The following is a 144179-nucleotide window of genomic DNA, read 5'->3' on the forward strand; positions in this document are numbered from 1 at the left end:
GAAAAAAAGAGATTTCTTTTTTATCCTTTTCTTGCAATTTATATATTGAAGTAATGGCAGGTTTTCCTTAAGTTCAATTTTGAGCATATCCCCTCTGGCAAGAATCCTTCACAGGTGGTATTGTGTTCCTCTAAAGCATCACATAAGAAGGCACTTAATAATCTAGTTGTTTCCCTTTGGAGGATATTAAAATTGATCTAACAGTTTCAAGTGTTGTCAGCCCCATCCATCCACTGGCTTTTTGTGTAATGATTCTAGACTTGGTGATGATTGTTACCTAGATCCCTTATTTAATTAGGGTTTGCAAAATGCTGATATCTATTTTCTGCATTTATTTATTATCTTTAAAGAACTTTCCCACATTGACTATGTGATTGAGAGTCAGTTACAGGAAAGTTAGGGTGCTTGACTCTTGTGTCAGTTTTCAGACTGTGATGATTCTTTGGCATCTTTGAAGGTGACCAGTGATGTTTTAAAAAATCAGCACACATTAATTTTTGAAATAGCAGAGGAGTCGCAACTGTTATTATTTTTTAATGCTAAATTGTCCTTTGACCAGTGGGCACACTTTGGAATTGGCTCCTGAGTCTTTGACACAACTCCTACGATTTTTTTTCTTTGCTTTCTGATACATGTATCTTAGACTTTCTTGTGCCTTTCCTGCTCCAGACTTAGAATCAGTCCTTGATTTCCAAGGGGAGCCCAAGTGATGTTTTGTGGGAAATTATATTTAGAAATGTTGGAGAATAGGAGTATGTATTTTGCTGATTGTTAATCCAGGCCTTTTCAGCGGACAGACTTTTAATTAAAAAAAAAAAATACCATGAGCTCATACTGATATTTCTAAGTTCAAATTTAGGATTGCAGAATTTTTACTTAATACCTTTTTGTATTTGTATTTCCTTTCTCCAACAATGAAAATCTTCGTATCCAGAAATATGATTACTTATATGCTTTGAAACTAGTATATAGTTCAGAAATAACACTATGAAGGTTATTACTAACCGTCTCCCTAGGAAAAATATTTCTCACTAGGAACGTTTGGTCGATTGTTTTAAAGTCCATTTATTTCTTCGCTATCAAAACCACTTTAACTGCGAAGTGTGTTTCACTGCAGTATTTTCATTTACGGAGGGAGGTGCCATTTCCTGTTGAAAAGGAAAGAGGAACAAAGTGACACAATGTTGAGTTTTTTTAGTGATTTGTCCCCCTAGCAGTTAGTATCAAAGAAGCTTTAACAGAACAGGAACAAGCTTTGCTGTGCAAACTCTCACGCTGACAACTTGTCAGAATTAAGTACTTTCACTCATGAGTTGTGAGTAGAAGTCCTAAACCAAAGAACATCAACGGACGGCGTAGATTTGCAAACTGTTCCCCTTATTTATCTGGATCCGATTAGGCAACTGTATTCAACACACTTTCTCCTCTAATACACTTCTTGTTGCTAATTATTGAGCAGCTCCTGCATGTCAACCCGCACAGTGCGGTCTGGGACAACCAGCCGGGAGAGGACACTTCCCGCGCTCAAGGCGCTCACAGGCTGGTGCCAGGGACGAACGCACGAACAGTTTATTATTAAACAATGGCAGTGGGTGCCAGGCTGAAGATACGAACGCGGCGTTATGGAAACCCCCAGAATCTCTCCCAGGGACGAATTGTCAGACGGACAGGTAGGCTCCTCCTGCTAATTCCGTCTACGTCAGGTGCAAGGTTTGCGCGTCAGAGCTGGGAAGTCACAATTTGAAATTCTTTTATTGCTTTATGCCCCTGACTAATATGAGAAGGGTCAAAGGGTAAGGTGGGCTTATATCCAATGAGAGCGTCCTACAGAAAGAACACACTTGGGGTGGGAATGGCGTGAGAGACTGGACAGGACTAGCAGGATGGCTGGCTAGCCGAGTCAGTCCGGGCGTGGGTGCCCAGCGAGTCTGAGCGCCCGCCTGGGCGCTGTGGGGGCAGGAGGTGGTGCGGCCGTGGCCCCGCCCGCTGCAGGCAGGTTACACCCGCCCCGACGTGCGTCGCGTCACACGGCCTGCCTCTCGCTGACTGGCTCCTCCAGGGAGCCCCGCCCCTTCAGCTGTAGTGGGGCCGGCTACGGCGTCGCCGCCATCTTTGTTGATGTGTCAGCTCCGCGGGGGATTGGGGAAGCCAAGGAGGAGGGAGCGCGGTGTCGGCCCTGTCCCTGGTCGCTGTTTCCACACCCGCCCCCCCACCCCCGACCTGGTCTGCCGGACCCAGCTATGGAGAAATTAGGCCCTGAGCCTGAGCTTCAGCGGCCTCGTTAGGGGTGCGGCCTGAGGCTTGGAGAAGTGGGGTGAGTGCTCGACGGGCGCCCGGAGCCGACTGCAGTCGCTGTGGCGGCGCTGAGGGACTGCCCACCTCCCCCGCGGTGCTGCGGGTCCCGGGTCGGCTCTCCGTCTGGCTTTTCTCGAGGGCAGTGGAGGCTGGCGAGCGCGGGGGAACGGAGTTAGGAACCCCTCTCTCTCCCTGCCTTGTTCCCTGGGTCCCGGGCCGGCTGGAGAGGCGGCGGCCGAGAGGTCGGCGGGGGTCGGGGGCCGCGCCTCGGGAGCGGTGCTTGGAGAGCTGCCTAATTTGGGCCGATTGCCTGGTCCCCCAGCGCGAGCTGCGGTTAAACCCCACCTGCTCGGCTGTTTCTCAGACTCAATCGCCTATTTCTGTTTCCGTTTTCAAGTTGACTGTGTGTGTGTTTTATGTTTACTGTTGTGCTGACTTTCTGCCGTCTTACAAACTCTTCCGTTACTGTGATTTTAAGTAACTTGAAGGCGTTTGTTTGGGATTTTGGTTATGAGAGATACGGTTACTGGTTTTTATGTTGCTTTTCTCCCAAGGACATCAGGCATTTGATAAACCTTGGCTGGCAAGGATATTTCAAATTTGTGTCTATCAGACTTGTAACATGGGAAAGCCTCTTGTGCATGTCCTCCAGCAGCAAGCCTGGGGATAGCGCAGGTGTAATTGATGCTTAGCTGTTAGCAGTTTAACAACTGTAGCTAATATTCCCATCTTGGTTTTGTTTAAAGAGGCCTGGATTTGGAGTCGGAGCGTCTGGGTTAGAATCTGTTTCACTTGATAGTTTTGTTACCTGTGGGGTTTAGTATAGTAAAAATAATGATGTGCAGGCATTTGGCAGTTTTCTCCGTGTGTGTTTGTGATGTTCTTTGATGCCTGGTGGTTTTACTTCTTCCTAAATGATAGGCTGGAAGTTTTTTTTTTTAGGAAAAGTGTGCAGTAAATCAGTGGAACAGTATTTCAAAAGGTGTTCCGGTAGTCTTTAAAAAAAAAAAAAATTGCTCAGATATGCTAATTGTGGGTGTAGCCTTCCTAACTACAAACTACACCTTCATATTTGCAGAGTTAATTTTGTGTGGAAGATAAAGGTTCAAGAGGCATTGATGGTGAAACTGAACTGTCTCCTTGTGAATAAAGTCTCTTCTCTGTACAGCTTCTTTTCAACTTTTATTCATCATTACAAAAATAGAGGAAAAGTGATGATTGGTCTCCTTCCTTTTTTCCTTCTTGGTCTTTTCATTTGATTTAAAATTCAGTAAAGGTGTTGAGTAAGTCACAAATCTTAAAAAGAATTAAAACTTTGCATTGTCGTAGGTAAACATATATAAATAATCTACTTGGAAATGCCTGGCTTGTGTTTATGTTTGTGTTTTTCCCTGGAAATGCATGGATTGTGTTTACGTTGATGTTATTGTTTTGAATTCTTGTCAAATTCAGAATGCCAGCATATAAACCTAGAGATTTCTTTAAACAGTGAAGGTTTCAGAGAGTGTCATTGGTATTTCAGAGTCTGGTTGCTAACATGAAAGGAGTGATATAACACAGTAACTACTCTGACCTTTTAGTTCCTTCACCGGTAAATGCAAGAGTTGTCCTTTAGGGCTGTTCAATGACAGCATAGCTGATGTCAGTTGCTTAGTATATTCAGTTTAAAAACGCCTATTTACAGCTACATGCTGACATCATCAAGTGAAGGTAAAACAATACAGAATACTCTTAATAGTTTGAAGCAGCCTCATTTAGCAATTTATAAAAATTCTTTCCCTTTGAAGAATGACTAGAAATCTGTATTTTCCAAATTTATCTAACAATTTCATGTTAAAGTAAGAATCCTTGACCTCAAGTTCTGTTTTTTTTTTCTTTCAATAAAATTCAGGTTTTTGTTTTGTTTTTTTAATCCGTTATTTTTTGCTTTAAACAATAAAGCTGAGGGGTACCTGGGAAGCTAAGTCAGCTAAGCGTCTGATTTATGCTCAGGATATGATCCTCAGGGTCCTGAGATTGAGGCAGCCTGGGGCTCCCTACTCAGCCAGGAGTCTGCTTCCCCCTCTTCTTCTCCCTCTGCCCCTTCCCCAGCTTGTGCTCATGCTCTCGCGCGCACTTTCTCTCTCTCTCTCATAAAATCTTAAAAAGAAACAAAGCTGATTCTTGAATTTCTCATAAACATTCACTGGGCTTGGGGTATTGTAAATGTTATATTCAATATTTCAGGGCAACAGTGGGAGTATAGATCATTTAAATTTACAAGTAACCCTTTAATAGTTTTTCAGACTTATTGAACTTTATTATTTAGCTGCTTAGATTATAAAAATCTACTTGGATTAAGTAAAAAAGGAAAAATATTGGCATGAAGGGGCAATACACACAAAGTCAAAATTAAACCCACCAAAGAAAGTGTTGATTAGATTGTGAGTATGTTTGTCATTAAGACACATGAACTGATAGTCTGCTTTAGGGATGATTATATAGTCCATACTAATGAATAATGTTTTTAGTAAACTATATCATACGAATATTAACCGAATGCAGGCCAAAGTTGGTGTCAAAATTTAAACATTAACCAGAACCCCTTAATAAAAGGGAGACTTAAAACTTAGCTCTATGGGGGTGCCTAGGTGGCTCAGGGGGTTAAGCCTCTGCCTTTGCCTTGGGTCATGATCTCAGGGTCCTATTAAGCCCCACATCGGGCCCTCTGCTTGGCGGGGAGCCTTCTTCTCCCATTCTCTCTGCCTGCCTCTCTGCCTACTTTTGATCTCTCCCTCTCTCTGTCAAATAAATAAATAAGAAAAAGTCTTTAAAACTTACCGTTAATTTTTTTTATTAGTCTCCCTTTTTGAAAAGGAAACTATAGGTCAGTTTTTTTTTTTTAAATTTTCAGATTTGGGAAAATAATAGCCAAAAATACTTTTTATACTTCCTGAGACTCATTAAAATTTATGTAGTGAGTGCTCTACAGATAGGTTCAAAATAAAATTTCTGTATTAATAACTTTTTGCTTTAAAACTTGTTAGAGGTGGGGCACCTGGGTGGCTCAGTGGGTTAAAGCCTCTGCCTTTGGCTCAGGTCATGATCCCAGGGTCCTGGGATCGAGCCCCACATCAGGCTCCTTGCTCTGTGGGGAGCCTGCTTCTTCCTCTCTCTCTGCCTGCCTCTCTGCCTACTTGTGATCTCTGTCTGTCAAATAAATAAAATCTTAAAAACAAAACAAAACAAAACCTGTTAGAGTTATAACATTGCGTTGTCTAAGAGGGGCACCTGGGTGGGTCAGTGGGTTGAGCCTCTGCCTTCAGCTCAGGTCATGATTTCAGGGTTCTGGGATTGAGCCCCTCATGGGGCTCTCTGCTCAGCGGGGAGCCTGGCCCCCCACCCCCCACCTCTGCCTGCCTCTTTTCCTACTTGTGATCTATCAGATAAATAAATAAAGTCTTTTTTAAAAATTGCATTGTCTAAGAGTAAACATAATATGGCAGATGACTTGATAATGTGATAGATGGAATGGCCACTTAACCTCTTTTTCCTGGAATCCTGATGGACCATAATTTCTCTTTCTCCTATTATCCTGTCATAGGATTTGGTACTATTTGGGGGCACTCCTGCTGCATCTGTTGCCCTGAGTCTTTTTTTTTTTTTTTTTTTTTAAAGATCGATTGGTTGATTGATTATTAGGAAGGAGAGCGAGTGTGAGGCAGCAAGTGAGCATAGGAATGTGAGGGATGGGGAGAGAGAATCTCCAGCAGACTCCATTACTGAGTGTAGAGCCCTATTCAGGACTTGATCTCAGGACTCTGAGATTACAACCTGAGCTAAAACCGAGTGTCAGCCGCTCAACCAACTGCATCACCCAGGCACCCCCTGAGTTTGTCTTTCTAATATCTTTTCTTGTAATGTAATACACATAACTCTAAATTTTACTCTGCCCTGGGGCTTAGGTGCAAAGCTAAACAAACCCCCATGGGGATAATTGACTTTGGCTTCATACTCTTTAAACTGGTAGGATAAAGGCAAAAATCTACTGATAGGTTTTACATAAAGGAAACTCGTTAAATTTTACCTACAAACTTAATTAGAATGTGAGTACCATAAAGAATATTTTTCCCTTTTGAAAGAACTTAGAGTTCTTAGAAATGGCTAGCTTAGTTTAGTCTTTTTTTTTTTTTTCGGTTTTAATCTGATTTGCATGAATTCACCTTCTGTGATCTTCAGTGTCTGATATTTTCATCATGTGAGATAAGGTTTTCATGTTTTTTTACACAGGTTCCTTTCTGTTGTATTAGTTTATTCCGTTTAAAAACTTTATCAAGGAACGTGTTTGTATTTTAAAGGTAACATCCATCAAAAATTACTTATTGGGGTTTGTGGTCAGATTATGTTGGACCGTGGATGCATTTTTGATGTAATTTATTGCTTCTGGTTTTAATTGCCATATCACAGCCTTGTTAGGACTGGTCAGAGAAATTATTCTTTTGTTCATGCTGTTTTTAAAGTATGTGGGGAATATGTGAAAAAGCGTTTAGTGTAATTGGCCTACAAAGGACAGGGAACCATTACAGTGAGGAACAGGAGTGCTCTCACAGACTCAACTTGCTTATCTTAGCGGACATGATTTTGAGAAATACACAGGTGGTGTTTGAGATTCATATGGTATAGTTTGTAATTTAAAAATTTGTTTTTGTAAATAATATTTACGCTGCACTGAGCCAGATTTTTCTGTTGGATTTAAAACATGTGTATCTTACATAGCTTCTGTGGGAACGTTGACAGATGTTCATATTAAAATGCTGTAAACACAAAGAGTGAAAGATTTAAGAGAGAGCTTTTTTTTTTTTTTTAACATAGAGCTTTTAAATATATTGGTCCACTATACTCGAATGTAAACTCCCTAGCGGATGCATGTTTTCTTCACTGCCGTGTTCCCAACACATAGAATAGTGCCCGCACATGCTCAGTACATGTTTGGTCAATGAATTAATAGTTCGGAGATCTATTTGTGGCTTGGTACTTTTGTATGAGGCGTGTTTGTTTGGTAAGCTGTTGCCAAATATCTGTGGATTGGATTCATTTGTATTTGCAATTTATTGATTAAGCTTAAGTTTTTATTTATACTGCTAATTACTGGGAAAACAACTAACTGTACTAAGAGCTGTTAAAGACAGTGTTTTTATTTGTAAGCCTCTTAATATGGAAATAATTTTGTAGAAATGTGAGTTCTTGCATTAAGAAATAAAAACAGGTGGATAATGGTTGCCTTTAAGGCAAGTAAAAAATGTTTCTTGACCAGTTGCCTACAGCTGATGAGCTCCAGTAAGAGCGAAACCAATTCTCACGTCACTGAAATAGTATGAAGTGTGAATTGGTCCTGTAGTACTGTGTCAGAAACAACTCTGGAAAAAAGTGCTTAAACTGAGAGGAATTTTGTGACTGTTAGGTTTTAAATACAGTATTTTCTCCTAATGAGTAAGAGATGCTAAAAAGTCAGATAATCTGTGTTATTTTTTTTTAACCTCAAAAAAGGAATGGATGTTGTAATCTATACAATCACTATATCTTTATACATGAGTGGGGATTTGATTTATACAAGCACTTTTTTTTTTTTAAGATTTTATTTATTTATTTGACAGAGGGAGTTCACAGGCAGAGAGGCAAGCAGAGAGAGAGAGGAGGAAGCAGGCTCCCTGCCAAGCAGAGAGCCCGATGCGGGACTGGATCCCAGGACCCTGAGATCATGACCTGAGCCGAAGGCAGAGGCTCAACCCACTGAGCCACCCAGGCGCCCTATACAAGCACTTCTTATTTAAAACAGTCTTATAAACAAATGTCTAGTTTTATATCCTTTCTCTTTAAACTATACTAAACTAAACTAAACCCTTAGGTTATTGGATCCTCAGGAATCTTAATGACAACTACCCCTGTCGCCCAAAGAAAAAACTTGGACAACAGCTAGACTGGCCCACATCTGTATGGCCAACTGAAGGCCCACAAGAGGACTCAGCTGTTCCCTCCCCCCACAATTACCTGGTTAATTGTGGATATAATTAAGTTCATTGTGGTGCCCCTCCCCCCACCAATCTTTTACAATTCAGCTACTTAATCTTTGGTGATGGCTTTGTTGCATACATACATGTCATATATACACATAAATTTTCCTTAACCCCTCTACCTTTCCTTTTGTGTCCAATTAGTATTCATTTGAGCATCAGAAAGCTCAGTTTGCAAGCTCAGTGTTTATCAGATGTCCTTTTATGTGAAGACTTTTTCAGAGGTCAGGGACATATTAATGATCAACAGTATAGAAAGTACTTGTCTTTTGAAGTTAAATTTAGCTATCTTTAATTTACAGAAGGATAATATGTAAGACAGTCTAAGCTGAGGTAATCATAAACACAGGTTTATTTGTTTTTGTTTTTTTAACCTAGGTGACTATTGAGTGGAATGAGACAAACTTTTATTCTTCACATTACAAGTCTCAAATCATTGTATAAACCCAGTGGACCCCACCTCACTGAGAACCGAACAGCATTTAATATTTGCAAGAATGAATGCAAATGTAGTGGAGAATATATTTGTTGATTTATTATCATTATTGCTGGAGATTTAAGAGTCCTGTTCAGAGTCAGGTCAGAGTCATGTTCCTCCTTCCTGATACAGAGATCATTTAAAAAACTGAAGACTGTTCAAAAGTGTCACAAGGAAGGCTGTGACTGTGTGCTTAATGAGTGTAAATGCAATATGTTTTCATTTATGTGAGGCTATTTTTGTACTTAAATGAGAGAAAATTTGAAGGAAGAGGAGGCGTTAAAATTGGACCTTTAAATATAATTAGGCTCTGGATAGACTGAAGAGAAGGACATTCTAGATGGGAGCAAAGCCATGGAAATGTTAATGTGAAAACTGGAGGAATCTTGAGTAGACTGGTCAGGGACTGGTAGATTATAGTGAAGTCCTAGGTTTTTAGGAATGTGTTGAGAGAAGACTGGGAAGGTAGTATAATTGGTTTACCCAGGAATTGCAGCTCTCAGGTGTAAACAAAATGGTTTTAGTTTTTCTGTATTAGGTCTCTCATCCTTTCCGCTTCCTTCTGGAATATAGTCCCCTAATAATGTATTAATTTGATGTCTTATCTTTCTGCCACTTTTGATTACTAGAGAAAATTTATTCCAGAAATTAAGAAAGATTTCAATCATTAAGAAAAACCAAGCAACCAAAAACATTAATCACAAACTCCTTGTTCTACCTAAACAAAGATTGAAGGTGTTAGTTCCCCCTGCTTCGATTAGAGAAGAGGTAATTTAGCTCTAAAATATGTCCCTTCTTTTTTTCTCTAGCTAGCCCTTTTGGAGTTGGGGGAAGAAGACCAGCCAGGGGAAGCAGAATTCTTATTATAGGAACCTCTAAAGAGGGAAGAGATAGCCCTGGTCTCATTCTGATACATCTGATTGCATTTGGTGGTGGTCTCTGTGGAGGTATTGTGTGGCTTTTTTAGGAGCAGTGTTGTAGCTTCCTAGGCCCTTCTGCCATCGAGGGGCAGCCCACTTCATAGGGCAGCTCCTGTTCCCTATTGGCAGAGCCATTGTAGTACACACTTCAACCCCTTCTCTGGATTGGGTGACACTTGGGATGGTGCTGTCTCAAGTCACATGCCCATTTCATGGAGTAAGATTGAGAAACCAACATTTCAAGTGTTATAGGTATGAAGTGATTACACCTGGATTGGGTTGCAAGTAGGGGACAATGGCAGTAGAAAAGAGGGTATAATTGGAGACATGAAATTGGTAAAAGAGTATGAGGGCAAAAGAAAGGAAGGAGTCATGACTAGGAAAAATGATACCATTGTGGTGCCTGGGTGGCTCAGTCAGTTAAGTGTCTGCCTTGGGCTCAGGTCATGATACTAGAGCCCTGGGATCAGCCCCACATCGGGCTCTCTGCTTACTGGGGAGCCTGCTTCTCTCTCTGTTTATCACTCTGCCTACTCGTGCTGTCTCTCTGTCAAGTAAATAAATAAAACCTTAAAAAAAAGAAAAAAAAATGATACCATTGACAGAAATAGAAAGGATTAACTGGAATTGCTCAATTATGGGAGCTATAATTTTGATTTGGGATTTACGCCATTTTGAGTTTGAGGTTTTCGTGGACCATCCATGTGAAATGTCTGTATTCAGGTGAAGATTTTAATATGGACATAGAGGGAAAGCAAACAGGTAATTTGTTATCTGTAACTCAAGAACACCAGATTGAAAGTAACTAATGTGGATATCAGCTAGGAGTTGTTGGTTCAAATTATCAAAGTGGTTGAATTCTAGAAGGGAAAATAAAGTTGACGACTGAATTGTGGAAAATATGAAAGCTGGATAAAAGGATAATCCTTGACAGTGTTTTTCTCTTTACAAAGCATGGCCTACATTATCTAATGATAAAGTTTCTTCTTTATGCTGGAGAGTCATAATCCCTTTCTGTATTCTAATTTAAACAGATTCTTTGTTATCTGTTTTGGTCAGCTGCTATAACATTGGTTATGATGTTTAAAACCATTCATTTTTAGATTTCTAAATTAAGATTTCAAATTCAGCAACACATTCACAAGTTATATCTTGAAGTGACTTACTTTAGGGAGAACTATATAGGCTAATACCCCTATTTGAAAATTATTTTACTTTGTCCTAGATTTTGGAATACAGCATGCTTATGAGGCCTTTTATTAACTTACTGCATGAATTTGTATTGTCTAAACCAAGCCTTTAATACTAGTGGGGGCTTTGTCTTGTATATAGCATTACATATGCAGCAAGTTAATGATAATTTGTTTGGTTGTTTGGAAATATTTTATACAGATAAGTAATTTGTAGTATTAAGGCTAATGACTATACTAGTTGATGCCCCAAAGGGAGAGAAAGGAGGAGGAAGTCTATATACTACTTTTCTTAGAATAACTCTTCCCCATTTTCTGCATTCCTAGAATAAGGTTCCCTAAATACTAGTTTTTTCCTATCACTTCTGTACTTTAATTCAATACTTGAGAATCTACTATGTGCTAGAAACTATGGTATAATAAAGTATACAAATCTATCATGATTTATTGTCATAAAATTCACTTGTACATATCATTCTGAGGACGTGACAGTCTTCTCTTACCCTTTTTCACCACCCCCCGACTAGGACTTCATCACATACCAATGAAAACATGTATCTTTCTGTTATTAAAAAATTTTATATTTGTTTTGTTTTCCAGAATACACATTCCATCTGAAATTCTTTCTTTTCTAGTTTGTCAAAACTCTCATCTGCTCCCCCCCTTTTAAAAAAGATTTTATTTATTTATTTGACAGAGAGATAGCACAAGTAGGCAGAATGGCAGGCAGAGGGAGAGGGAGAAGCAGGCTTTCCGCAGAGCAGGGAGCCCAATGTGGGACTTGATCCCAGGACGCTGGGATCATGACCTGAGCTGAAGGCAGCTGCTTAACCAGCTGAGCCACCCAGGTGCCCTTGATCTGCCCCTTTTTTAATCCAACCTTAAAAGACACTGGTAACTCATCAACCTTATATGTGGTTTGTTCATATGATGAAAGAAGTTGACAATTTTTCATCAAGATTGCTGGAATATTTTATCTTTATTTCTTAGGATAATTTTTACACTTGATCTTAGCCAAAAGGCCGAGAAACGATTCTTAGGATAATTTTTGAAGTTGATCAATTTTCAGAAAATACTACTATATAGTATGTACTGTATACTACTATGCTATATATATAGTAAGTATAGTGCATATAATATATATGTATATTACTATGCTATATACATATAAGTACACACAACTATATAGTAGCCATCATAAACAGTCTAAAAATATATTCTAGTTGTTGAATTAGTTTTGTCAGTGTTTCCGTTAGGTCCTGGGCAGTGCATATTGGCTCCATTTGAGTTGCACTGAACATTGTTTATTCTTGATGAGAATGTTTGGAGATACCATGGTACTTCCTGGATTTTTGCCTGGATGGAAAACAAATTCCTGTCAGGGATCTTTAACACCCAGACTTCTTTTAGCTCAGCTTTAGGTGCCTGGGCTATAGATAGTTAAGTTTTGTTATTTAGTTTTCCTTCTTAGTAAATTTTTATCATCATTAATGTGTATTATTTTATAATCTTACTCTTCTAGTGTTTCCACTGCTGTCATATTTCCCCAGTATTTTCTTATAGATTCTTGAAATGGTCTTTTTCTCCTCATGGAGCTGAAGGTATTCTAAACAATTCAGTTGAATTCTAACAATTTAAACTATAGATATTTCATACCCAACATCTTATGGGGGTGATTAAGGAATGCCAAACTGTAGTTGAAGTGAAGTTGTGTGAATGAATTAGAGGAGGAAAGACTAGGACTTTTGCACCCTTCTGATTGTGGCACACTTGGATTGGCTGTCCTCTTCAGTTTTTGGGTCTCTCCCCACCCCCCCACCCCCCACAAAAGAAAGTCTTTCAAAAGAGTTACTAGTGGGGGGCGCCTGGGTGGCTCAGTGGGTTAAAGCCTCTGCCTTCGGCTCAGGTCATGATCTCGGGGTCCTGGGATCGAGCCCCGCATCGGTCTGTCTGCTCAGCGGGGAGCCTGCTTCCCCCCTCTCTCTCTGCCTGTCTCTCTGACTACTTGTGATCTCTGTCTCTCTCTCTCTCTCTGCACCAAATAAATAAATAAAATCTTAAAAAAAAAAAAAAAAGAGTTACTAGTGGTAAAATCCGTGGCCTTAGTTATTCTACATCATGGAGTTTGTGCAAATACATATAAGGTCTTGGTTTAAAAAACTTTATTTTTTAAAATTTTGATGTTTTGACTTTTTTTTAGATGTAAAACGAAGATCAGGAACAGATTTGAAGAAATGCAGAGAGAAGTGGTGTCAATCAGCATGTCAGAGACAGAGCACATAGCCTCCTCCATTTCTTCTGATAAAAATCTTGGGAAAACATATGAATTAAAGGAAGACTCCTGCAACTCGTTTTCTGTTGATGAAAGCAGCAGCTTAGAAAATGAGTCTAAACTGTCATCATTAAACTTTGATAAAACTTCATGTCAGCCTAATGAACATAATCAAATTGAAGCACAGGAAAATTGTACTCAGGATCATGGTGGAGATGAGGATTCTTGTGCTAAAACAGACATATGCCCAGAAAATTCTGAACAAGTAGGTAATTTTCCTGGTGGAGATTTTACAAAGCAAATTTTAAAAACAAATGAAACAGAACAGACAGTAACACAAATACTGGCGGAATTAAGGTCACCTACATTTACAGAAGCAGCGAATCAAAAGACTTATTCAGAAAGTCTATATGATACAGACTGCACCAAAAAACTTATTTCAAAAATAAAGAATGTTTCAGCATCAGAGGATTTGTTGGAAGAGATAGAATCTGAGCTCTTATCTACGAAGTTTGCAGAAGAACACCGAGTACCAAATGGAATGAATAAGGGAGAACATGCATTAGTTATGTTTGAAAAGTGTGTGCAAGAGAAGTATTTACAACAAGAGCACACCATAAAGAAGTAAGTTTTTAATTTTGGGGGGGTTTTCTCCGCCTGCTGGGGTTAAAGATTGAATTCTTTAAAGGTATCATCTTGGCCATTTTTAATTCCACAACAGACATGCATGTTGTAGTTGATCAACAAATAATGCATTTAAATAATTGAGCAAATGTCAAGTTTGTCTAGTTATTCAATATGTGCCTAAAGGAATAAATACTAATGTGAGTTCATTACAGATCTAGAAATATTTATAAAGACAACTCCAGTTTCTCAGTTTCAAAAGAATATAGAGCATAATGTCAAAACTGTGGGAAATTCAAAAGAAAATGAGAAGTCATGCAATTCAGAATTTCTTAAAATTCCAATTGTAAATTTATTGGTTTTTTAAAAATTAAAATTTAGAGAAGAGTTGGTTGGTTATCAGTAATTAATATATTTTTAGACTTCCCTTGGATTTTGGGGTTAATTTCTGTTTTAATGATAGTTTAATTTTATTTTATCCTGTCTTGATAGTATTCTATCATCCTGTATTTTAGTCTGGATTTTTATATCTAAGTGTGACAAATGTTGAGTCTTTTTCTTTTCTTTTTTTTTTAAGATTTTATTTATTTATTTGAAAGAGAGAGCGCATAAGCAGGGAGGGGAGGGAGAAACAGGCTTCCCACTGAGCAGGGAGTGGAGCAGGTCTCAGACCCCGGGACCTGAGGCAAAGGCAAATGTTTAACTGAGCCCCCCAGAAGCCCCTAGGTAGTCTTTTATAACCTTTAAGAAAGGAAAATAAAACATGCTACCCTTTACTAAAATACAGACTGATTTCTCTCTTTTTTTTTTGAGTAATACTTAAGAGATTTGGAATGGCAGGTACATATATAGAGAAAGTGGAGGAGGAAGTCTCTATAGTAGAGGAGGCTGACAGAAAAAAAAATACCGTAACCAGCTATTACTAGATATGTAACTGGCTTTTTAAAAAATTTATTTTATAAATAAATAAGTATAATAATAATATATATTATTATATATAAAATATAATATAAAATATAAATATAAATATTTTATAATTTATTTATTTATTTGATAGAGAGGGAGAGCATGTTCACAAGCAGGGGAAATAGCTGGCAGAGGCAGAGGGAGAAGCAGGCTTCCTGAAGAACAGGGAACCTGTAGGGCTTGATCTCAGGACCCTGGGATCATGACATGAACCAAAGACAGATGCTTAACCGACTGAGCCACCTAGGTACCCCATGTAACTGGCTTTTAATCATCTCCTTGCTTCTAGTGTTTTCTAGATTTTCTTACTTAGTTGATCAGTCTTCCCCAAACCATCTTTGGTTTATTCAGTGAACTTTAATCTTTCAAGCATTCAGAACCCCTCTTTTTCCCTAGTTTTTGTTTTTGTTTTTGATTGTGACAAAATACACATAAAATTTACCATCTTAACTATTTTTACGTGTACAGTTCAGTAATGTTAGGTTAATTCACATTTTTGTGCAACCAATCTGCGTAGCTTTTTCATCTTGCAAATCTGAAACTCCATACCTTTGGCTTAAATTTTCCTGAATGCATCTATTTCCAGATGTCTTTGAATACACATCCATTCCTCTATTTTCTAACATCATTGTGTTGTCCAGGGTCCTAACCGGAATTCTTAATTAAGAGCGATTAGTTGTGCATTGGATGTGACAATTTGATTACTTGTGAACTACAGCCAGGATCCTTGTGCTGCAGGTAGTTTTCTGCAACAACTTGAGTGTACACCTAATCAAATAATCTAAGTTAAACCACTGTGCCAAAAAGGCTTGAATGAACTTGCCTGTTACATTTTTCTCCTTCCCAAACATTTGCATGATTTGCTTCCTCGCTGTGGTCCTGTGCTCCTCAGGCCCACCCTGACAACCTTATCTAAATGCACTGCTCAAAGGGCACCTCGGTGGCTCAGTTGGGTGAGCATCTGACTCTTGGCTTTTTGCTTCACTGGTGATCTCAGGGTGGTGGGATCTACCTCATTGCCAGGCTCCGTGCCCAGTGGGGAGTCTGCTGGAGATCCTCTCCCTCTGTGGCACCTACCGCTCTACTCCCCCCACCTCTCTACCCCAGACCATGTTCGCAATTGCTCTCTCAAATAAATTTAGTAAATCTTTAAAAAAATAAATTCAGGGATGCCTGGGTGGCTCAGTTGGTTAAGCGGCTGCCTTTGGCTCAGGTCATGATCCCAGTGTCCTAGGATCAAGTCCCACATGGGGCTCCTTGCTCAGCAGGGAGCCTGCTTCTCCCTCCGCCTCTGCCTGTCACTCTGTCTGCCTGTGCTCACTCTCTCTGACAAATAAATAAAAAAAAATCTTTAAAAATAAAATAAAATCTCTGCTCAAGTCACTCTCTGTCCTCTTGCCCTCCTTTAGTTTTTTTTAAATAGGATGTGATCACTGTCTGATATTTTACTGTTTGTTTTCATTTTCTCCCTTTGAATGTAAGCACCATGAGGGGACGGATGGTTTGCTGACCTACTTCACACAGAAGAGTATAGGAACATAGTAGGTACCCAGTAAGCATTTGTCCAGTGAATGAATGATCCTCAAAGTAGGAGAAAGATGCAGGCTATGGAGCTAGACTTAGGTCCAAATCTCAGTTGAAGCACTTACTAAGTCTGTGACCTGGAACAAGTGGTGGGCTTCAGGGTTTTTGTTTTTTTTTTAATCCATAAAACAGTTAATTTCATAGACTTATTTCATAAACCTAAATATTAAATAATGCACTTAAAGATAAATTTAGTAGGGGCACCTGGGTTGCTCTTTTGGTTAAGCAACTGCCTTCGCCTCAGGTGATGATCCCGGACTCCCAGATGGAGTCCCGTCGGGCTCCCAGCTCTGCAGGGCGTCTGCTTCTCCCTCTGACCTCCCCTCTCTTGCTCTCTCTCACTCTCTCTCTCAAATAAATAAATAAAATATTCTTTTAAAAAGATAAACTTAGTAAATATAATTATGCAATAAGTGTTAACTAATAGCTATGGCTATTAATAATTCCAAAGTATTAGCTGTTAACCTCTTTAGGTGTCTTATTTATATTTTTCTAGGGGACACAAAATGAAATTTCTGCTTGAACTTTTAGATTTTTTATATTTTTTATGTTATTTTGATTTCTTTATTATTAGAATGTCACTGGAATATTCTTAAAATCTAAAGCAAAGTTTTTCACCCTTAGCACTATTGGCATTGGGGCAGATCATTCTTTGGTGCTGATGGGACTGTCTGAACGGTGCACTGTAAAATGTTTAACATCCCCGACCTCCACCCAAAAGAATCCAGTAGCAACTCCCCAGCCCTGCTGTGGCAACCAAAAATGTTTCCAGGCAAATGCCTGGAAGGGCTTTGCCTCAGACTGAGAACTACTGATCTGGAGGAGTTCACATCCTGAAGGGATGAAGTGCATTGCTGAGATACCCAAAGTGGTAAATTTAAAAGAGTGTGGTTTTCTTTATCTGATTATAATTCACTTGATTTGAAATACACAGATTCCTAGGAGGAAGTTAATACCCTGACTGCCAGAGAATGTTTTGTAAAGTATAATGTATGATTATAAAAGGACTGCTTAGGAATGTTAATATATTAATCATAAGTATCTATAATCTTCAAACATATTTCACATCTTCATTTTTAATTATGTATTACTTATACTGCTCTTTTTATATTTAGGTTAATTAAAGAAAATAAGAAGCATCAGGAGCTCATCTTAGACATTTGTTCAGAAAAAGACAATTTAAGAGAAGAACTAAAAAAAAGAACAGAAACAGAGAAGCAGCATATGAGCACAATTAAACAGGTAAAAAGACAAAAATCTTTAAACACTACACTTCAATTTCTAAAATAAATACATCCTTGAAAATTTGTGTATAAATTGAAGTTCTGTAACCTAAATTGTATTTTAATTGCAGAGGATTGTTTGGTGTATAAAGCATTCTTTTTTTATGAAATGGGAATCATAGTCTGATTTTTATTCTCTTATGAAAATTTGTATTTTTATAGGATACGTGTGGTGTATTCTACTATATATAATAGAAATCTGATGAAAAAGATTTGATTTGGCAGTCAGACTTCCTACCCCTTAAAGGAAGAAGAAGCAATATGTACCTTAAAGCTTATATCTAGCATTAGAATATTTATAATATTTAGAATATTACAAGCTTATAGTTTAAGATGATTCCATTCTCAGTATTATTGTGAACTCTTTATCTTTCTGAGTTGCTTTTTTTTCCTTCTGTGGACAGGATTAGAAGCATTTTAGCCTTAAAAGTCTTCCTTTTGACTCATCCTTCACCAAAAACTATATAATGGGGAAAAAAAAACAGTAAACAATTGATAATAAAAATTAAACCAAGTTTTAGTTGCTTATGTCTTGGTATACTTAACATACCATTAGATGGTTGGAAGGTGATTGTATTTATAAATTTTACTTGATCCTGATTTTTATGTGCTTTAGAGCTGTACCACAATAAACCAAACTTAGAATTTTAAAATGTGAGGGAAGCTTAATAATGGACGGAAGCCACATTTTGGTAGGCAGGTCTCTGCTGATGACCAGAGACTTCAGAGCAAGTATATGGGAGAGAACCAGAGCTGTTCTTTTCATAAGTTTGTTAGTGGTTATGCCTGTTCAAAGGAGAAAGTTGGATTCTTCTTTCTTCTGCTAGCCAGTATAGCAGGATTTTTTTTTTTTTTTCTTAATTTTATCTCTAGATCTCTACCTTTCAGTATGGCAACTACTAGATAGCCTTTGAGCCCTTGAAAGGTGGCTAGTCCAAATTAAGAAACACTGTAAGTATGAAATATGCACTTAATTTTGAAGACTAAGTATAAAAAAAGTAAAATCTATCAATTTTTCAAGTTCATTATGTGTCAAAAGATAATATTTTGGATATGTTAAGTTTAGTATTCATTCCATATTTTGCTTTTTTTAAATGTGTCTAGTAGAAAATATAAATTACACATATGGCTTGTATCTTATTGGACAGTGTCACTCTAGGTAATTCTGTCACAAGGAAAATTAGTACACATATTCTATAAGCTAACATTTAGGGTTTTTTTCCCCAATTGCTTTATTGAGATGTAATTTAAATACCGTGCAATTCACCCATTTCAAAGTTTACTGTTTAATGGTTTTTAGTTGTACTACCATCTTAAACCATTTTATCACTTCTGCCCCTGCAAAGAAACCCCATATCCATTAGTTATCAGTCCTTAGGATTTTACGTATACAAGATCATGACATCTGCAAATAGAGAGTTTTACGTACTGCTTTCCAATCCAAGTGCCTTTTATTTCATTTCTTGCCTAATTGCCTGGTCTTGACCTTCCAATATGGTGTTGAGTAAAAGTGGCAAGAATGGATATCCTTCTCTCGTTCTTGATCTTAGGGAGAAAGCATTCAGCCTGTTATGATTAAGTTACAATGCTAGCTGTGGGTTTTTCACAGATGCTGTCAGTTGTGAAGAAGTACCTTTTTATTCCTACTCTGTTTTTATCATGAAAGAGTTGAATTTTATTAAATGCTTTTTCTGTATTTATTGTAGTGATTATGTGTTTTTGTTCTGTTGATATGGTGCATTACATTAAATTATTCCTGGATGTTAAGCCAGCCTTGCATTGCTAGGATAAATAGCTTTGGGTCATGGTATATAATTCTTTTTATATATTACAGGATTGTTTTGCTAGTACTGTAATTTCCATTGATCGAAAATTTGTCTGTATTCATAAGAGATACGGGTCTTATAGCTCTTTTTCTTGTGATTTCTTGGTTTTGGTGTCACGGTAATATTGACGTCATAGAATGAGTTGGGGAGTGTTTCTTCTTTCTTGGGGAAGAGTTTGTGAAAAATCAATTTGGTATTAATTCAGGGCATCTGGCTGCCTCAGTCTGAGGAGTGTGTGACTGTTGATCTTGGGGTCATGAGTTTGAGCCCCGTGTTAGGTATAGAGATTACTTAAAAATAAAGTCTTAAAAAAAGAATTGGTATTCTTTAAATGTGTGGTAGAATTTATCTGTGGCTTCTCCTGGGTGTGAATGTTTCTTGGTAGGTTTTTTTTTTTTACTAATTAAATCTCTCTCTTTTTAAAAAATATTTATTTATTTGACAGACAAAGATCACAAGTAGGCAGAGAGGCAGGCAGAGAGAGGAAGGGAAGCAGGCTCCCTGCTGAGCAGAGAGCCTGATGCAGGGCTCGATCCCTGGACCCTGGGATCACGACCTGAGCAGAAGGCCGAGGTCCAGCCGAGGTCCAACCCACTGAGCCACCCAGGCACCCCACTAATTAAATCTCTTTACTTACAGGTCTATCAGATTTTCTGTCTCTTCTTGAGCCATTTTCAGTAGTTTTATCTTTCTAGGAATTGTCCTTTTATTTCATCCAGGTTAAATTGGCCATAGTATTAATTTATACTGTTTTTATTTCTGTAAGGTCAGTATGTCCCTCTTTTATTTCCATTCTATAAATTTGAGTCTTCCCCGAGCCCCTTTTTAACCTAAAAAGTCTTGTCAATTTTGTCAATCTTTTCAAAGAACCATTTTGTTGAATTTTCCATTTTTCTATTTTCTATTTAATTTTCATTATAGTATTTATTATTTTTCCTTCCTCTTGCTGGCTTTAGGTTTAGTTTGCTTTTCTTTTTCCAGTTCCTTAAGATGAAAGTTTGAGTTACTGATTTGAGAGCTTTCTTCTTTTTTAATATAGGTGTTTATAGCTATAAATTTCCCTCTAAGCACTGCTTTAGATACATCCCCTAAGTTTCGGTATGTTGTATCTTTCTATTTCTAATTTCTTCATATTTTCTAATTTTCCTTGTGATTTCTCCCATTTATTGAAGTGTTTGATTTTTACGTATTTTTGAATTTCTCATATTTCTTGCTGCTTCTGATTCTAGTTTCATTTCATTATGGTTAAAGAACATACTTTATATAAAGTTTCAATCTTTTTTTTTTTTTTCAATTAACATATAATGTATTATTTGCCCCAGGGGTACAGGTCTATGAATCATCAGTCTTACACAATTCACATCACTCACCATAGCACATACCCTCCCCAAAGTCCATAAGATTTCGATCTTTTGAGTTTATTGAGGTTTATTTTATGACCTAGCATATGTTCAGTCCTAGAGAATATTCCATGTGTACTTGATGAGCATGTGTATTCTCCATTTGTTGGGTGGAATGTTGCATGTGTTAGATCAGTTGTTTCATAGTTTTGCCTCAAGTCTCCTCTATTTGCTTATCAATCTTCTGTCTAGTTCTGTCCATTATTGAAAGGTATTAAAGTTTCCCAACTATGAATCACCTCCTTCATTTCTGTCACTTTTTGGTTCATGTATTTTAGTGCTGTGTTATTAGGTACATATATACTTAGAATTATTATAAATTAACCATTTAATCATTATGAAATATTCCTCTCTCTGTCTGGTAACATTTCTTTGTGGTTTTTTTGTATATTAGTCTAGCCACTCCTATTTTCTTATGGTTGTTACTTGCTTGCTGTACCTTTTTCCATCCTTTTTCTTTTATCTGTATCTTTGAAGCTAAGGCATGTCTTATAGATAGATAGTGTATTGTTGGATCTTGTTTTTTTACTCCAGTCTGACAATCTCTGATATGATTATTTAATACAATCTAATGTTATTGACAGTACATTCATGTTTGCCTTTTTTCTCTGTCTCATGTCTGTTTTGCTCCTCTGTCCCTCCCTTACTGCTTTTTTTGTATTAAGTAAATATGTAACATTTGAATTTCTTTCATATTTTCACTAGATTTTTTTGAGTTATATCCACAGTGATTGTTCTAGAACTTACTGTGTCCATCTTACCAGAATCTGCATCAGCTTTATACTGTCTTAGTTTTGATGAGATTCAGAAGCATTACTACCATTTACTTTTGATTTCTGTTTGAGGTATATGTTCTCTGTGTTCCCTTTCTTTGTTTATATTTATTTGAAGTATTGGTGGTCTGTTTGGTATAGCTATAAAAATAATCTGGAAATAATTTTCTTTACAGTTAGAATCAAGAATAGAAGAACTTAGTAAAGAAGTTAAAACTTCCAAAGATAAACTAGTAGCTCAAGACATCGCAGCTAAAAATGCAGTTCAGCAGTTGCATAAAGAGATGGCCCATCGGATGGAACAGGTATTTTTCAAATTATTATCATTATTAACTTTATATTCTGGTGATTTTTTCTTGTTTAGTATAAACTAATCTGTTAGACTGTTTTGGGTATCAGTGGTATCTTAAGAAGAGGTAATTAATCTTTCTTAAAAATGCTAAAGCGAGGGGCACCTGGGTGGCTCAGTGGGTTAAAGCCTCTGCCTTTGGCTCGGGTCATGATCCCGGGGTCCTGGGATCAAGCCCCGCATCGGGCTCTCTGCTCAGCGGGGGGCCTGCTTCCTCCCCTCTCTCTGCCTGCTTCTCTGCCTACTTGTGATCTCTGTCAAATAAATAAATAAAATCTAAAAATAAAAAATCCTAAAGCGATACATAAATATGTGCTAATTACAAAAATATTTTTAATAAATTAAGGAAGCATACAGGGGTGCCTGGGTGGCTCAATAAGTTAAGAATCTGCCTTCAGCTCAGATCATGATCCCAGGGTCCTGGGATCGAGCCCCGCATCAGGCTCCCTGCTCAGCGGAGAGCCTACTTCTTCCTCTTCCTCTGCTGCTCCCCCTGCTTGTGCACATTCTCCCTCTCTCTCTCTCTCTTTTCTGTGTCAAAATAAAATCTTCAGAAGATAAAAAAAAAAAAAGGGAAGTATACAGAACATAAAGTGAAAATCCTCCTTCATTTGTAGTTCTCTCTTCCTACACCCAAATCCTTGCTATTCCATTCCTTGTTCTGAGGCCAATTATTGGTATTTTGGTTATGTATTTTACTACATATACATGTTTAAGTCCCACAAGCTTTTGCATATGTATTCATATACTCACTCCTCCTACTTGATTGGAATCTTACTTTGCATCTTTTTGGGTTTTTTTTTTTCCCTACTTAATACACCTTGATCATCTTTTTGAGTTGGTATATATGGATTTCAGGAGAGATCATTTATTTTTATTTATTTATTTTTTTAAATTAACATATAATGTATTATTAGCCCCAGGGGTACAGGTCTGTGAATCGCCAGGTTTACACACTTCACAGCACTCAACATAGCACATACCCTCCCCAATGTCCATAACCCCACCACCCTCTCCCTCAGTTTGTTTTGTGAGATTAAGAGTCTCTTACGGTTTGTCTACCTCCCAATCCCATCTTGTTTCATTTATTCTTTTCCTACCCCCCAAGCCCCCCATGTTGCATCTCCACTTCCCCATATCAGGGAGATCATATGATAGTTGTCTTTCTCCGATTGACTCATTTCGCTAAGCATAATACCCTCTAGTTCCATCCACGTTGTCGCAAATGGCAAGATTTCATTTCTTTTGATGGCCGCATGAGAAAAGATCATTTAAACACTGTTTTTGTATTATTATTACCTGAGTGCCTCCTTTCCCCCCCCCCCCCTAAGATTTTGTTTGAGACAGAGCCTCATGTGGGTGCAGGAGCTGGAGGAGGGCAGGGGCAGAGGGAAGAAGCAGACTCCCAGCTGAGCAGGGAGCCCGAGGCCACAGCCCCAATCTCAGGATCCTGAGATCATGCCTTGAGCCAAAGGCAGATGCTCAACCACTGAGCTCCCCTGAACACCTCCTTAAGTGTGTAATCTTAGTCATTTTCCTTTCCTAGCACCATGCCTGACTAACTGTTGGTCTTTATGGTGAATTGAATCAGAAAGTATTAACTGACTGCTAACACTGTTAGTGAGATGGATCCTGTCCTTTCTACCCTGAAGCTACCATCATAGGTAGCTTTCTTTCCTTTTTTTTTTTTAAAGATTTTTTTTAAAGATTTTTAAAGATTTAAAGATTTTTTTAAAGATTTAAAGATTTTTAAAGATTTTAAAGATTTTTTATTTATTTATTTGACAGAGAGATAGAGAGCACAAGAAGGCAGAGCAGCAGAGGGAGAGGGAGAAGCAGGCTCTCCCATGAGCAGGGAGCCTAATGCGGGACTCGATCCCAGGACCCTGGGTTTATGACCTGAGCCGAAGGCAGACGCTTAACCGACTGAGCCACCCTGGTGCCCCATAAGTAGCTTTCTGGAAGAACTTTAGGAAACAGATGATCCTCAACCTTTATTTCAGTGATTCTTTTCAATATGATGATTTCAAACCTATGCTATTAGTTCTCAAACTTTTTGTACTAACTGAAGAGAAATAAAGAAGATGAGACCTTACGATGTCAGTAAACTCAAAAATAGCTGCTAATTAGAACCATTTGGTAAGCTTTTTAAACAATATATTCTTTGGAGTTCATTATGTTTTAGAATAAAAACAAAATAGTAGTTGGATATACACAGTAACAACTCAGAGAGTAAAAAAATGAGTCTTCTTCCACACCTTTTCTTCCATTTTCCCCCTTCCCAGAGGTATCCATTGCTTTCACTTTCCTGTGTGTTCTTCCCCAAATGTTTGTTGCATAGACAAGCATGTATGTATTCCTGGATTTACTCCTTCCATTCCACTCCTTTTTAATAAATGGCAACATGTTGCATTCACCACTATGTAACTGTTGCCTCTATAATGATGAAGAATTTAGGTGAAGTTACTAATAGAGGCTAATATTTTGAGATTTAGCTATGTGCCAGGCCTTGTTTAAAAAACACTTTGCAATTTATTTCATCTTCACAATGATGCTAAGAGGTGGGTATTATTATGTAGATTTTGGAGATTATTTCATTTAAATATTTCTACATCTCCTTCCTTCCTTTTTACCCCTACCTTTTCCTCTCAACTTTTTGAGTTTTCAAGCCCGTAAAAAGGTGAAAGAATAGCAAAATGAACACTAGTTTATCCTTCACGTAGAGTCACCAAACTTTGTAAATTTTACTTAGAAATAGATTCCAAGTATGAGTGTGCATATGTATACACACAAACACACACACACACAGAGTACATTCCCCAGTTTAATTTTCCAGCTTGAGGTTTTTCCATTTCTCAGACTAGATAGGTAGAATGAATTTGAACCTCAGACTTACAAGAGTATAAATTTATAAATTCTCAGGGAATTTATGGCATGTTCCCTTTATCTCTCCATGGCCTGGTATTGAGAAATGTCTGCAGGGCAATGAAGAGTTCAGGCGGGTAGCATTCCTTTCTGGATTCCTGCTTCCTCGTAGCTTCTTTGGCCCTGGGGAGTTTCTCATACTTTCTTGAGAGCTCAACTGTTTATTAAAAGGATGTTTGTGGGGCGCCTGGGTGGCTCATTCAGTTGAGTGTCCAGCTCTTGGTTTCATCTCACGTTGTGGTCTCAGGGATGTGGGATTGTGGGATGGAGCCTCTAGTGGGTTCCAGGCTCAGTGGGGAGTCTGCTTCTCTCTCTCTCCATCTGCCCCTCCCCCGCATGTGTGTGCATGGTCTCCCTGTCTCTCAAATAAATGAATCTTTAAAAAAAAATGAAAGGATGTTTCTTATATCTCATCTGAAACTTGTGGTGTTTTGATGGGGATAGTTTATCTGCCGTATTTCATTATCTTAATTTTAACTGGCTGTTGAATCCTGTTGATTATCTTATTCATGCTTTCTTTATGTTCTTCCAAGTCAATGGTAAATGTCTTAAACTGGTCAAATCCAAATATTTACTGGCTCTTCTTCCTTTATCTTTATGGTAAATGGACTGACTTTCTGTGGAAGCTTTAGTAGTTACTGTATCGTCAATACTCCAGCAGTTCTGGGAGGCAGGTGCTGCCATTATTTGGGTTGAAACCTAGAAACATGAACTTCTTTAGCACCCCAGGTTATTCCTTTGCAGCTGATCCATGGATGGCTGAGTAACAGGACATCCCTGCTATAGTCAAGAACCTCGTGATATTTTACTTTAACTGTCCCTTTTCTGGTTTTTCTGCCTCTCAATTTCAGTGATGCCTCCATCCTGCCCCCAGTTATCTTACTAAAACATACATTTAATAAAAGGTTCCGTTTTATAAATCTTTTGGCTTCCCGTTGCCTATTGGATAAAATCTCAACTCATTAGCACAATAAGAGGAGCCCTTCTTCCTTTGAAGATTTAATCTGTACTAGTCTATTTCAGACTACTTCCTCCCCAGTCCAACTAACAGGCCAAATTTAAATCCTACAGAATGTCTTGGTATCCTCCAGAAAGTCATGCTATTTTATACCTTTAGGCATTTTCACATTTCTTTGTACATTTTACGTATATATGTTGTGAATGTAATGTGTAGATGTTTTGTTTATATGTTGTTCATACTGGGGAGTGAGCTCTTCTGGGACAGAAACCACAACTTAACCGTATTTCTAAAAGCCAGTATGTTTCCGAGCATCAGCCTATGAATCCAGACTTCTTTTTAATTTGACATTACAATTAATTACCTTTTCTAAAGACAGCTATTCAATTATCTAAAAAATATAGCTCATTCTCTTAACCAGTTCAGTACAGTTTTCTCAGTCCTTGCTCACAATTACATTGTGAAATCCTCAGGGATCTCTGACATTCCTATTCCAGTGTTTCCCTTAATTTCTCTTGAAAATTAGCAAGCTATTTCAGTGGGGGGAAAAATCCCAATTGTGCAATTTAAAAAGGTATTTTTGTGTGTAGTATTCTGAGTGTTGACTAGATATGCTCATCAGCTTTACAGAAACTTCATGAGACATTATTGTCAGTTTTCATCAGAGCATGGGAGCTTTTCCTACATTATCTTAACATTATACCATCTTCAATTATAGTGTCAGTTGGCATTTACTACTAGATACCATTGAAAATCCTTAAAGTTTAAGGTTCCATCTTTTATAACGTAAATATGTGCTCCATCATATTTGCAAATTGTGAATTTAAATGTAGTTAAATGAAGGGTTATCTGTAGAAGTTTTCATTGCATAGAACTTCAGAATATGGAGTATCAGCTTATATTAAAACAGAATTTTAAGAGTGTATAGATGTCACACTTAGTCCAATTAGGTATTTTTTTATTAAGTGAAATACTTTTTATTTTTTTAAGAGATTTTATGTATTTGAGTGAGAGAGCACATGGGAGTGGAAGAGACAGGAAGAAGCAGACCCCCTGCTGAGCAGGGAGCCCGCCTATGTGGGTTCAGTCCCAGGACCCTGAGATCATGAACCTACACTTAACCAGTGAGCCTCCCAGGCACCCCATTAAGTGAAATACTTTAGAAAGCTTTTCATATACGTGAAATCAAATGATTAATTAGCATAGTTACTTACTTTTGCAAGGGAGCTAAGATTTTTTAGATTTTAGGAATTGTCAGCCATGCAGTCATGGTCCTGACAGAAAACAGAAACTGCTGATTTGAAAATTTAATTAAAGGACTCTTTACAAAAGGTATAGACAAGGTATAGAGGGCCCAAAGGGAAAAATGCAGGGTCCTGGGGTGCCTGAGAAGCCGTGGTTACTCTTTGAGCTAAAGGAATAAGGAGAGGAAACAGGTAGTGCTACTCAGAGTGGCTAATTGTATAGTGAAGGCACCTGACTTGATCAGTGGCCTTGAGCCAACCTGTTGTGATTCTGGAAGAGCCAGATCTCACTCTTGGTCTGTATTGGTGCTTTCTTTTTGGCTGACTGGAAGTTACAGGGGCAAGGAACCTTATTGATACAGTCCATGGTAGCCATCTTCCCAAAGCACAGTGTGGGATAGGGAAGAGTAGAAAAGTGGATCTGGAGGAGTAAACAGAAAGTACCAGCTATATCAGCCAAAGTAAAAAAAAAAAAAAAAAAAAAGTAAAAACAAGTATTAGTGATACTAATTTGTTCACTGTATCACTTTTCTATGATTTTTAATTTTTCCTTTCATTAAAAAATTTCATGACACAGGTCCTGGGAATGTTGTGCAAAAAACAGAAAATACATTGGTAATATTACAAAAAATATTATTTATTTTGATTTTGATTTGAAAAAAATTTTTATTAATGCTGGATATTTTTCAAAGGCCAACAAAAAATGTGAAGAGGCACGCCAGGAAAAAGAAGCAATGGTAATGAAGTACGTAAGAGGGGAGAAGGAATCTTTAGATCTTCGAAAGGAAAAAGAGATACTTGAAAGAAAACTCAGAGATGCGAATAAAGAATCTGAGAAAAACACTAACAAAATTAAGCAGCTTTCTCAGGAGAAAGGACGGTTGCACCAGCTGTATGAGACAAAGGTATAACTTGTGGTGTTGTACTTGAGTTGAAATTTATTCTTTTTGCTTTTCCTTATCTAATCAAATAATCATACCTATGTGGTTAAAATCACTGTTACACATAAAGTTGTTTTTGTTAGTTTACCTTCTGAGAACATGAATGCTTTAGGATCTTATAATTTATATTATATTACACATTTATATTTTATGTTTGAGATATTTGATATATTTTTATATTTTTAATATGGATTTATATTATATTTATCATTTATATTATTTAGAATCTAATTTAGTATCTTGTTATGTGTCTGGAAAAACTTTTTGCTGGGAAAAAATGAGATATTGATACATTTTGTTTATTAAATAATTTTTTCTTGATAGATTTTTTTAAAAACTTTCTTTTAGTATCTATCTATTGAAGAAACAAGTTTCTGCTCCAAAAGAACATTTTATTTTGGTAAAATACAGACATAGTAGGATCAAGATGTGAATAGTTTTTCAGTGAGAACCGTGTAACTTGACTGGAATCTTAATGTAACACTTATTTATCATAGAATAGAATTTTTTTTTTTTTTTGTAGAAAAGCATGTTCTTTTTAGATGCTGCCCAAAGAAATTTTATTACTGAGCATTCCAGAGTCCTTGCTCTTAACTAGCAGCCTCATGGCGTGGTCTTATTTCTAGTCAATTATCATTTCTTGATAATGTTATTTTTTTATTAATTAACTTTTATTAATTAACTTTTGTTCTCAGGAATTCTAGAAAAATTTAATTTGTATTTCACCTTAATGCCAGCCAGTGAGAAGAATCATAAAGGTGTACTTGTTCTTGCAACATATCTGGTTGTTTGAAATATAAACGTTAATCATCTTATGTCTATTGATTGGATGTAGGATTTTGCTACTCTCTTATCATTTGAACTTTGAATTAGCTATTATGGTGGTCATAATATGCTAACCCCTCAAATATAGTGTTATTAGACTGATAATTTTGAGGAGGTATAAAAGATAAATAAGTAATTGATTGATGGTTTAAATGAAAAAACATGACCTAGTGATATTGTTTTAGGAAAGTGAAACTACTAGACTCACCAGAGAAATTGACAAATTAAAGGAAGATATCAACTCTCATGTCATTAAAGTAAAATGGGCACAAAACAAATTAAAAGCAGAAATGGATTCGCACAAGGTAAGTATTGTAATGCAGTGGAAAAATTATCAGAACCAGTTTTAAGAGCAAATGCAGGGGCACCTGGGTGGCTCAGTCATTTAAGGGACCTACTCTTGATTTCATCTCAGGCCGTGACCCTCAGGGTCAGGAGGTGGAGCCCCACATTAGGCTCCATGCTCAGCTCGAAGTCTGCGTGGGACTCTCTTTCCCTCTCCCTCTGCCTGGCCCCTGCTTGTGTGGACGTGCACTCTTTCTCTAAAATGAATAAATCTTTTAAAAAGCAAATGCAGTAAAGTTAATAAGGCATAAAGCTTAATTTAGTGACTTCTATGGGATAGATTGGGCTTGAATATTTGGTGATGTGAAAAGATATTTCCTTGTGTGGTTTACATATTAAATTAGAATGTTAAATTTTGTCATAAATTGTAAAAAAATATTAACTTTTATCATTCATTATTTACAATTCCAAAATTGACTTTGTTCTTCAAGCAATTCTTGGTAACTATATTTTATATTACACATTGTCAGAAATTTGGGGGAAAGAGGAGTCTGTAGGTTGTCAAAATAGAAAGTAAACTCTGGAAATTTAAAAAATATCAGTGATGCTCAGAGTGTTTCCATATCTGTTTATTATAAATATAATTCTATTGGCATTATGCCTAATGAATATCATTTTTTTTTAAAAAGTAATGTAATGAAAAATGATCATAAAGTCTGGTACCTGATGCCATTTTAAGCACTAACTGAACCTGGTATAAGAATTAATAAAAATCTGAAGATGATAGAATGTGAAGGAAAAGAACAACTCTGAAATATTTAAATAGAAGAGCAATGTTATAACAGCTCCCAAGTTTTCAAAAATAGGCTTAATGGTATTGTTTCAAACTGTAATCATAGATTATCTAAGTAAATACTTTTTGTTTAATGTTTCCTCCAATGTAATTTTTTTTTTTTTAAGATTTTTATTTATTTATTTTGACACAGAGAGATCACAAGTAGGCAGAACAGCAGGCAGAGAGAGGGGGAGAAGCAGGCTCTCCGCTGAGCAGGGAGCCCGATGCGGGGCTCGATCCCAGGACCCTGAGATCATGACCCGAGCCAAAGGCAGAGGCTCAACCCACTGTGCCACCGAGATGCCCCTCATTAAATACTTCTAAGTCAGTAGAATTGTTAATAACATTTGGATATTTTTGCATATAATATTATCAGAGATATTATCAGAAAAAAATGTAGGGAGAGATGTCTGTGTTGACAGTAGTCAAAGAATAGAGAATAGCAGCTCTCCTCAAGTTCTGGACTGACTGCTGATCTGTACCAAGTATTGGGGAATCACACATGTAGAGAAGGAATTGCCAGAAGGGCTAAACTGCAGGGCTATAAATCATTTAAAATTTTCCTTTACTTTCAGTTACAGAATGAAGAACTAAAACTCCCAGTTCTACAGTATGATAATGATTTCTAAACTACCTGATTTGCTTCAAGATCTGAACATAATACTGGGTCATATCTAATATCTGTGGCACTTTTCTCCTCATCATCTATAGCCCTAAGAGACAGGATCCTGAAACCTATTAGAATGCTAGCATTGGAGAGTGAAAGACTAAAATTTGGTCTTCTTTGACCATATGTATTAATAAATGGGTGATAATAGATAATTAATGACGACTTTGAGGTCAGATGAAACCAGATACTCTGTAAGTAGGTTAAGACAAATGTCTTAAGACTGACATACTAAGGTTACATTGTATGGATTGCTAGAAAATGAAAATAGCAAGCATATTGCCCTAGTACGTGAAAATTAGAAATTTACCGGTTTTTTTTGTTTGCATGTTTACATTTTTAAAAAAGATTTATTTATTTTAGAGAAAGTGTGTACTCAGTGGAGAGGGGCAGAGGGAGAGGGAGAGAGAATCCTCAAGCAGACTCCCTGTCGAGTGTGGAGCCCAACATAGGTCTTGATCCCAGGACCCTGAGTCCATGACCTGAGCTGAAATCAAGAGTCAGCTGCTTAACCAACTGAACCACCCAGGCACGCCTTTACCAGTTCTTTTTAAAGGCATTTATTAACCAGCAAGTCAATAAAAACAGGGTTTTCCCCTGTGAGCAGCACTGTATTAAATTGTATGGATACTATAAAGGTCATAGAGGACAGAGTAATTGCTTTCAGAGAGTATCTGGGATGAGATCCTGGCTATTTGTTTTATGTATTTACCTAATAGATGTGAGAAGGAGTCTCTGGATCAAAGAATACAAGATTTAATGACTAAGCAGTGTTGGCTACCTGTTAAAATGTGGACAAGAGCCAGGACTCTTCTTAAGTTTTTCTCCAGGTACCCTTTCTAGTTTCTAGTCCCTACACACCCAGTCCTAGGTGTTAGTACTGGAGTTCTGGAGGTTACTGGCTTTATCGTGATCATTAACTTCTGATCAGGCCTCCAGGCCTGATTACCAGAATTTAAGTCTTAGACTAAGTAGATTGGATAGCTCTGTCATCAGTAGAATTATCAGTTGGGTCAAACAATAGAAACAATTTCATTTATTCCCCTTCCTAAATTCCCTTGGAAGTTAAACTAAAATGTGTTTTTAACACCTAGCCCATAAAAACAAAAGCCTTTTGGAGCGCCTGGGTGGCTCAGTGGGTTAAAAGCCTCTGCCTTCAGCTCAGGTCATGATCTCAGGGTCCTGGGATGGAGCCCTGCATCGGGTTCTCTGCTCAGCAGGGAGCCTGCTTCCCCCTCTCTCTTTCTGCCTACCTCTCTGCCTACTTATGATCTCTCTCTCTCTGTCAAATAAATAAATAAAATATTAAAAAACAAAACAAAACAAAAGCTTTTCATTTTGAGTGTGGTAAAGAACTTCTCCCAGTGTACCTTATATACTTGCTCACCTGGTGGTTGCTGCCTCTTTACCTACTTGGTCCCAGAATAAAATAATCTCACTGGATCATAGGTAACGGCCAGAAAGAGTTGTGGTAGTAGACCGTGGTTCGACTGTGCTGGGTGCTTGCCAGTCATTTTTGCTTCAGAGAAATCTTGAGGAATAGAGTCTGGGGTATTAAGACAGCATCCAGACCGGTAGGATGTAAGAGACTGTAATATGCTGTAGACCAAATGGGCAACTAGGGGTTGGTATATTTTATGATATATTCCCTCAACAAGACACTGCTACTTATTATCTATGCTCTTCTCTGAAAGTTATCACGTTGTCAACGATAGCCTCATTCTTAAATGGTTAACTCATAAATCCCACTTATTAGAAGCTAGGGCTCCCTTTAACTATGCTATTATTTCACTTAGTAAAACTGTATTCTATGCTCAGTTCTGTAACTCTTCCATAACCGTTGTCTTTGCATTATGGAATAACAGGGTCCAGGTTTACCCTCCCACCTTAAAAAGCCTAAAAAAAAAAAAAAAAGATTTTTAGGCTTGGGACAACAAAGGCAGGACAGGGCAGTGATCTCTGAATGAAGGAAAGCAAGCAAGATGTAATGCCTGGAGAGTTTCCAGGTTGCAGCAAAAGAAGAGGAACCCAGACAAATCTCAGCAATCTCCCGGAATTGAGGAGACAGAGTCGGAAGTATAGGAAGCCGGACAGAAGGGTACCACAGAAGGGGAAGATTTGGAGAGCTGCAGTGTGTTCCCTTCAGTTCCTTTTTTAGCTCACTACTTACTGATCAGTATATGTGTGTGAGAAAGTTAGAGGTGGGGAAAAAAACGATCAGAAAGGAGTAGGGGCAACAGTCCCATAGGGTTCACAGAGGGCTGGTAGGAACTGTTCATGTTTCTCCAGCCAAGAGAAAGCCCTCTTAACATATGGAGCATCCAGTGACCCTCAGAAGGGTGTTGTTTCAGCAATGAGGACTAATTAGCCTGAGACTACAGTCTGTTATGGACCCATCTTACAAAGCTTTGAAAGAAAGCCTCCAATCAAATTGTTTCAAATAATGATGTTATTTGAAGAATAGCCCAAAGAGTAGCTGGAAGAAAGCCCGAAATACTCAGGTAAGTGCAGAAATCTCCAGGACCTACGAACATAAAATTCACAATGTCTGATATCCAATAAAAAATTACCAGACATGGAAAGAGACAGGAAAATATAGCCTATAATGAGAAGAAAAGGAAGGTCAACGGATAGAAACAAAGCCAGAAATGACATAGATGAAAGAAGTCGGTAAAGATGTTAAAACAGCTATTATAAAAAATATACTCTGGCTATTCAAGAAGATAGATAAAGGTGTGACTACGTTACAGAGAAACACTGAAGATTTGAAAAAGGCCCGATTGATACACTGAGTGAGATGAAAAATATATTAGATAAAATTAACTGAAGATTAGATGCTACAGAAGACAAGATTAGTGAACTTGAAAAACATGTAACTTTGAACATAGGAAAACATAGCATGGAAAATTATGCTAGTGGTTCCTAGATTTATAACTTCTACATAGAATTCCAGATTCTTATATTCAGGTGGCTACTTGACATCTGCTGTCTGGGTGACTCTCAGGCATCTTGAACGGAGCATGTGTAAAACAGAGTGGATAATGTGCCTGCCCTCCATTGCTCCCTCATCTCAATAAATGGCAGTTTATCCTTTTAGTTGCCTGGGCCAGAAACCTTAGGTTTATCCTTCAGTTCTCGGTCACCGTATCTAGTCCCTTAGCAAATCTTCTTGCTCATTTCTTTTTTTTTTCTTTTAAGATTTTTAAAAAATTTTATTTATTTGATAGATCACAGGTAGGCAGAGAGGCAGGCAGAGAGAGATGGAGAAGCAGGCTCAATCCCAGGTCTCAATCCCAGGACCCTGAGATCATGACCTGAGCCGAAGGCTGAGGCTTAATCTACTGAGCCACCCAGGCGCCCCTTCTTGCTCATTTCTTTCAGGTCTTTACACATCTCTCACCTCTCAGTGACACTTTCCCTGGCTGTCTAATTTTGCGTACCTTCCCTCAAACCCTCTTGTGCCCTTTCTTTGTTTTTACTCCTTAGCACTTGTCATTATCTAATGTAACATATTTTTCCATACGTGTTTTGTGTATTATCTGTGATCATTAGAATACCAGCTTTATGAGAGTAGAGATTTTATCTGTCTTATGGTTAAATATTTCCTCAAAGCTTAGAACAGTGCCTTACATGGCAGGTGCTTAGTAATAAATAAATGAAACATAGTCCCTTAACCAAAACTTTTCTTTTATTCAATCATTTACTTATTAATTATTCAGCATTATAGGAATCTTTCAGTTGCTATTTTTTGAGTGAATGAAGTGAGTACCTACTGTGTGTCAAGCTGTTTTAATTACTGATGATACAGAAGTGGGGAAAAAAAACCCATATAAATTTGGGGCACCTGGGTGGCTCCGTCGTTAAGTAGCTGCCTTCGGCTCAGGTCATGATCTCAGGGTCCTACGATTGAGCCCCATGTTGGGATCTCTGCTCAGCAGGGCGTCTGCTTCTCCCTCTCCCACTCCCCCTGCTCGTTTGCATGCACTCTCTCTCTCACACATAAATACAGTCTTAAGAAAACAAAACAAAACAAAACACACTTTCTGATTAAAGGACCAGCAACTGGAAGTACTTAATTGTATGATAGACTTATCCAAAAATGACATAAAAGAAGTAGTGTGTGAATATGGATGCAATTTAGATGGTTCAAAAGATGAAGAGAAACGTTCCAAGTGGAGGAACAGTAAGAGAAAAGGAAAAATGGGAGATGAGTATTGATGTTTCAGAAGACCAGCCTCCCTAGACCAAAGGCTTATATTAGTGATTCCTTCATAGAGTCCGCAAATACCACATGAACAATGAATATGTGCCAAGTGCTAAGCTAGGTGCTGTCCGTAAGCTGTGTCCTCAGTGGGGGAAACATGTACGCTGCAGAACAGAGTATCAATTATTCTGATCCAGGACTGCCCTGGACTCTGTCTGTGGAAGGCAGTATAGCAGCTTCTACCCTTTTCTGAAGGGCAGCTACTAGGAGGTGGTACCTAAACCCTTATTTCAAATCCACATGACAGCCCAGGACATGGGACTGGGGGGTGATCTGAAGAACTGTGGAAAAAGAGCTGCAGAGCAGGGCTTTATCTGGAAAATTGGCACAGGAATCAGAAAGCCAGTTGAGGCAGAAAAGACAACGATGAAAAGGGGAAAAACAGTAGTATGTGGTCTTGTAATAGAAACAGGAAGGAGGGGTGCCTGGGTGGCTCAGTGGGTTAAGCCTCTGCCTCCAGCTCAGGTCATGATCTCAGGGTCCTGGGATCGAGCCCCACATCAGGCTCTCTGCTCGGCAGGGAGCCTACTTCCCTCTCTCTCTCTCTCTGCCCGCCTCTCTGCCTACTTGTGATTTCTGTCAAATAAATAAATAGAATCTTTAAAAAAAAAAAAAAAGAAACAGAGGAAGGATATCCAGAGAGTCAGGAGTGGTCAGAACTACAGCTCGTAAGTCAAGAATAGAAAATGAGAGGAAGTAATTGAACTTGATGAGAAAGTAATCCCTACAAACCTTCAGATTTGCTATTTTAGGAGAGTGGTTAGGAACAGAAACCAAATTGCAGCATGGACCTATAAGACGGTTTTGAATAGGGTGCCTGGGTGGCTCAGTTTTTAAGCATCTACCTTTGGCTCAGGTCATGATCCCAGCGTCCTGGGATCGAGCCCCGCATGGGGCTACATGCTCAGCGAGAAGCCTGCCTCTCCCTCTCCCACTCCCCCTGCTTGTGTCCCCTCTCTTGCTGTTTCCCTCTCTATCAAAAAAAAAAAAAAAAAAAAGACAGTTTTGAATAGATACCATGGCCATAAAGCAAAGAATTATCTTTTATGTGTGAGCTGTTACCACTCACACATGGCTTTATGGAAGAGCTATTAACACTTTGTTCCTCTTGTCTTACCAGCTTAATTACTTCTAGTGATTTACTGAAAACTATCAAATTCAACTTAATGGCTATCAGTTAACTGCACAATCCACTTTGGTTTTTTGTCAGAAGCATGAAGTGTTATTTCTAGAATACTATCCAACCCTTCAATGGCAGTGCCAAGACTACTCTGGTCATTGTTCTTACCATCATCACATTACTGGGCCCAACCTTGTCACTGTCTATGAAGGACAGACTGTTTTCCTTCTCCAGTGTAGGGAAGAACCCAGTTCTCCCTACTGTGTGTTTCTTCCCTGTGAATCTCGTTTACTTTTACACGGAACACTTCACTTCTGACACTTCTGGTCACCAGTCGTGTGGAGGTTTTCCCCCACCACAAGGAATTCTCTGCAATACCACCTGGCTGTCCTACAGTTTCACTTGACTCTGACATATCCACCTGGAGATAGCATTGGATCCCACAGATTAAGGGCTCATTCGTACAAGAAAGTCCCCCCAGGCCCCTGCCACGCACATACTTCAGATCCAGCCACAAGGCCAGGCATCTGTAGCCAGCTACATAACAGAAGTTCTAGCGACCCCCCTCCTTGGGTTTGAAGACTTGCTTAAAGAACTCAGGGAAGCATTTATATTTATCATGTTATTAAAGGGTATGATAAAGGATACAGATGAACAACCAAATGAAGAGCTGTGTATAAAGCAAGGTCTGGGAGGGTCCCAAGCGTAGAAGCTTCTGTCCCTGTGGAATTGGGGTATATCACACTCTCAACGTGGTTGTACTTGACAGCCTGGAAGCTCTCTGAACCCCATACTTTGGGATTTTATGGAGGGTTCATTATGAAGGAGTGATCAGTGATCAATCATCAACTCCTTCGGGGGCTGGATTCCAGATTGCTAATCGTGACTTGGTCTTTCTGGTGACCAGCCTGCACGCAGGAGCCTACCCACAGGCGCCTCATTAGAACAAAAGACACTCTTGTCACCCAGGAAATCACAAGGTTTTCGAGGACCCTGTGTCAGGAACAGAGGTAAAAACCAGTACTGCAATAAGAGATGCTCCTAGTGTTCTTACAACTTAGGAAATGACAAGGGGTTTAGGAACTTTGTGTAAGGGACTGGGGTAGAGACCAATACGTATCTTTTCTTATCTCACACTATCTTTTTATCAATGCAGGAAACCAAAGATAAACTCAAAGAAACAACAACAAAGCTAACTCAAGCAAAGGAAGAAGCTGATCAGATAAGAAAAAATTGTCAGGATATGATAAAGACATATCAGGTATGCTTAAGTTTTCAAATAGATTAGTAACAAAATTGCGTCAAATGTCAGTACTCTTGCTTCATTAATGTTTTGTATCTGTAATATTTGAAGTGTGGAATGGATTTGGTAGGGCAGTTAAATAAATGGCAGGTTATTTCCTGTGGTAAAGTACTTGCAGCTTAAGTAGAGATCTTATTAGAGAAGTTTTTAACCAAATAAAAACACTAGAAAATATCAGCAGAATGAAGAATACAAGGAAATGTGTAACCTAAAACTCATTCTGTATTATGTTACATATCTTAGGTGCTATTCTTGCTCATGAAGAATTGACATATTTAAAATCTTTGAGTACTAGTAATTTTTAAATACCTAAGGTATACATTTCACAATCTGTAAACTTAACTGCGAACACCTTCACTTTCCAAAGCGTAAAACTTTAAAAATCCAGTCCCACATTTTCATTTCCTTCCCATTAGGAGTCAGAAGAAATTAAATCCAATGAGCTAGATGCCAAGCTTAGAGTCACAAAAGGAGAACTTGAAAAACAAATGCAAGAAAAATCCGACCAGCTAGAGGTGAGTGGCTTTGTTCTTTTCATACCCTGAATTGGGCAATAAATACAGAGGGAAAGAATGAGTGGTGTCACCCACTTTGAAGGCCTTTTTGAAGGAATAGGCAATACATTTTAGGTCTTGTTTAGTACATAATGACTTGCGGTTTCTTTTAAATCTTTTAAAAGATGCATCACGCCAAAATAAAAGAACTGGAAGATCTGAAGAGGACATTTAAGGAAGGTATGGATGAACTACGAACACTGAGAACAAAGGTAAGGAAATCTCTAGTCTTGATTTCAAAGGAAGGGTAAATATCTTTAATTTTAGATTCCTTCTGATTTTTTAAGTGTTGGGGAAACACTTTCATTCTGAAAGAAAGAACTCAGAGGAGTAGAATACCAATTTCCTAACAGTAAAATGGACTCTTTGTTGAAATGAAAATGTCTTCCACTTTGGTCCCTTTGAAGTATTTGCCAGACATTCCTGTTTTATAGCACATTTGCTGTTTCTGTCACTTATCCTGGGCCCCTAATGCAAGGCAGTCTTCGGCAAATTAATTGGTGAGGTAGTTGGACTTTAGAAAATAATAGAATTTATATTTCTCCTGTATGGTCTTATACAGTTTTAATTTCTAACAATCTAGTATAGTGTTCATTGTAAAAATAGTATTCCTTTTAATATGAATGTGAAATATCATTGTATATCATTCATTTCTTTAGAAACAGGCTTTTAAGTTTCCACCTTGAATTTGCCATCATTTAATAATTTTCAGAGTGTCCTTCATGTGCCTTTCCATTTGTTCTCTGTGCCAGTTCTTTGAGATAGATGGGGAAGGTATATCTTGTTTTCAGGTGAGGATATGGAGATTCAGCAAAAATAATGTGACATGCTAAAATTCCTGTGACTAAATCACAAGAAATCAGAGACTGAATCCCAGGACTGTTAACATCCCATTATGTTTTCGTCACATTAATTAATCCTGTTCCAGAATTTAGCTAAGTTGTTTTTTGTTTTGTTTTGTTTTGTTTTTTTAAGCAAGAGCAAGAACGAGTGCACAAGCGTGTGAGTGGTGGGGGAGGGGTAGAGGGAAAGAGAAGGAAAGAATCTTAAGCAAGCTGCTCACACAGTATGGATGCCGATGTAAGGCTCAGTCTCTCAACCCTGAGATCAGGACCAGAGCCAAAATCAAGAGTCTGATGCTTAACTTACTGAGCCACCCGGGAGCCCCTAGCTTGGATTATTAATATATAATCACTAATGAAGTAATTAAGGAACAAGAAAATACTGTTGATAGTCTACTTTGGTTATGATATTGATAGGTGAAATGTCTAGAAGATGAACGATTAAGAACAGAAGATGAGTTATCCAAATATAAGGAAATTATTAATCGCCAAAAAGCTGAAATTCAGAATTTATTGGACAAAGTGAAAATTGTGGATCAGATACAGGAGCAGCATCAAAGGTATAAACCAAGCAACTTGTGTTTTATGCTAATCAATAGGCTTTTTAATTCTATCTCAAGATTCTGTTATTAAATGTAATTATTACACTAAACAAGAATAATTTTATAATTTTACTCGCTAAAAAATTTAAAATTCCTAAAAAAAAAATTTTAAATTCCTGTTTTCATTTGAACTTTTTGGGTTATCTTTGAAGTTCCTATTATGGCTTCTAAAAATCAAAGTTTATATTCACTAAATATTGGAAGTAGCAATTTATAAAACAATGGATTTTAGTTTCTTAGTCCATTCTTTAATGTTCAAATTATGCTACTTACAGTACTTATTTCTAAAAGGTAGATAAATATGTGTATCTTTGTGTGTATTGTAGTGCTAGGTCAGGAGCTGACGTTATTCCTTGGCTTCTTGTAGAGCCATTTAGCTAAACTCTACTCATGACATCACCTGGTAGAGCCTGGATTCAGCCTGAATCCAAATACCTTCTTTTCCATATCGTACCAATGGCTGCTGCTCAGTATTGCTAAAAATCCTCACCATATCCAGGTTGGTGCTGCGATAAATCCATGGTTAGCAACCTCAACTGGAAATGTTAAATGACCTCTAATCCTACCGTATGTCCTAGTCACAGCCTCTCCCCCACCTTGGAGCATCTATTCCGGACATTCCTTCGTTGTTCACACTTCTGGTTTCCCTCTCCTCAGTATTTACTCTTGGCAGGAGGTTACCTCTTTTTTACTTCACAGGAGAAATGGGAGCTGCAGGGAGCTGTTCATACAGCCTCCTTCTGTCTGTTTTATGAACTTGCATCTGCAACCATTCTTTTTTCTCTTCTGTTGTTAGGGAATAAATGTTCTGTTCCCTGTGAACGGAACTGCTCTCTCTACTTCTGTGGATCCCAAGCTCTTTTGCCTTCCCGGGGTCTTCTTGGATTATTTCTTCTTTATCCTTTATCTCTTACTTCTCTCTACTTTTTGTTATTAGAAATGTCAAAACTGCTGTGATGTTCCCCCACTTTTTTTCTGTCCTTCAGAGCCAAACATCGTTGTAGAATCTGTACTCCTCCTCCATGCTTGCACTTCCTTTGTCTCTCTTTCCCCCTTCACTTCAGCCTAGCTTCTACCCAAGATTCCATTAAAAACTGCTAATGCCTCCTTAAATCTAGCAGATGCTTCTTGGACTAAGCCTTGCTTGAATTTTCAGTATTAAAACCATTAAGCCTATTATGTTTCTTAACATTGTGTGTTCCTTTGGCTTCATATCATGCTTTCCTGGTGTTCCTCCCCACTTTCTGGCCCCTCCTTTTCTCAGTCTCCTTGGCAGCCTTCTCTTTGTCATATACCTATTTTGTTACTATTTTATCATACCCTGAGTGGTCCTAACTATTCCTGTAGTGTGCTATAGGATCTTCAAGTCATTATCTTCAGCCCTTTTGGCTCAGCCCCAGACATACAAGTGTCAAAAGCACTTCAGACTTTAACATGTCCCAAACTGATTCATCTGTCCCACCCGTAAATACACTCCTCTGAGGTTCCCAAGATGAGTGATGAGTGCAGCATCCACATGATTTTCCAGCCCAGGAACCTGCGCGTCCTCCTTGGTTCTCCTCTCCTTCCCCTCATACATCTAACCAGTCACAGAGTAGTATTGGTGCTAACTCTTCAGTATCTTTCAAGTTCATTTATTTTTCATGCCCCACCGCTGCTGCCGTTGTCCTTTCTTTTTGTTTTTTTTTAAAGATTTTATTTATTCATTTGTCAGAGAGAGTGAGCACAGGCAGACAGAGAGGCAGGCAGAGGCAGAGGGAGAAGCAGGCTCCCCGCTGAGCAAGAAGCCCGATGTGGGACTTGATCCCAAGACCCTGGGATCGTGACCTAAGCCGAAGGCAGCCGCTTAACCAACTGAGCCACCCAGGTGTCCCTGCCGTTGTCCTTTCATCTGGAAAACTACCACAGCATCTAGGTTTTGTTGAGGTTTTTGTTTTGTTTTTTTTTTGTTTTTTGCTTCCCTTGTAATCCATTTTCTACACTGCAGTTAGCATGATCTTTTTTTTTTTAAGGTTTTATTTATTTATTTTACAGAGATCACAAGTAGGCAGAGAGGCAGGCAGAGAGACGGGGGAAGCAGGCTCCCCGCTGAGTGGAGAGACTGATGTGGGGCTCGATCCCAGGACCCTGGGATCATGACCTGAGCCGAAGGCAGAGGTTTTAACCCACTGAGCCACCCAGGCACCCCAGCATAATCTTTTTTAATCCTTCAGTGCTTTCCCATTGCATCAAGGACTGTCCAGTAAGTTCAGATGCCATGGCATGATTTTGAAAGAGCATCAGTGACCTTGCTTCTCTCTCTATGCCTTCCCTTTTTGCACTCTTGGGTTTCAGCAATAGTTGTTTACAAATGTGGATTGGTTGTCTTCTGTGAGCATGTGCTGTGTTAAGTGCTGGGAATATAGTGCCATCCTAATCTTCATCAGTGTGGAACATGTGTTTGTTAATGCCAACAAGAAAGTCATTCTCGTTCCCTCCTAGATCTAGCACATCCTGTTTCTTCTACCTGGAACATATTGTGTTGTTCCGCTCACTCCTACTTTTTCTTCAGATCAGGAAGTAGCAAACTGTGGCCCATGAGCCAAATCCAGCCCACTGCCTTTTTTTGTAAATAATTTTTTTTTTGGAACACAGCTACTCTCATTCCTTCATGAATTATCTGTGGCTGCTTTCACACTGCAGCAGCAGGGTTGAACGCTTGCTGCAAAGATGATATGCTATAGAAACTTAAATTGTTTACTGTCTGGGCCTTTTACAGGAGAAGTTTGCTAGCCCCTACTTTATTAGTTTAAACATCGCTTATACTAGATTAGGCAGCCCATTCTGTGCTTTCATCTTCAAAAACGTTTTATCACCTATGTAATTTCCTTACTTGACTGAAAGCTCTTTGAAAGCAGGGCCCATGTCAGTCCTACTTATACTCGCAGCTCTTAGTTTCTTGCATATATTATTAGGTAGTCCTACAAATCCAAATAAATAATTTGGATGAATAAAAGTATCTTTATAAAGTATTTTATTAGATGGAAATCCCAAACCATTAATGTAATGTCTTTTAGTAGTTTATTTTTTCTTAAGTATAAACTTTGTTTTTTAGAGGTAAACAAGAAATTGAAAATTTGAAGGAAGAAGTGGAAAGTCTTAATTCTTTGATTAATGACCTACAAAAAGACATCGAAGGCAGTAGGAAAAGAGAATCTGAGTTGCTACTATTTACAGAAAAGCTCACTAGTAAGAATGCACAACTCCAATCTGAATCCAATTCTTTGCAGTCACAATTCGATAAGCTTTCCTATAGTGAAAGTCAGTTACAAAGTCAATGTGAACAAATGAAACAGACAAACACTAATTTGGTAAGTATACATTTACATTTAACTTTTAAAGCAACCTACAAGAAGCACGAATTAAATTTTCCTGTTAGCATAAACCTACTGGTAGTTAAGTTGAGCTCTTTTTTTTTTTTAATTGGTCTAATTTTCTGGTAATTTCAAATGCTGTGAGAAGTGTCAGTTTTTCCTTCCAACTTGTTTAGAGTGTCCTTTTTCCCTCCTATTTATATAATTTATAACAAAATACCTCCTTAAAATGCTTATGAAAAAGTGTTTCACTTTTGAAAATAAGAAAACCATGGTTTTTTGTCTTTAGTAACTGGAGTTACTACATATGTGTGTATGTATAAGAAAAGATTTATTTATTTATTTTAGAGAGTGTGCATGTGAGAGGGGAGGGGCAGAGGGAAAGAATCTCAAGCAGACTCCTGCTGAGTACAGAGCCTGACACAGAGCTCGATCTCATGACCCCGAGATCGTGACCTGAGCCAAATCAAGAGTTGGATATTCAGCTGATTGAGCCACATAGGCACCCCTGGAATTACTATATATTTTTTAAAGTATTTCAAATTTCTATATTTTTATAGTTTAAAACGGTTTAATATTTCTGAGTTATCAGAGTGTCTTCAGGTTACTCATGAAAATAATTTGACTTGTTAGTCCAAAATAGAGACCTCTTGACATAGACTGTATTGCATGTATATAAAGGCAGATGTGTTAATATGCCCCCTGCATTCCTATATAAGGAATTTGAGGAGTGTGGGAAACAAAACCTGGTAAGGAGCAATTCTGAAACAATCTACTGTCCAATTTTCAGGTTCTGAACTGGGAGTGGTAATGGAAACAAACAGGTTTTAAAATTGGTGTTTTTTGTTTGGTCTTATTTAATATTTAGGAAAGTAGATTGTCAAAAGAGGAAGAACTGCGAAAAGAGGAGGTCCAGACTCTGCAAGCAGAACTCGCCTGTAGACAAACAGAGGTTAAAGCATTGAGTACCCAGGTCGAAGAACTAAAAGATGAATTAGTAACCCAAAGACGTAAACATGCCTCCAGTGTCAAAGATCTTACCAAACAACTCCAGCAAGGTATAATATTCTCAAATACTTAGACCATAATGTTGCATCATTTAGTCATTAAGGATTTATAGAAAAAATACATTTTACACCAGGTTCTACCACACTGATTAGTGCTGTATGTTCTTAATGTATTAATGTTTATAAACCAAATCACTAAACCTCTTGGAGTTCCATGAATAGTTTATAACGTAATCTTCTTTAAAGGACATTCATTCACAAAATCCCAAAATGTGAAAGTTGGGAATATACTTGAGGGCAGTAGTGTCTAAATTTTTTTGATCACATACTTCAATCTGTAAAAAGTATTTAAGCATTTGTTCTCAGATTTATATATATTTATTTATAAATTTTAAATGTATCACTCTACCTTTAAAAACATGAAAAATAGAATCTGATTAAAATAAATGTAATAAAAATAAATAAAAATTTAAAAAAACAGAATCTTTTCAAAGATCAGATGAAATGCAAGTGTAAGTGGAAGTTTAATACTTTCTCCCCACACATGAACCAAGTTGTTTTGTGCAGCACCTCGGGTACCTGCACCCACCTTATCGACCTCTGTCTTGGAGATTGTTGAGCCCTAACCTACTTCATCTCAGAGGAAACTGAGACCCAGACAGATTATGAATGACCCAGACACAAGGATTAACAGCTGGGACTGGAACCCAGATTTCTTTCATTTAAAAATTTAAACTGTGCTATGTGCTTGGATACAAAGATGCCTAAGATATGTATTCTAACTTCCTAATCTCTATTATTCTCACTACTTTGTGTTAAAATAGGGTGAAATATAGTATTAAGAGATTTAGCATTTACTTAATATGAATATATTCAGATGTTTGCCATAAAGGTTCAGTTTGTTTTTATAGCTATAATTGAAGGGAAATTTCTGGTATCATAGAGATCATTTAAATCCATCAGGACTCTGAACATTAGATTGCTGTGCCTAAGTGATGTCATCATAGTGTTTCTGTGTATTTTGTATTTGACCTGTACATTTCTAAATACCATTTTATATGAATGACAGGTATAACCTCCTGTCTAAAGTATGTATTCCACAAATTTTTCTTGTGTTTAAGCCATTTTTGCCTGAATGATTTTAGCAATTAAAATCCGAAATGGTGGGGCAAATGGTCATAATTATCACAATAATTTGTTTCTTTTTTCTGTAGCACGAAGAAAATTAGATCAGGTGGAGAATGGAAGCTATGATAAAGAAGTCAGCAGCATGGGGAGTCGTTCTAGTTCATCAGGTAAAAAAACTTCTGGTTTCAGGGACGCCTGGGTGGCTCAGTTGGTTAAGCGGCTGCCTTCGGCTCAGGTCATGATCCCAGCGTCCTGGGATCGAGTCCCACATCGGGCTCCTTGCTCCGCGGGGAGCCTGCTTCTCCCTCTGCCTCTGCCTCTGCCTACCACTCTGTCTGCCTGTGCTCGCTCGCTGGCTCTCTAACAAATAAATAAATTTAAAAAAAAATTATAAAAAAAAAAACTTCTGGTTTTAGTTGTTATCTAGTGACTGATTATAAAAAGAAGTAGCTTTTTTTTGTCCTAGAAAGTGTTGATATGCTTTTTTTTTTTTCTATTTTGAGTTATAAAAAGTATTATTTCTAGTTAAATAAGTTCTCATCATTATCCGGGATTTCATATTTGTAATGGGGTTCTAGATGATCTGTGTCCCTACCTCCTCTTATCTTACCCGCTGCTTCTTTAAAATTCTTTGTGACAATTTCCTTTTCCATTTTTAAATTTAAATTTGTATCTATCCATATAGAGAGAGATTTGTTATAATGTGGTCTCTCTCTTTTTTTACTTTTGTATTTTTTTTTTTAAGATTTTATTTGACAGAGACACAGCGAGGAAGGGAATATAAGCAGGGGGAGTGGGAGAGGGAGAAGCAGGCTCCCCACTGAGCGGGGAGCCCGATGTGGGTCTCTATCCCAGGACCCTGGGATCGTGACCTGAGCCAACGCTTAACGACTGAGCCACCCAGGCACTTCTTTTGTATTACTTTTTAACACCTGAAAACTAATGAGATGATCATTATAGATCAAGATTTTTTATATATACATGTATGTTTACATCTTTTGGCTTTTCCCATGGTAGATATGTCTGTGCTCTGAAGTGAAAATGAATGGAGTCCATAAAATTATGATTCATATCATTGTGGAAATGGTAATTAGCAAAATATCAGTGTACTTGTCATTTTGGAATGCCAGGAATCATGCCAAGCACTTTAAACATATTATTTACTCTACAGAATAGTTCTGTGAGGTGTTACAGTTTGCATTTTAGTGATGAGGAAACAAAAGTTCAGAATGGTTCCATGACTTGCCCCAAATCCACAGTGACAGAACTCTCAGACTCTGGAGTCCTTGCATGCCATGACACTACACTTTCTCCCAGGAGTTGCACACTAGGGGGGAAACATCAACTGTTAGAGTAGTGGGAAAATCGCATAGTAGAAAAAACATGGGTTGAAGCTCCACATAAGTGTGTAGAACCCAGGTCTGTCATTTATTAGCGTGTGATGTTGGATAGGATATATCACTCTTAAATCTACAAAATGGAGTTGAAAAAAGACTTAATGTTTGTAGGATAAAGAGGATCAGAAATTTTTCTCAACTGATGTTGATAAAAGTAATAGTAGCTAACATTTACTGAGTGCTTACTTATATGCGCTGTTCTAAGCACTTCACATATAATAATCCTAGGAGTTAAATAATAATATTCCCATTTTAAGATGAAGTGACCAAGGCACAGAGAGTTAAATAACTTGTCCAATGTCACACAGCTAGAAAGTAGAGGAGTGGGATTCGAGCCTAGGGAGACTAGTTTCATAACTTAACCCGCTGGCTGTGTTCTGTCTTCTCTGTCCGTCTTTGGCTCTCAGTTTCACTTCAGACTTGTTATTCTGACTTTTGCTTTGAGTTTCTTCTTTCTTTTGCTGCTTCCTCATCCTGTTCCTGAGAGACATAATAGGCCCTTTTGGTATTTCTGTCATTCATTTATTCAGAAATAAGAACTCAGGCCAGGTATGACTTGTGTTCTGTGCCTGACTCTGTTAGATTGCATATTTGCAGGTTATACTAGAAGAAATAGTATGTGACATTAGCAGATGATTCTAGATTGAGTACAATATCTAAACTGATTTTTTTTTTCTTCAGGGTCCCTCAATGCTCGAAGCAGTGCAGAAGATCGATCTCCAGAAAATACCGGGTCATCAGTAGCTGTGGATAACTTCCCAGAAGTGGACAAGGCCATGTTGATTGAGAGGATCGTTAGGCTGCAAAAAGCACATGCCCGGAAAAATGAAAAGATAGAATTTATGGAGGATCATATCAAACAGTTGGTGGAAGAAATTAGGAAAAAAACGAAGTATGTATTATTATAACACAATCTGTGTTTGAAATACCATTACTTATATGGTAAATTTGCTATTTTGAAAATTAAACTTATCAAGAGCCAGTCTTTCAAAAAATAATTCTAAATTTTAATCATTCAGTTCCTAGTCTATTATTGTTCACTTACTATGTTCTAGGTTTTGGGAATACAGAGGTGAAAGAAAACACAGGTCTTTAAGGTGATCTATAGTTCAATAGATCTTAGTTTTGTTTTGTTTTGTTTTAAGATTTATTTATTTATTTATTTGACAGAGAGAGAGAGAGCGAGACCGAGAGAAGGAACACAAGCAGGGGGCATGGGAGAGGGAAAGGCAGGCTCCCCGCTGAGCAGGGAGCCTGATGCGGGAGTTGATCCCAGAACCCTGAGATCATGATCTGAGCCGAAGCCAGACAGTTAACCGACTAAGCCACCCGGGCGCTCTGATCTGATTTTTTTTTTTAGGATACTAAGATAACTTTGGCTTTAATAAAAGCATGGTGTTAGCTTTTGATTTTCATGACTGTGGCTCTAAGAGAGATATGGGGTTGTGGATTATCTTTCCTGTTGGGTAGGACATAGTGGGTAATTTATTGGGCACCTGGCAAGTACAAGATTCTGTGCCTGAGACTTAACAAAATTTCATTGATTTCTTAAAACTCAGGGACAAATAAATTAACTGGTGGTGTTCAGGTCAAGTCATTAAATATTCCAGAGTCGCCATTAATCCAGTAGGTGACAGACCAAGAGCTGGGGATTTGGACCCAGCTGGGACCAGGTCAGTGTGACCTAAAGTCAAAAGCTGGATTCTCAAGCTCCCAGTAGTTGGGCACCAGGGGCCTCAAGCTAATAACCGCCTTTTGAACCGTGACCTTCTGGACCTAGGGTGTCCTGGCCCCTGAGCGGGATGGTGCTGGCCTCCCCTGGGGTCGGCGGGATGCCTGGTCAGCACAGCCTGGAATCTGCTGTGCGGTGTGTCCCATACAGGTTTAATTTGCTCTACTGTTCTTTGTTCTGGTACCATGCATGAAACCTTACTTCTCCTCAGTTACATTTATGAGATGCATTTTTCATGCAGTTTTGTTTTCTGTTTTGTCCCCCTGCTAACTGGCCTCTGATATGGTTTTTTTGTTCATCTCACCTGTGGGTTCTCCATCCTGACCCTGTGGCCTGTAACCTTTCTTCCTCATCCCTACAATAGCTTGTTCTTCTCTCCTGAGAGCTGGGCTCTCTGGGCCTTGGGACTTCTTTCCTCACCTGGTAAAAAGAAAAAAACAAGCAAAACAAAATTGCTGTGCAAACTTCCTTTTACAAATACCATATTCTTTTAAGAGGTATTTTTTATATATTGCAGCTTTTTACCCATAATTTTTATTTTGAAATAATTTTAGGCTTAGAGAAAAGTTGGTCCATGACTTTTAAAAGAAAAAGAGGGGGTGCCTGGGTGGCTCAGTCAGTTAAGTGTCTGACTGGTGATTTCAGCTCAGGTCATTATCTCAGTGTCCTGAGATTGAGCCCTGTGCCGCCTCACCCTCCCCTACATCTCCTGCTCGCACACACATGCGTGTACATGCTCTCTGTCTCTAAAATAAATAAATCTTCTAGGAAAATGAATGAAGTTCTAAGTTTAGTAGCAAGAAAGTAGAAAATATTAACAAATGGAGCAATAAAGAAATTGCTAAAAAATATTTTGATTAGGAGCGCCTGGGTGGCTCAGTCAGTTGGGTATCTGCTCTTGGCTGGGATGGTGGTCCTGGGATCTGCCCCGCTTCAGGCTCCATGCTCTGTGGGGAGCCTGCTTCTCCCTCTCCCTCTGCCTGCAGCTCCCCCCTGCTTGTGCTCTCTCTGTGTCAAATAAATAAAATCTTTAAAAATGTATATTTTTAAAATATTTTGATTAATAAGGAAAGAACTAGAATATCAATGTTTGTATATCTTTAATATAAATACTATGTTGAACAAAAATGAGATTAAGACATCATCTGGGAGCACCTAGGTGGCTCAGTCTGTTCAGTGCCTGCCTTCAGCTCAGGTCATGATCCTAGAGTCCTGAGATAGAGCCCTGGGTGGGGCTCCCTGCACACCAGGGAGTCTGCTTCTTCCTCTCCCTCTGCCCCTCCCCTCTGCTTATGGGCACGCACTCTCTCAAATAAAATCTTAAAAAAAAAAAAAAAAGATACCATGTGAATAAGAAAAATTATTTTCTAACATATTACTGTTATTAACCTATTAGGTACTTGTTTTATGCTAATCATCTTCATGCTTATGATTAGTTGACTCTTGTAAATTTTAATGTTTTTAATTCTGCAAGTATATAACTGACAGTGTCATTTTATTTTGCAGAATAATTCAGAGCTACATTTTACGGGAAGAATCAGGCACACTTTCTTCAGAGGCATCTGATTTTAACAAAGTCCATTTAAGTAGACGGGGTGGAATTATGGCATCCTTATATACATCCCATCCAGCGGATAGTGGATTAACCCTGGACCTCTCTTTGGAGATCAACAGAAAATTACAGGCAGTTCTGGAGGATATGTTACTAAAAAATATTACTCTGAAGGTATCTATATTTCTCATTTACTTACTAGCCAGTAGGTAAGCATGGCATAACGGTGCCTCTCCTAGTGTGAGCCAGCCCGTAAATGGACTAGTTCTGTAATACGAGGTAGCCATTTTACCTGGAGACAAAATTTTTGTGTTTTTCTTTAGCTAGTAAGGAAAGGAAGAAAGAAAAAAAGCAGCTTAGCTATTGGACAGTTGTTTACTTTGTAGTGGGTGGCCTTTGACGTGTATAGTTAGTTATAATCGATTGCTGAGACTCTATTTTAAGATTAAGGCATTCATTCTCTAATGTATTTTCCAGCTTGACTTCTTGCAGCTTTACCCAACCCGACTATTCTATTTGTGCTATGTTTGGGCCTTCATGGTTAGTAAATAAAGTTGTAAATCTAGTAACAAATCTGTGCACTAAAATTTGCCGTAGCTTCGGTAAAGAGATTCCAGAATGGGCAAGTCTTATTACTGAAAACTGCCATGCACCTGGTTTATGCCACAGAACGTTGAAGACTAATCCTTACCCCTTCAGTGTCAACATTTAAGCGAAAACAGTTCAAAATGAATCTATAGACTTATGATACTTAATAGTTCTGTTTTCTTTTCCCCTTTTTCTAATTGGTAAAGGAAAATCTGCAAACACTTGGGACAGAAATAGAACGTCTTATCAAACACCAGCGTGAACTAGAACAGAGGACGAAGAAAACCTAACACACAGCTCTTGGTCACTAAACAGACAATAGCCACATAAGGAACAGGTGCCACTGCCCAGTATTGTTGGAAACTTTTCCCTCCTTTGTGTGTCAGCCAGTAAAAAATTGTTTTGCTTCATCTGTATAAAAAAAGTATCCTTTTACAATACGAATGCATTGCTGTGTATACTGTAAGAGAATAAGCTTTGATGGGATTTGTGTTTGTATAGGGACAGCCTGTCACTGAATCAGAACAGCTGAAATCACTGATAGTCCTATGAAGTGCTGAACAGGACTACAGGGCTTTTGAAAACCCCTTCTCCATATTTCTTCCTTTGAAAATATATTATGTCAAAAATGATTCAGCCTTTTAAAATTATGCATGAAAGGACACATGTTAATTATTCAGTAATAATGCTGTTTCTCCAACATGAAGAAAACTTGAAGTGATTAAAATTTTGTTTTACATTCCAGGATAACATTTGGTTGTATTTTAGGGATGTCAGTGAATCCTTAAATCTCTTAATTTTCATGGAAGCTAATAGGAGAGCCAGCTCTTGGTAGCTAGCAGTGATCAGACATTGCATACCTCTGTCAGGTTTCTTTATCTGTGCTAGGTACATTTTTTTCCGATTCAAATTCCTTGAGTTAATGTTGAGTTTTTTTATTTTTCAGTTACACAAAATATGATTTTAAATAACATGCTCACTTAGATTTGTGGACTTCAGTTGTATTTTAAAATATGAAAGAGATTAGTCATTAGAACAGAAAGATGAATAATGAATTCTTTTGAAACTGAAATACTTTAGTTTTAGTGACATCAAGTATAAAGATAAATGTTTAAGATATTTATGAAGAACCAGTTCCTGAGAGAATCCAGCATATGGCTCTGTTAATCATTTCATTTGAATACCATTCTTTACCATTGATACAATTATATATTCCAGTGGAGGGATCTTACAGTCCCCAATGTGATGTGTTTCAGTATATTTATTTAAAATATAAAATAATTACATCCCTGTAACCAAAGGAATTTTAGAGCCAAATTTGTGTATCCTGGTGGATTTTTACAATAATTATTTAAGATGTGCACTTAAATGTTGCCAGTCATAGTATCAGTATTTCCACATCATTGGATTTTGTTCCTTCCTCTTGTAATTTGTCACTTACCATCATTTCTGAGTGTGGTTTTTCACATTTCATTATATTCAGGTCATTTCTGTAATAGGATACCTTGGCTAATAAGCAGATGTTGCCCCAATTGTCACTTATGTTTTAGGTTTTTGCATCCTTTTTTCTCTCAAGAGAAGTAAGCTTTGGGATGATGGATTAAAAACCTTTAAGGAATTGTATGGCTCTAAAAGTTGGGCTCATGGTGGCAATAGCCCTTTAATGCGTTTTAACATTTTTTTAATCATTGTTTAAAACGATCATTTACTAAATTTTTACTAAGGATTCAATGCAGCGTCTTATCTTTTCTGCATATCGAGTTATGTCTTGCCATTCAAAACCAAAATCTTTTCAGAATGAAGATCTAAGTCCAAAAACATCTTTTTTAAAATAGCTGTAAGAAGTGTTAGTCTTACCATAAGGTGTCTTGTTCTTTTTACCAACAATTTATCAAAATAAAGTAAGAGGGTAAGTGCAATAAAATTTGAATTACCTTCCCATTTTTCTAGACATACCACTGATATTCATGAAGACTACTTAGAGTAGCCAACATAACTAAATTTCATAACTTCTGTGATAGAGGTTCATACACTACAATATTTGTTTTTTTCCTCCAAGACACAAAAATGTGTGAATGGAGACCAAATAGGGATCAGATCTGTAGTGTCCTATGTCTGTACACTTTTTAAAAATAAATACATTGTATTACATACAAAAGTGAAACATTCCAATATTAACATTTGTGCCACCACTGTTCATTTGGGGAAGTCAAATGGTGGCACGACTTTAGAGGAAAGCTATTATAAAAAATATTCTGACTTGCTGTTATTTTTCAAGCTCTGGAAATTTTTGAAGAAAATGCTTTTATTTTCCTTTTGTTCTTCAGTTTCTACCATATCTTTTTGTGTATGGATTAGAATTGAGCAAAGTAATGTTCAAAGATGTGCATATATCAGATCTTTATACCTGTTCACAAAAAGCTCCTAATGTAAGGTTTTAGAGGGTCTTCTTCTCTTAATATATTGAATATATGGAGAGAAGAATGGGTGTCTGGAAGAGGAAAATGGTCTGGATAAACCTGAGATCTGGGGCAAAGTTTATTTTATATGTTCATTATTAGTTGTACACATCAGAGGTTGTTTTGGTTAGCACTATTTTGGTTTCTTTGAGCAGGAAATTATTTTTTTGGTGTGTACATCTCTATATGCTTTTCTGGGTTTTAATTTTGAAGTGAATTCTTACTGTGACTCCCTTTTTTCCCATACCACTTCAAACTTTAGCCTGCTAAGTGTTAAGGAATGAAAATAGTGGGTTTGAGCAAAGAAATGGGTTTGAACTTTGGTGTTTTGCTTTCTTTTTTAACTTTCCGTTGTCATCACCATTTAAAGTGATTTATCTTGAATTAAGTTCTATCAGGCTACCACCATGTAATTTATTCACTTAAAAAACATGTATTGAAAACCTGCTATTGCTAGGCAGCATTCGGGTACTCTAATTTTCTTGGTGAGCAAATCAGAGCAGTTGCTGTCCTCCTGGCACTGTGGTCTAGTGACAGTGGTGGGTAGGCAGTAGGAGCGCTCTTGGAGCCTCTGTGGCTCGAAGCCAGCTGCTGGGGGAAGAAGGCCAAGCCACTTGTGCAGGTAATGGCCCAGAAAGCTCACTGTGGCATGAACTCTGGGAAATGAATCCTTGCTCTGGGGTATGCTGAGAGCAGATCACTGTTTTCACGATGGTCTATACATTCCCTAACTGTCAGAGTTTGATGTTTAATTATTCTTTAAGAAAAAAGAAAAAAAATCCAAAGACCATCAAAAGGTATTTGATTTTTGCCATTTTAGTAAACTGTTAATGCCTACTTGATGCTCACAGAGATTAATCATGTCTTAGTGTGTATTCCTAAACTGTGTTTTACCAGTATATTATTTTCTAAAGATTTTTTTCATACAGATTTAGACCAAGATTTACTGGTAGAAAGAAACCAAAACATTAAAAACCATTAATATTGTAAATGTTATATATATATACTACTGTGGTGAAAATATTTTTTATCTATCATGTTGCTACTCAGTATGGTAAATTTGCCTTATGAATGTTGACTCTAGTAGGCTGTTTTTCAATATCCTTTTTTTAAAAACAAAACGATCTTTTTTTGACACTAAGATTGTTAATTTTTAACACCAGTTGGTGGCACTATAAACCTGAAATTTTTCAAGGTTCTGAACGAGAGAAAATAATTGAAAAAGTATCCAAACATGAAGAATTTTCAGGAAGATAAGTGAAAAATACAATTGTATAATAAAGATGTATTTTCTGGGATGGAATCCTTTTTTAAAATGCATATGGCTGTCCATTTTGACTACAATAATGAAACTTGTTTATCTTCCAAAAGTTCATATATATATATATACATATATATATACACACACACACATATATGTGTGTGTGTGTGTGCATTGTACAGATAATCTTTAATTTGATTACACTGTTCATTTTGTAAATATATTTCTGTATAAAATGAAGCTTTTCAAGAGAATTCTATGTATATATTGTACTTATTAAATAGGTAATGCCTGTTTACCAAGTTGTATTTTAGTAGCATCTTTGATTATTTATTTACATACACCACTTGCTAAACAGACTGATTCTCCAGACTGTTGGCAAGGCTGCCTCAAATTGCTTGAATTTTCGTTTTTAAACCACAGTAGGAATTTTTGCTTTCCACAGTTACCTTCATTATACCAATTGTTATTAGAAGTCATTGAACAATAGTAAGCAGATTAAATTGAATGCCACATTCTATTTCAAATTTGTGTTTTAATTATTGGTAACAAAATTTGGCCTTTTACAAAAGGCAGATTTTCACATGCCTGTTTTCACAGACATTTTCACATGCCCATGTGAAAATTTCCCATTGAACTTGATAAGCCAATGACATATTCACGTGTTCCACAAACCTATGTACTCACTTGCCCAAATTATCTAGCCATAATAATAAAGATCTAATATGTTCAATAAAAAGATATCGGAATGGCATTAATTTCATGAAGTTAACATGTGTGTAGATATTTCACATCACGCTGTGTTGTTTTCCGTTTCTCTCACAGTTCGGGTACACTTAAATTATGCCACGTACCTTCATGACTTCACTACAGGAAAGAATCTCCTAAAATAGGAACCTTGGAATAAGGGTAGAAATGATAGAATAGGGGAAGCTTCTGTGAGGTCCTCAAGAGTCTGCTTCCCGGTAGCCTACGGATTTGTCTGCAAGGAAAGGAATGCATGCAGAAGAGAGTGAGTGAGGGAAGAGATACTGGCTGTGGTGGGGTTTTTTTGTTTGTTTTTTTTTTTAATTTTTTTGTTTTGGTTTGTAGTTCTTTTTTTTTTTTTTTTTTTTTTTTTGGTTTGTAGTTCTTAACTGGTCAGTAGGACCCTCAGGCATGAGATTAGAAAGATCATTCCACTGAATTTACATCCATGTCTGTTTTTTTTCTTAAAAAAACTGCTCCAGTGCATGTAGAAGGAGTACCTCCTTCAGTAGGACCAGGAGCTTAAGAGGGTACCTGTGGCTGATGAGGGCCAACGTGGTTTTTAATGATTCTCTTTGAGAACAGTGTGACCACGCTTGATGTTCCTGCCTCTGTAGAGATGCAACGTTCATTCCTACACTCTGTAAGAGACTTGAGTCTTGTTTTTTGTTTATTGTGTTTTTTTAAGCTTGGATTTAAGAAGTATGCTATTTCTGAGGAATTTTCAGCCTTCTTTTCTTTCTCGATTGCCCAAAGGCCATGCTGTTTGCCAGATAGACTCTCAGCCCCTAGCTGCACTCCCGGAAGAGGGATAGGATGTTATACTCCAGAGAGAACTCTCTGCCATTAACATATCGCAGAAATAGTTCGGTTGTCCATTTAGGATCCACTGAAATAAGTTACTGAGAGTCGACTGCTAGTTGCATTAACTTGGGGGAATATATTAAATACAGGAGTGATTTTCCACAGCATTTCACTGTATGGTCTTTGTTTTTAATAAAGGCCCAAGGGCAGTAAGTAGTGTGTGTGTATATATTTTTAGCACCTTCCCACTTTGCTGGTCCCGGGAAATACCAGTTAAACTTGCTACACGACCTGTTATTTCTTGGGCTCTTTTTGTGAGCTCTAACTAGGTGAGACACTTGCAAATGCCCATCACACCGGCTACCCTTGCTGCAGGTTTGAGCTGTTCTGCCCTCCCCATGGGAGAAACACTCTCAGTGTCTATTCTTCCACCAGAGCTCCCTTAGATCCCATCTCTCCAAAAACCAGGTCCCCAGGAGCCTGTGCCAGTGGAGGGTGCTGCTGGATTTTGTGTATTGTTACTGTGTGAATTTGGGACCAGGTTGGAGGGAGACCCTGTGGGACAAGCAGGCCAGAGAGACTGTTTCTGGCATCCTGATTGGGATTCAGAACTCACTTTGTCTTAGAAATCTTACTTTAGGGGCGCCTGGTGGGCTCAGCTGGGAAAGCATCTGATTCAATTTTTGGCTCAGGTCATGATCTTAGGGTTGTGAGATCAAGCCCCATGTCGGGCTGTGCGCTGGGCGTGGAGCCTGCTTGGGATTCTCTCTCTCCCTCTGTACCTCCCCGCTCACACGTGCTTGCTCTCTCAAAATATAAATAAATATCCTACTTTAAATAAGGAATACTTTATTCAAAATTTATGGGTAAAAGGGGCTTTGAGTACTTGCCAGAAATGTTTACCTTCTTTATTTACTTTTACTTTTATGAGATTCAGTGTCTTCTAAGCTCCAAGGCACCAACTTTCAAACACTACTGAGGCAGAAGCCCCACGGCCGGGCTCTGTGCTGGGATGATGTTGCCTGTGCTGCAGCTCCCAGCGCCTCCTGAGAAACCGGGTGATCCAGTTTCACAGTGTTCGACCTCCTAGCCGATACTGGGACCTTGTGCGCCCAAAGCCCAAGATGTCAAGTGCAAAAGCCAAAAAATGTATTTTTTTTCATCATTCTTTTAAGATTTTATTTTTGTGAGAGTGAGAGAGAAGATGCATTGGCAGGGGATGGGGGCGGGAGAAGCAGGGGGAGAGAGAAAAACTTCAGCAGACCCCCCGCTGGCCATGGAGTCTGACCTTCAACGGATCCCAGGCCCCCGGGATCATGACCTGAGCCGAAGCAGATGCTGAACCGACTGAGCCATCCAGGCGCCCCCAGAAGTCACTCTTGTTGAGGTTTTGTGGTGCTTTCAAAGGAGGCTAACTAGCTCAAATACTCCCAAAGCAAGTGATCTGTGTTTTGATAGAACTCAGGCCGTTTGGCGACACTAAGACTAGGCCATGACGCTCAGCAAGACACAGGCAAAGTCATTTCTTTTTATCCTTTCCTAGATGGTCTGCCTGCCTTTGGATTAACTGAGTGTTTTGTATGATGCAATTATATCTCTGCAGTTGGCTTCTGAGTTATGCCTCATTTTAAAATGTTTTCACGGTTGCCTTACAGTTTACAAAATACCTGTAAAATAGGAAATGCTTCGTGTATTCATCAGTCCTTGTGCAGGGACCGTGCTAATAATCTGGGATGGACCCGAATTTGCTGCTGATGAAGAGAATCCCTTTCCACTTTCTAAGGCCTTTCAGAAGCACAGATTCTAGAGACGAAAGAGGGCTTCAAGACAGAATATCCAGTCCCAGACTGACCAGACTTTCAGGTTCCATGGACTAGTAAAATTTCCAAGACAAAATTCTGACCATGTTGGCTTTTTGCTAAGTGAGGATCAAAAATCATGAGCACTTATCAGCATAATATCATAAAAGACAAGACGTTTTATCAGTTAAAAAAGTGGTTGAAAAGTTCAAACTTTTAAATTAAATGAGTGTAGCTCTTTGAAACACTGTCTTTGTTTTTCTCAGCTTGCTGTGGCCTGGGTGGCAAACCACCCACCCCATGCGGCCCCTCCTACAAAAATCAGAAAAGGCCGGCCGGTGGAATGTGACTTCGCCAAGGTCACCTGTCAGTCAGCCTCTTCCTTGCTGTTCCAGGCACTGCTGTCCTGATGGTGCCTCAGCCCCAGGGAATTTAATCCACACACCCCTCCTGCTTCAGTACATCCTTGGAACCAAAGGCATTCAGGAAGTCTGAGGTGGAAGACGTGTGGATTATTTTTTATTATTATTTATTGCCTCTCGGATCCCAGTGCATTCTTCAATACCTGCTCTGAGAAAATCCCTTTACCCTTTTGTCCTTTTGACTGAGCATGGTGACAAGTTCCTCAGGAGAGGACGATGGAGGCACGTTACAGGAGAAAGAGGCTTCTGGAAGTTTCGGGCAGGGGCTGGGTTTCAGACTTGGGAGGACGCCCAGTGGAGACGGCCCCAGCCATCCCTCTGCAATCTTGCAGCACTTGGTGATAAACTTTCCGTGGCCTTCTCCACGTGGAAACTGAAGCCCCCACGTGGCTACACACAGTCGCTTGTCCAGAGAGTCCCACGGTGTGGCCAGTGCCCGTGCCCACCACTGGCGGCTGGCTGGCGGCTTCCCTGCCGGCACCGCGGAGGTGACCTAATTACTGCTGGCGCAGGACTGCAGACCAGCTCCTGGCGAGCCAAACCACTGAACGTCTCTGCTAGCCGGTGGGCTGAACCCCTCCCAGGGTTGTGCTTCCTCAGTGACTCTCCCTCAGTCCCCGTGTACCGCCTAGAATTTTCTTGAACTGCTCTTTCATCACAGGTAATAATTCTTTGTATTAAACTCTGGCCAAAACTACTGTGTTGCTTCTCTCTCCTGACCAGACCCGGCCTGAAGGTAAGAGCGAAGTACAACTTACAATCTCCTGAAAAATCCCAATGGCAAGAGGTTGACCCTTGATACACAGAAACTTAATGTTTAACAGAGCAAAGATAGCACTTCTTCTCCTCTGTCATCTAACAACACATCCAGTACCATCATTTATAGGCAAAGCTCCATGGGAGTGTAAATACCATACTCGGAAGGAGGTGGCAAGAGACCAGCATCTGAGACCGCAGAGGCTGGTGCAAGAGGACCGGCTTCGTGCTGGAAGGGACGGCATCGTAGGAGAAGGGCCTTCGTGGATAGGTCGCAGCATCTGGGAGGAAAGCTAGAGAATCCGGATGGAAGAAGGCACCGTGCCTTTTTGCTCGGGCACGCTAGGTGTCTCAGAGATGGTAACAGAAAACGTGTAGAAGGAATAGCTCGTGGTCCTGTTTCGCTAGAGCTCGATCTGGACCATGTGCTTGGCACAGAAGGACGGAGTCTGTTTTGCATTGCTAACCTTCATCATGCTAAACATTTATCAAGCAACGGTAAGACCCACAGGAATGGAAGGGACCTTAGGAAGGTCTGTGAACGGCCTTGAATGCCACACACAAGAAACTGAGAACTGAGTTTGCCAGAAAAGTTGCTTCAGCGGAAAGCCACCAGTTGGGGGCCCGTCCATATTAGTATATTGACTAGTCATCATATTAGCAACAACAGGAATCTCTTTTCTTGTGGTTTAGTAATGATACTTTCAGAAACGTGCCTAAGTATACAACTTGATAAATTGCTAGAAACCAAACACAGCTGTGTAATCAACACCCAGAGTTTGCTTTGCCCTGATTGGATCAGGACTGATTCACCCCAAACCCCTCCTCATACCCCAGTGATTAGCCATCCTGGAAGAACGGCAGTCCTAACTTCTAATAGCATCTTTTTCCTTTACCTCACTTTTTGGGACTTAACACAGAGGCACTACTGTAGGAGGTATTCTGAGTCAACATCCTGTTTAAAGGATCATCGGCGTTGTTGGGTGTTGGTCTAGGTCGTTTATTCCCTTTGCTGTATAGTATTTCATTGTGTGGGTACATCACAATGTATCCAGTCTAATATTGATGAGCTTTGGGGAAGTTTCCAGTCTGGGGCTCCTAGGAACAAAGCTGCAATGATAAGCTTATACACGTCTGTGGCAAAGCAAACGGATGTATATTTAGTGCACATATGTCGGGCACTAGAATAATTGAGTCACAAGATACACACATGGCTATTTTTAGTAGAAACTACCCAACTTTCCCAATGTGGTTGTACCATTTGTACACCCACTAGCTATGCATTAGAGTCCCACTTGCTCTACATTCTAGCAACCATTTATTTTGCACAGGCTTAGTTTTTTTAAAAGATTTTATTTATTTGAGGCAGAGCGAGTACGCGTTGGAGGGAGGGGCAGAGGGAAAGGGAGACTCCATGCTGAGCAGGAAGCCTGACCCATGGGGCTGGATCCCAGGACCCTGAGATCATGACCTGAGACGAAGGCAGACGCTTAACCGACTGAGCCACCCAGGCGCCCCAAGTAAAGACATTATTTTTTTAAAGGGGACGCTGAAATGTGTGGGCTAATCAGAGTGGGTGACCCAATGGAGGAAGACTCTGCAAACCGTGTTCTTAAGAAATGATTAAGAAGAATAAGGTCTTTCTAATTTGGAGAAGGGAGGATTCCAGGGAGATAAAAGCACTGTGTCTGGCAGAGAGCTAAAGAATTGCCAGGTAAAGAGGGGTTAGACTGGTCTTTTGGGGTCTGACAAAAAGCAGCAATCCCTCTAGATTCAGAGACCCACCCAGGACTTACTGGGGATGAAGCCTGGGGGGCACTTAATCCCAGGTTGACCTGTCTTCAAAACCCAGATCCTTTTTATTTTTATGCTCATATATCAGTTTTATTTTTTTAAACAACTGGAGATGTCAACATATAAAAATTACATATATTCGAGGTGTACAACTTGATGTTTCAATACATGTATACAGTGTGGAAAGATCAGCACAATCAAGCTTACAGCTCACTGTGCTTAATATTTGCCAAGCACTCTTTTTTTTTTTTTTTTTTTTTTTTGGAGCTTGGATCAAGAGTCGGATGCTGAACTGACTGAGCCACTCTGTTGTTTTTTTTTTTTTAATATTTTATTTATTTATTTGACAGGGAGAGAGAGAGATCACAAGCAGGCAGAGAGGCAGGCAGAGAGAGAGATAGCAGGCTCCCTGCTGAGCAGAGAGCCCGATGTGGGGCTCGATTCCAGGACCCTGAGATCATGACCCGAGCTGAAGGCAGAGGCTTAACCCACTGAGCCACCTAGGCACCCCTGCCAAGCACTTTTATAGGTGATTTTATACATAGTAACTAATGTAGCCAATACTTCCTCTCTTTAGGGCCAAATAATCAGATCTTAGGAATTGAAGTTTGAAAAACAAGAGGTGTATAGATCTCTATGGGTATGTGGGAAGAAATGTATAACTGATTATTTCATTGGTTTTGTTTATTTGTTTGTTTTTAAAGATTTTATTTATTTATTTGACAGAGATCACAAGTAGGCAGAGAAACAGGCACAGAAAGGTGGGGGAAGCAGGCTCCCTGCTGAGCAGAGAGCCCGATGCAGGGCTCGATCCCAGGACCCTGAGATCATGACCTGAGCCGAAGGCAGAGGCTTAACCCACTGAACCACCCAGGAGCCCCTCATAGTTTTTTTTAAAAAGATTTTATTTATTTATTTGACAGAGACGCAGCAAGAGCAGGATAAAAGTAAGTACCGTATGTGTTTATTAAATGAATACATGTATGAGTGAATGAGTAAATTCTGTGGCTCTAGTTCAGCGAACCCTCTTCATATCAGGGGATCCTTGATGTCATTTTTCATCTCTTTTCAAACAACCTCAGATTTCCAACCTTATGTAATCGTGCCCACTGCACTTCAATTCATTCAACAAATATTTGTCAAGTGCACCTGGCACTGTTCTAGATACTGGGAACACCAACAGTGGACATTCTTAGTAAAGATTAAAACACGAGCATGAAGCAATACATTCAGGCTAAGGGTAATTTCAAAACAAGTTGAGGAATTATTTCAAAATATTTTTACCCCAAAGAGAGGAATTGGTTTTTTCTTAGTTGGAAACCGGTTGTCACCTGATGTCAAACGGAGTGCTGGCTTGGGTTGCTTTCAGCTACAGAGACGGCGTGCCAGGGAGCCGTGAGCTGTCATGCTTGGTGTTTTCCGCAGTCTCAGTGGCACTGGAGTGGGGAGTAGGAATGAGCGAAACGGAGGATAGAATGTGAGTGAGGTAACACACAAGACAACACTGAAGTGACTTGGGTCTAGACTGCGGGGACCTAGGGAACCGTGAAAGGCAGAACAGGGCCCCGTTAGGAAATCTGGTCTCTGACAACCTGCCCCGGAACATCCTTCCACCCCACCGCTATTTTAAGCACCATGAGGGGAAAGGACCACAGTCTGGGTAAACCTAGGAAGCATGTGAGCCAAACGGAAACGTGTTGCGGGAAATCTTGGTGCTTAGCAAGGGTGACGTCTCCAAGAAATGGCCTAGACTGGAGTCCGGCCAAACTCGGCACGTCGAGAAGACACGGATCAGGCCGATCAAAGGAGCCGACCCCACGGGCGCCTTACAGAGTGCAGGGCTCCTGTGCTACCCTAGAAGGCTCCTGTGAGATCAGAGCTTTGGAGGTATTGATCGTGGCCTTGAACAGGTCAATTTTAGTTTTTTGTTTGTTTGTTTTTATATATAGAGAGAGCAGGTGTGAGAGAGGTTGGAGGGGGACAGAGGGAGAAGGAGAGAGAGAATACCAAGCAGGCTCCATCACCGGCTAGACACATGGCTGGATCCCACAACCTGGAGATCACCACCCGAGCTGAAATCAGGAGTCCGACACCCGTCCACTGAGCCAACCAGGTGTCCCGAACAGGTCAGTTTTAATAAAATCAATAAATATGACAACACTAGCAACCGAACACCCCCGACAACGGACTAGGAACAATTTCACACTTTTCATGTTTTCGGAGGGTTTACGCACAAGGGCAGAGCCAAATGCCTCCCCTCCAATGTGCTAATTCATGGCTGTATTCATGAAAATAGACGCTAGTCCTAAATCAGTTACGGTTTTAGATAACTTATGTTTGTTAACTTATTTCATTCACGGAAAAAAAAAAAAAAACACTTATTTTAGAGAGGAACAAGCTAAGTAAGTTTAAGCGACGTGCTCGAGGTCACCGAGCTAGCCAGCGGCAGAGTCGGAATTTTCACCCAGGCCCCCTGCTGGAGTGCGTGCTCTCAGCCAGGACCCCAGACTCCCTCCTCAACAAGATCCTCCGTCCCAGCACAGTGAGGAAACAGAAAAGAACACACAACCACCACTTGTCTAGCAAGTGAGTGAATTATAAATTATTCAGTGTTCTCTTAGCTACTACTCGTCTAAGCAGTTGGAAGACCAGCTGCACAATGCCAAGGAAAAAGTAACATAGGCCCCATAAACAAGATCACAATAAATCTCTGTATTGGTCACATTTTCTCTGGGTAGTTCAGATCAAGTTGTGTAGCCTAAGGTACAATTTACTCTACAGGTGACTGAAAAAGAAAACCACATCTAGATTATTATAATATACAAAAATGGCATGTATTTCTTGCATGTATTAGAGTCTCTAGGAAAGCTTTCCACTCCTTGCCAGTTTCTTAGCTAGAAGGATATGGAAGTTGATGCTGGCTTCCACAAAGACAAAGACCTGTCCTGATAGTGGACTGCCTTTTGATAATTGGCCACATTTTAACTGAAAGGAAGCAGAGTTTTATCACCACATTTTATTTTAGTTTATTTATTTTTTAAAGATTTTATTTATTTATTTGACAGACAGAGATCACAAGCAGGCAGAGAGGCAGGCAGAGAGAAGGGGGGAAGCATGCTCCCTGGTGAGCAGAGAGCCCGATGTGGGGCTTGATCCCAGGACCCTGGGATCATGACCTGAGCTGAAGGCGGAGGATTTAACCCACTGCGCCACCCAGGCACCCCTTGTCATCACATTTTAATACATAGTAGAAAACCACACTGTCTTAGGACTGCTTCAAGTTATATTTTTTAAGTTATATATTCTACTTATAAATATATTTTTATATTCGAAGATTTTTTGTTTCCTCCCTTGGCAGATACTCTCCTAAAAATCATGATGACACACAAAAGATTCTTGTGTTGACTGCTTTGGTTGATTGATTTGCCAGCACCCATTTTATAAAAGCTCTTTGGGCTTTAATGCTCATTGGGTAGGACAGGAGTATGGTTTATCATTTCTAAATTTCATTCCATTTTGTAAAATAAAAATATTGCCCAGAAAGACCCAAGATTTCAAGGCCCAGGACAGTTGCTGACATATTAACATTTCATATTCTAACCTAATGAGTGGACATGGATCAAATATCTGTTGTAAGTGATGCATAGAAAGTACAAAAAATATTCAAGTAGAGAGATCTATAGATTAATCACATGAATGCGACGAATTACTGCCTGATACCTAATCATTAAAGAGGAAAATGGGGGAAAAATGAAACCTCAGATGATGGAAATACAAGTTTTTCTGGAGTATGTTCCCCTTAATATTATTAATTTTGACCATTCTCATTACTTTCTCTAAATACAAATGAATTTCAGACGATTTAAGGAGCACCCTGAGATGACAAGAACATCTAACAGAATTAGTGAAACTTAACATCAGAACTTCAAGCGGCTTTAAAAAATTGAAAAGCACAAAACTGAATCATTTTGTTTATATCAAATCATTAAGAAACCATCCTATGCACACATGAAAATGTTTAAATTGAAGTATTATTTTATGCTATCACATTTTGCCTTGAGTTTTGATGTTTATTTGTTTTGTTTTGTTTTTTAGTTTCGTCAAAAGAATGGGTTTTAGTAATCAGAGAAGTTAAGTTCATAATTTGTTTGCTTACATACAAGGGGCTCAGTGTTCGTCTTCAGATCTGGGCTTGTTTTCAGTTCCTCACACCATTTCCCACTGACAAGTTCTTTGCCTGGAATGGTTCTGGGAAATCTTAAGCCAGAGCTGCTTTTCAGAAATGTGCAACAGGTCTTTCCGTGTGTTGTTTATTTCCAGGCCACTGATTTTGTGCTGGGAAGTTCTTGACATCATGTGATATGCAATGCAAAGAGGACAGCCATCTCCTGGAATAAAGCTGGCATTCTTCTGGTGCAAGAGCTTGTATTTGTGGGGAGGGACACACTTGGACAAACTGACCAACATGAAAAATGAAAGAAGAGAAGTTTTTGCACCATCAAAAACTCTAACAGCAGAGATCTGATATGAACTTGAAGGAAGCTGTGGTGAAATGGGTAGAGTGTACATTCTGGAATCAGACCTCCTGGGTTGGATCGCTTGATCCAACTGCTTGATCTAATTGCCTCAGTTTCCTCATATGCAAGATGATGATGACAGAGAGATTGTCATGAGATTCAAATGAGATAATGAGCACAGGGTGCTCTATGCAGTGCCCCAGAGTGTGAGCACTGAATAAATGTTAGCTGTTGTAACATAGAGAATTCAGGACACCGGCATTGAACATGGCTCTTCCAAGCTTGGGAACTTTGCAAGGTCATAGGCAGTAGGTGAAAGGCTGCAATCATGCAAATGGCATGATGTAATTAAAGACTTGGCCTTATCCTTAGAAAAGAATTCCCAAAGCAGTACAAATCATAAAGGCATAGTCACAGAGTTCTTGTAGAAACTCCTTGCCTCTAGTTATAAAGATAACAAGGATTGTGTGTGTGTGTGTGTGTGTGTGTGTGTGTGTGTATGTGTGTGTGTGTGTGTGTGTGTGTGTGTGTGTGTGTGTGTGTGTAGTCTTTGTGCTGTGGATCATGTTATCACAAAAGAACAAGATGTTACCCGCTACAAGATATCAGGCACAGAATCCTTGACAAAGTGGTTTGGGCTCATGACCCAACACACCAGCACAGGACGAGTCCATTCTCATTGATCTTCTCTCTGATGAGCCTCACGAGGTATTTTTTGAAATTGCTTAGGTAAAAATAAAGACAATTCATCAAAGCCTTGCAGATTGGTCCTCATAGAAGCTCCTAGAAAGTTCGGTGGGACTGAAGTGTATGCTCTAAACGCCACTAGGTGGCAGAGGAATGTTATGAAACCAGCTAATCATCTCGGAGGACTTTGGTGCAGCCCGCTTTCCTTCTCCTAGCTGGGTGGGTGGCCTGTCTGCGAGATCCTGACGGGACCTTCCTGTAACGTGGACTTGTAGTCCTTGCCCTTCCACATCCTCAGCCTCTGGAAGAGTCTGTGACTTTGGACGGCAGGCCCTAGCATCCCCTAACAGATCAGGATTGTAATTCTACTGTTGCCCAAATCCCTAAACCAAAAATATCAAAAGCTTTCCAACTTTTGAAACCTTTATTTTCAAGTTCGGAAGAAAGGGCAACATTCTTTTAGGCACGTGGCCGGACACTTGTTAACAAGGATGAGCCCAACACACTGGGACGCCATCTTTCCTCCTGACATTGGGCAGATCTACTTCTTAAGTCCCACCCCCCACTCTGTTTCTATACAAATCTTAACTTTTTAACCTCAGAAATCATTCTTTTGGGATATTGAGCAATGTTTCTAGTGCTCCAAAATTTGGGAGGCTAGTTTGGACTAAACTTGAGAGATTTAATCAATTGGTCTTATTTTCATTTTTTAAAAGATAAGGTCCTGAGTCTGAGCAGGAACGCATTCTTTTTGTTCCTGGGGTCTAGCTCTGCTGTACTCTATCTGGAGAGAGTTCAGGATGGGTTTGATCAAGCAGCCCGCATAAGCAGAAAGGAGCTATCCTTCTGGAAAAAAAGCTGCTGTAATGTCAGGTCACCACCACATGAAGCAGAAATCCAGCAAGTTCTGCTTTATGATTTGGAATTTTATTATATTCAATATAATTTGCTAATAGTAACAATACTTTCCCACTATTATTTGTAACCACCTGATTAATTGTTCTAATTTATGGAGAGAAACCAAAGATAACTAGTTGAGGCCCTTGGCTTAAGAATCAAGTCTTCCCCCTCAACATCAACATGGCAGATGTTGACTGGAGATTGGAGCATGTGGCCTGAAAAGGATTCATGTAAAGAGACATGATCAGGCCCTTACAGTCTCAAAGGACACCTTCTCGAGGTGACAGGGAGTTGGGTTCAGAGGTGGCAAATAAGAATATGTTCTCCCACTGGACCCCCTTCCTCCCACCTCTGTCCAAAGGCCTCAGTGTGTTTCAGATCTGTACAAGGCCTTTGTTGGACACAGGCGTGTTCTCTTACTGACGAGCCACTAACCTCTGATGTTAGCTGAGATGCTGGCAAACCATTTTCTGTCCATCCAACCCCATCTGCATGTGATTGCCTCAGTGGCCATTTGCTCCCTCTGTGAGTGGAGATTCCCAGGAAAGGATCTGTTTCTTGGCTTTGGGGATAAAGTGGGAGAGAAAATCCAGTTTTCCAATAAAGGACAAATTAAATTTAGGGGCTTCCAAATTAAGTCCATAGACACTTCTTTATTTTTATTATTATTATTTGTTTAATTTAAATTCAACTAGCCAACATGTTGAATACTCATTTCCTTCCTTAAAGAACCCCTCTGCCTTGGTAAGCCGGGAGCTGGGTCCTGGGTTCCTCCTGCTTCCCATTAAGGGGTTACTGGAAACGCAGCCTAGTCAAGGGCGGCACGGGCAGAGAGCGCAGGCTGGAGAGCTGAAAGGTAGGGAACAGCCATACCCTCCTCTCTGAGCCTCCCATTTCCGTGACCATGTGTCCAGGCCCTGCTTTGAAAAGGTGCCATGAAGTGGAGAGTGAGCTGGGAACAGCTCCCCTTAGGAGCCCACTTCGTTCTGGTCTGGCTGCGAGTCCTTGTCCCCTCCCAGGTTGTCACTTGCAGATTCCCCGCAGCTGGGACCACTGCCCTACCTCCTTTCCTCTTCCAGAGCCCCAGCTCCCCCTGGCTGCACTCGGAGCCAGTGTCTACCTCTGGCTGGAGCCCCTTGCAGCCCACTCGGATGCTGACCACGTTTCTTCCCGCCCCTGGGAGTCTGCTCTGCTCCGTGCTTTCCTCCCTGTAAAGAAAGTCATACTCATTTCAGTCTTTCCCATGCTGGATGGTTTCTCGCTTGTTAGTGGGGGAAATTTTCTCAAGGAGCCATTGCCATTTCATGTATATAACATTTGCTTTTGTGGCTAGGTGCATATCTGAAGCTTTGAGAATAATATTGGGGCTTACCCAGAAATTTGCAAGCTTGCTTTCAAGGGTGAGTGAAAAATACGGTTTTTCCCATTAAGGACTCAGTTGTGCTGCATTGGGAAGGGGTAGTGTACCCTTCTGTGGGGGCTTTTTAGAAGATGGACATGCACCCCCCACTCTGGGTCTCCACACCTCATTTCATGGTGCTTGGGGACCCACAGACTTAAACTGGCTGCTGGAAACGTGGGGAGAGCCCCCGTGTCACAGTCTGTACGGGTTGCTGACTTCCCTCGGCGTGAAGCTCACAGGTTTGAGGTTAGCCTTTATGGGCATGATTGGAATCTTTGCCAATTGGGCATGTATTGACAAAGACCCAGTAATCATCCTGAAAACTACCAAGATGATCCCAAAGAAGACACCGAGGCATATTTTTGATAAGCCCAGCTAGCACGTGGCAGGTACATTAGTGAACAGAAACCCACATTCTCAAAACACTCAGGTTTGGGTTCTAGAACTGGGCAGGGGACAAAATCATCATGGAGGCCCACCAGTAGCCAGAGCAGAGATGGAGAACCCAGAATGTGTCCCCCCACCCCGCCCCCCACCCCCGCCACCCCCGGCTGTGGCCGCACACATGGATTATGTCACCGCCACTTCCAGCAGTTACTATTTTAACCAGGTAGTGCCTGGTCTCTGCCTGCTGGAAAGTCATCGAGCGTCCTTCCTCCTGTCTCCCTCTCCCCCCAGCAGTGACAAATTCTAGCCCTTTCTGCAGGAGACATGTTCTGCCCAGAATAGACCTTGGCTCCTGGGCCACCAGTTGCAAACCGGTCTTCATGACCGAGGGGCTCTTGTTCCCTCTGCTTTAAGAAGTGTCCCCAGAGGTCAGGCCCAGTGGGAACTCGGTGAGTGTCCCCTCCCGAGGCAGGGAGGAAAGGGGAAATGAGCTTGTCGAGCAAAACATTGCTCCTACCGATTTCACTTCCGTTTCAGAAGGCAAAGTGACAGAGGGTGCTCCAGGCTCCCAGAGGGTAAGGGGGAGGCAGGGAGAGCATTAAGAAGAGAAGTAAAAAGGTGGCCCCTGCCTGAGCAGTGGGAGGGATGCCCTTCAGTTACCCTTGAAGGCGGTGAGTCCTAGTCGAGGGTCTGTTTTAATTGGAATTTGGTCCACCTGAAGAAGTTGAGTTTTTCTCAGAATGTCATTCTTTGTGTGTCTCTCAAATAGGAAATGTGAATATTGGGTAAATCAAGGCAGATAAGGAGGGACATTTTAGCTTTCCTCTGGGGCAAATAGAGAGTGGCTACAGGGGACCCTGAATCATTTTCCAGTGCTGCCTAGTATCAAAGGAATGTTTTGCTGTAAATACGAATGGAACCAAAAGGCACCTAAAATGAAAGGAACATTCTTTGTGTCCGCGTGCACGCGTAACCCCTTGGGCAATTTGACAGAGAAGAAATAGTAAGTAAATCAGAGCCCCATTACACATTAGCAGCTCTGAAGCAGGGGGGTTTTCCCCCTTAAGTCAGTCCTTTTATTTGATAAAGGATTTTCACATTGGGGCATGTGGACTAAAGTTCACTCTGCTTCTTGACTGGGTTTTCACCACCTTGAGCCTGTCTTCATTTGCTTGTGCTGCCGTTAACAAAATTCTGCAGACTGGGTGGGTGGTTAAATGACAGAATTTATTTGCTCACAGTCTTGGATGCTAAAGTCCAAGATCAAGGTGCCGGTAGGTTTGTTTCTTTTCCGAGGTCTCTCTCCTTGCCTTGCAGATGGCCGCCTTCTAGCTGGGCCCTCCCACTGCTGTCTCTGTGAGCACAAGCCTGATGTCTTCCTTGCTCTCTGTGTCCTAATGTCCTCTACTTTTAAGGACACCAATCATATTAGATTAGGGCCACCCTAACAACCCCCTTTTTATGTAATCATTTACTCCATTGGGTATGGGGTCAGTGTAATCCATTATCTACAGATCACGCAAAATAGCAAGTTGGCCCGATGAATTTTATAGGAAATTTCGTTAAGCAAGAGCAGACTCCTAATTTCTCTTCCTATGTAGCTTCTGGGGAGCTTCGCTGAAAATATCTCTTGCCTTCAACAACTTCCCCCTGACTCTTCCTTCCGCAATCACAGACGGCTGTTCAGGATCTGAAGGTTCAGAAGAAGTTGGAGGTCATCCTGGGTTTGAGCCTGGGGCCACACAGGCTACACAGAGTCTGGAAAAAAAAAGCAGATTCTGTCAGTTTTAGAGGCTGAACACCTGATAGAGTGAGGCAAACCTAAGTTCAATGAGAAGCAATGGCCAGTTACACACACCGCACGCATACACACACAACATGCACACACACACACACACGAGTGCACAGAGACCAGAAAAGTTTGCACCTGTCCTTGCATAAAGAAAGTAGCATTGGTATTTGTTACTGGTAGGGATTCCCAGCCTGTGCTAAAGAATGCCCTTTGTCCATAGAGGGTAAAATAATACTGTCACCGCCCTTGACCTCTCTCTCTCTCTCTCTCTCAAATTTTGAAACTTCAAAACTGAATGAGGAGCATAATACCCAAGTCTGCTATGTCAGCCATGGGAACCCCTTGTCTGTTGGCTTCAATGTCATGTGATGGGGTGTAGGCAGGATGGGAAATGGAACTACATCCTCTTTGGGTGTCCGAGAGCTGAGTGGCAACACCTTGATTTCTTTCTGGTGCCCAGTCCCCATTCTGAAGTGCCAGAGTGCCAGGAAGGAATAGAAAGTCTAGAGCACAGGACAAAACCCGGTGATAAACTGAGGCAGATACTGGCCTCTGGCACCAAGGCGGGAAGGAAAAACAAGAGAACCACGGGAAAGTACAGCTTGCTGCATGAAAAGAGCCAACTCCAAAGAATGGGAAGAAGAGGGACCTCTGGAATTTAACTTTTTACTTTGGACCAACAGAGTATTTTGTAGCCCAGAAACACTTTTCCTTTGGACTCCAACCTTGCTTTATGTCCAAAACGGGACTGGAAATGGGCATTAGGAAGCCAAAAATATCAAACAACCTCAGATCCTTGGTTAAAAACATTAGCAGCAACACACGACAGAGCTCACCTCCCCCATTCTTCACATTTCATTGTGAGAGGAAAACCACAGGCCGAACTTAGCAAATGGTGTTATAATGAACTCACAAACCTTCATGCGCTCGCTAGTGGTTTCTGAATCTCTGAGGCTCCAAAGTAATGTAAGATGGTCTTATTTAATACGCGTTGCGGAAGGAGGAAACATAAACACATTTTTAGTCTCTTTTTGCTAAACATCCCTTTCGTTTACTGTTTCTAGGCTCAAAGGAATGGTCTTCTGGTGATTTATCTACATAAATTTGGGATGAAAGGAGTTAACATGTGTCAGTCAGGGTTCTTAATAGCAAGTAACAGAGGCCAAGTCTGGCCCCTTAGAGCAGAAAGGAATTTATCCAAGTGTGTTAGATACTTCTAGAATCCCAGGAGGGCTAGACAATGAAGCCTGGAGGCTATGCAGTCAACAACAATCCCCAAAATCAATCCTTGAGCTGTTCCTAGGGATTGTTCTACTGCCTTCTCCGTGAGCAAAGGGATTGTTGCTTGCACTGTGACCCCTCTCAGATCTATGAGCTGGTTGCAGTGCCCACCACCCTAGGCAGCATGCCCCCAAATCCTAACCAGCTTCTCTGGTTCTCGGGTTGTTCCTCCTTCTCCAGAGATCGCTATGCAAATCTTCCCCAGCCCCAATCTCTTTTGGGAAACCCAACCTTGTCCAGTGGAAGGGGGCTCATGCTCTAGAACTATCCGCCCCAATGCACCCTGGTTGCTTGTGCTCAGGTTGGCATTGTTCTGTCTGGAGTAGCACCTGGGGTGGTCCAGACCCCATGATCTCTGAATCCTCGAGGCTGGGTCTCCTTTTTCCCAGTTCTGCCATGAGTATGGCAGGCACTCTGGATTCTGTGACTACCTGACCCTTAGAGCGAGCTCATGCATAGCTCCGAAGGAGGGACAAGAAGCCTCACAGGGCAGTCTAGTGTAGACTCATATCGAAGGAGACAATTCTCACATACATTTCAAGGTTCTCTTCCGACACAGCGAGCCTTATTTCTATGCAGAGTGGTCCCACCTTGGAGTAGTCCAAGCTAGTAAAGAACCCATGGTACTTCCTGTTGACTAGTCCCATTGACATCCTGGCAAGCGCTCCTGGCTGACCATTTATGGAGAGGACTTACCGTCTTTTTGTTCTCCATCTCCCTCTTAGGGGTGGAAGGCAGTATGGGACCTGGTGCCACTTTTTCCCATTACTGTATCATGTGTCACCCTCCATTTATGAGTTCAAGGCCATATACTGAACATCTAATAGAGCAGAATCACCAGCTTAAGAACGAACTATGCCTATTTTTCTCAGCTATAAGCTCATCGGAAAGAGTGAGAGGTATTTTTTTTCCTTTTCTCAACAGAGGGACCAGGTTCTGTGTTCTGGGTGTCTGGACTTCTGTCTCAGGGGAGCATTAGATGCCTTTGTTTTCAATCATCTAGGAGACAGGACTCAACCCAACTGGGGTAAGGAGGGCTCCATGGGTTGAAGCGGAGGGGAGGAGGGTGGTAGGGGTGGAGCTCCAAGGCTGGTTGGAGGGAAGGAGGGGAGATCTTGAAATAGTGAAGACCCAACCCAGTCTGCAGGCACTACCTGATGAACGGTGACACTTTGGACCACCAGGGCTGGTCACCTGGAAGACAGAGAATGATCAGGTACTGCTGTGTGTGACTCTAACAGCCCAGGCAAGTGACCCCCACTACTGAGCCTGGCATGCAAGGAGGGGTGCACAGGGCATTAACGGCCTGCCAGCACCCGGACTGGTTGGCCTGGACTCATGCAGCTAGCGAGGTTCACCTCGGATGGAACGGCAGCCCGGGGCAGACGGCTGGGGACCACACCCACAAGTACAGCTAATCCTGGAACAACACAGGTTTGAACTGCTCGGGCCCGTTGATTCGTTATACCAACTAAACCCCCAACTTTATTTGGATGTCTCCAGTTTTTCCACTAATGCCCTCTTTCTGTTCCAGGATCCAATCAAAGGGGCCACATAGCATTTAATCAGCAAGCCTCTCCAGTCTCCTCCAGTCTATGACAGCGTTTCTGTCTTCCCTAGTTTTTCATGACCTTGACCGTCCTAAGGAGTGGTGGCCAACTATCCTGTAGAATGTCTCCCAAACTGAGTTTGTCAGATATTTTTCTCATGCTTGGAATGGGGTTGTGGGATCTGGGGAAAAAAATCCCACAAGGGTGAAGTGCTCTTCTCATCACATCCTGCCATCAGAGGGTCCATGACACCCACATGACATCACTGATCATGTCAGCCTTCATCGCTCAGTGGACGTGATGTCTGCCAACTTTCACCACTGTCAAGTTACGAATCCCAGTTCCCTAGTCTCTTCTTCTAAAACCACCCAGCCCTTTTTTATTTGCAATAGAAAAATAAAGAAATAGGGTGCTGCTTGCAACTGAGTGTCACGGAAGCGTTCTTGACTGTTATATTTATATTTGAGCAAGGGTTTTCTTGAAGCCCTCTGCCTCGACCAAAAGTAGCAACTCTAATGGTAGGAATTTCAGGCTCTGTGACAGTTGGGTGTGGGCGTGTGGGCCTGGGTGATAAATGCAAGCAGCGTTCTCCATCCTCCCGCTCAGGCAGGGCCCTGCGCCTCGGCCTATATATAGGACCAGAGCATAGAGTAGCCTGTTCATAAAATCTTGGTACAGATTTGAACACTCAACACACCCACGCACATTCAAGGGAATATCCTACCACTTATTTGCTAACACGGGGTAGAAGTGCAGATTCGGAAGGGGTGATGATTGTTTACCCAGGACAAATTAAGCATCTTTGGTGGAGAGCGTCACTGGAGAGGAATATGGCCCCCTTTCTATTTCCGGTCCAACTTGTTCCCAACGAGACAGTCACTCCATTTTGAGAGTAAGGCCCTCCCCCCATCCTTGAAATTGGAAGCTACATGAAGATAGATATGAAAATAAGCATACAGCCCCCTCCCTCAGTGTTCATGCTCCCCGCACAGAGAGATGCTGTTGCAATTATTTGATCTTATGGCTGCCTGTTTCCGCTCTGGATATGACTTCAAGGATCTCTTCTTTTCTTAAATGCCTCCGATGACCCGAAGAGGTATGGATGGACTTTCAGGTTTAATGCTTTAGACGGAAAGTACATTCCTGGGGTTGGGGTTGGGATCAGCAGAAAGACTATGGATCATTCAGAACCTCCGCGATGACAAAGTGCTTGTTGGAACCTTGCAGAAGTTGTTTATTGGGCTTCTGACTCGTACAGAAACAAAGAATTTAGCAACAGATTTGGAGCAATAAAGCATGGTAATGTTTGTTCACACTTCGTGCTGTCAGAATTAAGATTCAGTTCCATAAGCCCTCGACTTGGGTCCTTCACAGAAACCATCTCATAATATCCCTTCACGTGGGCTGTGTTACAGCAGTTCTGCGGGAGGTGAGAGCAAGGCACGGATTTGATGGAAGGCTTTTCAAGTGAGTGGAGATTAGGAAGTGGCCTCGGGGGGTTCTGAGTTCAGAAAGGCACTCTAGTGTCCGCTCAAGATCAAGGGTGAAGCTAGCCTCCCACACCCACCTCATTTTAAACCTTCTCTTTTATTCAGCCCTTTTGCTGGAAGTTGGACTGCAGGGCAGAGGATTAGAACAAGATTCTGCCTCTGCTCCTAAGAGGCTCACAGTTTGGAGGGGGTGACCACAGGAAAAGGAGAATGGGAGACAGAAGGATGAACAGTGGCTGGAATTACCCAGGTGATGAGGTGGGGTGGGAAGAGCAGGGCATTCTAGGCAAAGACAGGGGCAGGGGCACCTAAAAGCCCCAGAGGCAGGGCGGGAGAACTCCAGGTAGTGAAAACTAACCAGCCTCCATGGAAACAATGGGATTTTGCTTCTCTTAAAACAAATGGCATAACACATTAAACTTCTTTTGGAATTAACATGCCAACAGAGCTAAGGAAATCTGGGGAAAGGATAACGGGAAGAGAAAGGAGCCTTAAATGTTAAAGGAGATCAGAAAGCTGCTTTTAAATGTTATGCTCTGTGCATAAGAATTGATAAATGGATAGACAGAACAGACCACTTAACCTTAAAGAGACCCCAGGACATTTCTGTATTTAATAGATCGTAAGGAACTAATGGAGGAAGATGTGAATTATTCAAAAAGTGGTAGAGAAATTGGTTGTTTGTAAGAGATTGAAGTTACAGCCTCATCTGATATATTAAAATACATTATAGATGGCTTAGCATAAAAGTAAAACATGAAGCCTTTTAAACACAGAAGAAAATGTCACAATTGAACACTTTCTAAGTACCACATCAATTGAAGAAATTGTTCTGAAAAAGAATGAGATTTTTCCACAAAATAAAAGAAATTCTTCTGTATCTAAAGAAACACTAAACAATAAAAAGGCAAATGATAAACTGGCAAAAATATTTTGACACTATGATAAAGGATTAATAGCTTTCTTTTACAAGCAGACTTTACAAAATATTAAGAAAAAGTACACCAGAAAAACAGGCAACGGACATGAACAGAAGTGCACACACCCAATAAAAGTTAAAGAATGTTCAACCTTGGAGGTAACGAAAGAATGCACAATAGGGGTGCCTGGGTGGCTCAGTGGGTTAAAGCCTCTGCCTTCGGCTCAGGTCATGATCCCGGGGTCCTGGATGGAGCCTCATATCGGGCTCTTTGCTCAGCAGGGAGCCTGCTTTCCCCCTCCCCCCGCCTGCCTCTCTGCCTATGATCTCTGTGATCTCTGTCTGTCAAATAAATAAATAAAATCTTAAAAAAAAGAATGCACAATAAAATGAAAAAATAGTATATGTTCACCTGTCCAAGTGGCAAACATTTCAAAAGAAGGGACTCTGGCAATATGTACTATGAGCCGCGAAAATGTGTTCATTACCTTTGACCCCAAATTCTACCTTTAAAGATCTACCTGAAGGCTAGAATTTTGAAAATAATAACCCCCCACCTTTTTTTTTAAAAGATTTATTCATTTACTTTAGAAAAAGAGAGAGGAGGAGGGAGGAGCAGAGGGAGAGAATCTCAAGCAGACTCCCCTGGGGGGCTCGATCACAAGACCCCGAGATCATGACCCAAGCCGAAATCAAGAGTGGGAAGCTCAGTTGACTGAGCTACCCAGGCGGCCCCAACAACACTGTTTTTAAAAGCAAACTCCCCTTCCATAAATGTATGTAGGACCTAAACCTACACATTACAGCTCTTCTCTTTCACATCATTTTACAATATTGTGAAGAGAAAGGGTTTGTAGTCAGATTATTGAGTCCCTCGGAGAGAAGCAACAGGGAAGTTACTTAACCTTTCTGAACTTCAGTTTCTTAATCTTTAAAACGGGATTTTGCTGTTAGAGCAATTCTTGTAGTTGAGGGAGGACACCTACTAATCACTCAATGAATTGTGGAGTCGCGGTTTCCATGTCCTCACCACGCTGATCCAAGCCCTAACATGCATTTGCTCCTTTGACTTCAAATATCAGGTAAACTACCATTATGCATTTAGGATTCTGGTAGAGAATGGGAAGATGGCAGAGGAGGAGAGAGGGAAGGAATTTTAAGAAAATCCTAAGGATCTTGGTATATGCTGGAGAAAAGTGGGCACCATGAAGAATAAAGTAGTCCAAGTGCTCACATGGGAAATGGAAGCCTCTAGGAGCTAAGTATTGATCAGCTTAGGCAAATAAATAAATAACTTAATATTTGACCAGACAAGCTTTTGGGACACATCTATAGTGAAGGAAGCACCTAAACTTTTGCTCTGCCTTTGCCTGAAATATCTGACGTGCCAGTCAGCAACGCCCGCCTTCCTGTGTGAGACACATAGCACTTGTGTCAACCTAAAGGCTCGTGGTGTCTCTGCCTAATGGAGGAAACTCAAAATGGGCATAGAGACTTGGCTGGCAGGACAACGCCCAGGTGGGGTGATGTCCAGCCTCTTCCAGATTCCCACTGAAGAAACACGAACCGCCTGCCTTAGAGCTGGAAACTAAGGAAGACTGGCTGCCATGTGCCCGAAACACGGAGGAAGTTCTGTCATCTATAGCTCAGACTCCAGCAGATTAAAGTAGGGATGACTCCATGTGGGGCTGACTGTGTAATGCAGACCGTGGGCAAACTCTCTGCCCCGGAGAACCCAGCCTGAAACACTTCAAAGCCTGACCCGCCGTATCTGTGAATTCCTGGGGCTTATGTTCTCACGATCCCTTCTGTCTCTGCCCCCTCGGGCCCCACACCACCCCTGCTTGGCCCCATATCAGTCTGGCCAGAAACTCCAACCCTTCAACACTTTCCACAGAGAATTCCCTCAGAACAGGCATGTCATGAGCTCAGTGGTCTTAAGGCGGTTGGTTCCCCCCCCCACCCCGCCCCTGCCTCCGGGACAGTTTTGCCTCCCAGGGGACATCTGTGAGTGTCTGGAGACATTTTTGGTTGTCACAACTGGGGGAGGGATGCTAGTGGCTTCTAGAGGGTAGAGCCCGGGGATGCGACAGCCCACCACGGCAAAGAAGGATCTGGTCCCATGTGTCAATAATACTGATATCGAGAAACCATGCCTGAACTAAAGATGTGAGTGAAGGTGATGAGCCAGGTGTTGGCACCCAGTGCATGGGTACCTGCCATTTCTGTGTCTTCCCTTCCTCCTTATATTTTCTCTGCCCCGGCCCCCCGCCCCTGCCCCCTTACTTCTCAGGAGCAAAACGAATCCCTCTCCCTGCCTCGTGGTCCCCAGCGAAGCCATCCCCTTCACTGCTAAGAGTATGTCTCTGGCGTTTCATCCACTCTGCCAAGCAGCTCGTCAAATTCTTTCCTCTAAACACAGTGCTCTCCCTAAGAAGAACACTGGTTAGTGTGACCTCTCCCACCCACATCTTACTACACACACATGTAAAGGAGCCACTTCTCTGGGAAATGGAAGAGGCACAGACCCTCCCCAGCCTTTGGGGAACAGCACATTCCTGTACCAGCACTGGTACTGGACAGCGGTGCCAGGCAGGGTCAGGGACCCTGGGGTGGCTGCTCAGAGGATGGCGGTGTCAGGCAAAGCATGTGTGTGGCTGTACTCATGGACAGGGTCTCTGGCCTGAAGATGAAGCCCTCTCCCCAGCCCCACCGGGCTCTCTGCCGAAGCTGCTGGATTATGGAGAAACCGGAGTGAATCTTTTGTGTAAGAAATCCAACAGGTGGGGGCGCCTGGGCGCCTCAGTCTGTTAAGCGTCTGCCTTTGGTTCAGGTCCTGGGATCTAGCCCTGCACTGAGCTCCCTGCTCAGTGGGGAGCCTGCTTCTCTCTCCCTCTCCCACTCCCACTGCTTGTGTTCCTTCTCTAGCTGTCTCTCTGTCAAATAAATAAATAAAATCTTAAAAAAAAAAAAGAAAGAAATCAAACAGGTGGCCCCATCATGTTTGAAAGACTGTACCTCCACTCCCACTGGCTCATCCACCTGTCTCTGGAAGGCTCGACTCAGGATACATGTGACACAGACCACTCCAAGTTCTAAAGAAAAGAGCCCTCGGGAGGAATCAAGCAAACATGCAAAACAAACAATGAAATAAACTCAGTGCAAAAAAAAGGTTTAACTTGAGTTCGAATAAGGTCCAAGAAGACACGTCTGCTGGGACAATGGCCAAGGTGATCTTGGGGAGGAGGTGTCCAAGAGCAGGTGGGGAGAACTGGAGGTGGGAACTGCGATTGCTACATTGCAACCCCGGGGGGCAGGGGGGAGGGTGGTGCTCGATAGGAATTTCAATTCAGGGGCCCCTGGGTGGCTCAGTGGGTTAAGGCCTCTGCCTTCGGCTCAGGTCATGATCCCAGGACCCTGGGATCGAGCCCTGCATCGGGCTCTCTGCTCGGCAGGGAGCCTGCTTCCCCCTCTCCCTCTCTGCCTGCCTCTCTGCCTACTTGTGATCTCTTCTGTCAAATAAATAAATAAAATCTTAAAAAAAAATAATTTCAATTCAGCGAAGGAGAAGATAAAATTGAGAAATTCTCCCAGAACCCAGAGGAAAAAGAAAAAAGAGATCATGGGGCAAGTTTAATAACAAAAAAGTATTATTTCAAAAAAGAGGTTGGGGAATAGAAGGGAGTGGAATGGAAGCAGAAAGGGGCGGGGAAAGACACTCAGAACTGCTATCGTTAATAAAATAAAAAAAGGTGGTGAGGGAATGAGGATCTTCCTAGAAAGGGTGAATTCAGACCTAAGGAGGAAGTACAATGTGTCCTGAGAACAGGCGGAAATAAACCTATTAAAGCAAGATCCAGCAAAGAGTGAGGCCTGCCCGGGCCCAACCCACTCTGGCCAGCAGCACTTTTTTTTTTTTTTTTTCCCATTTTTTATTTATTTTCAGCGTAACAGTATTCATAGTTTTTTCACCACACCCAGTGCTCCATGCAATCTGTGCCCTCCCTAATACCCACCACCTGGTTCCCCCACCCTGCCACCCCGCCCCTTCAAAACCCTCAGGTTGTTTTTCAGAGTCCATAGTCTCTCATGGTTCACCTCCCCTTCCAATTTCCCTCAACTCCCTTCTCCTCTCCATCTACCCTTGTCCTCTATATTATTTGTTATGCTCCACCAATAAGTGAAACCATATGATACTTGACTTTCTCTGTTTGACTTATTTCACTCAGCATAATCTCTTCCAGTCCTGTCCATGTTGCTACAAAAGTTGGGTATTCGTCCTTTCTGATGGAGGCATAATACTCCATAGTGTATATGGACCACATCTTCCTTATCCATTCATCCGTTGAAGGGCATCTTGGTTCTTTCCACAGTTTGGCGACCGTGGCCATTGCTGCTATAAACATTGGGGTACAGATGGCCCTTCTTTTCACTACATCTGTATCTTTGGGGTAAATACCCAGCAGTGCAATTGCAGGGTCATAGGGAAGATCTATTTTTAATTTCCTGAGGAATCTCCACACTGTTCTCCAAAGTGGCTGCACCAGTTTGCATTCCCACCAACAGTGTAAGAGGGTTCCCCTTTCTCCACATCCTCTCCAACACACGTTGTTTCCTGTCTTGCTAATTTTGGCCATTCTAACTGGTGTAAGGTGGTATCTCAATGTGGTTTTGATTTGAATCTCCCTGATGGCTAGTGATGATGAACATTTTTTCATGTGTCTGGTAGCCATTTGTATGTCTTCCTTGGAGAAGTGTCTGTTCATATCTTCTGCCCATTTTTTAATATGATTATCTGTTTTGTGTGTGTTGAGTTTGAGGAGTTCTTTATAGATCCTGGATATCAACCTTTTATCTGTACTGTCATTTGCAAATATCTTCTCCCATTCCTGGGTTACAAGGATGGTTCAACATTCGCAAATCAATCAATGTGATAGAACAAATCAATAAGAGAAGAGAGAAGAACCACATGATCCTCTCCATTGATGCAGAAAAAGCTTTTGACAAAATCCAGCATCCGTTCCTGATTAAAACGCTTCAAAGTATAGGGATAGAGGGAACATTCCTGAACTTCATCAAATCTATCTATGAAAAACCCACAGCAAATATCATCCTCAATGGGAAAAAGCTTGCAGCCTTCCCATTGAGATCAGGAACACGACAAGGATGCCCACTCTCACCACTCTTGTTCAACATAGTATTAGAAGTCCTAGCAACAGCAATCAGACAACAAAGAGAAATAAAAGGTATCCAAATTGGCAAGGAAGAAGTCAAACTCTCTCTCTTCACAGATGACATGATTCTTTATATGGAAAACCCGAAAGACTCCACCTCCAAACTACTAGAACTCATACAGCAATTCAGTAATGTAGCAGGATACAAAGTCAATGTCCAGAAATCAGTGGCTTTCTTATACACTAACAATGAAAATACAGAAAGGCAAATTAGAGAATCGATTCCATTTACTATAGCACCAAAAACCATAAGATACCTCGGAATAAACCTAACCAAAGAGGTTAAAGATCTGTACTCGAGGAACTACAGAACACTCCTAAAAGAAATTGAAGAAGACACAAAAAGATGGAAGACCATTCCATGCTCTTGGATGGGAAGAATAAACATCGTTAAAATGTCTATACTGCCCAGAGCAATCTATACTTTTAATGCCATTCCAATCAAAATTCCACCAGTATTTTTCAAAGAGCTGGAGCAAATAATACTAAAATTTGTATGGAATCAGAAGAGACCCCGAATTGCTAAGGAAATGTTGAAAAACAAAAATAAAACTGGTGGCATCACGTTACCTGATTTCAAGCTTTACTACAAAGCTGTGATCACCAAGACAGCATGGTACTGGCATAAAAACAGACACATGGACCAGTGGAACAGAGTAGAGAGCCCAGATATGGACCCTCAACTCTATGGTCAAATAATCTTTGACAAAACAGGAAAAAATATCCAGTGGAAAAAAGACAGTCTCTTCAATAAATGGTGCTGGGAAAACTGGACAGCTATATGTAGAAGAATGAAACTTGACCATTCTCTTACACCGTACACAAAGATAAACTCGAAATGGATAAAAGACCTCAACGTGAGACAGGAATCCATCAGAATCCTCGAGGAGAACATAGGGAGTAACCTCTTTGATATCAGCCATAGCAACTTCTTTCAAGATATGTCTCCAAAGGCGAAGGAAACAAAGGCAAAGATGAACTTCTGGGACTTCATCAAGATCAAAAGCTTCTGCACAGCAAAAGAAACAGTCATCAAAACAAAGTGGCCAGCAGCACTTTGCCGGCACTATTTGGAAAAAGCATCTGCATAACCCCCACATTTTCCCCTAACACTACCTGCAGGAGTTCTCTAATCTGCAGCTGTAAGAAAACAATAAAAAAGATCCCATAAGAATAACTGCAAGCCATCCTGATTAATGGGGAATTGTGGTTTATTGCAATTAATGGAAGAAAAATATAGATTGCACACACGCATCTCCTGATTAGATGATCATTATATTAATTTCCTGAGCACAGGGAATTGGTGAAAATCCTCTGTTTGGTGTAGCTGAGAAAAAAAAAGTACGTGTTTTGCTCTAGTCTGGATCCTTTTCTGCCTGGGTCCAGGGTATGCTGCTGCTCCCCTTTTGCAGGTCCCATGCTGGTCTGAGAGGTCACAGTCATAGCCTCTGGTTTCCGCCCATGTCCTTGTTCACGGCGATTTTTTTTTTTTTTTTTACATTTCAAGGAATAGTTTTATTCAAGCTTTTGAGATGCAAGTTGTCATTATGAGCTTTGTTCCCACCAGAGTCTCATTTTGCATTATATTAGCTATTGTCAGTTGTGTGTTGAGATACAGCAATATTTTTCTTTTTTAATTGAGGCAAAATGGACACACAACATTATATTAGTTCCAGGTGCACAACATCATGATTCAGCATTTGTGTGCATTATGAGATGATCATCATCACAATAAGTCTGGCTAAGTATCTGTCATCTTACATAGTTACAACATATTCTTTTTTCTTGTGATGAAAACGTTCGAGATCGATTCTCTTTGCAACTTCCAACTATGGGCAAAATAGGTGAAAATGATTAAGAGGAATAGACTTCCAGTTATAAATCAGGTTTTTTCCCCCAGCACAGTCTCCTCACCACCAGCCTGTCTGTTCCTGCTGTCTCCCACCCCTGGGGGCATGAGCTCCTGGGGCTCTGTCCCACGCCTGCTTGCTCTAGGATGCAATGTTGAGCTCTTTACACCCCTGGATATACTATGCCAAGGGGAGGAGTTAACTCTGCAGCATTTGGTGGGGGAAATAAATTCCTAATTGGAATCTGAGATGAAGACGTTTCCCTACGTGGTAGAGACCTGGGCTCCATCAGGCTCCCCATGTAGTGCCTTAAAACACCCTCCTGGCCGCTACAGCTCGGGGTTTCCTACGGGGAACTCATGCCTGATCCCATGTGGATGCAGCAGCATTACTCAGTGCTGTGTCAGCCCTCAAAACCTGTCCCCAGCCCCCTGAGAATGAGCTCCAGGGGGATGGAGGTGACTCCCTGCTCAGGCGTTCTGAGTTAAACAAATGTGGACTTAGTAGCCAGTTGGGAGGGAGTCACCAGAAGATTGAGAACATCTGCAGAAGCTGGAAAACCCACTCGATCCCTTGCCTGATTTTGCAAACCCGGAGAATTCCTGTAGCTCCGAAGTCGAAAGGCGGAAATGAGAAGCACTTGTGAGCTCAGATAATGCTGGAATGTCTTCAGAAGAAAAATCTAGAAGAGTCGATTATGTAGAAAGGGTTGAGGTACTCTTACTTTCATTTTTATTCTTACGTATTATTTAGATTTTTAAAAATCAGCTACATATTTTATTTTTCTATGTTTTTTAAGCCTGTTAAAACAAAACAAAACAACAACAAAAGGGGGATTCTTGGCCAGGAACACAGAGGTGCTAGGCTTGGACACTTGGTCTCTAAGTCTTGTAGAGCCTTGAGTACCAGAGCCTGACTGGACACATTAATCAGGACAGGGGACTAGAGTGTGAGGACAGAGAGAGTGTGAGGTGGAGGAAGAGTCCTGGCCTCAGGCAGGGAGAAGCCCAGGGAAGCCTTGAACTCTGGTTTTGATTTGAACTCTTACAGCGGATGCCCTTACAAGACCACCTGTGGTAGATTACCGTAGCAACTGTCCTTACCAAATTCCACGGCTGCGCCTTTGGTAGTCTCCTCCCACGGTGGGGTGGGGGCGCTCTGGGTTTGGTCATATGACTTGCTTTGGCCAATGGGCTGTCAGCAAATATGGCGCGCAGTCCTAGAAGCGTGGCTGTTTGTGGCCCGGCTGACGGTCAATACCGGCTTCCGGACGCGCGATGTGAGGCTGCGTTAGACCGCCCAGCCCCCGTGAACCACCTGATAGAGGAATCTCACGGCTTGAGTGACTCCGGTCCGGCCTGCAGACGAAGCACTAGGTAGGCCCAGCCCAAACGGCTGACCCACACAACCCTAAGAAAACAAACACCGTTGTTGTGTTAAGCCACCAAGTGTCCGGGTGTTTATCGTGTGGCAGTATCCCGCTGGTTACACCGTGTCACAGGTCTGGTTACATTTGCGTGTAGCACCTTGCTCTGCCCACATTACGGGGTTAATAAATGAGTCCTCTTATAGGCTTTATTGAAGGAGGCCCGGAATGCGGGAATGAAAAGTAGTATGGCACAGTTAGGGTTAAGCATTTAATCTCCCTGTGACTCAGGTTTATTTCTGGATTGGGGGTCTTCTGTCGCCAGGTGTAGGGAAGGGTGGGTGATGTCCGCGAGTTCTCTTTTCCTTCCACGGGCACCAGGAGGTCAGAAATGTATTTTCAACCAAAGGAGAGAGCTTTGCCCAGTTCCCTATGTGCGTTCTTCTCTCCTGTGAGAGTTTGAGGGCTTTGGGAAGAGGCCTGGGTCCCATCTGAACTACCAAAGGGTTCATGTCCCGGAGCCCCAAGGCTCCCGGGTTGAGTCCCTCCCTGGGAACCCACCAGACAGGGCTGCTAGAGGGCACCGATGACTTTGCATGTGTTTTCCCCCCTCCCGTGGAAAGGGAAAGAGGAAGGTCATGTGTAAGGGATGGACATGCATCTGAATTTCGTGGGGGGTGGGGGGTGGGAAAGAGCTTTGCAACTTCAAAGTATAGTCTCCAGGAGCTCTCAAACAGGCATTTTGTCTTTGGGCCCTGTGCTTGCACATTATAGCCAATCACTTAATTAATTTGTTAATGTTTACATTTATAACGATTAAAAAGGATAATTTAAAAATGAAACAGACCCTTTTAACTAGAGCCTTTTTCCTCAAGTGATTTATTTAATGAATCATACTTTTCTTATCTCTTCTCCGTGGAGAGGCCAATGACTACAGTTCAGTTGTCAGGTTTCTCAAAAATGGGTGCCCTGTTTGACCCCAACATGGGCAGTGCATGCACGGATCTGTCTTCACCTCTTGCAAAGGTCTTAACCTTTTCTTCTTTCCTGCAGCCTTGCCCACAGTAGGAGAAATAGCAGTCATCTGAGGTGGTTTGTTGTGCTGGTGCCCCTTCTAAAAATCTTTCAACAGCTGCTTAGGACATTGGGAGAGACCCCAGGACATGTTTTCCCCAGGGAACACCGAATACACCCCAAATGGAGTACCTTCCTTTGGGACATCCTAGGGCTGCCCTCTGGGAGTGCACCCTTGGTTCGCTTGAGGCTTTTTGAGCATTCCAGGCTTTGCCATGATGGGATGTCAAAGGCTTGGGTTTATAGGACCTCTGGAGGTTCACCATCAGAACCCCTCAAGAATGAGTGTCTTATTCACAATTTTCAACTTTCTATTTATTCAGTAACAAGTCAGTCAAAAACAACAGCCCATTATGAATGATCTGGTTTACTCGGTGTAGAAGCTATTAAAGAAACATGAGATAAGAGTCTCTGGTTCAGAACATGAATGTTCTATATATTAAGGGGAAAAAAAAGTCAAGAATGACAAGAGGGAAGAAACTGAAGGCAAGTGTAAATAAAAACAAATAAGCCCAACAGTATTTCAAAGGAATAACACAACCATTGCTGAGTAGAGGTGGGGGAGGGAGAGAATGAACCCAAGCCCGTTTTCAAACACCATACTTTGACTACATACCCTCAGTCCAGGAGGGGAAAAACAGCTGCCAACAAGTCTCAAACCGCTTTTAGTAGATTTATTTTGTGTAGTGACACGGGTGTGGAATGGGGCACATGAGTAAATAGGTCAGTATCTTAGGAGCCAGAGTCTGCGTGGTGAAGAAAGGGCCGTGCAAATATAGAATGGAGGAATGCAAGGAAGAACTGAGATTGATCTGGGGTATCAGTGAAACTCATGATTTCTATTCTTGGCCTTTGACCTTTGGTTTCTATCCTTTGATCACTTTCATCTGTACCTCTTCCCATCCTGTTCCAGTCACAGAGAATTTCCTTCCCATCACTTCAGTATATTCAAACCCTATCTCTTCTCCACAAAGTCTTCTATCTTCTTTCCCTCTGGATGGGAGCCATTTCTTCTCCAAGTGCACATGGTTCCATAACAGAAATTCATTAAAAACACGTGAACATTTACCTTAGAATAAAGTTACTTATGAGAGTCTTACCTTACCGACTATAAGCACTTTTTGATGAAGGACCAGCATCAGATCCTTCTTTGTTTCTCACAGGGTACCCAGGATATCAGTAATGACTCATTCAATGAAGAAGGAAGGGCTTATTTGAACAAGAATAACCAAAGCATTCTACAAAAATCTAACGGTACACACGCCAAAGAGGGAAGATATTCCCTGATGATGAATCTTGGTTTTAATAAGCTCCTTGTGGATCCATAGGGTGATAGGTCCTTCAGAAAGTTAGGTTGCAGTACATGCTAAAAGAGATATAATATTTAGAACAAGGGAGGTGATTAGGCCAATCTGCTTGCCTTCAGCAAACTATTTTCTGATGTTTGACTTTTTGGGATTATATTCAGTTATTTTTGACCACAATTTAAGAGCCTTGCAATCTGCATGCTCAAAATCATGCCATGAGCAGAATGGAATGAATGGGATTGGTTGGACCGAGAGAGACTCCTGGGGAATGGAAGGGGCCAAGAGAAGGGAATATGCACTAAAGTTGACTTCAAGCATCTGAAAAGATGCTATATGGAAGAAGGATTAGATTTACTTTGTGTCATTCCAAGGAACGGATATAAGGTCACTTTCAGTGGAGATGGGTGGGAGGGAGATTTTTGCTTCCGCATAAGAAAGGGCTTTCTGACAAATAGAGTTATCTAACTGGGAATGGCCTGTTGGGGTTGGTATTAATTATCTTCTCAACAGTGAGCTGGGAGAGCTGGTCAGCTCCGTGGTGTAGGACAATCGTGTCATGGGATCAAATTGTATGACTTCCAGATACCTTCCACCTCGAATTTCCTATGACTCTATGATGCTACTTAAGAAGACAAGACCCAAGAAACACTTAATGAACAATAGCATGTGTGATGAAATAAAACCAACGAGTCCCAGAGAGCCAGGTAAGAAGCAGTAGTCCTGGGGTCGGGCTTCACAGGGAAGTGGGTAGAATAAACATGGGATAGGGCAGGGTGGGGGGAGAGAGGAAACTTTTGGTGGAATGCCTGGCATAAGCCAAGGGGAAGGTCTGTGCACAGCAGTGAGGCAGAGCTGGGAACATGGGCCAAGAAACGATGTTCTGTAGGAATGTGGGATCGGGTTGTGCTTTGAAAGTTTATCAGAGGAATTAATTCAAACAAACAAAACAACCATGCCCTGCATTTGAAGTTCTAGTTCTTATTTCTGTCCATTACTAGCTGAGTGACTATGAGCAAATCATGTTTTCTGGACCTTCACTTCACCACTTTGCAAATCAGTAGACTGTGTGGAATGGTGGAGATTCCTTCTGCTTTATCAGGCAATGGCTTCTTGAGATAAATGATTGGCTGCCACTGTAGCAGATTCATGAGCAAAAGAGGGACAGGAGAGGAGTATTGGGGGAAGATTAATATAATATGCAAGGTAGATTGAAGTTGGAAGGGACCAAAGTTGGGAAGAACAGCCAAGAGGCAATTCCAGTAACGGTTTCTCAAAATAATATCATTCAACTTTAATATTGTTTACTCAGAGTTTTCTGCCACCATGTCAGGAAGCATGAAGTTTGGTCCCCCTCTATGACAGTTTTGTTTCTAGGTCAAATGAATTTCCTGTTTTCTTGAGGAATTAAAAAAAATGCCACACAGATAATACCATCACTCTATCCACTGCACCAGGGACCAAAGTCTGATTTTTACATTCTGTCGTGAGAATGCTTCCCATGAAGGCTCCCTTAGCAGCATTTCTCTGCTGCTATGTCCTGCAAAATATTCAGCACCATCCAAACAAGTACTGAGACAGAAATCTTTTACACATCATTTTTTCTCAGCCATCATGAAGAGATGGCCCGATCCAAACCTGGCCGGCCAGAAAATTCAGAATACTGATCTCTTATAGCTGCCAGGCAATTTGTTTTGTGATGAAGTTTCATCCCGAGTTGCAGAAGAGTTCTTGCCATGACAGCGTACTCTGGTTCTTAAAATAAAGTGTTCTCCACGCAGAGCTGAATGCCCAGGGCCGCTCACAAGAGGCGATGACTCCTCTCCAGGTCACCGATTTGCAGCTGGTCAGACTGAGAGGGAAGGAAAGTCACAGCTGCCTTAGGGTACCCATGGCTGGCGAAGGCCGGGGGTGCGATGGATGGGGAGGAGAGGAGTCTCTGATCACCGTAACTGGCTGCTTCAGTGAGCTAGAAACACTAATTAGAAAGCCAGTAGGTTGTAGGTCAGTGGCTGGAATGTCTTCAGAGAGTGGCCTGACGGTGATATTTTATGGCAGATACTGCCTGGTGACTAGTCAGGGAAGCATGAGATGTGTCAGTCTACAAGTTCAGCAGGCGGTGGTGTGATGAGAGCTCACACACGGAGTATGAACAAGGTGACTAGAATACACTGAGGTGGGGAGAGCCTGGGTATGCCTCTGGGAACACCTCTTTGGCAGTTCCCTCTGAATGGGTGTCAGCCACCCTGGAACCCCACACCTGCTTTTCTTCCATTTCTGCCTTTCTTCCTTCCCTCCTGTGCTCAAACAGAAAACAGACTCTGGAGAAGGAGGATTTGGGAAGCAAGACCAAATCCAGGTGAAGGTTGAGGATGGGGAGTCATTTCAGTCTCTTCACTCCTAGGTCATCAAGCCCAACGTGAGAAGCGGAATCGACGTGAATCGTGGGCTCACAGCCTGGATCACCTTAGGTACCGTGGCCCTCTTTTCTCTTTCCCTCGTATTCCCGAAGCGTGGTCTGTGGACCAGTGCTGGTCTGCGGGGGCTTTTCCATCTTGTTTCTTTATTTTACAACCTACAATGAGATAACCACAGAAATGAGGATAAAGCCTGGGAAAACTTGCTTCATAATCTGGCATTGTTGTGATATCCAAGCACATTGTGACTGTTTTACCAACGCATTGGTCTCCAGGGGATCGGAAGCTTAAAAACTGGTCCTTTTTCACAAGTAGTTTGAGAAGCCCTGCTTGTGCTCCCTCACGTCGTGTCAGTGTTGACTTAGGCCCAATTGCGTGAGAGTGTCCGCTCTTGGGACATAAACCTCACAGGAGTTGACAGTCTGGGCTTTGTGTGGCTAGCTGATGATTCGAGGGTGGTGGTCTGGCCTTCCCTCGTGTCATGGCAGATTCCAGAAAGGAAGAGCCCATTTCTCCATCTTCTTTGGTGTCTACCTAAGCCTCTGGCACAGGGCCGAGAACAGAGTAGACACACAATACGTATGAGTTGAATAAAGTTATTACTGTGCAGTCATGGTGGAAAAATGAGATAAGAATTTGACAGCTGTGTGTGGCTGTAGCAAGTAGGTGACTTCTTGACTTTTTGTCTCCCTGCTCTTTCTGTGCCCATCCTGAAGATAAACTTCTGGGACCACAGATAGGGACTGGGAAGGACTCTGCTTCTGAATTTGAAAAAAGCCCGAATCTAAAAACAACAGGATTCTATAAGGACTCTTCAAAGGAAGCCAAACTCTTGCTAGGCAAATCGTGTGGTCTGGTTTATCTGTGAATTATCTTAAAATTCTTCTGGGGGGCTGGTGATTGGAGGCAGGGGTTCTCAAGAGTAAATATATACCTTGGGTGCCAGCAGTTGGCAGGGGAACGATTTCACTGTGCTGCTGGACAGTGGTAACACCTAATAGTCTCCGATAGGAACCAAAGCCTCAGTGTGGCCTCAACGGTCACCCGCCTCTCTGATTCCCAGATTGCAGGGCAGAGGAACTGAGATGCAGAGAGAGTAAATGAGTTGCCTTTTTGGTAATAAATTGTAACCTTTCTCAAGGATTTATGGCAAATATAACTTTCTTTGGGCCAAAGTTTAATAATACAAAATCTTACCACCAAAACGAATGCAAAGGAATAACCACAGCATTTGACGGTTATTTGGGTCAGAGGAAGGCCAAAAACATAAGTTGGCAAGAGTGTGTGTCTCAACCTGGGAGAGAATGCGTATGATAAGAAGTAACAAGCTAAAGGCCAGGAATCTGTGACCCTGAGGGTATACTGGCAGTTAAAAAAAAGTTCATGTCCACTGGAAAATTCTTTTCTTTTCCCTCCCTCTCTCTCCCTCTCCCTTTCCTTCCTTCCTTTCTTTTAAAGATTTACTTATTTATTTTAGAGAGAAGGAGGGGAGAGAATCTCAAGCAGAGATTGGAGCATGACTTGGGGCTTGACCTCACAACCCTGAGATCACAATCTGAGCCAAAACTAAGAGTCAGACACTTAGCTGCCACCCAGGCACCCCTGGAAAATTATTTTCTAAGTCCCATTTTATTTAGTATAATGTAACTTGATGAGTTCCCATAACCTTCAGGGTGGCCCGTAACTCCTAAGTGCGGAGTTTCTCAGCCTTGGCACTACTGACATTTTGGAATGGGTGACTCTTTGGAGTTGTGGGGGACGGTCCTAATGTTTAGCAAAATCCCTGGCCTCTACCCTCCAGAAGCCAGCAGCCTACCCCCTGTGGAAAATGTCCTTTGATATTGCCAAATATTGCCCACAGTTGAGCACTACTGCTGGGTGGGACGGTTAGAAATAAAAATGTAGTGTGATGATGCACAACACCGTTGTCGTTAGGGAAATACAGACTGAAACTGTAATGACATTATCCCAGACCTATAAAAAATAGCTTGTGTTTAAAAAAAAATGACAGTACGACATGTTGGCAAGGATATCAAGAAACTGGAAGTCTTTTTTTTTTTTTTAAGATTTTATTATTTTTTAAGTAATCTCTAAACCCAATGTGGGGCTCGAACTCGTGACCCTGAGAGCATGAGTTGTATGTTCTTCCAACTGAGTTGCCCAGGCACCCTGAGAAACGAGTCTTTTTTTTTTTTTTTAAGTAATTGTCATTCTACTCTTTAAAAGATTTTATTTATTTATTTGAGAGAGAGAGTGAGAGGGCATGAGCAAGTTGGGGGAGGAGCAGAGGGAGAGGGAGAGAGAGAATCTGAAGCAGACGCCACACAGCACGGAATGGGATGCGGGGCTGGATCCCCTGACTGTGAGATCATGACCTGAGTAGAAACCAAGAGTCAGTCCCTCAACGGACTGAGCCACCCAAGCTCCAGAAACTGGGAGTCTTGTACAAATAGTGGGAATGCAAAATAGTACAGCCACTTTGGAAAACAGTTTGGCAGTTTCTTATAAAACCAAGCATATGAGACTCCTGGGTGGCTCAGTAGGTTAAGCCTGTGGCTCAGGTCATGATCTCAGGGTCCTGGGATTGAGCCCCACATCGGGCTCCCTGCTCAGAGCTGAGTCTGCTTCTCCCTCTCCTCCTGCCTGCCACTCCCCCTGCTTGTGCACTCGTGAGTGCTCTCTCTATGAAAAAAAAAAAAAAAAATCAACCATATACTTATTATGTGACCCAGTAGTCTCACTCCTAAGTATTTATAAAAGTGAAATGAAAACTTATATTTGCACAAAAACCTGTATGTCAGTGTTTATAGCAGTTTCATTTATAATTGCCAAAAAAGTAGAAACAACCTAAATATCCTTCAACCTTTGTATGGATAAACACTATTGGGTTCGTTCATACAACAAAACACTAATTTACAATGAAAAATATTCAGTTACTGATACGCACAATCACAAGGGCCAGTCTCACATCCACGGCTGCCCATAAAGGAAGCCAGTCCCCAAAAGATGTGTGCTTCCATATAGATGACATCCTGGGAAAGGCAAAATTGTAGGGACAGGAAGTAGATCTGAAGCTGGAGGTGGGGTAAGTGTTGCCCACAAAGACACAGAGGAATCTTTTGGGTGACGGAACTGTTGGATATGTTGTTTGTGCTTTGTGATTACATGGGCTGTATGCCTTTGTCAAACTCCCAGGACTGTCTGCCTAAAGGGGTGAATTTTCCTATATGTGGTCCATAGATACTACCATGTGCATTAATTTGAAAACATGAAAAATAAGTGCCAGTATTATCAGAATTAAGTTAGCTAAAATAACTATAGTTCTCAATCTTTTCCAAGCTAAAAATTCACACTGTTCTTAGCCAAATGGGCAGAAGACAAGTGGTAAAATATTGTTTCCATAGCAAAGGCCCAGACGTTGTGATTTAATATTCCTTAGGTATTCCTTAGGTACAGTAAATGGCCTGGACACCATCTAGCCCCTATAGAAAGCAGACAGTCCTTGCCTTACATATAAAAACAAACTTTCAGCATGAAGCTCTAGCCCATTAACTGGCCTCAGACAGGTCAGGCTCCTTTTTTTAAATGCAAATATATGCAGTCCTGGGGTCAGACATTATCAGAGACACGTCTTGGGCAGGATCTGCATCTTACACTTTGTATTCTACGGCTCCTCCTAAGAGCAAGTGTTTAGCAAGTGTTTGATGATGATGGTGATGATGGTGGTGGTGGTGGTGGGATCAAGGCACAGGACAGTGTAACCCTGTTGTGGTTTAAGGGTTTACCTTCACCTACATTGAGCCTTTTAAAAAGGCCAGCTTTGGATGGAAGAAGAGTGGAAAGTGGATATAGAAGGACAGAAGGAGAATATCCAGCATTCTTCCCGATCACCTCAGTGTGAGAAAGTTCTCCAGATGAGAAATCAAGAATTTTAATTGGTAAGCTTTCTCATCTTGAGATAAGAGTATGTCTTGGGTTCCACTAAGCCATCTTCAGGGCTGGGATTACAGCTCCCCAGAGGGAGTATTTTAGCCTGAATCCCCTACTGAGCTGCCAAGAATAATGATCTTAGGTGTGAGACTTAGAACTCTCCCAGAAGGCTGTCTTCAAGGTCAAGGGGACCATCTGGAACTGAAATGAGAGATCCGCTGACAGGCGGGAAGGGCTGAGTGAGGGAGAGCTCACGGGGCGGGGCGAAATTGGCATTTCGCCCCCTCATTTGAAATTCTTCCCTTATCCTTACTATTCTCCATTTTCTTTTTTTAAAACATTTTTAAAAAACATCAGTAAAACAAACTGTAATAAGAGAAGCTATAGGAAAAGATAACATTTAAAACATAATTTCAATATAGTAGACCAGAAAGTCACCAAGAATCAAAAGAAGACCCTTCTGCCCGATAGGCAAGCCGGGAATATATGATCTCCACTGTTGAAGCGAAAGATACAACAGGTTCTTCTTGGGAGACACTTAGGGCCAGGTAACAAGTCCGGTCAAGGCCTCATAGAGGGTTTGGACCAAAGGGTCTTTGGCTGTCCTTGTTCTTTGATTTCAGCCACAGGTGCGCACCTGAGGCTGGAAATACCACTGACATTACGTCCAGGAGCTCTCCTCACCAAGCCAAAGGGAGGCAAAACTCACCAAAATTATAACCAGTCTTCTCCTTCTCTTTCTAAGCTCTTCTGCTCCAAACCAGGGCAGGTTAAGCCCATGGGAAGAGACTCAAATACAAGGAACCCCCCCCCCACACACACATTTCCAAGGGACAGTGTGTGCTGTCTTAGCTGACTTGCACTGAAATCTCCATGTCCTCGGCCAGAAGTTAGGGGGCAAGATAAGAAAAGTAGGGACCCTGGATGGAATTGCTGAGTGTTACCTGGAAGGACAACTTGAAAGTTCAATGCCTCCAGACATTCCTTTCACGTCAGTTTCCTCTGGTGTGGTTCCACAGAGGCCAAATTTATCAAAACGCTCAAATCCTCTTCCCTCCATAAGTAGATGACATGCCAAAAGATGTTTTCTGGAAGCCAGATGGGCTAAGTCCGCCCTCTGAGTTCCAGCTCTCACAGAATTCGAAAATGACAGAGTGACATGCTGGGATCCAAGCTTGCAGATCCCACATTTACTAGTTACTGATAGATAACGGGGAAAGGATCGAGGCTTCAAAGTGCATGTTTTGGAAGTTATGTAAATGTGTATATTTATACAATGGATGATGAAAACCTTTTAAAAACAAACTTGGGCATTTACATCACAGACCTTCAGACTCCAAAAAGGTTGTTGTGCTCTATTTCAACTTGCATTCACCAGCATGAGATTTTTTTTAAAAAGATTGTCTTGCCATGAAATAGTGAAAGAAAACCCGCACACAAAAATAAGGTTAATGAGGCCTCCTTCCAGACCACTACTCTGCATAATTTGAGGGATGGAAAAAGACTCTCTCTCAGAGCAGGGAAGTGACAAACTGTGACAAGACATAAGGAGAGAAAATGGAGGCAAAAGCCGTAACAGAAGTCAAGTAGAGAGTCCATAAAAAGGGGAGAACGTAAGTATTTACTTTTTCTACTTTAATGAACTTTGTGGGGTGATGGGTGAAATAATTCTGGGAGGATAAAAATGTGCTTTCATCTGCAAAGCACTTTCATTTGAATAAAAGAGCTTCCTGAAATAAAAACACAAGTATTTTGGCTGGTCAGTACTCATTGCAATTCATTAACATGTTATGCTTTTTCATTTAAAGATCAGAGATCCGCATGATACCCTCCAAGGTGCAGTTGGGTGCCTTTTAAAAAGATTTTAATGTTTTTTTCTTGTGCATTAATATCATCACTTTAGGGGTGTCTGGGTGGCTCAGTCGGCTGGATGTCTGACTCTTGGTTTCAGCTCACGTCATGGTCTCAGGGTCCTGGGATGGAGCCCTGCATTGGGCTCACGCTCAGCGTGGAGTCTGCTTGATATTCTCTGTCTCTGCCCCCCTACTCCCACTCACCTACACTCTTTCTCTCTCTAAAATAATAAATAAATAAATCTTTTAAAAAATATATCATCACTTTAATCTTTCACTATCTAACAGGAACATTTTCCCTACGTGAATCATCCTTTTTAAAAATAGTTCTCTCGACTAGTAGCCACAGAGACTCTGTAAGATGTAGAATGCCAGATCTCAAAACATATTGGCTGGAAAATCGTAGAATAATACCTACAAATTAGCAAATTGTGGAACAGTGTCTATAATATGTCTATGACATTTTCAAAGTAACAAGACAATAGGCTATGCTCTGTCTATGTGTTTATATATAGTACAGGTAGAAAACCTGGGAGAAGATGCCTCATCAATACAGGACAGAGGTCGCTTCTGGGGAAGGAGAACAGACAGTGGTACTGGGCAGGAAGCCAAGAAGCTTCAGCTCTATTTTTTTTTTTTAATTTACATTTTTAAATTTTTAAGTAATCTCTACACCCAATATGACACTCGAATTCATCACACCCTGAGACCAAGAGTTCCATGCTCCACCGACTGAGCCAGCCAGGCGCCCCTGTCTTTTTCTTTTTAAAAGACTTTGGTGTCCAGATATTAATATTAATCAATTCTAGTAGGTGGTGGTATATAGACACCCGATCCTAGTAATCTTTACTTTTTTAATTGTCTTTATCTTCCTGTTGAATAAAATGTAAAATTTTAAGGACAAGGAAAAGCCTGTTGAGCTCAGTATAAGTCAATTACCAATGTGCCAACCATGGACGGAGCAGTTATTATCAGAAAAAAAACAAATACAAACTCGAAAGGTAGAAAATCACATCTGACCCTTTGTGTAAGGTCCCTTTGCTGAATTCTTAGATGAGAATGAATCAGACCCCCTCAAATACTAACTTGGTGCGGCTATTGATAACCTGTAGTTGTCACCCAATGTGGACTGGATTTTCCCTTTCTTTCTTTCTTTCTTTTTTTTTTTAAGATTTTATTTATTTGTCAGAGAGACAGACAGAATATACAAGCAGGGTAAGGGTAGAGGCAGTGGGAGAAGCAGGTTCCCCATTGAGCGGAGAGCCAAATGTAGGACTCGATCCCAGGACCCTGGGATCATGACCTGAGCTCAAGGCAGATGCTTAACCCACTGAGCCACCCAGGTATCCCTGGATGTTCCCTCTCGTTGCTGTGTGCTTGCTTTCCCTCTCTGGAATCCCTCCTCCCTGTATTTTCTGCATAATTAACATAACAGTTCAGAGTAAAAAGATATATATGTATATTCTTTTTTTCTTGCACTCTGACATGAGATTTGAGAATACAGACTAAATACAGAAAGGTAATTACAAGTAAGCCTCTACCCTATTAGTCAATTCATCTAGATTCAGTTGCACGGGCTCATCAGGCCTTTATTCTGACATCAGATGCCTCTCCCCTGCTTCTGTCTGCGTTCCAAGCCAGGGCTCTCTCTATGTCCTTGGTCTCTGCCCAGGTGAGAGACCTCACCCCAGTCAGGAATTAGACACTCTGCTGGCCTACTCAGAGCCCTCAATTTGCACCGCGTGGTCTGAGCACATGTCTGCAAGGACAGACTGCCAACCACTGCCCTGGATTTTTGAGCTTTTGTCTTGTGCCTCTCTCTGCCAGGTCATGTAAGTCATTCTCTTCTGGTCAGTTTTCCAGCCCCTCAATTTGAAAATACACATCCTAGTTTGTGAGTGGTTGGCTCGCAGAGGAATTTTTCAAATCTTTCAATATTTAAGTGAGGTTTATAATAAAACGACAAACATGCTGGGAACTTTCAGAAGTGTAGTTTCTTTTTTGTTGTTTTTTTAATGGATAAAAGATAAATAGAAACACGGAGAAACAGATACCTGGGGCTATTGGGTAAGCACAAATAAACTGGTTTCTGGTTCATCCTGTTAACAAACCGTCTTAATCTCTTTCTCTCTTTTTAAAAAAGATTTTATTTACTTTTTGACAGGCGGAGATCACAAGTAGGCAGAGAGGCAGGCAGAGAGAAAGGAAGGGAAGCAGGTTCCCTGCTGAGCAGAGAGCCCGATGCGGGGCTTGATCCCAGAACCCTGGGATCATGACCTGAGCCGAAGGCAGAGGCTTAACCCACTGAGCCACCCAGGCGCCCCCGTCTTAATCTCTTTTTAAAAGGCATTTTTTTTCTCCTATTTTTTCTTGGGTTTGTCCAAATATTCTAGTAGTGTGCTACGGTAGAACAAGTGCAGAAGGAGTACAGGTGTTGGAACCTGACTGTCCTGGATCCAAGCTCACCTCCCTTAGTCTCTGGGTCTCAGTCTTCTCATATGGTAGATGGGAATAGTAATACTGGCATCTTTTTTAATACAAAGGATTAGAAGAAAAGCCTCTGTCCTCACAATCTCCCAAACCTAGCACTCAGAATCTTCCCACACTACCCAGAAGGAGTGATCACCATTGAGATGACGTCTGAAATGATCTGCTCGGAAGGGACAGGGATGTGCAAAATATCTAGCTCTGGGTCCTCAGCTCAGCTGCTCTGGAAAACAGACTTCTTTCGAAACGAGCAATCCAAGCGTGAGATCACTGTTTGGACTGGGTAACTGTTAAGGTGGTTGTCACTCTGGGACTCCATGATTCTCTGAATATAAATTGTTTTCTAGAAAGAAATGAATGTGTTGAGTTAAAGTTGCACCCATTTATACAGAGTCACCAGACCGGACAGAAGTTCCAGTTAGTTTACCGACTTGTTTAAAAAAAAAAAAAAAAAAAAAAAACCCGACAAAAAAAACAGGTCTTGCGGCAACGGGTTGGACTGCTTCATGGAAAAACTTCTCAGCAGCACTACAAGCCGGAGAAGGAATTTAGAAGGCCTCCCTATGGCCAGCTGCACTTGCCTTCTTTTCTTCAAAGCCGGAGGTTGGCTGTCAAGTTTATGAAGTCTTTTTTCTCTAGGAGATCTTGAGAATCCTTACTGTGGCATCAGGGCTCCCAGCAGACGCATTTCAGGGGAAGGAGGGGAGCGGGCTATCATTATTTGGATTCCAAAAGTAAAATCTTAAGAACAGCGTCATCCTCGAAAACACGTTTTTGAAATAACTTCCAAGGAGCAAGTAGGTAATGAGATAACAATTTTTATTTGCACCGGAAGGTACTATTTGTGGCCATTATGACTGCATCTCTTATTAAATGTGTCAAAGATGTTAAAATGGATTTCAAATAAGAGGAAAACCTAAATGCCAGAAAGAAAAATCCTGACTAATGTCTTTAGCCCAATGTCATGGCTTCGATAAGAAATGATGGACTTTTCATTGGATTTTTAACCAAGGAAATAGTAGCTCTCTTGTACTGTAGGTGTGTATCTAAAACATGGTTATCTAATGGCCTTTGATCGGTTGAACCACATTCTGCACATTTTAACACTTAGGTGGATACAGTGTCATATTTTCTGCTAATTATTCCTTTGAGTGCTGAGTAAGTTCTTCGGAAATGTTTTTGTATTCTAGTTTTCAGCACAGGCATATGGGTAAGCTTTAATAAACACTTCACAATTAACTTTTCAGGGATGCTTTATATTCATATCCGGGTGATTGTCAATTAGCCAGGACTCTATCCCCCTCTCCGCGTGCACACAGTTGTTAATGACAAGTAATCCAATGAATCTGGGGCTGCTATTTAAATGTCTTCTGCTCAATTGCATGAAGTAGTTTACATCTTAGGGTTCTGAGGATGTGGAAATTTGAATTTCCCTAAATTAGGGGGAAATTGTGGAAAAACACTGGGGGGCCATGGAAATGAGTTATGTAGGGTCCAGATCAGAAAGAAAAATACATATTTCATCATGCATGAGAAAGGAAAAAGTCTTTTTGCGTAAAACAGAAGCCGCCACCGATGTTAAAAGTGTGATCTTCAGTCGACAAATGCAGATATATTCTTGGATCTTCTGCCTTTGGACGTTACCCAGGGCATCATGCTTCAGTGTTGAGGCAGGAAGAATGGGGCCAGCCAATTAGTTGTAACCTTCATTCTCCAACTCCAGGGTCATTTGGAAGCTCCTTTCTTCCTTCCTTCCTTCCTCCCTTGCTTGCTTTCTTTTTAAGATTTTATGTGATAGGGAGTGAGAAAGAACATGAGAGGGGAGAGGGTCAGAGGGAGAAGCAGAATCCCCACTGAACAGGGAGCCTGATGTGGGACTCAATCCCAGGACCCTGGGATCATGACCTGAGCTTAACCAAGTGAACCACCCAGGCACCCTGGAGAGTTACTTTCTTAACCAAAACCCAAGCTGCCACCACCCACCTGACAAAGCAGGGGGAGAATGGGAGAACCCTGTGGGGGGATGGGAGGTGGTGCTCCCACTTCTGTGTCCATTAAAAGGAACTTGGTGTCGTGGATGGGAGACTATCTGGAGCATTGAATGCGGGTAGATGAGAGGGGAAGCTTGGGAGGACGGTGCAGGGGTTCCTAAAGCCCTGTACAGCCACTGTCCAAGTTCACACCCAGGGCAAGTTATTTGACCTCACTAAGCCTTAGTTTCTTCATCCGTGAAATGGGATAACATTCATCTCAGAGGGCTCTCCGGATCAAGTGACATCGTTTGTGAGGGCAGTTAGTGTTGTGCTAAATAAGCTAAAAACACTAAAGAAAGATGAGCGATGCTTTTTAAAGCATGCTCTTGTATTTGTGCATCATTCCTGAAGTATTCCTCTTTTCCTAATTTCTACTCTTGAACAGGTCCAAAACACAAGGAGCATAACTTGTTATTAATGTGATGTCGTGTCCTGTGGGTCAGTACTGCTTCTGTTAAGGGCAAACCCCCCTCCGTTTCCTTATGATTTGCTGTTGGTTCTGGATCCCTCTTCCCCAGCTCAAATGGAGTCATGAATTCCGATGTAATTAATGTCTGCTGTCACTTGCTCCTCTGATTGTTTACGGTTTTCTGTTGTCTAATGACTACATGTCTGGGACTCCTCTATTTTTAACAAACATCTAAAACTTGACAGATGACAGCTCCTGGGTTACCATTGTTCATTAGAAATAGGATTCTGAACAGGTAGGTATTAAAAGCAGAAGGGACATGGACTTATTAGGGAAGGTCACCTTAATATACGATTATTTTGACGTGGCTGGAAAACAGTATAACAGAGAGGAACAGAAAATGCCCGGTCAACACCAGCGCTCTCGGTCAAGGGAACTAAGAGCCATAAGTTATGCAATGGACAGACAGAGCAGTGGTGGGTGCCAAGAATCTGCTTCAATCTGCCTGCACCCTGTTCTGAAACTGAGTGACCTTCTTGGAAGTGGGTGAATTTACCCTGGTATTTCTGGCAGCAGTTCCGGTTCTCAGGCTCTTTATTCTACCAGTGGCACTTCTAAAGTAAGAAATATGTTGTCTGCCTGATACCAAGTCCTTGGTGCCAAACACATTCTTTTAATGATGTAGGGGAAAGTCCTCCATAAATTGGACAATAAACAAACTATAAGGAAGAGAATATAACCCTTTCCTCGTTCTTCTTGGGCAACTCACCTGGCTCAGAGCTGATGCACCAGCTTTTCCTAGAATGAGGAAGGATATATACATGTATATACACGTGTAGAAAGGAGATACACACACATACACACACATGCGTGGACATGTGTATAGATATACACATCACGTGCATACTTGCATTATATTTAATAATCCTGGAACCTATATTTTTCTACCTGCTTTTATATAATGTCTGCATTGGCTATAAAGAAGAAACATTTATCGGTCACGATATAAGAAATATTGTCATTTGGAAAACAATCTAAGGAAACCAGAAATGACTGTTTCCTTCCCCAACATTTGTCCCCTCCCCATCATGATTCTCTTGCTTGTTTTGTTGTGTTTTTGTTGGTGCTATGAGAGTGTTTTCACTTTTAACACCTCCTTGGAGGTGGGTCAACAATCCCCACAACTCTCTGTCTGACCCAATGCTGAGCCATGAGTCTGTTCTCTTAACTACTTGGTGGCTATCTCTCCCTGGGTGTCCACATCAAACTCAAGAACCTCAAACCACACATCTAACTCTACCCAAACCTCACCCCTGCCCAGAAAGCCTGGAAATAGGCTTTTCCTCCTTTTTGCAGTTATGGCCTTGTCTCATCACTGACACTCACTGAACTCATGTCCCTTTCTCTAGTTCTTTCTCCACCAGTCCAGTCTTCTGTGTTCTGGTGGACTGCACGTAGTAGAACTCAAGTCTGAGTTGTTCTTTTACTTGAAACCTTCAGTGACTCTCTCTACTCTTCAGAATGAAGTTCAGAATTCTTGGTAAGGTGTATTAACTCCATCCCAGTCAGGCCTGTGCCTGTGTACCATGGATCCTCTCCCATGTGCTACCTTGGTGGCCTTACGCCCCAGCCATGGAAAGGTTCCTGCCATCTCTGGACTCCAGCTTAGTCTTCCTTGCCTCCATGCCTTTGGAAAGTTCTCTCCGCTGCTTAGAATGCCCTTTCCATCTTGGCAAAAACCACTCATCAACCAAGTTCCAGCTAACTTAAAACCTTGTGGCGATGCTTTCTTTGACTGTTTCTGCCCATTTGGGGATCTATTTCCTCTCGGGGAGGGTGGGGGGTCTCATGGTAAACCCTGCATTATTCAGTTGGAGACTAACATTGCCCATTTCCTCCACCAGGGGCCAGGATTGGCAACTGTGTGTTTCCATTACCTACGATAGTACCCATCTTCTAGTTGGAGCTCATGTTTCTGCATAGAAAAATATAAATCAATTAACTCTTTTAAAACCCCTTAAAAATTATTGAGTTTTCCTTCAAGCAGAACTTGAACTTTCAGGAACACATCCATGGTTAAATGTAAGGTAGTTACAATTAATCAGAGCTAGGAAAGGGTCTTCACTGCTACCTGTTCAACCAGCAGTCTTTTTACAAATTCAGTATTGTGGTTAAGATACTCACTGGGGTAGGGGGGTGCCCACTAGATACCATGCCAGTCCCAATCCCTGGTTCAGGGGCCTTTTTTACTGATGCCTCCATTGGAAGTGACTAGAATAGGAATTATTCATAATACTCTCATGTTAAGATTTAGCCTGCCATATAAATGTGGGTAATTCTACAGGTCAGACAAACTGCTAGTTTATATAAATAAATACTGAAACAAAAACAGTTGTACTTGACCCCTAGGCAATAAATCAGGTTGAAATGGAGCCATTAAAAATGTCAACAACTCTGCCCAGGAGAGGTAATGGAAATCACCTTAGAAAGGAGAAGAAACAAGTAGTAAAAAAGAGAATTTAGGCTTGACTAAGTTCAGGTCATCTAACTAAACTCTGGGCTGCCTGAAAAATCTAAAAATCTGTCTTTTAGCCCCCAGATCTGTTTGTGGGTCCCCCGGGACCAGTCTGTCCCTTGAGATTCCATGTTTTTCCTCTGAGCAGGTCAGGCTTAGGAATCCACAGGAAAGGCTCTCAGCATCCTGAGAACCACTCCCAGGTCCTCCCAGAAGATAAGGGGTGAGTGAAAACAAAACAAAGGAACTTCATCTTTGTTCAATCCTAGAAACAAAATTAAATTAGAATCTGGGGCTATGGATTTACTTCATTTTTAAAATGGGCTGATATGTATTGAGTGCCAAGTGTGGTCATCCTCATTTAACAGATGAGGAAGCGAGGTTTGAAGAGGTAAATCACTGGCCTCCCGTCACAGATCAAGTGACAGCAAACTTAGAACCTCGGTCTCTCGCCCTGGTAACCACTCCACTTTGCTGCTGCTTCATTCTGAGTGGTGAAAAGATTGGGAGTTTTACTGGGGCTGGATTAATTAGGACAAGTGGTACCCTATCCAATCATGGCTGGCAGGAAGGATTCTGGAATGCAAGGTGGAAGACTTGGTTGGTTCTGGTTCTGGCTGAGATTCACTATCTAGAAGTGAGTTTTTACTGGGAATGGTGGTGAGCATCAGGGAGAAAATAAAGACACTGGGTGGGCTTATGCTTGATGAATGACCATCGTAGCTTCAAGAATTATGACTCCGACATCAAACATAACAGAACTCTTAGAACCTGGAACTGAGACCAGCCATGTCCACGTGACTTAGCTGTTTGTTCCAGGAAGCCTTCCGTCAGGAATGATAAGATTATAAACCAATAAATAACTGCACAGTTTGCTTCAGGAAATCCCGCAGATCAATTTACCAGAGGCAACAGGCAACCAGCTTGCTATTCAAACAGCAGTTTACTTGTTAAGACTTGTTTCAGTCCCCTTGCTCTGCTGTGCCCATCAACCGTACACGTGGTACTGTAACTCTGCCCATCAACCGTACACGTGGTACTGTAACTCTGCCCAGCTCAGTCAGCCCCACCTTCAAAGAGCTGCTGTAGATCACTGGAACCAGATCCTAAAACCCTATAAATATCCATCTTCACTTCCCCTTTTGAGACACTGCTAAGATTTGTCAAGATGGTGTTCTCCCTGACCGCAGTACATTCTAATAAATGTGGCTTTGCTGTGTCAACAAATGCTCTGGGGACTTTCAGGGAAGTACAGTACCAAGTACTTTCCATCTCATTTTATGGATGTGGAGCCTGAGGTTCAAAGACACTAAGTAACTGCACTTAAATCACACAGCCAATACATCTACGGAATCAGATTCAAATCTGGATGTCCGCTTTCCAAGGCCAGGTTACCATGGAAGCCTCAACTTCCTTATCTGTGAAATGAGGGAATCACATTGGCTCATGAAGATTAAGATTCTTTGTTACTTGCTCTCAATTTGAATAAAAATAAATTTAACTATTTTTAAAGCCAGAATAAATTTTCTTCCCTTCCCATTCTCTTTTGTTGGACTATTTCCCCCAATTTTTGCTTTACATGGTTTTGTCTAAATAAATTGCGAACCTAGTAGAAAAGGACCCCATCGAATTTTTACTGTGGTAAAAGACGCATAACCTTACATTCACCATTTTAGCCATTCTCAGGTGCTCAATTCAGTGGCATGTAATATATTTAAAAAGGCCGTGTACGGGGGATATCTGGCTGGCTCAGTTGGTAGAGTGTGTAACTCCTGATCTCAGGGTTGTGAGTCTGAGCTCCATGTTGGTTGTAGAGATGACTTAAAAAAAATTACAAAACACAGGACTCCGGGGTGGCTCAGTCAGTTAGTGCCCAACTCTTGGTTCGGGCTCAGGTCATGATCTCAGGGTCAAGAGATCCACCGTGGCTCTCAGTGGGGAGCCTGCTTGGGATTCTCCTCCCTTTGCTCCTCCCTCCCCTGCTCTCTCTCTCTCAATAAATCTTTAAAAATATTGCGAATCACTGCTGAGAGAAATTAAATAAAATTAGAGGAAAAAGGTTGTGCAACCATCACTGTTCTCCAGCATCAGAATAGTTCCATCACCCTAAAAGGAGACCCCCCCCCCACCCATGAAGGATCCTCCATTCCCCCCTCCTCCCAGCCTCTGGCAGCTACTACCTCTATTCTGTCTCTGTGGATTTACCTACTCTGGCTATTTCGTATGAATGGAATCAAGCAATATGTGGCTTTTGTGTCTGTTTTGTTCACTTAGCATCATGTTTTCGAGCTCCTATCACATTTTGTGTTTTTTAAGAGTCATGGCATATTTTTGATATGCCATGGAAGAGCAGCAAAGGAGCAGTGACATTAATTATGATTGAGAGTTTTTGCCCTACTGGGAGTGGAGAAGTGGTCCTCAAGGTTAGCAATGTGAAGGAAAACCCCCCACATTCCGTGGCCACTTGACCTAAGGAGAGCTCTCCGTCATTCTCCCCAAGCTCAGGGCCAAGCCTGATATGGAGAATACGTGCAGGAAGGGCGAGGAACCAGTCACCTGGCCTTGTGGTGCCTTTGTTGACCTACCTGGTCGTTTCCCTGCATCATCTTTCCATGCTCATGAAGATAGTGTATTGAGCTGCTGGACGGAGCCTAGCAATAGGGTGAGATTTCAGCTGGGATCCAGCTTGCCCTTAGGACAGTTCATATTTAATTTCATCAGACTAAATGGAGAGAGGCTGCAGGGAAGTTTTTCTGCGCACACCTGCCAGGAACCATCGCTTGCTTAACTTCCCGTGCAAAAGGAAGTCAGCCTTTGCAATGGGATCGCGAGGCTAGTTCATGCCTGCCTTCTGCAGGTGTGCCAAGGTGCTGGTGTTGGGGAGCGAGGCTCTTTGAGACCCTTAGATTGAAAAGGATGCTTTTTGTGAACCGTTCAGATAAATGTGCGGAAGGAAGCGTATATGGCAGCACACTCTGAGTCCTCTCCTATCAGACTCCTAAAAACATCAGAAAGGAGAAATGGCGTGACTGCTACTGACAAATCTAAATCATGATTTGAAGCCAGAGACTAATATAAATCTTTTCTCCAGGGACAGCGCAACACTTAGAAAATTTACTTCATCATTTCCTTTCCCAGTTAATGTCACATTGAAAATTGATGCTTGATGCATGGACTAGTAGAAAATTTTATGTCTTTCTGTAGAGGACCTCTTTTTCTGTTTTTCTCCCCTCTGAATTATGGGTGATAGGGATGTAAAAATACACAAAGGAAAGCTAAAAATGCCATTATGTTTTTTCAACATTTAAGATAAAGAGACAGGGTCACAATGAGTTCAAAAGATTTTATCTTATAAATATTGTATCGAGAATCATAAGTTGAGATAGATGTCACAGAAGCCACCAAAACATATGACCACAGTCAGTTTATGAGGGAATGAAGCCCTCCAGGGTACTGATTGCTGTGAAATGATAAAACATTAGCTTTCTTTTTAAATATGGCTTGCATCTAAGGCAGAAATGCTTAACCAGGGGTCAGGAGACACCTTGACAATGACTGTGACATTTTTCACTTTTTATGTATGTGCATCTTTCTGGGCAAAAATCCTAACTTTTTTTTTCTTTTCTCTTTTATAATCTCAGAGGGGCTCAAGGATAAGAAGTTTCTTTGTTCTAAGAGGTAGTTGGACTACAGTGATTTTAAGATTTTATTTATTTATTTGACAGAAAGAGATCACAAGTAGACAGAGAGGCAGACAGAGAGAGGAAAGGAAGCAGGCTCTCCGCCGGGCAGAGAGCCCGATGCGGGGCTCGATCCCACGACCCTGGGATCATGACCCGAGCCGAAGGCAGAGGCCCCAACCCACTGAGCCACCCAGGTGCCCCTGCTACAGTGATTTTAAAGGTCTCTTCCAATTCTGAGATTCCTTGGAACCAGCCGTGTATTCATCAAGAACACTTTCTTAGCAGGTAGATGTAGACATGTAGATAAGCAGAGAAGCAGAAGATTGGCTATATATATATATTGCTATTATTTCCAAAAAATTTGCCAATAGCTGCCAAGAAAATGCCCATCAATCACCATCATGCCTTTGGCCATTTTTTTTTTTTTTTAAAGTAGTTTCCATGCCTGATGTGGGGCCAAACTCGTGATCTTGAGATCAAAAGTCACATGCCCTCCTGACTAAGCCGGCCAGGTGCCCCTGCCCTTGGCCATTCTTAATGTCTGCTAATAGGATGCAGCCTTAGTTATTTAAAATCTCTCTGCAGGGGTCCAGACTCTTGATTTCAGCTCAGGTCAGGATCTCAGAGTCCTGAGATGGAGCCCTGAGTCAGGCTCTGCTCTCAGTAGGGAGTCAGCTTTTCTCTCCCCCTCCCACTTGCCGGTGCACATGTGCTCTCTCTCTAAAATAAATGAATGAATGAATAAATAAAATATTTAAAATCTCCCTGAAATTGCCACTGTCTCAATAACTGTGTTTCTTACCCCTTTTGTAAGTATTTATTAAATACTCTTACTCATAAATTAATCAATTTGGCGTATTTAGTAGGTTTCAATATGTTTCACTGCCTTCCCTGAAAATTAGATGCCATTTTACAAGGGAACATTCCATATTACAGGTCCATAGTTTCTCATTCTCAATTCCATAATCCAGAAAGCTCTGAGGATAGAGTTTTTTCCATAAATCATTTGAGAGTAAATGTGACCTGACTTGGACTCCTTTGGCAGCAAAACCTGACCTGAACTAGCAAGAGTCTATTTATAGTCATTATTTGCCCACTTAGTATGAATGATCAAACATTTCACTGCAGAGACATTAATGTTTGATTTAAAAATTCTGACCTGGACCCTGTTTAGGGTATCATGTAATATACAGTGTATGCGTACGCACCATACTCCCTTCCTAAAACTCAAAAAATGCTCAAGAGTTGCAAAGCACCTCGGGCCCCACAGTGCCTCCAATAAGTGTTTGTGGACTTATCCCATATATTTTGCCTAATCTCTCTCTTTAGAGCAAGATACATAGATACGTATCCATCTATATCTCTGTATCATTGAATGAAATGGAAAAAATGCTATTTCTGTTCGCAAGACTAGTAGAATCAAACACCTGGGTTCTCATAATGGAGAAACAAACAAGAGCTTTTCTAATGGGGAATATGCCTTCATCTCAGTGCTATAGGGGAGCCAGCAAAATGTCCTCCCCACTCGCACCTTCCACGAATTCAGGAATAATGGGTGAGAGCAGAGATAGTCTGTCTTTGTAAAAAGACAGGCAGATCAGTAAGACTTGACAGTGACTTGCTTAAGTATCTTAAGTTCTGTGAAGGAAGAATGTATCAGTTGGAAGGAGGGGACCTTGGTGACAGAAAAAGGTGAGACAGAGTCAAATGTTGGCAGGTGTCCATCCAAGCCCAGCTGAGGAAAGAAACAAGAGTAGACCTTAAAGCCAGCAGATTTCCAATATTCCAACCCACCATAGAAATGGATGCATTGGTTAAGTTTTAGCCTAATGGCCTTAACATTAAGTTTTGCAACCAGCTTCCCTTGTTCTGACCCCATGCTCGCTAAGCAATCTTTCGATTATAATTATCTTTCCTGGGCATAATGAGAAAAGATCTCATCATGCTCAGGGAGGTGTAGGAGGCCTTGTGACAGTTGCATTGTAAATTATTGTAAATTATTAATCTGGCTTTTATATATCCATCTCAGGAGCTGATCTAGAGAAATGCATTCTTACCAAATAAGTTTTGGAGGGTTTAGGCCGAGGGTCTGTAAATGCCTGAAGGCTCTGCCTTTTGTGGGAGTCTCCTAGTGGTTCTCTCTGCATTGCTGTCCACCTCCCCAGTCCTCCCCAGTCCTAACCTCAGCACTGAGTTTCGCAGAAACAATCATCCTGGTATGGTAATGCAAATACAATGCTATTTAAATGAACTCTGCAATATTTAGTACATATATACATAAAGAACACCAGTTAAAGTCCCAATGCTTTGTCAAAAGGCAAGAATCCATATAATTTCCCTTAAATAGCTAAAGATTTGACAGGAGCTCTATTTCTTGTGTTAAGATGGGAAGACAATGATTGTGAATCCCTTTCAAGTAGAAAAGCCCTGAGTGGGAGATGCAGACTTGGAGAGGGCCATTCTGTTTGTTTGCTCCAAATATCTTCTTTTATGGGTAGAAGGTGATTTCTTACAGGATAGAAATGCGAGCATAAAATTAAAACAAATATGTGTGTCAGTGAAGTGGCATCTGATTGGTTCTCTTAGCTCTGTTAACTGTTGGGGTCCAAGGAGACCGCAGAGGCTAGGGAGAGAGGCTTTTTCTCTTGAAGTCCAGCAAGAAAAAGGGCTATAGATCTCTCAGTTAGAAAGGAGAAAATCCCATTTCGAATAGAATACAATACACGACAAGTAAATCAACAATTTTGCACGTTGACAACTGAACCTAGAGCCTAGAACCCGTCATTCCAAGTCAACAGTTGTAGTGAAATGCCTATTTTTAAAGAATGGTATTATACAGTATACCACCCTCATGCTCATTGAATTTACACTGTCAAGGTCCGTCATTCCAACAATCTATGTGCCATTTCTAGAAATAAAGCCATTTCTTGGAAGTACTGGGGAAGAACCCCATTGTTTCCTGTGACGCCTGGCGGAGTTGGCTTCATAGGCACGTCAGCTGGAGGTTTGCACCTTTCTTAGCGAAGTTATTCTTTACGTCTGTAGGAGAAATCCGAATGTACAAGGGAAATAGAGGGTCATGTCAGATCTTCTTGCGGCGCACAGTGCTTCTCTCTCTCAGAAAAAAAATTATTTCAGGGTTGATCACAGAATCAACCACACATAACACTTTCCCTCTGTTCCTCCCGTGCTCACGTGTGCACATGCACATTCTCTCTCTCAAATAAATAAATAAAATCTTTTTTAAAAATAGAAAAATGTGGCTACTAGAAGACGTAAAATTAAACGTAGAGCTTGCATGTATTTCTGTTGGATAGCGCCAGTTTAGAGCCTTGACTCTCGGCCCATGTGACTGGACTCAACCACGCCTGCCTCAGGGGCCTTTGTCATTTGCCACATGTGGAGGTCCAACCCCCCAGCCAGAGCGAGTGCCTTGGGGACAGGCTCAGAGTCTTAGGCTGCTTGCTTCCCATACAGCACACTCACTCAGTGCATAGTACCCTTAATCTTTTTTTTTTTTTTTAAGATTTTATTTATTCATTTGAGAGAGAGACAGAGACAGAGAGAGCCCAAGCAGGGGGAGAGGCAGAGGGAGAGAGAGAGAGAAGCAGACTCCCTGCTGAGCCGGGAGCCCAACGTGGGGCTCGATCCCAGGACCTGGAGATCATGACCCGAGCCAAAGGCGGACGCTCAAACCATCTGAGTCCCCCAAGCACCCCACCCTCAATCTTTTAAGAACAGTCAAGTGTCTGAATTGCATCTCACATCTGGAAGACTAATGACAGAAATCCTCTCAATAGCTCTGGTGTCTCCTGAGTACAACTAATGTGGAGAAACTTATTTAGCCATTTAGGTATATTCCTACTCAAAAGATTCCAAGAGAGCTGTAAACATTTGTCCTTTGGGGAGGGAGTTTTCCCAATTGCCTGTTTGGAGAAAAATTTATATTGCCTGTTTTGTCCTGTGTTCACAAGGATGCTTTATGCATGGACTGTAAGGACTTACTAATTTTTGTTCTACACTTTGTTGCTTTGTACAGTATTTTTTCAGATCTTTGGAGTTTTATGGCTCTGGTGACATTGAAAAAAAAATTAGCAGTGTGATTCTAGGAAGGACAATACATTGATGTCCCCAGCCAGGAGCCACACATAACACTTTACTGTGCTGTATTTCATTCTAGCCTCAAGCGAGGAGGAATCCCTGTAGCTGGGATGAGTCCCATTTGAACAACAGGAAGAATGAAAGAATTTGAAATTTGTAGGAGTGCATGGAAACAGTGCATAGAAAGCTGAGGAAGGGGGTCAGTGTTTTTCATATTTATCATCAGAAGCCTTTTTATACAGAAAATAGTGGATCCATCACTCATCCTTTGTGAAATTCTATGGGGATAGGTCATGAGTCAACACAGCAAGAGGGATTTGTGTTAGCTACAAAGGAAATATTTGCTGATAGGACAGGCTATAAAATGGTAGGGCGTGTCTTTAAATCTTGAGCTGAATTCCATCAATTTCAGTGGCCTGCTCTTTGATCAAGGTATAGCGGTATTGTTTACTCGATATATCAAAGTCCTTCCCACATCAGAGAGTCTGGAATTTTTCTTAGTGACTCAGTTTTACTTAAGTATGCCTATTTTAAGAAAAAAATTATTTCAGGGTTGATCACAGAATCATTTAAGCACAAGGAATTCTTTAAGAGGACTGTCTTACTAAAATGTTACCTTTAATGGCTTTAGAAAAATCCCTGGAGTGCAGAAAATGTCGTTGGAACATCTATTAATGTTTACTCTTTAAAAGCGTTTTTAACAAGGACATCAAGATTGCAGGTGAATTCCTCCAGTTAATGTAACAGATATGTTAAGTCCGTAAAGTTCCCGTAGGTCTGTCACTGTTTACAAAGTTGGGAACAAAGAAACCCAATATTCTGTGAGCCACAAAAGAGGTAAACAAAAAGACAAACTCCCCTTACTCTCAGCACTTTTCATCTCTGCATTGCTATGCCCAGAAAGAGAGAACAATCCAGAGTTGCTTTTATCATTTACAACTCAATACAATACAAAATTGTAGAGGTGAACAACTTTTCAAATTGACTTACTTTTTTCTCAAAGTGGCTGTGAGTGAAAAAATCATTAAACAACCATTTTTGCTTCACACATGGCAAACAGGTTTTTTTTTTTTTTTTTTTTTCTTTTAATAAACATATAATGTGTTTTTATCCCCAGGGGTACAGGTCTGTGAATCGTCTGGTTTACACATTTCACAGCACTCATCATAGCCCATACCCTCCCCAATGTCCATTTCCCCACCACCCTCTCCCCTCCCCCTTCCCCCCCGCAACCCTCAGTCTGTTTCTTGAGATTGAGTCTTTTATGGTTTGTCTCCCTCCCAATCCCATCTTTTCATTTTTTCTTTTCCTACCTCCCCCCAAACCCCCCCCACCTTGCATCTCCCCTTCCTCATATCAATGAGATCATATGATAGTTATATTTCTCCGATTGACTTATTTCGCTAAGCATGATACCCTCTAGTTCCATCCACGTCGTCACAAATGGCAAGATTTCATGTCTTTTGATGGCTGCATAGTATTCCATTGTGTATATATACCACATCTTCTTTATCCATTCATCTGTTGATGGACATCTAGGCACTTTCCACAGTTTGGCTATTGTGGACATTGCTGCTATAAACATTCGGGTGCACGTGCCCCTTCGGAGCACCACGTTTGTATCTTTAGGATATATACCCAGGAGTGCAATTGCTGGGTCGTAGGGTAGCTCTATTTTCAGTTTTTTGAGGAACCTCCACACTGTTTTCCAGAGTGGTTGCACCAGTTTGCATTCCCACCAACAGTGTAGGAGGGTTCCCATCTCTCCGCATCCTCGCCAGCATCTGTCATTTCTTGACTTGTTAATTTTAGCCATTCTGACTGGTGTGAGGTGGTATCTCATTGTGGTTTTGATTTGTATTTCCCTGATGCCGAGTGATGTGGAGCATTTTTTCATGTGTCTGTTGGCCATCTGGATGTCTTCCTTGCAGAAATGTCTGTTCATGTCCTCTGCCCATTTCTTGACTGGATTATTTGTTCTTTGGGTATTGAGTTTGATAAGCTCTTTATAGATTTTGGATACGAGCCCTTTATCTGATATGTCGGGCAAACAGGTTTTTTAAAGCTGGTGTTTGGGGAGGTTATTTTATTCAGCTGCGGTTTCTGTAGAACTTTAAATGTGATAAAAAGGGAAGGACCGTTTGTTTGGATGCATGGGGTACTGTGTATTTATTTTGCTCTTCTTAGCTGTTCCTTTCACTTAAAAAGAAAAAAAAAAAAACAACAACCAACAACAACCAGGGATTTTTGTGGGTGGAGTTGCAGGGAAAGGGAAAAGAAAGTTAGGAGGAAGTATTTGAAATGATAGACTTTGCAAAGCAATAAACTCCTATCTCAAAGGGTTTCACAAACAAAGGCTACTGATCTGGCTTTGTGGGAAGTGAACCTGAGTGGCAGGAAAACCAACCCACTTTCCCAAGGTCATTGGCCACAGTGGCCAGCCAGAGCAGCCAAAATCTTTGGGCCATCTATTTGAACAAGTTTTTGCTCTCCAAGAATAGAAATTTACTCATGCTAGCCTAATAAGGACTAGGAAAACTGATTTACACATAGTTGAAGGTGGAAGAGCTAATGTTATCCTTTGCAGTCAGGATACTGAAAGACTGACGAGGTCCTATGGTTAGAAACTGAAAAATAGGGGTGCCTGGGTGGCTTAGTTGTTAAGCGTCTGCCTTTGGCTCAGGTCATGATTCCAGGATTCTGGGATCAAGCCCCACATTGGGCTCCCTGCTGGATAGGAGGGCTGCTTCTCCCTCTCCCACTCCCCCTGCTTGTGTTCCCTCTCTCACTGTGCCTCTCTCTGTCAAATAAATAAAATCTTAAAAAGAAAAAGTGAAAAAAACAGAAAAACAAAGCCTAAGAAAGCCCCATACCTTATACTCAACGTGAAGACCTTTTATAGGAAATGTACAAACAATAGTTAAAATGTTTTTTCCCCCACTCGTAATTACGAGCAATACTGAAATTCTCAGGAAGAAATCCAAACTTAAGACATTTAAAATGCATCATAGGTAAGTTTTGTGGCATAAATTGGAAGAAAATTACAGCATGATCTTGCTAATACTCATTAACAGCTATTAGCAAGGGAATGTGGAGAGAGAAGAATTGTAATCAATGTATTGAGATATATTGAAAATCAGAGCTGTAAGAAACTGTTCATGAGAAATGAATGCTTCCATGAAGACAATTTATCTAGAACTAGATGTTCTAGGTATTTCAAGTTCATTCGAGAAGAACTGAAGAACTGCTCAAGAGAAGGACTAGTGCGTGTGCTGGGTCCCAGATGAGAACTGGCTTCAGGTACAGAAGGTCGATGGATGTTCAGAGACATCTTGCAGGACATGCAAGTGAAGGCAAAGGTGTATAGGATTATTTCCAATGCTGTCTTGGGCTCCACTGGCATTACTGTAAAGATCATGCTCTAACTATGACGTGATTGGGTAAACTTTTCCTTGCGGCTGCTGCTTCTCCAGTCTGTAGAGCAATTGGAGTTGGAAGCCTATTCACTCCTCCATCAAATGACCAAATTTTTTTGATTCAGAAACTCTTCTCTTTCTCCTCCCACAAAAGGGTAAAAAGACTCTGCTGAAGGTAAGTTAATCCACAAAGTATCTATTTATAGTATTATCACCTCTTTGATTACATTCTAAGGGCTATTTAATAAAGACTCTCTAAATGAAAGCAAGGTGAAAGTGGAAATTTCAGGAGAGGTGTATTTCTCAGAAAGAAGTCTAGTGGAGTTTGCTTAAAATCCTTGCAATGTAGCAGGGAAGTTTGGGACACACTGAATTACAAATTCTGAGATTCCGGAGCAAGATTTTGTTGGAAATTTAAATAATATAGAGGGTATGTGTGAAGGGGAAGAAAGAGAAATTAATTTAATTCCATTTGCTGATGTGACTGTAGCACGACTATTTTTAGGTATAATCCAAACAGTGCATATCTTCTCCATTTTGATTAGTAGGAAATTGGCAGGGATTCAAAAGAATTAGTATTTCTCAGCACAATATGCCAGAAACGTACAAAATAAAACTAAATTATCTGTGCCAATGTGCTTAATTTGAATTACTGCTAAGGGTTTTTTTTTATTATTTATTTATGTTTTTCTTTCAGAAGAACTAATGGGTCCAACTTTGTTTTAAAAAAATTCTTTTTAAGCTTTTCACATATGGCAGCAAAACTTAATAATTTTCCTTTAGACCCTTGCTTAGAAGCTCTTGCTAAAAACTTAAATGGTTATATCATCCTGATACTGTGGGTGCAGAATTTCCGTCTGGCAATTTTACACATTGCCAGAGGAAGTTAGCATGTTCAAAATGCAAATTAAGAGAAGCTAGGAAAATGTGCTTCCCAAGGAAAGGCTTCACAATAGCCACTTAGAAGTTATTAGTAATTCCCAAAAAAGAAGTTATTAATAATTCCAGTTCCAAAGAAAGCATGGACTGAAAAAATAAACTCCATTTGCAAAGTTTTATCTAGGCAAGTTCACCAAGGGATTCAGCTATATTCTATACCAATTACATGTTTCTGCGCTGGAGGGAGCATTTATAGATGCTGGGATATCTTGTTATGCACTAGAGAACTTTGCACAATCTCAACATAATTTCCAATGTAGAGAATCAGTGAATCTTGATCACATTGAAGGTCACTGTGTTAATTTTAAGGTTTATGCCTTTGGAATTTGTTGCACACAAACCTAGGGCGTAAGGTTGATTTTCTGCATATTCTTTGCTGTCCTCTGTCATTGCGGGAGTGTATTATTTCACCAGATTAAACAGGATTGACAGTTCTCTCCTCCCATTGCCACAGCGGTTGGGATTGACAGCCCAGTTTCCTGCATTTCTGTTATAAATCAATGTCTGTCGTCTTCAAAAATAACAAAAAGTAGTTATCACGGAGAGTCAGAAGTCACCCATTGGTCTGTTTCGGAATCCTTATAATGCTCAGAGTACCAAGGGACTCTAGAAAAATCTTTTTCTATTTCCTACAAATACGTACTGACTGGTTCCAAGATTATAGTTGGTTCTTGTAATTCACTAAAGAGTTTCGACCAAGTAGTTAAATTATATATATTTGTTTACTAAAGTTTAAAGGAGTGTCATGATTTTAAGACCTGAGGTTTGATGGGCCTGGGAAATGGGGCTGGGAAGATGTCTTTTTATTTAGACGCAAGGACTTATTTAAACAAAATAACGAGGAAGTCAGGAGAGGGAAGCATTACCCTGGCACTTGAGGGTTCTTCAGATGACACTGTAGGTGTTGTCTGTTAATTTTTTAGTATAAATTAAAATGAAGAACAACAAAACCCCTAACAAAATGCATCGTATATACTCATGGGGTAAGTGAGGATAGAAGTGGGCTCTATTCATTTCTTGGGGAACAAGTGAGATTTCATCCTGAGATAGATTTTATATTCTCCAAACTAAGTTTCTTTTTTCTTTGTATTTTTAAGTAAGTTTTGCCATCTTCCCCCTCCCACCTCCTTTCTTTCTTTCCTTTCCTCTCCCTTTTTCCCTTTTTCTTTCCCTTCCTCTCCCTCTCCTTTTTCCTGGAGAAGGGGGTTAAACTTCATAGCCACTTCTGTTCATAGAACCTTCTGTTGGTCTCTAAAACATCTACATCATTAACCTTTCTCAAAAGACTGTCTCCTGGTCTTTAGAATATTCTATTGCCAAAAAGAAAAAAAAAAAAAAGAGGATATTCAGTCTTCACTTTCCTTAGCAGAGATTCATTTCTTCATGCTAAAGCTCAGTAGGGAGTCAAAACTTTATAATCCTCACTTTGGTTTCTTTGCTGTACGATCATGAAATATAATGCTTGGTTAAAAATAAACAGATAAAGACTTAAACTTATACTGGAGAATGCAGAATTAATCCCAGGATGGAATTTCTCTGTCCTTTCTTTAGAAATCAATTTTATGAAAAATAGCCTGTCCATTTGGATGTCACAGATTTGGTGGGGGGTCAAACTTTTTCACATCTGCCTTTCCCTGTGACCTGCCCACCCCCAGATTCTGGAAAAATGGTCTAGATAATTATGTAAGAGAAAAAAAAATGTTGGCTTAAAAAGCTGTTTTCATACATTTTTTGGGTAAGCATACAAGCCCTTTCCATTCTAAACGGCCACTGAAGGAATCTGCACACACTGATCGTCATCTATAGGCTGTGATTTTCTACTGGAAAACAAAAACAAGCTGTGGAAGCCACTTACCTCTTTTCCAGGCGGGCAACTCATTATTCAAGGAGTTCGTTTTTTCCCCTGCGTTTCTGTGCAAAGTTGCAATTGATTTACCTGGCTCTATCGCCTTTTTTTTTTTTTTTTTTTTTTAAGATACACAATCCCACATATTACTTCTTAAGTCAAGTGCAGCAGATGGGATCTTGAAAACATCTATAAGTAGTCTAGAATACCTTGAATCCGGCTGTGAAAATTTAGGGCAAGTCTGCAGCTCTCAGTAGGTGCATGCCTTATTTGGTCTAGAGGCATTTTGCTATGTTACTGAGTCATGAAAAGCTATTAAAAGAGCTCTATGGGAAACCCAGCCTATATTTTGAACAAAACAAACTGTCTCTTCCATTATCACTGACCCCTTACAGACACACGGTACATAACCTTGATTGTGCTTCATTGGTATTTATTGCACATGGACCAATCCCTCACACAGTAGTTAGTCGCACCAAAGTATAAATACTTGGTAAAACACACAGAGAAAATACCATTTACACACGAGTGCTAAACTTTACCAGCAGATTCACGTGGGCACTTGGACATAAAAAAATAATAGAAATCCTTAAGATAATTATATTTGTAATATGGATACAGTTACAGTACCATGATAAAAGAGTATAAAAATGTATTTTTCCAATAAATCATTAGCTCAATAACATACCGGACAACAGAAGTCGAGTTCGAATTTTATTTTTGTTTTGTAAGATCTGCCCCCTGCCCCAGTTAAAAAATATTCAATTTCTTTTTGTGCAAGTAATATCTTGTGTGGACTTTACAATTCCTAACACTGTGCAAAAATGGTATTTGGAACCACTCCTTGTTTTGTGTTTTGTTTTTTTACCCATGTGTGCAGTAATCTGAACTGTTTCCTCTTGGGTTTTTTGTTTTTTTTTTTCTTCTTCTGTCCTGTCTTCAATGGACAGGGTCACATGTCACAGAGGCTCAGCGCCTGGTCCTCTCAACTAATATTGATACATAAATAAGCTGTTTAATATAAACAAGACTTTCTATCTTGCTGTGCAATGTGCACAGTGTGAGGTAGAAACCCCTCAGCCCGACCACCGAGGCGCGTTGGGGACAGCAGGTTTGCCCTACAAAAAGAAAGCAAGGTGAGGCTTGTTCCAAGAATAGCTTAAAATTTCTTGAAACGTGATTTTTGCATCCAGCCTTTCCCTGTGCTTTAAGGACAGGGAAAATCATTACTCAGGAAGTCAAATGAAATTTCTCTGGAAAGCAAAGGGAACATGTCCTGACAACTGTCATTCCCCCTTCTCTCTCCCGTGGACCGCTCCTGTTCCCTGCAACGGGGACGGAGGCCAAGTTGATAGCCTTTTATGCTTCTCCCTTCCACTACCCAGTACTCAAAGCAAGTGTCAAAAACCACCTGGAGGAAAAAAAAAAAAAAAGGACACCCCAAAAAACTGAAGATGCATCACACGCACACACCAAAGAAGGCCGAAGCACACACACACAAAAAGAACCCAAGACAAATCCGCAAGCCACTCTCCCAGCCCTCCCCAAACTTTCCTTTCTGCGCAACGGTCCGTGGCTTTTGTGTTTGCCTTGGATGAATCAGACGAGGTTTGCGGGCTTCGAGTTCACCTGCTATGGGTCTTGAGTAAACACAGATCGCTTCCCGCCCCCCTCCCCGCCCCCCGGGAAGCCATCAGGGGCGCCTGGGCGTTCTTGCTCCCGGGGCGCGGGGGGCCGCCAGCGGGCGCCGGGCGCTACACCTTGGATTCCGAGGCGCCCGCGGGGCGGCCCGGCTCGTCCAGGCTCGAGTCACTGTCCGCCGCCGCCCCGCCGTTGCAGCCGGCCCAGGGCTCCAGCAGGCGCGCGGGCGGCGCGGCCCCGACGTCGTCGTCGTCGTCGTCGTCCGAGGCGGCCCCGGGCGACGGCGGCGACCGGACCCGCGGCAGGCAGCCCGAGGCGCGCGGCCGGTCTCCGGCGGCCGCGTGGCTCCCGCGGGCGGCGCGGCGCGCGCAGCACAGCAGGCGCTGGAAGGCCTTGCGGAAGTCGGGGCTGCGGCAGTAGATGATGGGGTTGAAGGCCGAGTTGGCGTAGCCCAGCCAGTTGAAGAAGACGAAGAGGCGGTCGGGCACCAGGTCGCGGTGGAAGGCCTTGACCACGTTGGCCAGGAAGAAGGGCAGCCAGCAGAGCGTGAACACGCCCATGATGATGCCCAGCGTCTTGAGCGCCTTCTGCTCGCGCAGGGCCACGAGGCGCGACGGCCGCCGCTTGCTGACGCGCCCGTTGGCCAGCGGGGTGGTGGCGGCGGCGGCGGGGCGCGGGGAGCCTGGCGCGGGCGCGGGCGAGGGCGGCCGCGCCGGGCCGCTGAGGAAGCGGCGCTCGCAGCTGTCGATCTTCTTCACCTGCTTCTGGGCCTCGCGAAACACCCGCAGGTACACGAAGGCCATGATGCACAGGGGCACGTAGAAGGAGACGACGGACGAGGCGATGGCGTAGGCCCGGTTGGTGACGAAATCGCAGCACTTGGGGTCGTTGTAGCAGCGGCGCGCCTCGTCGCCCTCGGCCCGCCACCAGTGCATGAGAATGGGCAGGAAGGACACCAGGGCCGAGATGGCCCACACGGTGCACACGAGGGCCCGCGCCCGCGCGCGGGTCAGCAGGCTCTGGTAGCGGAAAGGCGACGTGATGGCGAGGTAGCGGTCCAGGGCGATGACACACAGGGTCTCGATGCTGGCCGTCACGCACAGCACGTCCACCGAGGTCCAGAGCTCGCAGAAGAAGGAGCCGTACTCCCAGCGGCCCCGCATGACGATGGTGGCCCCGAACGGCACCACCAGCAGCCCCATGACGAGGTCGGCGCTGGCCAGGGACATGATGAAGAGGTTGGTGAGCGTCTGCAGCCGCGGCGTCTTGGCGATGGCCACGATCACCAGCACGTTGCCCGCCACGATCAGCAGCACGATGAGCGCCATCAGCAGGCCTATGCCCGCCGTCCACTGCTGCGACAGTAGCGCGGGGCCCTCGCTGGTCGGGGTCAGTGGCGAGGCGGACGGCGACGCGGGCACCAGGAGCCGCGCCGCCGTGGCCGCGCCGTCGGGGAACGGCGCAGCCGACGACAGGTTGCAGGGCTCGGAGGCGCCCAGGGCGAGCGCCCCCGCGCCCATGCCGAGCTGCGGAGGCCGGGGGCGGGGGGTGTGGCGGGGTTGGGCCGTGGTGGGGGAACACCCCAGGGGCCCGGGGCGGCGGGGCGCGCGGAGGGAGGTCGCGGCCAGGTCAGGGCAGCCGCTGCGCGGGGCCGAAGGCATGGGCGCCGGGCCCCTTCCCCGCCCGAGCCGTGCGCTGTCGCCGCCGCCGCCGCCGCCGCTGCTGTTGGAGCCGCTGCCGCTGCTGGAACAGCCGCCGGGACCTCAGCATGGTTCTGAGCGCGCTGAGCCCGCGGCCCCGGCACCCAGCACCCACCCCACCCCGCTCCCACTCCCCCGAGCCAACCCCCGAGACCTCGCGTCAGGCTCCTGCAGCCAATCCGGGCAAAGGCACGCCCCTATCTAGTTCCCCCCACACCCCCTCCCAATCCCAACTCCCCACACCCCCGCCCCCCTCCCACCGGCGGTTCAGCTGCTCGGGGGAGTCCGGGGCAGATCGCCGCACGAGCGCCGCCCCCGCGCCCGCCGGTTCTTGCAGGCGCGCCCCTTACAGCGCCCGCGGGTTTCAGGGCCCTGTGTCCCCTACCCCGCTACTGCGCCCGGCTGCCACCCGCGTCCCCGCAGCCCCCTGTGGCCCCCGCTCTCTCCCGCAGTCCGCTCCCTCCCGCGCCCTTTTTGCCTCCCGCGCTGGGCTCCCTCCTGGGCCCCCCCCGCCTCAGTCCCCTCTACCTCCTGTGCCAGGTTCCCTGCGGAGCAGAGCGCGCGCTCCCCTTAGCGGGGAGGGGACCTCGGCGCTCTCCCCGCGCCCGGAGCGGCTTGGACAGTCTGTCCGCCGGGGTTGGAGGAGTTTGGCGGCGAGGTTGTTTCTCGGATCTCACAGCCTTGCAGAGTGTGTGTAAAACCCTTCCCCCGTCAAGAGGGGACCCAGCCAGCCTGCGCCCTGCCAGCTCGGGGGATCGGAGGCGGGTGTTAGTGCTTAGAGGAAACTTTCCAGCAGAGCGCCCTGCGCCTTGCCGGAGCGAGCCCCTCAGCTGTCACAGAACGCTCTCTGGGCGCTCTCGCAAGGAGCTTCTGTTGTTCCGGTGCAGTAGACGCAGAAAGGAAGCGAAGGTTTGTGCATCTGACAGCTAACGCTGAGGACCAGGTGGAAAATCACACACTCCTCAGCCCCGGCTAATGAATATGTGAGTATGATGCAACAGCGCGTGTGGATAGTCTAAAGAGAGGCTTAAGGAAACACACATGTTAACGTAGAGCAAATGACACCGCCAAGAACAAAGAACACATTTAATTACGTCCCAGACTTTTCACATTCAGTTACAGCACCTGTATTCTGTGTTTTTTTACTCACATGATTTTATATTTTGAGCTGGGTCAATACAAACAAAAAGGTACTGTTAGTTTTGATTGACGTAATGAGCTGACATTTCAGAGTCCTGGGGCTGCTCGGTTGCTTTCTCCTTTTGCCCAAGTTCCCAGATTCGGAAAACTCTAGGGTTAGTTTTGGAGGGATGAGAGGAGAAAATATGTAAATACTCAAGAGGGTGACTATCCTATAGCATTTCGAGTTCCATCAGTGGTTTTTGAGTTGGCGAATGAATCCGTGTGAAATTGGCGAGTTGTTAGCCCGGCTGTGGGCGGATTCTATGTAGGGAACAGCCACCTTGGCAGCAGCGGGACTGCAAGCCCCCTCTCTAATCGGGCCATGGTGACGTCCTCAGCTCAGCCTTGAAAATGAAAAGCCTTTAATGGAATCCTGGAGAAATAAACAGCCTCTAATTACCCATGTAAGGGTGCACGAAAACGTTATACACCGCTCACATGCCTTTCTCGCATCGGAATAAAAAGAATAGGGTCTGGGGGGAGCATCGACACCTGGACCAAACCCATATTCTTACCTAGCGGAGAGAGACTGAGTGTCACAGCTACCCAAGTCAAGAGCTAAAAGCAAGGCTTATTCAGTTTATAAAGCTGAGCAGTGTTAATCACCTTCCCTTACTGAAATCCAAACATAAATTTGCTTCAGGCCCAAACTGAATGATCAATCAGTGTTACAAGGCCGGTGGGAGTTGGTGTGGGTGATTTGTTTATTCACCCCTGCGCCAAGACTTCTCAGCCTAGTTCTGCCCAACTTGGGGGAGGCTGAGAAGGGGGAGCAAGGAGAGGAGGGGGCGGCTAGAAAGAGGGGGAGGAACAGGGACTGCACCCCGAGTTTAGCGTAAGCTCCCAAGAGGCTCCGTTACCTGTCACTGCAAACTTGTCTCCCCTTCAGGCTTCCTTCTGTTGCCGCCCTCAAGAGGCAGACTCAAAATAGCCAAGGGGCTGGAAAGAGTTGAATTTGACACAGCCCAGGAAAGGGGTTCCGAGTGCTGGGCCATGGAGTGAGGTGTAGGGAATGTGGGGAGGAGGCTTTCTATCCTGCTCCATCTTTCTGTCAAGAGGTGTTACTGGAAGAGTGTGTGCCAAGCCTGAGTGCCCATCATGGGCCAAGGGATTGCATTTCTGTGAGCGATAAAACCAGAATGTGGTTGCAGAGGTTCGGTGCAGAGGCCGGGATGCCAATAACATTACCACAAGTATACATGTCTGTGTATCTGTGGGCATTATGTATAGATACACGCATTTGTATACATAGGTATGTGTATAAACGTACCGTGCACCAGGGCATGGGATTAGAATTGTCACAAAACTCTCCTGAAACTTTTTTCCCCTGCTCAATCAGAGGTACATCAAACTCCCCCAAATTGCTGGTAATAAATACCTTAAATCACAAATATTCCAAATCAGAAGGTTATTTTATCAGGAGTTCCAACACAGGGCTGCAGGTATAAAGGGGACGCAGGCATTCTTGGAGCTTTCTTTCACATGTGTTTATGGAAAAGTGTGGAATAGCCCATGTTCCACTCGAGTTAGCTTTCTTTTAAAATAAAATGTTTTCAGATCTCCTTTAAATCCTACATGTCATGACACTTTTGGGGGGGACACTTTTGAGATACCCTTTTTGGTCCGTAGATGAGAATATAGATTAAGAAAAGGGTCACCATATCCACTCATACAGGTGTTACATGTTGCAGGTTCAAAATTAGTAAGTCCGCCATTTCCCCAGTTCCTTCCTGGAAACTGTCAAAATGAATCAGTTCTTTGGAACCCACAGATTTGACAGTACTTTATGAAACAACAGAAAGCTCCAACAACAAATGCTAATAAGCACATGGAGAGGGAGGGGCTTCTTCCTCCATAGTTCCCACCCCCACCTCCCTTTTCCATCCCACCACCATACTTCCTTGTTGGCACTTGCCATGGTTTCTCTTGGATCTCCCAGCCTCCAAATCTCCCAGCTCCATTTAACCTGGCACCCCATCGTCAAATTAATATTTCTAAAACGCTGCTTTGAAGCAAGATGCTTTTGTGTTGAGAAACCTTCACTCCTCAACCTGGCATTCAAGGTCCAGTTCCAAATGGCCTTCCCAGCACTGTCTTGTTGTGGAACTGTCCTTGTCACCCTAACTTGCAGTTCTGTGTTCTTTTTCCTTTTTTGGATCGATACTCTTCCTTTTTATTTATTTATTTATTTATTTTGGTCTGTTCTCTTTCCTATTGGGTTCGTTCCACTTAGAATCCCCTCCTCCATTTCTGTTTCAGTGGAGTCAGCCTTCAAGATTTGGTTGATAAGTTTTTTATTTTACGATTATCCCTGCCCACTGTTTCTGGAAATGATCTCTCCATCCTCTGCCTACAGTAGTTACTTTGCTAATTGCATTTCACAAGGTAATTAACAATATGTGCCTTTGACACCTCTAATATTTTTACTTAATTTTTTAAAAAAGATTTTATTTATTTGCAGATAGAGATCACAAGCAGGCAGAGAGGCAGGCAGAGAGAGAGAGGGAGAAGCAGGCTCCCCACCAAGCAGAGAGCCCGATGTGGGGCTCGATCCCAGGACCCTGGGATCATGACCTGAGCTGAAAGCAGAGGCTTTAACCCACCGAGCCACCCAGGCGCCCCTTGTTACTTAATTTTTATATGTTTTTCTTTTTTGTTCTCAGATGAGAGCCAGGATCCTGTACATTTTTGTATCTCCCCTGTTTATTAATATTTATTTAACTTTAGCTTACCTTTATTAGTATTTACTTAACATAAAGTTTTGAGTCATATGTATTTCCTAATTTGTTAAAATCTCATTATTTACCAGTATGAGAAACAATTGTTTTTGGGAGTTACAATCTTCCCTCATGCTTAGAATTCATAGTAATATTTCATATTCCTGTAGTCCAGTCCATTTTTTCATGTGAGTACTTCAAAATACTTTGTAAATACAGGGTAGGCTTGTGAGATAAATTTATATCATACCTACTCAGTAATGAATAAAGTCGGACATAGGTAATAGGTTTTCCAAATGGGTCACACAAGTCCACATTGATAAAAAGCACGACCTAATCTTCATAAATATTTAAGGTGAATGACCTTTTCCCTTAGCCTTCATTTGTGATTCTACATATCCAGGCTTTTCTGCTCTGGGTGAATAGCTAGCTGATGACTTGAATCTTGTTTCAAGTTCTAGATTGAATGCACATTCTCTAGAGCAGTGATTAATAGTGATTATGACCACCTATGGTTGCAAGCCGTGAGCTTGGCCAACACATTTCCACTCTTGAGTTGATTTTGCTAGAAAATGAGATAAAAATAATAATGAATAGCCTAACCAGACAACTCCTGGAATGTGGGCCAAAGGAATTGGGGGGGATTTCCAAATAAAGCCCCAAGAAGTGTATCAAATCAGTAAGTTAGCAAAATTTGCCTTGAGGCTGGTCATGAGTGGCGGGGTTTGTTAATGAGAGCTCAAGTGGCTGCTTCAGAGGAAAGACACACAGCTCTTCCCATAAGGCAATGCTACTGCTGAAACTGTCACTCAGGGTAATTAACCAGAGCACAGCCTGCACCCGTGGCTGGCGCTTAAGGTCACATACCGGTTTTGCAGCCACAATTTGCACAGGGACAAGCAACTCCATCCACTGTGATAAGAATGAGGACAGTGTGTAATCATGGCAAAGCCTGGACTATTTGGAAAATTCAGAAGCTTTCCTCTCTCCCACTTCCTCCCTTTTTGCCATCTCCTCCTTTTCCTGGTGTGTCTCATGACTGCATTGAACAATGCTAGAGCCAGTAACAATATTTTTCAAAATCTGGATGTATTGGAAAGCATTCAGACCTGGGAGGCAGAAGATCCAGGTTTGTGTCCTGGCTTTGTCACTTTTCGGTTTGACCTTCCGCAGTGGGTTCATCTGTAAAACGGACAGACCGTTCGTCCCCTCGCGTGATTGTGCGTGGATTAAATGAGTGAGTGAATGTGAAGCGTTCTTTTTTTTTTTTTTAGTATATGTGCTGCCGAAGCGAGCACGAACGTGAAGGGTTCTTGAAGTTACATCCAGCACCATATATTTGCAACAAGTTCAGTCTTACCCAATCCTCATGACCTTTCAAAGCATGAAAGGGGTCAGAATTTGCTCATATGAGAAGTCCATTCACTTAAATCAGCTTCTCTTTTATCAGCTGAACTCTTCTCTCACACCCGATATTAATATGACTCAGAGGCTGGATAACAGTGGACTATTTTTAAATGCTTTTTACCTTTGGCATATCATCTTTTTAAAAAAGTTTCCCCCCTTTTTTGGTGTCCTTCCTTAGTATGAGTCCTATTCTTTTTTATTTTTAAGTATTTGTTTATTTGAGTCTCTGAAATAAATTCCTTTAAAGTATTTCAGCTGTGAAATATTAGCTGTAAAGGATTTTTTTCCCCTCAAGTCAACTACTTAGGACCATGACTAGTAACTTAGGGGAAAAAAAAAAAGGAAGGCAATGCAATATAAAACTAGAGCCAACTCTCAAAAATGTTGTTCTTATTCAGCTATATAATGAATAAAAATGGATCTCTGGCCAGCTGATAGCTTACCTTTAGGTGCTCGTGGCAGTAGGAGTCTCATGGCTACACATGAATAGCATTTATTTAGCTTCAGTGGACCCAAGTCCAGAGCTTGTGGTGACAGCAAGCTGTGCTAGTGATTGAAGAGTCTAGGCTTTATTCTAGCAGAGTTTTACCATCTTCCAGATAAAACAATTATGTCGTCACCAGCTGAGGAGTTTGTAACAACAAGAATCCCTGCATGCCCTTGTTTTAAGTTTCTGAAGGGTAGGAATGATGCCTTTTAAACATTTTAGCTACTGGGGGCACCTGGATGGCTCAGTGGGTTAAGCCTCTGCCTTAGGCTCAGATCATGATCCCAGGGTCCTGGGATCGAGCCCCGCATCGGGCTCTCTGCTCAGCAGGGAGCCTGTCTCCTCCTCTCTCTCTGCCTGCTTCTCCACCTACTTGTGATCTCTGTCTGTCAAATAAACATTTTAGCTCCCATTTATGCCGGCCATGTAGCTGATACTTCATAAATCCCCGTGGAATAGAGAAAGCACTTTAAAAGCTTATGTGTAGTAGATTGTCCCAGATATAAGAAGACATTGTGTTTTCCGTTCATCCGTGGAACATGACATCTGGGTCATCCAACTGAATGGAATTGCCAAAGGGAACCAGTGGAAGAAGCTAGTTGTCAGCTCTGCCTCCCTCCAGGTGATAGACCAAATCATTTACATTTCTTTCTTTTTCACTCGTTACTTTGAGACCCCAAACGAGGATCTTCTTTCGCACTTCCACTTCTTGTGGAAGCTAGTGTATAGCTTTGTTGTATAGTATATAGTTTTGTTGTACAGTGTATAGTTTATATACACTATTGTAGAGTGTATAGTTTGTATAGTTTTTCTAGTTAACTTACTCATTCTTATGTACTGTATAGAAGCCCACCCAGACCCACTCAACATAGAGAGGCATGGCAGGTCCCTTGACTTGCAAGGGCTGAGGCTGAAGACGCCAGTAAGACAGTATTGCTGCTACTTGGGTTTTGACAACCAGTACGGCCAGTCTTCTTGCTTTGAAAATAAATATCAACCCTTGGACGTGACATTTATTTTCCACAGTGTCTCAGCTTTGCAGCTCCTTGAATAAAACCTGCTAAAGACCTTTATCTCATGACAGATTTCTGTCTCCAGAGCATTATCCCCTAATTAAATGCTGAGGGGGCAATGACCTTCTTAACAGGCCTCTTTGAAATAGAATTTACTTTTTACACTGGTGGAGAAATGATGGGATTTTTTTTTCCTCCCCATTTTAATATGGAGAAACTGAAGCATAAAGAGACGTGCTTAAGTTTTCAAGAAAAGGAAAAGGGAGTTCTTGACTTTCCTGCCTCCTGAGCTAATCTTCAATTACCAGAACCTGCATCCTTCACAGATTTTGGCTCACCCCTGATGACTTGTCAGCGTAATTCAATTGCATGATATATTTGGGATCTGGAGCGGGTCGTGGAGTAATTTTTTGAATACAAAGCCCTGAACAAGGGAAGAGATTCTATCATGCAATGTTTATTTGTGTTGTCCAATTGGCTTAAGCATAAGAGATTTACAAGAATAATCATATTTAGCCACACAAATGAAATTCTCATTGTTGGTGCATTTCAGTTCGAATTTCCAAAAGTGCCACATGAATGCTAGCTCTGAAGACAAAAAGAACACCAAAGAAAAGCCAAACAATTAAGCAATTTTTTTTTTTGTTTTGTTTGCTTTTTAATCTCTAACTGGAAAAAGATTTCACAGAAGACTCTTACTGAGAATGAAAGGCTCAAAAGTTGTGACAGCCTTGGGGATTTTATTTAAGAGTCTAAATAAAGCTGCTTGGGAGTTTGGAACAGAAAAATGAAAAGCCAAGCTCTACTTGCTTTGCCATTCTACGTCCTAATACCTTTTCCAAACCAGGTAGTCATAGACACACTGAGCTGCGAGGCTCTCTGAAATGCTGGGGAGAGGCACTAATATGGTATTGGCATAGTTCTGAAAACATTTTTTTTCTTACTCTGAAAATGTCTGACTCCGACTTGTCACCATTTCCATCCTACTCCCTACCTTTCCTCTCTCCTGCTGCCAGTTACTCTGCAGCATGCATGTTTCACCCCCCCCATGACTAATTAATAGAGGCTATATGCCTTTTCATAGCTCTCTCGCGGATAACAATATGGTCTCGGCTTATAAAAATCCCACACACATATATTCATGTGTATGGTTTTCATAAGTCCTCATCTGGGAGGTGCCTCAGAATACAAACAATTTCTTAAGCAAGTTAAAAGCCCATGATTAGTCTTGCAAAAAATAATAATCAGTATTTTATAGAATAGCCAGTCTTGATGGCAGATTTTGAAAATATTTCTGGCCTATGCAGTTTTGTTTTAGATGCTTTTTTATTACATCATTTCAAAATATGGCATTTAAGCAAGATTACACTCATTTTCATGATTAGTTTTGACATTTACCTCTCTCTATACCATAATGATTAAGAATGCAGGCTCTGGAGTTAGACCACCTGGGTTAAAATCCAGGTTCTAGCACTCAGTAGCTGGGTGACTCAGAACAAGTTGTTGAACACCTCAGGTCCCTGTTTCGTCATCTGTTAAATGGGATTAATAATATCCCACCTACTTGGGCGCTGAGGTGTCAGTGAGATAGGGCACAGATGCATTTGTCATAGCGCTTTGCTTATCGTACATACCTAATAACCTCAACGTTTTCTTTTCTCCCCCTGGCACCACCAGCATCACTACAGATCATGGCATAAAGCAGAAAAATCTTCATTCTGTGCGAAACCAAGGGTGGCAAAGAAGGCAGCTTCCAATCAGTGGAAATTGAATAACTGAGTAAATGTGTTCTTTTTTAAAAGCGAGAGGATGTAGTAAAGAATCTAATTTGGTCAGTACTCTTTTGGTTTCAAAGACAAGTTTATTCCTTTGTGGTCATTTAATCTGATTATCGTTCCGCTTGGGGAATTAGAATTTCCTAAACTAATTTTGCATCATGGAAAGGTCATTCCAGAGAGTTCCACCCTATGGTATAACCATATTCCAAGTGTAGAAACAACAATGACAAAAGAAAGCCTCACTGGGCTCTTGATAGAGGAGCCTGTTTCCCCAGATATAATTGATCCAAGCTGCTGCTTTTTATGGGGTAAATTCTTAAGACCTCAAGGAGGCCAGAAGCTTCTCTTGTGACCCATTTTGTGTCCATTTAGCACAGTCCTTCAATTCCCTTGAGTACAAGGGGTCTCACCACCTGGTCCCCTGAGAACGGAGGGTAAAGAAGTAGGCAACAAAAGAAGTTTTTCCAAGTCTCTGAGGTTCGACCCCTAGGAGACTCTTAGACCCTAACTTAGAACTATTAATTTTATTTCAGAAACAGTTTCAATGCCTAATTTTCCTTGTTTCTGATCTTTCAAAGCAGACGAGAAGAAACATATTGGAGCGAAGGAGTAAGGCCGGTGCAGGGGGCAAAGAGGACATTCGGGAACTTTCTGTTAGAACACAGGGAAATGAGGGGTGCTGTGGACTGCAGAGACAGTGTTCTGTACCCACATCCACTGATGACCCCACATCATTAAGTAAAGTTTATGGGGGCGCCTGGGTGGCTCAGTTGGTTAAGCTGCTGGCTTTGGCTAAAGTCATAATCTCAGGGTCCTGGGATCGAGCCCCACATCAGGCTCCTTGCTGAGTGGGAGACTGCTTCTCCCCTGCCTGCCATTCCCCTTGCTTGTGCTTGCTCTCTCTCTGTCAAATAAATAAATAAAAATATTTTTTAAAAAAAGGTTTAGATGGTGTTTTTTAGTCATCCTCAGTGAAAGAGTGTGCATTGTAGAAATATCTTTATTAAGAGATAGTAGTATGAAAATTTCCGAACTTCGTATTTTCCAGAACACTTCTGTTACCTAGAAAATGAATCTATGTGGACTATTTCATTCTCCAGTGATGCTGGAACCATGAGGCATGAATTAGACTGCTAGAAGTCTAAAATCGAAGTGCCAGTCAGTTTCTTCTGAGGGCTGTGAGGAGAAGATCTGTCCCAGGTCTCTCCCTTTGGCTGGTAGTTGCCATCTTTCCTCTATGCCTATCTGTGTCCAAATTTCTCCTTCCGATAAGTACACCTGTCCTATTAATCAGACCCACCTTAACGACCTCACTTTATCTTCATTACCTCTGTAAAGATCACATTTGGAGATCCAAATAGGGTCACATTCTGAGGGGTTGGGAGTGCTGGGGAGACACATTCAACCCAGAGCAAGATGTTACTTGTATGTAAGAAAGTTTGATGCCTTATGCACAATCTCTAGTCACCTGTGTTCCAGAATGTTCTATTATGTCTTCTAGGACAGAGGGCATCAGAATGACTTCTCATAGTTCACACTAGAGATGGCTCCTGATTAAGTGGCATCCAGACCCCGGTCAGAACAGTGACCTTTGTTGTAGGATTACAGCTGGCCACAGAGTCACGAGTGCCCCCAGCTAAATGTGGACAGATCAAGTTCCTGGGTGTGCCGAGTAAGTAGCCTGGGTCTTCACGTGGAGGGGGAGGGATACATGCGAGGCACATCCCTGTTCACTGTGTGCTCCAGGTAGGGTTAAAGGCCCTGCTCTTTTATGGTTTGCATTGCATACCAAGAAACTCAACTATTGTCTTGCAAGTGAAATAGGAAAATTCGGGGATATGTTAATAATTCCCATTTCAGGGGGGAAAACCGGCCAATCCATTCAGCTGGTTGTGCGGACCACTTTTCAGCGGGTTGCTTTGACATTGTGTGGACACACAAACAGTTGTTCTCCACAGCTGCAACAGGGGTGTTATTTTTCCTGAACCAGAATTAGGGTAACAGACAGCAAATAACTGGGTAGGAGAGACACAACAAACCTTTATGACTGAGGAACAAAGCTGGCCTTTGAGGCAAGATAAACTCAGGTCCTCACTCAGAATCCATTGACTACCAGGATTTTTATGACCTTGAAGTAATGATTTTGATTGAGAGGGTGATTCAGATCCTAAATGATTGGCAAGCAGGTGTTTGACTAAGAAATAACTCCCTTCGGTATATCAGCTTAGATTTATTATGGAAACTGAAGCTCATGAATGTTCTAATTTTATCTACCCTTAAGTGGTATAGCTAATCGTCCTTTGTGGACGCTGATGACGGAGCTGATAATATTTTAACCTGTGCGTGGCCGTGGACCAAATGAACCTGGCTTTACGCCCACAACACAAAACCCAAAAAAGCCCCACCTGATTAAGGTTCAAGAACTCAAGCTGAGCATTCGTCTTGCCATTTGATGTTCAGAAATGGCTCACAGCTGGCCTGGGCGCATCTGCGATAGGAGCTGAGTCTGGAACCCGACGCCTGAGTCTAACAATCTGAGGATCTTTCTAACATAGTGTGGCATTCTGTGTTGCAGGGAAGCCAACTCCTCCTTACAGATGAATCTGTTACGTGTGCGCTATGTAAACAGCATGAATTTAGATGTGTACGAAACAGTATTTTTTAAAATGTCACATCCGAGTGTTTGTAATGACGAGGTTAGTTCAGTAGAAGCATCTTGTGTAAGATGGCACTTAAAGAAAAGCTCGAATCTGTGCATCTGAGTATTATTCAGTCATCTGTTTGGGCAACTATATTTTTAACTGGATTTATGATGAACAAATAGTCTTTCTGAACTCCCAAGCTGTGTTTCCATACTTCAGTTTGGTTTATTTTCCTCTCAATTTCCTTCAGAACCCATTACAGAGAACTTTCTTTGGAAATTTCGTAAAGTTAGCAGCATCCGTCAGAAAGCACCAAACCAAACAACCAAAATTAAAAACTGAGAATAGAATCATAGGGCATATGCGTTCTTTTCCGAAGCAATGTAACAGAAACAGATCTATGTCGCATTCTCTTTCTCTTTCTTTTTCCTGTTTCTTTTTCTCTTTATTGAAAACATCATCTGTGGCCATGCAGAACGTCTGCCGACACTTCTGAGTGCCAAAGAGTCTTTGTATTTTTGTTGATGGAAGTATCATTATTGTCATAGTATTAATGATAATATACAGCTGTAAAAACCCACTTGCCATGGGATGTAGGATAGTAAGTCTGTATGAAAGACCTGGACGTTGTCTTCAAGAAGTTTCCCTTTAGAGAGTTTCCCACCCATCCCTCCATCCCTCCATCCCTCCCTTCCTTCCTTCCTTCCTTCCAACTTTATTGAGGAATAATTGACAAATACATGTATATATATTCAAAGTATATGATGTGATGATTTGATATACATATAGGTTGTGGAATGATCACCAAGATCAAAATAGTGCATCTATCACCTTGAATAGTTTGTATAGGTAAGTCTTTCCTATTTTGCAGTGTCAACGTTCCTGTTCTCTGTTTCTAAGAAATTTTGTTGTCATTTTGTTTTGCTTCAGATTCCACAGTATTTGACTTTCTCTCTCTAGCTAGTTTCACTGAGCATGATGCCTTCCAGATTTGTGTTGTCACAAACAGCAGGATTTCCTTCTTTTTCACGGCTGAATAATATTCCATTATAGCTATCTACCACATTTTCTTTATCTCTCCATCTGTCAAAGGACATTTAAGTTGTTTCTGTGTCTTGGCTATTGTGAGAAATGTTGCAATGACCATGAGAGTATAGGTATCTCTTTGAGATCCTGATTTCAATTCTTTTGGATATGTACCCACAAGTGGGATTGCTGCACTACATGGTAGTTCTATTTTTAATGTTGTGAGGAACCTCCATGCTTTTTTCCATAATGGCTCCACCAATTTCTATTCCTACCAACATTACACCAGGGTTCCCTTTTCTCCTGTCCTCACCAACATTTGTCATCGCTTGTCTTTTTTATCAGAGCCAACCTAGCAGGTGTGAGGGGATATCTCTTTGTGGTTCTGATTTTCATTTCCCTGATGATGAGTGACAGATGTCACTAGGGACTGGTCAGAGCCAGTGACTAAATTCCAGACACTATTCTAAGGGTGTCCTTTGCGATGTGTCATTTACTTCTGGTAATGGCCTTGTCTGGTATTATGTTTGCGTCATAGGGAGGAAACTGAGGCTCAGAGAAATTGGGTGATTTGCCCAAAGTTTCACAGCTGTAAATGGCTGAGGGGGACTTCCAGCCCAGCTGTGGGACTCCAAGGCCAGAGCTCTTGACCACTCTAAAATAAAGCCTCATTTTATTTTTCTCCTGTTTTGAAACACCTTCGTTTTTTGGAAACTAAAATCCAAATTCAATTGCTGTAAGAAAATCTTAAGTGAATACTATGCATAATACCATGTGAATGTTTTCTGTGTTTAGCTTTTATAAAAACTTTATTATTTGTAAGGATGTTTTCCATGAATGCATAGGGCCAGTTCCCCACGATTTACCAAATTCTGCCTGTTCAGCATTTCCTCTCTTCCACTGTTACCATGTCAGGTCTGCCTCTCAACTTCCTACATAGTCAACAGTCATGCCCTTTCAACACTTTTAGAATTGTCTTCCGATTTCTGTGACCAACAGGGAGAAAATGACCATTAACTGGGGGCAGCACCACTGGGAACAGCATTGGTGAGAGTTGAACTTGTTCCCCAGGGGCCCAGACAGCAAGCCCGCCTTTCACATGTAGAGCTTTTCTAGCATGAATTGGCTAATCCTGTATCCCCTCAATTCCACAAGACATAAGCCAGGCTCTCCAAAAGTTTCTCTTAATGCCTCCTGCTTGGTTTGAGGGTGGTGGGAAAGAGCCAGTCCTCTGCAAAGAGCCTAGGAGCAACACTCAAGCCTCTGGTTAAGACGGTCATGATGGGCTGGGCCCCTGTGCAGTGTTTTAGGTCACCCCCTGCAGGGTCTTCATGGATGGTTTGCCCCTCTCTTTAGAATGCATGGGTGCCTGACAGACTTTGTTCTCAGCCCACACTGAGCATCAGAAGAGTCCTCTGTTGACATCCTGTCACGCATAGTTTGGGGAGTTTTTGGCACACAGCTGTAATCAGAATGATGGCGGAGGCAGTGAGAGAAAGGGAGGGATGCCTTAGAAGGACATTTGGTGACATGAGGCTGCCAAAGACGGGGAGCTAACATTCAGTGGCACAACGGGGATAAGTAACCCACATACCTGGAGAAAAACATCCCGGATGCTGAGATGAGACCTTGGAGATGTGAGAAGACCTATAGGAGAATTCTGTTGAGGAAGCAAAGAGAACAGAGCTTCAAGAGAAGGCATGGTATAAAGGACTGGCTCCTAGAGACTCAAAGAGCTCCTAAAAATCAAGAATGAGCAGACTAGGGGCACCTGTGTGGCTCAGTGGGTTAAGCCTCTGCCTTTGGCTCAGGTCATGATCCCAGGGTCCTGGGATCGAGCCCCGCATCGGGCTCTCTGCTCAGCGGGGAGCCTGTTTCCCCCTCTCTCTCTGCCTACTTGTGATCTCTGTCTGTCACATAAATAAATAAAATCTTTAAAAAAATAAATAAAAGTTGGAAAAAATAAAGAATGAGCAGACTAACAGCTTAACAGAAAATGGACAATCAGATAGCCCTCAACAAAAGAGAGGTGGCCCCCAACATCTGCAGAGATACTCAGCCTCACTCCCAATAAGGGGGTCCCAGGTGAAAACTGCCCTGGGATCCATTTCCCACATTGGAGATGGGCAGACATTTTGACAAGACACCATGTTGTCAATAAGGGGATAAGAACACTCTGATGCAGTGCTGATCAGAGTGCAGGATGGTTCCATCTCAGAGCAGGTGGCCGTGGCAGCACCCCCCTGAACCACACACCGAGTCCGTCTTTGACACAGAGGGCCACCTGACTGTCCCAGAAACACAGTTCTGTTCTGGCTTCTAGGACAGCTGCTTCTCCAGTTTTCCTCCTGTGTCCCGGTTTGTACCTCTGAACATTCTTTGCTGACTATTCCTCTTCTGCCTGCCCTCTCAGTGCAGGAATGCTTGGGGCTCATTCCAGAGCTTTCTTCTCTATCTCCACTCTCTCCTTAGGTCATCTCATCCAATCCCATTGCCTAGTTGTTCTTTTTTTTTTTTTTTTTTTGGCATTGTGAAATATCCATTTATATAAACTTCACCATTTTAAAGTGTACCATTTAGTGGCACTTAATACATTCACATTCTTGTGCAACTGCTACTTCCATGTGGTCCCAAAGCATCCCCCATCACCCGAAAGAAAACTCTGTACCCATTTAGCATTCACTCCCCATTCCCTCCTTTCTCAGCCCCTGGGTACTACTAATCTGCTTTCTGTTTCTGGATTTGCTTATTCTAGATGTTCCGTATAAAAGGAAGTATTCCCCTAGCACAGTACTTTCAAGGTTCATCAACAGTCAGGGCTTCCTTCTCCTTCATGGCTGAATAGTATTTCATTGTGAGGTTATTCTGCATTTCATTTATCCCTTCAACTGTTGATGGCCACTTGGGTTGTTTCTACATTTGGCTGTTTTCAATAGTGTTGCTGTGAATATTTGTGTACAAGTTTATTTTCAATTCTTTGGGGTCTATACTAAGGAGCGGAATTGCTGGATCATATGGTAATTCTGTGTTTAATCCAACTATTTGTTTGTTTGTTTTTTTAACATCCATAGACTGACGACTTGCCAGATTCCTCACAACTGTCTACCTCAAATCTTGCCTGGCATACAGACGTCTCACAGCTGACTTATCCAACACTGAAGCTGTTATTCTCTGCTCCCTCCAGACTCCTCCTCCAGCCTTCCCAGCTGCCATGATGTAGGGACTCCAGTGGAGGCCCTAGGGCTCACCCTCACTTTTCCCTTTTCTAGCTCTCCCCACATCCAGTCCATTGGCAAGTGCCATGGATCCTGTATTTGCCATCTTGTCACCCTTTCCCTGCGGCTCCGTTGGTCTAAGCCAGCAACTTTCACTCCTGGCCCTAGAGTTTATTCTCTGTTCTGTGGCTGAGAATCGCTTTTAAAAAGATATATGTGATCTTGGGGTGCCTGGGTGGCTCAGTGGGTTGGGACTCTGCCTTTGGCTCAGGTCATGATCTCAGGGTCCTTGGACCGAGCCCCGCATCACGCTCTCTGCTCGGCGGGGAGCCTGCTTCCCTCTCTGTGCCTGCCTCTCTGCCTACTTGTGATCTCTCTCTCTCTGTGTCAAATAAATAAAATCTTAAAAAAAAAAAAAAAGGTATATATGATCTTTAAAAAAACCAAAAAACAAAAAACCCTAAAAAGATCACTTAGCCCTCCAGCTTCAAGCTCCCCAGTGGTTTCCCACTGCATTTAGAATTCAACCCAGACTTCTCCGTGCTGGCCTGTGGTAACCAGTTTGCTGCCTCCCCCTTCCTTCCTTCTCCCTTGCTGTTTTATCACACTGGCCGTTCTGTCTGTTGAATTGGGACCTGCCACAGAGACTCTGAGCTTGCCCCCTCTGTCAGAAACTGCATGCCAGTTCCTCATCACTTGTGAAGCTTCAACTCCAGTGCTACCTCCTTAGGGAGGCCTTATCTCACCGCCCCTCCCCCAGACTCCACTAATCTTGATCTTATTATGCAGATGTCTGTTTTTTTCATTGATCTGTCATTGACATTTCACATCATTATCTGAAATTACCTTATTTATAGTTATGTGTTTATTTTCATTATTGGTGTTTGTTCCCTCCCCCCCATCCTTTCCAACCCCCTTTCCCCAATATCAGCAGCATGCAGACAGGAATTTTGTCAGTATTCATGGATGACTCTTCAGACTCTTGTACACTGCCTGGCATCTACGAAACAACAGAGAAAGCGTTTGTTGGACGCTGTTGAAGGAGAAAGGTTCACATCTCGCTGGCCCTGAGCAGATCTTCTTGATTCCACTACCACTTCTCATTTCCCTCCTCCTCCTCCTCCTCCTCCTCCTCCTCCTCCACGTGCTTCCAGGAGGAGTAGATCATACCTAATGTATTTATTTAGTCATTACTCTTTCCCTCTGTGACCCTAAACAATCCAGCTTTCCCCACCACTACCATCCAAAAGCACTTCCTCAAAGATCTCCACAGAAGTCAAAACCAGTTGCCCTGTGCACTATGCCCTTTCTGTAGCACTGGGCACTATTACCCCTGTTCACACCCATGGTTCTCCCTTTGACATATTGTACTCTCTTGGCATGACTCCTGCCCAGGGGCATTGCAACCTGGGAGTACATCCTAGATGTATTCAGGAAAGTATTGAAGTTCCAGCCATCATACCTGGGGAGCAGCCTCGCTCTTAGCCAGGTAGTCCAGAACAATTTCGATAGGTCAGTGGCATGAATTCCCCACGAAGAGTGCAAAGGGGAGCTGCTCAAAGCACCAAATCCCCTGGTCTCATTCAGGTGGTGATTCGGCAGTGGTGTGTCGTGCTGGGTACCTGGCAGACATGGAAGGTACCCTCGGTCAAATGGCCCTGCTGAACCACCTGCTATTTGTAGTTGACCTTGGCCTGTCCATTGGTCTTCTGTCTGCAAACTAAGATCATTTTCTTGTGCCTGTGGAATCTTGTGATATATTCCACTGGGTCAAAGGTATATCTGCCACAATTGGACACGTGGTGTTCTTAATCACAGTCCTTGTCTTGCCCCACTCAATTCCCACTTGATGTGACGGATGTGGAGGTTGGGAGTGCCCACCTGTCTCATCTACTGGCTACATGGCCTTGGACAAGTTACTGCAGACCTTAAATCCTCTAGCTCCACATCTGAAAACTGAGCAGAGCCACTATGACCTCAGAGGTACCTTGACTCTGACATGAGGATGCCCTGAACATTCAGCCATCAATAGTTCCCCATTGCCCTCCTCCATAGGTCTGCCATTCAGGCTCCCACGCTATGATCCTTGGTGGCTTCTCAGATTCTGCCTTCTCTAGCTTGCTACGTCCTGGGATTTTGTCCTGACTTTCCACTGCTTATGGAGACCATTTTCCCCTTGGGCTTTTCTTTGAGTTTCCATATTAAAAAAAAACAAAAACAAAAACAAAAACCAGAAACATGTATTAATTTTATAATTGGGGAAAAAAATCTCACCATTAATATTGCTTTGAATTACCCATCCTTATTTCAAAAGCCATGTGTCCATAAACCCTTTCTGGATTACCCCATCTTCTGTGGGTGCTCAGACCTTTGAATCCACTGGAATCATTCTTTTTAAATCCATCCTTTTTAAACCTCTCTGGAAACTCACAGAACTTAAAGTATACAAAGTCGAGTACGTATGGGGGTATAATACAAACATACAACCAATTGTTAGAGAACTCAAAATGTAAACCCAGGGGGCAGATCTTCACTTTTCACTCACTGGGTATTTTGACTGCAGTGACCGGTGACTGTCCAGCTGCTCTGCCCATGATTTCAATAAATATTTGTTTAATTGAATTGTTAACCAATGCATGTAAGAACAAGCAGGACCTACATGCCTTGTCTCTTATAAATAGAATAAAAATAACCCGTGTAATTCATCAGATTAGCTGATAAAAGGTTTTGTTCTTTTGTCTGGAGAGCGGGCCAGAAAGAGACCATTTAGAAGCTTGTCTTTTCCAAACCCAGCAGTTTAATGCCACTTGAATGGATGAAAAACAGCAGCAGTTATAATGATCTATGAGTTCATAGCTATCTTTTGCTTTTCCACCCATGAAAGATACTGGAAGTACTTTATGAGGGCCAGAGCTCACGAGGGGCTGGGGTGCCGCCCTCATTCTCTGACTGACAGAACAGTAATTGTAAAGGAATGTTTATTCCTGCACCGACTCTCCACTCCAGGTCTCGCCATCACTCACACTGCTGTGCGTGGTTTCACTCCACCTGCCTCCTACCTTATTTTGTGGGAGCAGTCTAACTATGAGGGGATGAGTGCTTTCTTACAGATTTTTAACAGATTTTTGATTCCTCTGGGCGGTTCATAGAAGAGAGCTGGAGATGGCCGTTTTCATCCTATCGATCAGAATGGGAGGTTGAATAAGACAATTCTCTCCACTGTTTACTTGATCATCTGTTTAAATTTTCCCTTTTCTTTAAACGTGAGCCAAAGATCCTCGTTCCATTTTTCGTGATTGTGATCATCATTAAACAGTCTCCTCTCCACACCTTCCTGTTGTGAAGTCTGTACAAATTGGGTTAGTTCCGGTCCAGAAGGAACTTGTCATTTAAAACAACATAAAGGCCAGTGTTTCTCAATCCCGGGGGGTGGGGGGCAGTTTTGTGTCCCTGGAGGACATGTGGCAATGTCTGGAGATATTTTCGGTTGTTGTAACTTGGGCTGGGGAGGGGGTGTGGTTCGGTATCAGTCTCTCATAGGTAGAGGCCAGGGAAGCTGCGAGCCATTCTGGATGCCTTAGCGGCTCCACCATGAAGAACAACCTGGCCCAGCATTTCAGTAGCACTGAGCTTGAGAAACCCTGATATAAACGTATGGACTTAAAGGCACAAATAGTTTAAAAATGGTGATAGATAGACTGAGAAACGTCTACCCTCTGTCGAGAAGGTCTAGACAAGAGATGGGAGGGGCCTCGGACAACTTGATGCTACTGAAACAGCCTGCGGTGGCGGGGGGCGGGGGGGGGTAGGGAGGGTGGTGTGGGGGTGGGGGTGGGGGGAGTGGGGGGGTGGGGGGGTGGCGGCTTCCCAGGCAGCTCTGGGAAAGGGGTCAGGAGGAGGCAGGAGACCTTTTCCGAGGCGAGGGATCTTCACCAGGTGTGTGATGACTTAAAATCCTTCTGATTTTTACCATGGGGGTCTACAGCTGACAAGAATGCCAATCATTTAGGAAACAATCACTGCTCGCCAACCCTTTGCATTGGAAGCGATGGACTTTATTCTGTGATTTCGAAAGTACTCACAAAGGCCAGAAACAACGGAAAGTTCAGGATCATGTTAATTCAAAGACCCAAAAAGAGGAACCATTCAGCCAGCTCAAAGAAATGATTGCATCATTTCCTTGTGTGCGGTTCAGGTTAAAAATAACCTTTAATCCCCATCAAGAGCAAACTGTCTTGTCAAAGAGAATTAGGAAATTACCTCAGAGCAGGTTAGAGGGTGGGGTGGAGAAGGGGCGATTCATCAAGGAAGAAATTACTTGCTGTGTTTTAGGACTAAACTGTCTGAGTGCCTGCAGGAAAGGTGGGACTGAGGGGGTACAGACGTGAAGGGAGAGGCAAGGAAGGTGCATGGGGGCAGTCTTGGTAGGTTTTGTGTGGAGAGGCACAGGCGTGCTACCTGGGGAGGAGTGGGCTGGCTCAAGTGTCTTGCAGCATTGGGCAACTGGCTGTTCTCTTGTTCTCAGTCTTGGGCAGTCTGCCTTGGCCTTGGGTGCTCACAGAGATAGACGGTAAACCACAAGCTCCATGCCCATTGGGCCAGTGATGAAACGTGGGGAAAGCTGACCTTCTATGGGCCCCAGAGCCATCTTGGTACCTTGGCATCACCACAACACACCGGGGCCACCATTGCACTGGCTGTAAAGGAGTGGGGGAGGGATGGCATCTGCTGAACAAAGGAGGCTTTTTGACCTTTCAGATTAACCGTAGATTTCAGCTAGCTGGCGTCACCTCCTATTTGCCTCTGTGTTAAAAAGTCCCATTAAAAACAAAAAAACAAAAAACCCAGAGGTGCTGTAAATGTGCCCTGAATTTACATTAAAGACACTCAAATATGAGCAAAGATTGTCAGGGGCTGTGATGTCCTATCTCACTGTCCCTCCAGCCTTGTAACTGGGGATAAGGCTTATTTCTCTGGAGGTAATCAACTAGACTCATTCTACCCAGTCATTTCAGAGCCTGTGTGAATATGCGTCTTGTGGAAACTGGCACTTGAAAGATTAAGGGTTGTTTTCTTTTCTTTTCTTTTCTTTTTTTTTTTTTTTTTGAGGTTGCACTGTACTGAGGTTGAAGTAAATCTTCACATCTGATCTTGTGTGTGTGTGTTTTTAAACTCAAAACCACAATAACTCTGAGCGTGGTTTTTAGACATGAGCAATACCACGATATCCTGTGTAATAAGCAAAAGAAAGAAACAAGAGAAGTATGGTTTCCTTAGAACTGTCTAACCCAAGTGGCAGAGTAGAAAACACACAGGCTGGACCCAGGTTTAAGCCCTACCTCGCCTCTTACTAGTTATAGATCCTTGAGCAGTTCTTACTAGTTATAGATCCTTGAGATTTGATTATGTCATCAGCAGGATGGAAAAAACAATGCTTACTTCCTAGAACTCTAACCTGAAATGAACAAGTTCATATGTGTTAGAGCCCTACGTAGTGCCTGGTGTTTGGTGGGTGCTTAATGAATAATAATTATTACCGTATTTTTTTTCTGTTCAAGAAGTGCAATGTGTCTTTGAGACATTGTTCTGTTAGTGATTATATGTCACGTTATATAATATACCACAAAACCGTGTAGTTACCAGTAGTCCGACCAATGCCAACACAGTTTTCATTAGTATTATCATCAAAACCCCACTGTGAGGCACTCTTCATGTAGAATTAAAACTTGCTCACCTGTTTGCCAGTAGCACTGGGAAATCAAAGATATCTGCACGTACGTAGATGTAAGCCAACTGTTAGAGAAAAATACATCATAATGAATATGACATCATTTGGTTTGAAGGCTATGGAGGTTTGGTCAGCAGAAGCAATAGCTCAAGGGAGATGCTGGGACTCTAGCCAATAACTTCTGACCTACAGACAGAGAAGAGACTCTGGGAACTGAAATGTTTCTTATCACATTTTAATTCAAAAAATAGAACCTTACACTCTGAGCCGAATCTATAAATGGAATAAGATACCAGGAAGAGTAGTTTTCAGGTGATAAATAGTGCAGTTGGCAAAGAGCTTTCTACATGTGGCATCAGTGAAGCATGGGACTTTTTTTCTGCGTATTCCCACCGTGTGTATCATCAAAACAGATGGATGTCTGGAACTTACTGATAATGCCATACATTTATATAACAGTTGTATACCAGGGCACCTTGACATGTAGGACCTCAAAAGTGGGGAAACTTATTGACTGATCTGTCTCTTCGTCCACCCATCCATTTATCCGTCCCCCATCCATCTACCCACCCACTTACCCACCATCCCCCCCATCTACCTATCCACCCACCCATCCCTTCTCCCAACACTAATCGAATGCATACTTTCTGCCAGGGCCTGGGCTGGAGGCCATGGCAACAAAGATGGAAAGGCTCAATTCTACTCCTCAAGGACCATTTCAAAGCACTGAGAGCTGGACACAGTCAAAAGGGAGACATTCAAACCTCAGTGAGTTACACAAGGGCTGCCCACATAGCACACTTTCAGTAAATACCAAATAAAGGCGATAGAAATAAACCACAGGTGTGTGGAAAGAGATGCTGTTTGCAGCTCTCTCAGAATTATTTATTTTGAGAGCGAGGGATTTTGAATCTGAGCTCCATCCATTGAGGGGGAATAACTCCAGTGAGTAGGTGGCTCTTGCCTCTCTTTCTAGCCCACATTCCTCATCTCCAGAGAGAATGTTTCTGTGGCTCAAAGCCTTTAATGGAGAAAGTTCTCCCTAACAGGCTGTCTTCACTTCAAGCGAGGGAGGGCCCTTTGCTGCATGCTTGGTTACTGACGATCCTGGTGGAGGGAGCCCAGGGATCATTTTCACGTTCAGCTGCTGAGTGGGCTGGATGGGGGCCATCTGTGTTACTCTCCCATTATCTAATATGGCTGTCCAGGGCAGCCAGGAATGGGTTTTTGAAAGAAATACTCAGAAAAGTTAAAAAATAGCACAAATGTCACCCCTGTTCACTATCAAGCTGCGATTTATTGGTCATCTTAGTTTGTCTTCTGTGCCTTTTGCCAAGGATTTAGCCATGTATGTTTTGGCTATTTTGAATTAGAATTTGAAACTGCACAGAAACTCTGGTGCCATTGTGTTTTTTTTTTTTTAACAGACAGACAAAAAATTGGATTCTGCCCTTGTCTGTTTTAAACATCAGCAAAACTGAAATTGATTGTCATATAATTCTAAGTTATAATAACTTTCACCTACTTGGATTCAGTCTGCCGTTTTGGCATGAACTGATGGGAGTTAAAATATTGTGCAGCTTAAAAAAAATTTATTTTCCTGGTTTGGATTTGAGAGGTTCTGGAGGTTTGAGATTTGAGAAAGATCATTATAAAACACATCACCATCAATCAAATTACTGAGACCATGGTGTACATGGTGTTCCATTCCAGCCTTGCGGAAATCGTCCCATCAATTCTAATCTGGCCATTGTCACTGAAGCAGACAAAGAATCAATCAAATCAACAAGTATTTATGCAGGAGGTAGTGCACACTTGTGGCTGTTTCAGGGTAGGAATTGGAAGAGGAGCGGGACAATGCGACAGATGTCTAAGATACATTCCTTCATTATGTCAACAGTACAAAGGAAAAATAGCAATTTTTTTTTCTCAAAATAGCGTCTGCCTTGATCATTAGCTTTGAATAGATGTATGATTTTAGGTTACAAGGTGGGAAGTATTACAACTGCTCTGTACTTTCAATGTCCAATGAGTTATTTGGGGAAGCAAAAGCCCACAGATTTTATTATACTGGTCTGGTGTTTTCTTTTTGACAATTGCCGCTGATTTGGGCAGCAGAGGAAGGACCCTCCATCCTGTCTGCCAAAGAGCACAACAGTATAGACACGGCTTCAAGGGAGTTATTCCCCCCCCCCAAATCCTTGCTGCTCAGTGATCAGCAAGACCCCGCATGTCGGGGGGTCTTGTATGGTCTCTAAGGCCCACACAGCTGACCAGCAGGCAGGTGGATGCTGATGTTCTGTCCATAGTCACAGAAAAGTGTTGCAAGTGGCCAGGCTATATACCAGTCTGACTTTAAGAGAAATCCAGACCCTTTTCCAATAAATAAAACCACACTTGAAAAGTACAAGGGGAGTTTTCTCTGTATTGTCCAGTTAGGGAGGCATTCAAAGCACCTGTGATTTTCCTAACAGCTGCACCAAGGTGTAATTTACATGGTATAAAACCCCACCCATTGTAAGTGCACGGATCAACGAGTTTTAGTAAATTCATACAGTTGCGCAACCATCAATGTAAGCCAGCTATAGAACACCCCCCAAAGTTCCCTCAGGCCCATTTGCAGTCAATCCCTGCTCCCACCCACAGGCCCAGACAACCACTGATCTGCTTTTTGTCTAGGAATTTCACATAAATGGAATCATACAATATGTTGTCTTTTGTGTTTGGCTTCTTTCACTCAGCATCATGTTGTTAAGGTTCATTCATGTTGTTTCATGAATCAGCAAGTCACTCCTTTTTATTGCTGGGGAGTGCTCCTCTGTGTGGCTAGATCACTATGTTAACCTCATCATCAGCCAGTGAACATTTAGATCTCTTCCAGTTTTTGCTATAATATGCATGCTGTCACTGGAAACTTTAAGCAAAACATGACATGGCAATTTGGTCCACTCCTGATTTTGAGTTGTTCATGTTGCTGCCCTAGTTTTGAAATAGACTTGTATTAGGTCCACATGATATAAAGCACATCCGGAAGGGGGGAAGTTATTAAGTGGATAGTTTGTCCAGTTAAGACTTCAGTTATGCCCCATGATCCAGGTCTTAGAGACCTGAGATGAGCCAACTCTCCCTAAAAGCGAGAGAAATTTGCCCAAAGACACTCTTGCTTTTTTTCTCTTACTATATCTGTTTCTTTATTCTTCAAGTACTGGTTCCAGCTACCCCGTACTTCCTCATTCACTCGTGCACAAATATTTCATGGACCTTTCCTTGTGTTAAGGTAGGTGCAGTAGTAGGTAGGTGAAGGACTCAAACATGAAGAGTATAACCAGTTTTGCATAGGTACCCAAGTCAGTTTTTTGAACATTTTCGACTGAGACCCACAGGAAGAAATACAACTTGCTATATATAAACAACGAAGACAAAAGTTTCATCGAATGGTACTTAACATTACCATGTGTGGTGCACTATGCTATTTTCTGTTTCATTAAAAAAGAAGTTGATTGCAATCCACCGAATGGATTTTGCCAACACTCATGGGTTGCATCTTGCAACTTAAAAAAAAAAAGTTTCACAAAATGTTAATACTTTGGGATAAAGAGGAGAGGGCAATGCCTTCCATCCAGGAGGACTAGGTCAGGGGAGAATCATACGGGGGCTGAGCTGGGGGTGGATGGTGGTAGACAAGAGGGTGTGAGGACCTTCTTAGCGATGCAGAGACCGCTCTGACCTTTGTTTGTCTAATTTCCACCAAGGCTTGGATGACAGTCGTCCGGGCAAGTCCTATGTAATGAGGAAGCCAGGCCCCTGTGGCTTGGCAGAGGTGGGTGGCTGAAGGGGTGACAGCAAGAGGAATTTTCCTTGCTTCCCAGCGAATAGAACAAGCCCAGCTTCATAAAGCAAATGTGCTCTCAGTTATTCGAAATTTACTGCCCTTGGATTTGATAATAATTCTCTTGGAGTAGCTGAAGTGCACAACACTGAACCAGTTTTATGATTTCCCTGGAAGACCAAACACTTGGGCTATGTCTCCAATTCTTTTGGAATCAATAATTATCTTTGGCTTGTTTCTTTTTCCTCTTCATCCAAT

The 144179-nt window shown here is 41.9% G+C and overlaps 2 protein-coding genes and 2 long non-coding RNA genes across 4 annotated transcripts; 3 read left to right on the forward strand and 1 right to left on the reverse strand.

Annotated features, from left to right (window-relative positions):
- Positions 1-2079: 2079 nt before the first annotated feature.
- CCDC186 (coiled-coil domain containing 186) lies at positions 2080-53352 on the forward strand. The gene is made up of 16 exons (XM_080823253.1): positions 2080-2314; positions 13134-13829; positions 17495-17621; positions 21838-21966; positions 27830-28042; positions 29089-29208; positions 37231-37335; positions 37794-37892; positions 38057-38143; positions 39191-39333; positions 42470-42725; positions 43597-43786; positions 44950-45030; positions 46942-47152; positions 49499-49718; positions 50339-53352. The coding sequence occupies exons 2-16, from the start codon at positions 13168-13170 to the stop codon at positions 50420-50422; spliced, it is 2727 nt and encodes a 908-aa protein (XP_080679379.1). The 5' UTR covers positions 2080-2314; positions 13134-13167; the 3' UTR covers positions 50423-53352.
- Positions 53353-61547: 8195 nt separating this feature from the next.
- Positions 61548-64731, forward strand: LOC308355091. Its single transcript, XR_013967924.1, has 3 exons — positions 61548-61651; positions 62124-62300; positions 64495-64731. It is a non-coding gene; the product is annotated as an uncharacterized lncRNA (long non-coding RNA).
- A 51526-nt stretch (positions 64732-116257) lies between these two features.
- ADRB1 (adrenoceptor beta 1) lies at positions 116258-118950 on the reverse strand. Its single transcript, XM_080823549.1, has one exon. The coding sequence runs from the start codon at positions 118856-118858 to the stop codon at positions 117311-117313; it is 1548 nt and encodes a 515-aa protein (XP_080679675.1). The 5' UTR covers positions 118859-118950; the 3' UTR covers positions 116258-117310.
- A 225-nt stretch (positions 118951-119175) lies between these two features.
- On the forward strand, positions 119176-136561 carry LOC308355297. The gene is made up of 3 exons (XR_013967949.1): positions 119176-119880; positions 128983-129153; positions 134221-136561. It is a non-coding gene; the product is annotated as an uncharacterized lncRNA (long non-coding RNA).
- Positions 136562-144179: the final 7618 nt, after the last annotated feature.

This window comes from Martes martes (genome assembly GCF_963455335.1).
Source record: "Martes martes genome assembly, chromosome: 14".
Taxonomy (NCBI): domain Eukaryota; kingdom Metazoa; phylum Chordata; class Mammalia; order Carnivora; family Mustelidae; genus Martes; species Martes martes.

Excerpts from the sequence above, each read along its gene's own strand:
- ADRB1 (XM_080823549.1), bottom strand. The coding sequence starts at position 118,858 with ATGCCTTCGGCCCCGCGCAGCGGCTGCCCTGACCTGGCCGCGACCTCC.
- CCDC186 (XM_080823253.1), top strand. The coding sequence starts at position 13,168 with ATGCAGAGAGAAGTGGTGTCAATCAGCATGTCAGAGACAGAGCACATA. Across the intron at positions 42,726-43,596 it reads AACAGACAAACACTAATTTG|GAAAGTAGATTGTCAAAAGA; the intron begins GTAAGTATACAT and ends TTTAATATTTAG. Across the intron at positions 49,719-50,338 it reads TAAAAAATATTACTCTGAAG|GAAAATCTGCAAACACTTGG; the intron begins GTATCTATATTT and ends TAATTGGTAAAG.